This window comes from Solanum verrucosum, unplaced genomic scaffold (assembly GCF_900185275.1).
Source record: "Solanum verrucosum unplaced genomic scaffold, falcon-dt-bn FXZP01000196.1, whole genome shotgun sequence".
NCBI lineage: Eukaryota > Viridiplantae > Streptophyta > Magnoliopsida > Solanales > Solanaceae > Solanum > Solanum verrucosum.
Genome location: NW_026020420.1, coordinates 4,494,896 through 4,609,083, shown reverse-complemented (window position 1 = coordinate 4,609,083; position 114,188 = coordinate 4,494,896). Strand labels below are relative to the sequence as shown.

Below are 114,188 nucleotides of genomic sequence, written 5' to 3'. Positions count from 1 at the left end.
TTTTTGGAGCTGTGAGAATTTATATGTACATAAAAATAAAACTTCGGAAATTTAGGTATGTGGTCAGGGGCGGAGGCAACATATACTTAGGGCGTTCATCAGAACCCCATCGGCGGAAAATATTATTATTTATACATGGTTAAAATTATTTTTAGGTATGTATAATAGATGTCGAACCCCCTTCCACTAGCTCGTGTGTTTACTTCTCAGATTTTGAACCCCCTTATTAGAAATTCTAAATCCACTATTGTATATGGTACAGTGAATGAAACTGTTCTTTTCTTAATAGAGATTTTGATATGAAAATATGTTGCAGTGAATGAGCCTGTTTTTTTCTTGATAGAGATTTTGATATGAAAAATCGTTGATAAAAAGTCTTGGTCGAATCAAGTTTACGGAATTTAAATTCGAGTAATTTGTATACTAATACAAATATCGAATACAAATAGGAAGAGATATGGAAATTTGAGTTTATTATAGAGCTGTGACGTTAACTTTGTCTTTTCTGACGTATTTGAGTGACGTAAAATTATTCTTGGGGAGACGTATTACGTGGATTTGGTAAGAGATAGTGAAATGACAGTGACATCACTATGAAAGATGTTGAACTACTTTCTCCTTTCAATTTAGGTGGCACAGTTCGATTTGAAATAAAATACTTCTATCGTCCTAATTCACGTGGCATAGTTTAATTTGAAATAAAATATTTTTAATTATCTTAATTCATGTGGCATAGTCCAATTTGAAATAAAATACTTCTCATCATCCTAATTCACGTGGTATAGTTTGTTTTGAAATAAAATACTTCTTATCGTCCAAATTCATATGACACAATTCAATTTGAAGTAAAATACTTCTCATTAAGAGAAAAATGTTTTTACATTCTGTTACGTAATGTTTAATGATATTTTCTTTTTTAGAGTAACAAAAATAAGTGGCGTATGAAAATTGAATCAATCAATAAGTTAAATTGAAAGAATTAATGTTATTAAGTTATTGCTATTGAGTTATTGAGTAAATGAATTTTTAATGTTTTATAAACAAAATTATCAGGTTATTGGTTTGATATTAGTTTTTTTAATATTAAGTTATTAGATAAATTGATAATCCATTAAGACAATAGTAATTTACTACTTTATAGTTTACACCTACATGAAAATTAGTAGTAAATATTAATATTAATATCTTATTAGTTACTATATTTGTCCTTTAACCTTCAATTCACATTATTTACCTATTTCTTTTATTTGTGTTGCATTTGTAGAGTTATTTTCATGTTAGCTATTATTATTTCTATTTTATGAGCATTCCGTAAAGTTACATTATTATCTTATCGCGCTATTGGAGAAGTTATATTAGTTTTGTACGAACATTTTTTTACTGATTAAATCGAAAAGCGAATAATTAAGAATTTAGAAATCAATAAACATCGAATCAACTAATACGCAATAATAGAATCTATCGACGTGTTTGAGATTAAGGCATAATTACTATTGTTCCGGTGGAAAATAACATAGTAACATGAAGGTTGGCCAAGTTAGATTCGAAGTTAGCATATCCCTTTCAACAACACAACTATTAGGGCTATTGACATTATGTGATGCACATATCATTTATTAATTTCCGATAAAAAAATTATTATTTTTCTAAAAAAGGGTTTCTTCTCATTAAATTGTGAGCGAAGTTATTTATCGTATGTGCTGATAAAAAATAGAAAGTATTAGATAAATATTTTTAGGTGCTAAATGAATTTAGGATATCAAATTGTATATTTATCAAAATCAAAAGTGAATTCAATTATCAAATTGTAAAGAAACAATATTCTTAATAAATTAAAAAAGAAACAATATTTATTAGGAAAAGAAACAACAAGATCATTTTTGGAATAGAGTATTATCAACAATATATTTTTAGACCAAATCATTAACAGGGGTATTTTTGTTCAATTTCAAAAAACTTAAATTTTTTTTATTCTTTTCCAATATAATTATATAATTTCAAAAATTATCGAAAGAATTATTCCAACTATAAATGAACAAGTATTAGTATAGAAAAAGAATGATTAAAAGAATTATCTAGATGTATATTTGTGTAGCATTTATAGGAACTTCAAACATTTTAGGTAAATTAATTACTTTATTTTTTCTCTCTCTTTATATTTGATTGATTTTAATTTTTAGTTATCCAATTTATTAAATCAGCCGACGCTCCGGTCTATTTTAGTGTGGACCGATCCAAAGCTTACGCAAAAGCAAGTTTCGAATGAAGAAATCATCCAAACTACCAAACAAATACTTTCTCCGTCCTAATTTATCTAATTTTATTCGATTTAATAGGAAATTTTGAAAAAGAAATAAAAAATTAAAATTTTATGGTTTAAAACAAGTCATGGATAAAATGAATACTTTAAAGTTAAATTATTACTTATTAAATATAGAAATATATTATTTATTAAAAATTTGATTAAAAATAAATGTGTCACGTGAATAGGAAAAGAAGGAGTATGTCTTATAATTGGATATTATAATTGAAAGCAACATCACATCGATAAATAAACAAAATCAAAGTCATTTTGGTAAGGTATATCATGAATCAATTTACACTATATATCAATTCAAAATTTAAATAGATTTAATTAAGCGGATAATGTAAATTAATTTAATAAATAAATTATTATTAATACGTCCAAACTTAATTAGATTAGACGGGTCATGTTTTTATTGGCAATTGTATTTTGATTATATGTTTCTACAAGATGTGACATTGATAAATTATTAGAATCAAATAGTGATGGAGTATGATTATCAACTTGGGGTACTCATTTTATTCCTTTATTTTTTTTAGTCTATCTAAAAAAATTTATATTTAGTATGAATTTCTTACTTATAAAATCACCATTTACCCTTAATAATATGCTTTTATAATCATGAAAATATTATGGACATATTTAAAATTTTAAGAATTCTAAAATTATATTCAAAATGAGTCAAATGTCTTTCTCTTTTTTTTAAACGGTTGAAAATTAACATTATCTTTCTTGTAGTTACATTTTTACCCTTAATAAGTGAAAAGTGTCACTTACAAAAGATTAAAGCTAAATTATTTTCTTACGAATTTCTTTTAGTTTACATATAGCTAGATTTTCTTGCAACCAAGCGCACCGTTAGCGATAGTAAAAAGGAGTACTTTCAATAGATCGTGATGCATCTAAGGGTATGATTTAATGGTCGATAAAATAAGTTAAGAATCATGTCTGAACGAGATTTTTGTTCAAATTTCAACAGAAACAAAAAAAATTACAAGATAATTTATTCATCATTGTCCTCATCTTGAAAGACAAAATTATATGATACCTATTACACGTAAAAGGTAACAGATCATAGGTTCAAACGGACTCGATAGCCATAATTATATAAAAAATATATATCAATAGATGGTGGTACCAAAAAATTATTAAAGGAGTACCAACAACATGTTAAAAAATTTGAACATGATGTTATAAAGTATAACCAGAAACATCATTAAAGTCTCAGAAAGTTAAAAAATAATAATTCTTGCATAGTACTTTTGCTCCCCTTTAAAATATGCTTATCTTAGCATTTATTCTACGTACAGATCGACACTTCATTCAATATGTCTGGTTTTTTTTCAATCTAACGTGCGATCGGTATTCATTTCGGGTACTAATAATTCAAATTTGTGTCGAGTAAGGCTTATGAAATAAGGAAGAATTACCTATCAAGTTTTTTTTTTTTAATTTTATTTTCAGAATTTAAACTTGAAATCTTTGATGAAAGGTAGATAGATATGTTGGTGCAGCAAACAAAAGTCACATATAAATAGCTAAAAAGAAAAGGCTATGAATAAGGTGTATGAGAACTCTTAATGGTGTGAGGTCGACCTAATAGAAAAAATCATACGACTTGGTTCAAAACGGATAATACACTCTATGTTAAGAATATCTTTAAATTGTTTAATCCTAATAACTCATATAAGAGTCAATGGTTAAGTGAGACGAGTATGAAGAAAAGGATTTATTCCGCTTTCAAATAAAGAAGAGAAGGGCAAAAGGGTCTTTGTAACTACAAATAATTATATTTCCATTACATTGCGAATAGTGGCTGAACTTTAAAAAGTGGACCAAAAAGTTGTCAGCCCGTACCATTTTAGCATTGGCCCATGTATGAATATTGGCCCAAATATAATGTACACAATGCTAATGTACCAAAAAACATGTGATCCCCACTATCGATCGATAAATCTATTTGAAAACAGAGCTTTTTTATCACAAATTTAGATATGTTATTAACATTAGTTCATCTGTCAATTGCATTGAGTTTTCCACTCCGTTGAAAAATATAGAGCAAGTCTACAGTAGTTTAAAACTTGAATTGACATAATATCGCGAAGTGGCCCTTGTTCGATCAATTTGACTCAAACCTTGATGTTGTGACTCAGGCATTACTCAATAAGGCTGACAAAATTATGGAAACAAACAAAAAGAAACTAGTTAATCCAGTTGTAGGTAATGTTAGATGGGATTTCACATCAAATATAATTGTTAAATCCTACTCTAACTAATTTCTTTAAGAAAAAATTTATTAATAAATAAAAGGATATAAAATGCTGAATATTTTTATGCCATAATAGAAAAAATTACTTAAATACACAACACTTCTTTACCTATTCTCAATATTTCTCTACTCTTTAACTAAAATACAAAAATCCCTTATTTTCCCCCAATTCAACTTAACCGGATACTTTATTAGTTTAAGTATCCGCCCGTTATTAATTAAAGTATCCGCGCTGCTATATTATGCATCCGCCCGTTAATTAAGTATCTGTGCTGCTAACAACTTAATAATTTAAGTATCGCCCGTTATTAATTAAAGTATCCACGCTGCTATATTATGCATCTGCCCGTTAATTAAGTATACGTGCTGCTAACAACTTAATAATTTAAGTATCCGCCCGTTATTAATTAAAGTATCCGCGCTGCTATATTAAGTATCCACACTGCTATATTATGTATCCGAAAAACACTAAAAAAAGGGATTTTTGGTAATTAATGAAAGAGTAGGGAAAGGAAGTAATTTCTTTCTTATACTATGTCATTTGCCTAATTTTTACAAAATAATAATTGTTTGGGAAAATTAGCAATTAAGTCATAATACTTAACATAATTAGTCAAAATAACAACACTTTAAAATATTTATTTAAAATGACAGAATGACAATATTTTTATAAAATAATACGTATTCAGATTTTAGTATTTTAAATTAATTTTATTTCTGGAAAGAGTCCTATATTAGACCAAAATTATATATCAATAACCGGTTAAAGTGGAAAAAAAAAAAATTAAACCAATACCATTAACCTTTTTTCATCACCATTCAGTTTCTTCCCCAACTTTCACGTTTCTTCCCCACCTTTCACGTTTCAAGTTTATCTTTCTTCAAAGTGTTAAATTGTTGTTCATCAAGAAATTTTCTTTATTGTTAAAAAAAATCTCTTTATTAATTCAAACAGATTTCTCGGTTGACAAGGTAATTTCCATTATCAATTGTTTTTTATTTGACGTTTAAATCACCGATTCTATACATTACGGATTTTCAGTCGAATTTTTCAATTTTTATGTGATTTTGTTTAAATATTCATCATATATTTATTATTTTCAATTTTTTTCATTTTTTTGTATTTTCTTTTAATTTTTCAGATTTTGTAGATTCTAGAAATTCATATATATGTTTATTTTGTTTGATATTTAATACATTTTAAAATTTGATAATATCAAAATTTGCTTTTAGGGTTTTAGATTTTGGGGAAAGCATATGATTGTCTACAATGACTGATTCAATCAGAATTACTAGAGTTATACCAAATAATATTCAAAATTTTAGGGATATTCCCTCATTTGATTTGTGTATTATCCAAGGGTTGCATTGTATTTCAATCTCAATTAGTATACCAACATGTTTGTATTTCCTTCTTAATTTGTATTCATCCTAACTGTATGCTAACAATTTTGTATTTTATTGGGTATTCATTTTGTATTTCAATCTCAATTTATATCTGAACAAGTTTGTATTTCTCTTTTGTTTTGTATTCAACCTAATTGTACCAACAAGTTTTGTATTTTATGTGCCTACTTTACCTTTCAAAGTCACTTTGTATTTCAAATGAAGAGAGTATTTAATTTCTTTTGTATTAACAACTTTATATTCAATCTCACTTTGTATTTATAACTTTGTATTTTCATCTCACTTTTGTATTCATATATTGTTGTATTCAACATATAGTTCATGATCGATTAGTTACATTAACTTAATGGGATACAAATTATTGTATGCATTCAAACAGTAAAAACAGCTACTAAACTAAAAAAATAAAATAATTTCATTCGTTATACATCATAATTTGGATACAAAACATCCAAAAAAAGCTATAAATCCCAATGCATACAAAGATTTCACCGATTCAATCAGGAAAAAAAAACAACACTCTTGTACTCGACATATACGAATATCTCATCCAAACAAATAAAAAAATCGAAAAAAATACCTGATTGTTTTTCGATTGTTCACTGGATGCGACAAATTTATAGTTGTCAATTTTGAAAATTCTGTTTAAAAAATATGTCGTATTCAACTTGAAGAAATTTTGAAAGTTATCAGATGAATGATTCGGAAGACAAACTAAATTATTTTCATTTTTTTTTTAATGTTCTTAAGAAGAAAGCAAAAAAACACTCGACGGAAAGATGACTATTTATGCTCTTTTCAAAATGTAATTGATTTGTATTTAAAATCTTTTTTACCTTTTTTGAATTTTTTTGTTCCATGATTTTCTCTGTTCTGTTATTAACTATTTGTATTCTTTCAAATCAATCAAAATAAAATAAATACATAACTAATCCCTTAACAAACTAAAATAATGACATTTTTAATAAATAATGAAACTGTTGCTAAGGAGTCCCACTAAAAGCTAAAATATTGTTGTTTTGAAAATTTTCTAATTGTTTTGCCCTTTAGTTGTCAGGAATAAACATAGCTTAGCCCAGTTGATGAACTTGGGCCACTATCCATACCAATATTGGGCTTTACACATGGCCCACCTCAGCTCAAGAATGATCCAAGAAGAAATAAAGTCCATTGGGCCACATTTTTAGATCCTCTTAGAAAATGGCAACTATCGTGAATTTCATATTTTAAAGGTGAAACTCTAGGATATTATCGGAAATCGTCAGGACATTATAGTTACAATGTTTGAAAAGTGACTATTTATGAATGTTGCATAAGATATCGATTGTTAATGTTGCACAAGAAAAGGGTTCGGTGGAAGAGTCGAGGTTTTTTAACTTTTAACTGTAGATTTCGAGCATGGTTGGGTTTGGAATCTCATGTGACAAGCGAGTGGATACCATAATTTGAGGCACAATATCGAGTTCACTGATAAGAAAATGGACCTTGTGTATGATTCAATATCATAAGCTAACTAGTTGTGAGGAAAGGACTGTCCAGGCTATATACGCAAACCAAATAATACATTTACAAATCGATGTGAGACTCTAAAAACACTATGCTACTAAGTTTAAATAATGAATAAAAATTCCATTTTCGAAGCTAAAGTGAATACTAATACAATCAAGATTCATAAAAAAACTTGAAAAATAATTTCATCAAACGTTCTTCACATGGGGAAGTGTAGGGTATCTTACTCTAAATATAGTCCAACTACCTAATGTTCAATTTGCAAGAGCACGTTTTTTAGTCACATTAGCTAGGACCAACTTTATTGTTCATAACATTTAATACAATGGTCCTCCAATTTAACGAGATATTGGACTATTTTCTCATGTTACGTACATCGTCAACCTATCAGTTGAATTTGAACAAATTAAAATGAATCGAACTAATAAATGGACGGATTATTACCTTGTTTAAAAGTTACTTAATTTAAGATGAATTGAGTCAAGATGAGCTAAACAATGAATCATAGTCCGACATATAGTTAACCCAAGTTGAGAGTAATTGTCTACATTTAGATTTTTAAAATGAAAAAGTTACATATATATACCATTCGGCCAATTAATTTATCAATATATAGTTGAAATATCTGTACATACATTTTATACATATTTTGTGAACTAGTTAATCACACGTAATTATTCCTTTTAAAATCTCCTGGCATGATCTATATATAGTGCATGAGTCATACTGTATGTCCATTGTCTACTAGTCCCCTTTATTAGTCATCTAGTGCAGCTGCTTACAACACTAATATGTTCAAAATTGAGCCTTTCAAGAATTCTGTTTCTTTTGCAGTTTAAATTTAAACATTGAAGAAAATATATTAGCCTAGTAGCAACAAAAGTGGTCCTTATTTTATGAAGGGATATTACATTTTGATGTTATACACCACTAACTTTGTATTTTTTTTTTTTGTGGCAGGTGAAACTTTAGTGCTATGATTCAGCATTAAGAAAAAATCTTCTATTTTGCTAGTTTTTATTTATTAAATTAGGTTTTATGCCTAACTCACACCTCAAAAGTTAGATCAAAGGAAGGAGGATTGCTCAAGCCTTATAAGGAGTCCACCCATTTCATTAATCACCAAATGTGAGACTTTTGTCATTCTTTAACACTCCACCTCACGCCCAGTGCTTAGCATCTGGTGCGTGTACAATTTGATTTTTGGGGGGCCCAACTTCGGATGAGACGACCCTGCTCTGATACTATATTAAGTTAGGTCTTACGCATAACTCACACCCCAAAAGCTAGCTCAAAGGGAGAAGGATTGCTCAAACCTTATAAGGAGTCCACCCATCTCATTAACCACCAATGTGAGACTTTTGTCATTCTTTAACATTATCATGTAGAAACGCTCTTTAATAAAATTTTAGATTTGGTTCTACAGATTTTGCTTAGTAGGCTGAGAATATCTGATACTTTAATTTATTTTGTAAAAGCATAATATATAAATATGTCCTTTAACTAGATCACATTTTATAAATATGCCTCTAATTTTGGGTATGCACAAGTGACACTTAAACTTGTATAAAATTGAACAAGTAGACACATGAGTTCTACGTGGCATAATACACGTAAGATACCAAGTAAGACGCAAATTGTCATGTAGGATACCAAGTAGGACATGTACGACCATAATGACATTTTACCTATGCTATTTTACCTTTTTGAACATTTTTACCCTTTTAACTTTAATACATTTTAATTAAAAAATAGAAAAAAGATCAGTTTATTTTAAAATAAATAAAAGATATTATAATTTTTAAAAAATTTTGGCCAAATTCTAACCAAATTTTCTGGTCATTTAGCATTACCCATTCTAGTGGGTAGGTTGTTTGGAAAGACGGGGACAAAAGCGTTAATGAGGGTGGAAGCCTCGAAATAAGGTTTAAGGTTGGGACAAATCAAAACACAATGTCCATTGGTTTTGTTTTATCATGGAATTTGGCACATAATCCCATAATTAATTGAAGTTAATTTTAATCTTTTGTGTTTATCGGTGCATGTCTACATAAACGTATCAAATTTAGTTTTTAACTTTTTATGAAAATAATGAATATGTCTCTAGAGATGCATGATAGGGAAATTATGGACCAAATAAATTCACTTGGTTTCGGATCGAATATAATCCAAAGTCATCATTTTCTTTGGTAAATTGGGGAATCCAATTGTTGGAGATGAGTTAGTTACATGAGTCCTCTGGTAATTTATCGAATAAATTGAGTTGTCAACATTTTTAGTTCACCAAGCTAAATATGTGATTTCTTAATCATAACAATCTAAGACTTTATTGAAGAGCGTGTCAGCTTGATAGTACTATACCTCTTCGAAAAATATTAAAATTTATGAGATTGATCTTGACCTTCCATCCAAGTGCGAAATATTTCAGACTTTTATTGAAATTGCTCAAATTGGAAAGAAAAAATACCAATCTTCTAGTAATTGATTAGTCAAATAAATGGTTCATTTGACTAAGGTAGCTAGTTAGTTGGATATCAATCATGCTACCTTAATTTGAGTGGTGACAGAAATATGGACCACATTTTGTGGTTACATTTTTATATACTATAAGAAAGGAAAATCGTTGTCAATTTTTTTTAAAAATAAGTACGTTTAGAAGAAAAAAAAACTTGATCATAAGTTACACATAAAAGTCCTACAAGAGGCGTTCACGGGAGGCAACAAAAGAGGGGAATCAAATAATGTTTACTTTTTTAATTTTGAATTGCTTGCACATCTCAATATACTGTTTTGGTGACAATTAAATTATTAATTACTATTTAAAAATTATAGTAAGAATCACTTATACTTTAAAGAACTAAGATATTTTAGATATGACAACAAGACTTTGAATCACCGTTGCATCGCTAATTGTATTTTACTATGATTATAAAAGAATATGCTAACTATGAACGATTTTGAAACATATTATCGATGAATTTCATAGCTAAACTTTATATATAAATATAATCATGAGACCAATTGCAAAAAATTGGGGCCATAAATCCCAAGAAATGAGGGGAACCCTTTGGCGTATACAATCATTAACATATCATGGAAAATTCACGTTTCACTTGAAAACAAAGGGGAAAAAACAAACAAAAAATAATGATTAAAATTAAGACGTTATAAGAATAATTTCAAAATCAACTGTTGAGATATTTTTTGGATTAAAATCACAACTTTGTACGGATTTAAATGCAAAACAGATAATACCTTAACAATTAGACTGAGGTCGTTACAAGCACATTTCAAATAACTAAAGATTAATTTCACTTAGCCATATAGTATAAGGACTAAAATCAAAATTTAGCAACAATTGAGGAGCCAAAAATACTATTAACCATACTTTAAATAGTGTTATATATTCCATTTTGTTTAAAAATAAAGATCTCAAAATATATTTTTTTTCATGGTTTTGATTCTTCGATCCTACTAATTATACTAGTGGGTCGAGTTGGAATAATCCCATCTACAAGCATTTGATTTGCTTATGTTGAGTATATATTAGAGTTAAAAAAAATTGATTCTGATAATTAATGTTTATTAATTTGCACTCTATTGAATTTCATAATTTTATTATTTTGCCTCTTTAATGGAAAATCAAGAAGGAAATACAGCTCGATTGATTATATTACAGGAAAATGTTGGAATTAATATCCAACGTGACTACACTTAATGACGGATTAGTACTGTACTAAATTACTAAAAAAAATGTTGGTTACGAAATATTTGATAATAATTTATAGATAAAAAAAAATTGTACTTTAATTTGTAATATGTCGACTAGCTTTCTAAATGTACATATAGATATATAATTTAGAAATTTGACAATAAAAATCCATTACAAATTTTAGATTGAGACGTTATTTATTTTATTGTTTCAATATAATTTAATCAGTTGCAACATGTTATTAGCATTCTTTCTTAAATAACAAATCGATATTTAGTGTCGATACTAATCTTTGTCAAGTCACTAATCATTTCTGCCACAAAACTTAAATTAAATTGAGACTTACGTATAGAAAAGAGAATAGTACTAGTGACTTATGTTGTTCAATTTTTTAAAGAATATTTTGGATGTGTGTGAATCCTCACAAAGCTATGTATTTTCAAAGAATTAGACATCAATACGATGATATTTTTGAAGGTTCTGAATTGAACTATATATATAGAGCTCGAATTTTATACTAATAAAAATTAATAACATAGAGATTAGATGTTTTTGTCATTATTGTTATTATAAAGATTAATTAACATTTCTAATTAAATCACCGGTCAATTGACATTTGGCAGCAATATTTGACTGATTGGATTAATTTATATTATGGCACAAATTATCAAGTAGATCACATTATTTACTTTATTCTACTCTGCACTGTATACATGTTTTGTATTAATGCAAGATTGTGTTTAATCCGTTGTTAATCACCTTTTTAAAAAATATTTAAAAAATTCCTAGGGAAGCCAACCTTTTTTACCATGTCAGAGGAATAATTTTCAGAATAACTTGACGTAAAAACTGATTGAATCTCATTTCTAATTTTATATATTACGATAACAATAACATATTCAGAGTATTTTATAAATAAAATTTGAGGAAGATAATGTATACACATCTTTACTAATATGAATCTTTGATTCAGAATTACAATAACAATAACAGAGAGAAGTATTAAAAATATCTTTGAATTTAGTGTGAATTGTTTATTTTATCTCCGAGCTATTGATAGTTTTTAAAACACATCGCTACTTAACTAACTGAATTTAAATACACTCTCGATCTGCGATATCGTATAACAAGTGGTCTTAAACTCTTGTAAGAGCGTGAGACTTTTAATAAAAAAAATCGAGAGAAATGTTGAAAACACCTCTAAAGTTGACGAAAATTTAGGGGTGCATTTCATCTCTGTGGCAAAATTAGCGTGTATTTAAGTTCAGTCAATCAAATAAAAAATAGATAAATATTTTTAAGACTTATCATCTAAAGATGAAACTAATCATTCGCGTAAGTTGAATCAGTGAAGTTTTATAGTGGGGTCTAAAAAGGATATGCATCGTTACTCTTGTCTTCTATAGATAAGAAAATCACTATTTTTTATATATCATCAACTAAAGTAAAACATATCAAATCAAATATTTTTTTAAAAAAAATACAACAAAAAAATCATACTCAAATTAGTGGATCTATGATTCTATATTAAGATATTCATATTCCAACTCCCTATGTTTACACAAAGTAGTGCCCACTGCCCATTTCTTCACAGATTTCTTGCTTTATACAGCATGAAAGACTATTCATTTTCAGTATTGGTACTTGAAAAATATGTTTTCTCTCTTCTTTACCCCCTTTTTAGTGTAAAAAGAGTTATTTGGTGGTATCTTTTTCGTTTGTTTTATGCTTTTCGAAATTTACTAACTCAATTAATTTAGATTTACGTGATATATATTCACTAAATGCAAAAAGGTGAAGCATTTTTACAAGATTTTTTTTCAATCTTTTATCAATGATGGAAAGATAAATTTCTATAAATGATTAAAGAATACTATATTGTCGCATCTAAAATTTGAATATGCGATCTTAAATAATTTTTAAATCCCCTTTTATCATCAAAATAGTTTTGTTGTATGTCACGGAGATTGAATAGTTAGTATATAGTAACTAGTAAAATATTTTTAATATAAATTTCATTAAATTTTGTGAGTGAAAATGAATTTTTTCCTAAAAATTTGTTTGGACCAATTTTAGGAACTTGACAGATTATCACATTCTAATTCACTATTTATAATCAAACAGATATTTAAAGACAATTTTAAAAAAAAGAAAATATAATCTAAAATTTATAATCAAACGTTAACTAAATTACCTCACTTTCCTAAAATTTTATCCTTGTTCGGAAGATAAATCGATATCTCTGATTAAAAATAGAAAAAATATATTTGTCCCATCACACACTTTTATCGACAGATAACATGTAGCAAGAGAGACACAATGCTATTTCTGTTTTCAGCAATTAACGCCAGTGATGGAAGTGTAACCAAAGCAAAATTATAAAATAGATTTTCATGTAAGTGGGACCAAAGGAACATCACAAAGTCACATGGCCATAGAAGAAAAAATTGGGATATCATATTAATTTTTCTTCATTCTTATCACATGTATTCTATGAATCCCTTCTTTCCTTTTGACTACTACACTTTTTTCATAATACCGCAAAATTATTGCTATAACAGTCATTCTCTGTAATAATATTTTATTATAAAAAAATAAATTAATATTATGAAAAGGAAGTACTAGGTTTGGGTATTGAGAATTTGATTTATTGGGTGAAGCTAGAAAATTGAATTGGGAGAAAAATATATATTCATATAGGTGTTCCATAAGAGGACTGGGAACCTAAATAAGCCACAAAAACATAAAAGTGACCAAAATAAGCCACTACTTTAGAAAGTAACTAAAATAGGCTTAGTGGAAGAAAAAATTCCACTTTATCTAATATTCTAAACGTTTTTCGTTAGTCTCATAACGTGTATATTTTAATATATAACGGAATTATTTTCTACACTTTATAAAATGGAACTATTTCTTACACTTTATAAAGTGGAACTTTTTCTTACACTTTATAAAGTGGAACTTTTTATTACACTTTTTATAAAATGGATGGACATTGACCGATAAAGGAGAACGTTGTTGACTAGTCTTAGGCTCCTTCCTAACATAAATTTCAAGTATTGTTAACTTGATTTGATCTATGTAGTCATCTGGAACCCTCAAAAAGTCGGTCAACGATTCGTCATTATAGATAATCCACTCTCCAAAATTTACTTGTCCTTGTGATAAAAATGAAGTAGGGTATTTTACGACTATAATCAAATTATAAACAGTACTGTTTATACCCATTCTTTTATAAATTGATGAAAGAAATTTATGATATCGGACATTAATTGAATATTTAGCATTGTGTTTGGGAGGACAATTATAATAAACGGTATTTCCATCATGTATAATTTCGCCATCCCAATAAATCAAAACTCTAACTTTTGGTTTAGAAGACATTTTTTTTTTGAGATTGAAATGAACAAATATAGAAAGTATGTTGTAGGTGCTACCAGTTAATGTTTGAACGTCCTCCTTAAATAGAGATTGGAGGATTTTTCAGAATAAAAAAATAAAAATACATAGTGTAATAATTTTTTCCGTTTTTATGATATGTCAAATCAATATAATTGTATGACAAACACTGCAAAAGAGATAAAAACGTGAAAATATTCCTCTTTGTAAAGTGGAATTTTCTCTTCCACTTTGTAAAGTGTAAGATTTTCTTCCACTTTATAAAGTGTAAGAAAAAGTTCCACTTTATAAAGTGTAAGAAATAGTTCCATTTTATAAAGTGTAGAAAATAATTCCGTTATATATTAAAATATACACGTTATGAGACTAACGGAAAACGTTTAGAATATTAGATAAAGTGGAATTTTTTCTTCCACTAAGCCTATTTTAGTTACTTCCTAAAGTAATGGCTTATTTTGGTCACTTTTATGTTTTTGTGGCTTATTTAGGTTCCCAGCTCTCCATAAGAGATGATAAGGATAAAAAAGAGAATTTGATAGTTCAAATTGGATGATAAAAGTAATTTTATTGAAAAAGTATGATATGAATAAATATTTATTTTTTCTCAGAGTATAGAAATAAATATAATCATATTTCGTGTATTATATTATATACTCTCTATAACAATAATTTGTTAATTTGATTATACAGTTATCTTAGTCGCACGCGTTCATCTTATTTTATCCATTAAAATTTGAATAGAAATGAATCACCTAATACTTTTATCAATACTTCCGTTTGAAATTTAGATCTCATGATTCTTAACTCACTCACTTCAGTAGGTGGTGGTCGCGTGTTACCACCACCTACGTTTGTAAGACCACCTACTGTTATAAAAGCACAAAACCCCTAACTGTTACTCTTGCCAAGTGCCCATAGTGAGGCCTTACATTCTTCTTCATTCTTTTCTCCAAAGCTAACAAATAGCAAAAAACACCATGAAATTTTTCTTTTCTTCCTCAGTCTTACTAGTCTTTACAATATGCATAATAGGTTGTGTGAATTTGGTCTACACAGCTCCAACCAAGATTGGCAATGGCTATAGTTTGATAGCCATTGAAGAGTCACCAGATGGTGGCCTCATAGGTTACCTCAAAGTTAAGAAGAAAAACAACATTTATGGCCCTGATATTCCTAACTTGCAGCTCTATGTCAAGTAAGTACTCACAAAAAAACAAGAACCCCATGTCTTGAACTTGCATTTTCATGATAAAAATTGAATCTTTATGTGCTAATTCTTGACAAAAACAGATAAAGATTGAATCTTTATGTGCTAATTGTTGGTAAAAATGGAATCTTTTTGTGTGCCCTGATGTTGCTCACTTGCTGCTCTATGTTAAGTAAGTAGAAGAAAAAATGAACCCCATGTCTTGGACTTGCATTTTCTTGATAAAAATCAATCTTTATGTGCTAATTCTTGGTTTGAAAATGGTATCTTTATGTGCTCTGATATTGCTATCTTGCAGCTCTATGTCAAGAAAGTACAAAAAAAACATGTTTTGGACTTGCATTCTTCTTATTATATAGCTAATTCTTGATAAAAATTGATTTTTTATGTGCTAATTCTTGATAAAAATGGAACCTTTATGTGCCCTGATATTGCTCACTTGATGCTCTTTGTCAAATAAGTACACAAAAAAGCTAAAAAAGAAAAAAAGAACCCCATGTCTTGGACTTGCATTCTTCATATTATACAGCTAATTCTTGATTAAAAAAAATTGTATCTTTATGCTCTATTGCACAAAAAAATGGAAACCCATGTCTTGAACTTGCATTTTCTTGATAAAAAAAACAATCTTTATGTGCTAATTCTTGATAAAAATTGAATCTTTATGCTCTATTGCACCTAAAAAAGAAGAAAAAAAGAACCCCATGTCTTGGACTTGCATTTTCTTCATAAAAATTCAATCTTTATGTGCTAATTCTTGATAAAAATTGTATCTTTATGTTCCATTGCACAAAAAAGGAAGAAAAAAAAACCATGTCGTGGACTTGCATTTTCTTGATAAAAAATCAATCTTTATGTGCTAATACTTGATAAAAATTGAATCTTTATGCTAACTGTCATTTTTTTTCCAGGCATGAGACAGATAATCGTTTGAGGATTCACATAACAGATGCAGATAAGCAAAGATGGGAAGTTCCTTACAACTTATTACCAAGAGAATCACCTCCATCACTTAAACAAACAATTGGCAAATCAAGAAAAGGCCAATTTTCACTTTTGTCCAATCAAGAATACTCAGGAAATGAGTTAATGTTCAGTTACACAAGTGACCCTTTTAGTTTTTCTGTTAAAAGAAAATCAAATGGACAAACCCTTTTCAATTCAAGTAGTGAAGATTCTGATCCATATAGTAATTTGGTATTTAAAGATCAATATCTTGAAATATCAACAAAATTGCCTAAAGATGCTTCATTATATGGTCTTGGTGAAAATACACAACCTCATGGTATTAAAATTTATCCAAATGACCCTTACACTTTGTACACAACAGATCAATCATCAATCAATTTGAATATGGATTTATATGGATCACATCCAATGTATATGGATTTGAGAAATGTGAATGGTGAAGCTTATGCTCATGCAGTTTTGTTGATGAATAGTAATGGTATGGATGTGTTCTATAGAGGGGATTCATTGACATACAAAGTGATTGGGGGTGTTTTGGACTTTTACTTCTTCTCTGGGCCCACACCTCTTGCTGTTGTTGATCAATATACTCAATTTATAGGAAGGCCTGCTCCTATGCCCTATTGGTCCTTTGGTATGTTTCCTTTCTTTAAAACTATTTGTCTTATCTCTTTAATTCTTGAATTCAATTGCATTAATTGTGTTACTTTTTTGGTATTTAGTTTTTGGTTGGTGTGGTTTCAACTTATTTAGTTGTGTATTGGTAGGGGCTTCCATGTATACTTGCTGAAAGGTTGAAAAAAATGTGCATTTAAAGTTGAAGTAACTAAAAAGTTAGATCGTCAATATTTAAGTTGAGAAGGGTAGATAGACAGGTCCAATATTTTCGAGTTTTGAAAGTTGCCATTGATTTATAGTTGGAATATAAGTAACTAAAAGTTAGATGTTCACTATTTAAGTTGAGAAGTATAGAGGCATGGGTCCATTATTCTTGATATTTGAAAGTTGTGATTGGCCTTAGAGAATTTTTTGGTCATAGAAGGAAAAACGTTAATATCGAGTTTAGACATAAATTTTATTTGAGAAGATGAGCGAATAGAGTACAAAAACTTTTGTCCCTCAAGACTATGATAAAGAAGAAGAAACCGCTTAATATGCTTTGTTAGATCTGAACGTGAAACCTTATATTTTTTCTCATATACAATGTGGCATATATCATATATATTAAAATTTCATAAATGGTGACATATTGTAGATCAACTTAAGAAAAGTGTACATTGTTAATGAGATACTAATTCTTGATTAACTAAAAATTCAAACCTCTAATTTTTTTTGGGGGTTATAAAACAAATAGACTTGTGGGGATTCTACCTCTTTTGTTTTTTGCTTACATTTGAGCTAGTAACTTAGATTCCCGTGACTAGTCCTTCAATAAGTTTTTTGGCTGTTCCTTATATAATTTATTTGTTTTGGAGGTTTATACATTAGGAGATTTATATAAGGGACAAAATTAGGATAGCAATTGTTACCATGTGGACCATATTATCAATAAATGCTTAATCAACAAAGTAATTATTTTCTCAATTTATTACCTATGAATTTCTTCTTGAGTTATTGCATAAGAGCGGGATTTTACCCTGGGCGCACCCAAAGAGTAGCGGTTATGGTTTTCCTTTGTCATCAAAAAAAATTACTCGATGTGTGATGGTGGGATAATTAAGTTATATGTAAGTTGATCGACCATAATTATCATTAAAAAGAAGCACCTAATAAACGTATATATCATGTATTTATTTATGGCTTTTCCAATAGTATATCCCTCTCCCTTATCGTAGATGGCTCGAATCCTTTGAAGTTGTCCTCATTTATTATTTTGACACATTAACTCGACCTATATATAACCTAGGATGCCAATTAATAACAACTCATGGAATTTCATGGAAAAGAAAGCAAAATGATTATTTTATAATATATATATATATATATCCTAGGATGCCAATTAATAACAACTCATGGAATTTCATGGAAACGAAAGCAAAATGATTATTTTATAATCACACTTGAAAAGGATTGCAACTTTGAAATGATTGAGTAGATGAAAAAATCTTGTATGATGTGGACAATTTTAACATGCTATGACCTTTTTAATTTTGGCTAATCATCATTACACGTTTCATTAGATAGAATACTTTTCTTAATCTTTTACACGTAAGTACCTTAAATAGTTAAAAAAAATTGTTTGTCTAAGTTCATATTCTAATAGGTCAAGTGGTAGGTATATATATTCATGAAAATGTTCAATGAATTATTTTGTAAATAGTATGATTGATATTATTGCAATTATATGTTCTCTCTTTTTTATTCTTTTTATTTCTAGAAAAAAGTTGAAACTACTCTTTGAATTTTGACTATTAAAAAAAATCTTTGATTCTCTCATGCTCTATTTTTCTCATACAAAAAATATCTTCTAGCTAGGTCCACATAAAAAGTATGCATCAAAGCTAAACATTTATAATGTTTTTATTATTTAATGGGGGACCTTTCTTGAGGCCACTTTTAAATTTTTGCCTTTAATATATGTCCTAAAAAAGAAAAATAGTTGATTTACTTTTTTTTTTTAGCCGTGGCTAATCTTGACCTTTTGACTATTATCTAACATTTGAATAACATTGATCATGGTCTAATGTATCTCACAAAATTTTCAATTTACCTAAAAATGATCTTTAGACCCTACATCAGGATGTCACCAGTTATTTTATAAGTAATTTGATTATATAAATATTTTTATCTGTCCTACTCTTTTTTTAGTCCTCTTTCAAAAATAATCTCCTTTTTTTGTGTGATTCTTTAATTTCAATTTCTGATATGATATGTTTAATACTACAAGATTAAAGAACATTTTGATACATTATGCATATTTTTAGTTTAAGACCATAAAAACTTAGAAGGTCTTCTTTACTTTTTAAAACTTCGTGCTAAGTCAAAATAATATAAACAAATTAAATCGGAGAGAGAATATCCTTTTGTTTTTTTTACTCATAACCAACAATGCCCTTCATTAGCTGGTCCAGGCAGAGAAAAACAAGTGTCTTACAAGAAAAGAGCATCTTAAAGATCTTTGTTTGATGTTGTAGTCATAGTAGGTGTACCTTCCCTACATAGTTGTAAATTTGAGCCATCACATCAAATTTTAATTACAGTTTCTAAACTTTAGTAACACTTTTATATTAAGGTCCCAATTTGATGTAAACATTTTAGTAGCATTACTGTCTCCAGTTGTATAATTAGTTGTAATAGGACCTATTCAATTCAAATATTTAACTATAAGGGGTCTAGAAAATAACAAAGTACATGTTAGATTGCTAGTAGAAGGTAGTAGATATGATAAGAAATCGAATCGTATAGCTAACTCAAAACTTGGTTCACGAGGTAAGTATTGTCCATCCAAAACTATATAAAGAGACAAATCTTCCAACCTCCTTAAACATCTCTAGTGTGAACACTGAACAATATATGATATGGACCCAACATCCGGTAAAATATAACTGGTCTGGCTCTGATATCAATATAAGAAAATTTACCTTACACCTAACTCAAACTCAAAAGATAGCTCACAAGAGGTGAGGATTATTCAAGCCTAGTTTATCCGAGACTCGATCAATGTGAGACTCATAACATATAACCTATGTTGCATGACTAGGGATGCGTGTTAGATCCTTCAAAAGTATCTAACTCAGCTACGACAACATTTTTGGAGAGTCTGAACAACATAGCAAATAACTACTAAACTTAGAATGTAAACTACTATTGTATTCAAGATTCAATGTTCTAACTATGTATTTGTTTATATTGCTACAGGTTTTCATCAATGTAGATGGGGTTACCACAATTTATCTGTGATTGAAGATGTTATTGCCAATTACAAGAAAGCAAAAATCCCTCTTGATGTTATATGGAATGATGATGATCATATGGATGGGAAAAAAGACTTCACCCTCCATCCTGTTAACTACCCTGGCCCAAAGTTGAGAGCTTTCTTAGAGAAAATTCATGCTGAAGGAATGCATTACATTGTGATCAATGATCCTGGAATTGGAGTTAACAAAAGTTATGGTACTTACCAAAGAGGTTTAGCCAATGATGTTTTCATCAAATACGAAGGGAAACCGTTTCTAGCACAAGTCTGGCCTGGTGCTGTTCATTTCCCTGACTTCCTCAACCCGAAAACAGTTGAGTGGTGGGGTGATGAGATTCGACGTTTCCATGAACTTGCTCCTATTGATGGACTATGGATTGACATGAATGAAGTTTCCAACTTTTGTAATGGTTTGTGCACGATCCCCAAGGGTAGGATATGTCCTAATGGGACAGGTCCTGGTTGGATATGTTGCTTGGATTGCAAGAATGTAACGAAAACAAAGTGGGATGATCCACCTTACAAGATAAATGCTTCTGGTATTCAAGCTCCAATAGGTTACAAAACGATTGCTACGAGTGCAACACATTATAATGGTGTTAGGGAATATGATGCTCATAGTCTTTATGGTTTCTCTGAGACTATTGCAACTCACAAGGGTCTACAAGCTATAGAGGGAAAACGTCCGTTCATATTGACTCGTGCCACGTTTGTTGGTTCAGGACATTATGCTGCACATTGGACAGGGGATAACAAAGGTACTTGGGAGGATTTGAAGTATTCAATCTCTACTGTCTTGAACTTTGGTATATTTGGTGTTCCTATGGTTGGTTCAGACATATGTGGATTTTACCCCGCGGCTCCTCCTTTGGAGGAGCTATGCAACCGTTGGATTCAAGTAGGCGCGTTCTATCCCTTCTCAAGGGATCACGCGAACTATTACTCACCAAGACAAGAGCTTTACCAATGGAAAAGCGTGACTAAATCTTCGCGTAATGCTTTAGGAATGAGATACAAATTGTTGCCTTATCTCTACACATTGAGCTACGAGGCACACAAAACCGGAGCACCAATTGTAAGGCCACTCTTCTTCACTTTCCCAAACATTCCAGAGCTTTACGAGTTAAGCACTCAATTCTTGGTAGGAAGCAATGTCATGGTCTCTCCAGTGCTAGAAAAGGCTAAAACTAAGGTAAGCGCGCTCTTTCCTCCAGGTACTTGGTACAGTTTATTCGATATGACACAGGTCATTGTCACAAAAGAACCACATTACCGCTCACTTGATGCACCATTGCACGTAGTCAACGTGCATTTGTACCAAAACACCATACTACCAATGCAACGCGGAGGGATGTTAACAAAAGAAGCAAGAATGACACCTTTCACAATCGTTGTAGCCTTCCCACTCGGGGCATCAGAAGGGGTAGCTAAAGGAAATCTTTTCCTCGACGATGATGAGCTTCCTGAGATGAAACTAGGAAATGGGAAGTCAACATACATGGATTTCCACGCGACAACTAGTAATGGTACAGTGAAGATTTGGTCTGAAGTTCAAGAAAGTAAATACGCGTTGGATAAAGGTTGGTACATCGAAAAGGTTACTGTGTTAGGATTGAATGGAATTGGAGGTGCATTTGACATTCTTGTTGATGGAAGTAAAGTTGAAGATACTTCAAAGTTGGAATTTGAAACAGAAGAGCATAAGTTTATAGACAAATTGGAAGATGGAGGTCACAAGAAGAGTATGATGCTAGATATTAAAGGATTAGAATTACCAATTGGTAAAAACTTTGCTATGTCTTGGAAAATGGGGATTTAAGTTTAGTTTATATTTGGTGTGGATAAAATTGCCTATGTTTTTAGTTAAGTAGTTATAAGGTTCTTGATGGGGAAAAAAGGAGATTTTAGTTTAAAATAAGCTTTTGATATCCTTTTTTTTTTCTCATAAATTAGGCAAAAGAGATTCCAAGTGTATTATTGATTTATGTTTTCTGTATGAGTTTTACTTCATTCTGTTGTTGACAAATTGAAATCAAAGTGTTTTTATGTAAAAGTGTTTGGAATGTCATTGTTGCTTCTTGGACTTTGAAAGTATGTCTTGGATCTAATGTTTTAGGTCACTATAAATAACTCAATATATTATTCCCTTTGTGGCACCATTTGGCATTTGTTGTTATTTTCTTCATTATTGTCAACGTGACTTTTTTTTACAGTGAAGATATGGTCAGAAGGGGTTCAATTAAACCTACTTCGTCAAAAACTTATACTTATAAATAAGGTGAAAAGGAACCCCTTTTTTTTTTGTATAAATTTAAAGGGAAAATTGTATATAATAGCAAACTATTAATTCAAATTAAATGTTATAAATATAGTTTGATTTAATTGTACCTCATAGCAAACTATTGTTATTTCACCTCACTCTTGGTGAATCTCGCTTGCCACTCTCGTTCTCTCCCTCGCCTCTCTCATTTTTTATACAAACGCAAGTGTATAAAGTGCATTTGTATTTGTATAAAGCGAGAGAAAATTGTATATATACATATATTTTCGTTCCCCTCTCCCAGATCTCGCTCTCTCACTCGCCTCTCTCACTTTATACAAAAAACGCAAATTGTATAAAGTGTGTTTGTGTTTATATAAAGCGAGAGAAAATTGTATATATACATATATTTTCGTTCCCCTCTCCCAGATCTCGCTCGCCACTCTCCCAGATCTCGCTCTCTCACTCTCCTCTCTCATTTTATACAAAAATGCAAATGTATAAAATGCTTGAAAATTGTATATATACATATATTTTCGTTCCCCTCTCTCCCCTCTCCCAGATCTCGCCCGCCACTCTCCCAAATCTCGCTCGCTCACTCGCCTCTCTCACTTTATACAATTGATCTTTTTGTATATGTATACCAAAGCAAATTATACAACTACTTTCTTTTGTATATGTATAACGAAATATACATATTTATGTTTGCTATGAAGCGCAATTATGCAAATTTTGTTATAGCATACAAATATGAATTTTGTGTTTGCTAAATGTGAAAGTTGCTCAAATTTAAATTGTTTAATCCTATGACATAAAGAGAAGGTAGCAATGTATTGGCAAAATTAAGCTCACTATGTTGCAAAACTAGTAAATTAGAATGGATCAAGTCTTATTAATTAGAAATGAGCCTGGAGCTTTTTACTGGGCCTGGACTACTTATTGGGCCTTATCCATGTTAATAGCTATCAATGAAGGACTATAAAAAATATTATCTATTTATGGTTATTTGCATTTATTGAGTACTTTATTTACTAACATGAGTATTGAAAACACTTCGAGTTATGCTGAAAACTAAGTGAGAACATTATTGATAATGGAGAAGGACAAATGATGGTTGTGGGTGGTAGATAACGATAGCAAGTGAGAACATTATTTATTTACTAACATGAGTATTGAAAACACTTCGAGTTTGTCTTACTTTCCTTTTAGATGTTTTAGAAAGAATATATTTTTTCTTCTTTTGACAACTCTATAATTCTAACTTTCCACGCAATATGATAAAGATGAGAAGATTGAAAGACATTTTGGTATAATGTACATGATTCAAAAGTTCTATTAACTTTCTTATACTTCGTATCAAGTCAAAATCAGATAAACAAATCGAAACATATGGAGTAATTAACTAAATGGAACCAGTGCTAATCATTCATCAACTCTAGAATTGTTAGTTCATTTTGATGAAACAAAAAAGTAAAAAATACATTATGGGAATTATGGGCCCTATAAATGATATCCACGTTGTGGGCCCACATTTCACGCATGAATCAAGAATGAATCTTAGGCCCATTTCTTGCTGTTTTTTATCCTTATCCGGTGTTCAATATCCATATTGAAGCTCGACTAAATTTGAATTCGTGCTAGAAAATCCGGGATACAAACACTTCTTGAGAAATGCGAGTCTGTACTCAGGGAAGAGTAACTCAAACTCAAGACTTCTAATTAAGAATGAAGGAATATTTACCATTCTATCACAACCTTTGTCGGTCCATTTCCCACTGTTTCTCAAACTTAAAACTACATCATTTTATGTACCCTTCTAGGGAGCAGACTAGACTTTTATTTGTTCACTATGGCCCCAATAATTAATAATTTCACGCGTTTGAGCCCTTCCAACTTTATTTTGGTCTCTATCTAATAAGACCTAGATTTGTAATGCATTGCACATATCAAAGGGATGAGATGTCGGATAAGCGCGTTGGATTAATTTTTACAAGTAAAATAGGTTGAGTTAATAAATATACGTTTAAAGTTTCTATGGGTAAGATGGGTCCGTACAAATTATCATAACTTTATTTGCTCAATTCTTTATCTAGCTTTTGTTTCATTCTATATTTTTATTATTATTTTCATAGACAAACGTCCATTAAATAAAAGAATATTTTTATTTTAAAAGGTTAAATTCGTCAAGTTTAAATCGAGAAGTTGCATCTTGCTGCACCAACCTATGTGTAAGGAGCCAAGGAGGGACGCCCATTCCCAATAATGGTGCATATCTAAGTTAACCTGCAGATATTTGAGGAATCCCAATATCAAAATAAGATATTTTTTAGTAAAAATAAAAAATAAAAAAAGAAATTTGCGATTAAGCAGATAATTTACAAGTAATTTAAGTTGTTTTAAAAAAATAATACAATAGCTTATTTATGTTTACAATCAAGCAATCAAATTACAAATAGTTCAAACTAACAAATCGTAAATAGCTCAAATAGAAAACTTGCAAGTAATTTTAAAGAAGTCTTACAATAACGTAACTTTATCCAAAGCCTTGCATCAATTTCTTTTGTTTTATTATGTATAGAAAACTAAATCAATTCATTTATTCGTCTATATCAAGATTTACAAAGTATGTTTTATCCCAATATTTTTGCTACATGTTAAGTTTCACAGCGGTGAAATCGGGAAAAAATAGACTCTTTTACTTTAGTAATTCATTTTTTTATGATCTAACTTTTAGAATTATGTTATATTCCATATTTTTTTTCTTTATATGATATTAGAGCAAGATACATCTTACGCATCGAGTGGTCTTTACCTAATTTTACACTACATCTCTAGTTACTTTGTATTTTCATGAAAAAATCGTATTTCTTTATCATTTTATAAAATTTAAAGTTGTTGTGACACGTATCTTACTGCTTTAATCATAATAAAACAATAGGGATTGACACGTACATACAAAATCCAACTCATCACTTGGCCAAGTGCTGACCAGTAAATATGCTGCTTGCAAAATCCAATTAAATCACAACAAGAAAAAAAAAAATGCAGAATGTGAAGAAAATAAACTAAAATATAAAAAGCACAGTTCCCAAAAAGTGATACAGAACAACTGTTTTCCCTAGAAAAGAAAATTACACAGAAAATAATGTCAAATAATTGGGTTGACCACTCAAGGATGCGTTCCTTTAATTAGAGGTTTCAATTTTAAGCTCTCAGTATAAAATAAAAAATCCTAATCGATAAGGAGCATTTCCCCCAAATGAACTTAGCATAATATATACATATGACCCTTAATTTAACTTCAGCGTATAACTATTCCCTCAAACTTTGAGTGTGCACAAGTTGACACTTAAACTTATATAAAATTGATTAAGTAGACACACGTGTCTTACATGGCATAATACACATACGATGCCAAGTAGGACACAAAATTATCATGTACGGTGCCATGTAGGACGAATATGTCTATTTGTTCAATTTTATATAAGTTTAAGTGTTTACTTGTACAAACACAAAATTAAAGGTCATAGTTATCAGCTAATGCCAAATTAAAGGGTTATGTTAATCGAAATTTAATACGAATATCGGACGCCCAAACACATTTCTACATTGGGCTTTCAACCCATTTTGAAAGCTTTGATTTTAGTGGAAGTGGGCGATGTAGGAGCCTTCGGTCCACTAGAGCAGCCCACTTATGCTCCTACTCAAAACATATGGTCAACATGCACTTTCATTTTATTCAGAAATAACAAAAATAATTAACATAATAAAGCTCTATATTTATAGTTTTGATAATTACGCTTTATAATTATAGTTTTGTAAGCTATGTAGATTGCGGTTTGTATACTTCGCTTGTTGATTTGTATATTTTGCTTGTGAATATACAAACAACTAAGTATATACAAATTTTGTATTAGAGTCAATGAAAGTCCTATATTGATTGAAAAATAAACTAATAATCTGCTTATACGGATTTGAGCAATCCTCAACTTATTAGGTTTCAAGTAATCTAAACACTCTATTATAAAAATTTGAAACTTCATAACAACGACTGCTTGTGAATTTTACTCAATGAGAGTGACACAGCATAGTGAGCCAAAACAGTAAATTCAGGAGGAATTTAGGCCTATCAATATCCCTTTGAAACATTTAATTTACCTTATCATTTTATGTACTCTTTAGGGGAGCATAATATTATTATTATTATTTATTTTCTAAACTATAAATCTCCATCAATTCAGGTCCCCACAATTAATATTTTCACGCATTTGAACCCTAAAAACTTTATTGTATCGATCTGATTTTTATCTACTTGTTAGCTGACACATAGTGATATAATAATGTGACATTATTATTAGCAGACTATATAATATAACGGGAAGGTAATGAATGGAATGAATACAAGTGAGATAGCATATTAATAATGTAGCCACCTTATTTTAATATTTACAACAACCTATGTGCAAGAAGGCCTGCCCATACACAATAATTATGTATATAAGTTTATTTTCTCTCTGATTATTTAATGAAACACTTCAAAAAAATAATAATTTAAAAAGGTAAAAAAGAAAAAATAGTAGTATTATTAGATTATAAACGGATGATAATTGTCATAACTTTAATATATGATGTGGTATTGTCTGCTTTGATTCAATAGAACTCATGTTCGGTATGGTGCTCCTTCATTTAATTGGAGGAAAATTAGACATTTACAAGATAACATGCTTGGAAAAACAATTCAAGACAGCATTGTAATAATGTAGTCAATTCATCCCGAGGGTGTCAACTGTTTTCTTTCGTTTTAAAGTCAAATTTTGGAGTAGGATAAAATGAATTTGTTTCATTATATATAAACTGTTGAATTCTTTTAAACAAGTGATAATTCTATTGTAATGGCAAATGAGATTCAAAAATCAATGTATAATATATTCTATGTATCTTTAATTTAATTAAGACTATAAAACTAATGTTTTTTTACTTTCTTAATTTTCATGTTAAGTTAAAATCAGACGAATAAATTAATACAAAAAAATATATATATTTTAAGACGAGTCACTTTGGATATAAGTCAAGCGAAGCATGTTCTAGGTAGGTGCATTTCTTCCTTTTGTACTATTGTTTTGGAAGAATTTAGAAGGAAAAAAAAATACATTTCATGGATTACATCGTCAAAGAAAAATCTTAGTGGAAAGACAATTTTGATTTCTTGAGGTGACGTTTTCCTAATCGAAAGTAAACAATAATAATAATAAAAAAAATCGTCCCAAATCTAACGTATATATACACCATTAGGATTGTGTATCGGTCGATTCAGTTAGATTTTACAGTTTATCGATTTGACTTATTGGACATACTAAATTGTTATAGAACCATTAAGATATTAACTTATCGATTATTGATCATTTTCATTGAAAATCACTTAGATACAAGGTGACAAACCAAATGAACCATGCGCATAAGTTCACAAATTGCATCTTGCTCAAAAGCAAATACTTAAACATTATAGAATAAATAAGAGTTTGAGACGATCAGAAATAAAAATAGGAAACTAAACTCTAAATCAAAGATTTTATATACAAAATAGTATAAATATAATTATTTAATTTATCCGTTAAGAAAATAATTTAAAACCATTAAATCATAACTCATTATTAATAAATTAATAAAAATATTTTATTCAAATTTTATCAATTTTGATTTGATTTTGAACAATCGCACCCCATATTTGATCGGCTATTAGTGGTATCCAATATCCAGCGTATCAGTCGGGACATGCTGACTTGTCCAAATTCCTCAATATATAAATCAGCGTATCAGTCAGGACACACTCCACTAAATTCCTGTAACAAAAACACTTGACACCAATAATAATATACCGATTGAAATTTAACATAATCTCAAGAGTGAAAAGTATATAAAGAAAAGTATACAAAAACATTGAATTTCTAAATTAGATAGACTTTAAATTTATCACATGATATAGCAAGAGGTCTCAAGCTCTCATAGAAGCATGTGATTGTTAATAAAAAGTTGAGAAAAATGTGGAAAACATTGGTAAATTTGACGAGTGTATTTAGAGGTGTACTTCAATCATATTGCGAGATCGAATGTACATTTAAGTTTCTTTAATCAAGTTAACGTGTGTTTTTAAGATTGTCAATAATTTGGAGATGAAAGCAATAATTCAAGCCGAATTTAACCATGTTTTCATTACTTCTCTATTTTATTTTATATATTTTGTGGAGATAGAAAAATTGTTTCTGAAAGACTCTCAACTCTAGTATACCAAGTCAAAATAGGTATACAAAGAAAAAATAATAGCAAAAAAAATATAGTAATAACTAATAGGAAAGTAATATCAATAATAAAATAATACAATAGCTGAAACACCGTAAACAATAAAAGATGATCAAAATCAACTCTAAAACACTACAAAAATAAGACTAATAACAGAAACCATCAAACCAAAACTAATCAAAAGTTAAACAGAATACTCCACTATCTACTAATTTTCTATGTTAATCAGCAACCTAAACATTCTCATATCCAATTTCATATCTTCGATATATTAAAATTGTATCACATCCTATCTAATTATATCTCTCCTTTATATTCTTTCGATTTACCTTTACCAAAATATATACTATATAGAAACACACAGAAATTAGAGCACGTCAAAAAGTTGTGCTGGGCCTTTATTCCACGTGTCAAGTTTCACATTGGGCCTTCCGACCCGTTATATTGGGCGGGAAAAAAGATGGAGGGAAATTAGTGACACGTGGGCTCCACTTTGGCGGGAAACGGAAGCAACCATTCGGTCCACTTATCTACATTTACGTAGCCCAATTGTCCTCCTATTAGTCAACATTAAACTATTTTTTTTTCTTTTTTCCAAAACATAAATATTTTTAAAAAAAACAAAAAAAAGACTTCCTCCATCTTATATATTATTATTTGCCAATATTATTAAATATATTTGTCTCAAATTTTGTTTTTTTTTAAATTGTGTAAAATAAAATATGATAATTAATATAAAATGGTATTTTGTGTTGAAAGAGTAAAACTCGGTTACTATTTTCTTTTATTTCCCTCTTACATAATAATGCTTGGTTTAGAATGGTTCAAAGGAAGAAAATTTATTTTGTTATTCATTAAAAATACTATTTTAGTTATAATCAAAGGCGGATCTATTCTCAAAATAATAGGCCAACGACCCTCTCTTTTTTTTTTTTTTAACCGTGGTTTCCGGGCATCGCTTTGCGAACCCGACTAGCTGTACCCACCGGGTCCCGCTGTTTCAAGGCGGGTCCACCACGGTTAGTTCCACAGGGCCCTGGAGATGCGGCCGGTTTGTAATGCCTCCAGTGGCCCTGCTGGGGCTCGAACCGGCGACCTGAAGGACTTTGTCCCAGGCCTTTACCACCAACGACCCTTAATAGCCTTAGAAAAATGAATATTAATAGGTATTAATATGTATATCGTAAATAAAAAGTATTGTTATAATTTGATTAGCGCCACAACTTATAAAGATTAGATAGTAGCTTGCTAACTTGGGCTTAATACTCTATACCAAATAATTGGCATGTCTCACCAGTGGTGCACTGGTGGAAGTGTGTCAGCCTTAATTAGATGTTTCGGGTTCAAGTCCTAGGTATGGAGAAAATCTTGTTGGAAGCGCCACTCTTGAATGGGCCCTGCAAAGCGCGATCCGAATTTAGTCGGAGCTCCAATGTGGACTTTAGACACCGGATGAAAAACTAAAATAAAAATAAAAATTGGCATGTCTCTATGTTAATAATAATAATGTCTCTAAGTCAAAGGCGAACCAATAAGCTTTTCAATTAACCAAGTGATTTCCTTAATATTGGGAAACTGTTTTTCAAATTTATTATGAAAGCGATCTTTTATAACTAGTTTGAGGAGGGGAAAGTTTTTCGCCCTTGTTTCAAAAATTCAGTTAAGTAAAATAATTTATAATCATATAAATATTAAAAATATATTAAAAATAATTTAGAAAATATACTATAAATCAAATAACGTCACATTAATTAAAACGAAGAGAATATAGTATATGTGATTAAGCCGTTTGTAATTGATGATAACGAAAAGGAGGGAAATAAAAAAGCAACGGTTTTTATAAATGAGGATAATAAAAAGAGAATTAAATTCTAATGGCTAATAAAAAGCCATAAAACAATATGGTATAGTACGGAAGCACGTGCATGGATATTTGCGTTCACCATATGATTATGTATGCACATTAATATAACATACATACATAAACGATATAAATAGGCCAAACACATACACAGCCCCTCAAACTTGGCCCAATTTTTCATTTTGACACTCCAACTTAGCCTTGTTCCATTTTAACCCTTGAACTCCATTTTTTCTGTTCCATTTTAACACAAAATACTATTTTTATGATTCTTTATTTTATATATATTTTTTAAATGCAACTTCTTATTTTAAATCGACACGTGTCAATTAATTTTAGTTAAAAAAATTAAAAATTAACAAAAAATTTTAAAAATAGACGTGTGCCTGTTAATTTTCATAAAAAAATTAAACATTCGCAAACGAATATAAAAATTTTCAAATAATAATATTATTTTTTGAGATTTCTCTGTATTTTTGCATGAAAATAAATTGACGAAAGTTCTTTGATTTTCTTTCTCAAACATTCAATTAAATTAAATAACACTACTTATTTATTTTTTCTTATCATCTAGGCTATCTAAACTTAACGCAAATACTCACTTTTAATTTTTAATATAAATCAATACGAATAAAAAAACTCATCTTCAATACGAGTAAAAAAAGACTCTTGTTCATTGCTAATAACACTACTAAAAAATGTTACCAACACAATTTCGTCGGTTATTTTTCACACAAAAATACATAACACTCTTAAAAAGAAATTATTATTTTTTAAAAAGAATTATTTTTTGTTAATTTTTAATTTTTTTAACTAAAATTAACTGACACGTGTCGATTTAAAATAAGAAGTTGCATTTGAAGAATATATATAAAATAAAGAAATCATAAAAATAGTATTTCGTGTTAAAATGGAACAGAAAAAATGGAGTTCAAGGGTTAAAATGGAACAAGGCTAAGTTGGAGTGCCAAAATGAAAAATTGGGCCAAGTTTGAGGGGCTGTGTATGTGTTTGGCCATATAAATAATAGTAATAAAATAATAATAAATAATTTAAAATTGAAGAGCATAATTAATACATTTATTTATGGCCCTTTATTTATTCTGTCGTGGGAGTTGAAGGGTCACGTGATAGAGCAGTATCTTAGTGAAAAATATATCTACCGTAAAAAATAAGTGTATAAACATACCCTTTAACTTGATTTAATACGTAAGATGTGTATCTTATACGATTTATTATATAGAATATAATTTATAATAGTTTAAGTGTTTGTTTATACATATTCAAATTTAAAAGAGATAACTATCCGTTAGCGTCAAGTTAAAAAAAATGCATTTATATGTGTTAAATTGTAGGGGCTATAGAATGTATTTCACCAAACAACTAAAAGAATTAATTTTAAATTCGAAATACATATTATTTATTTATTATACACTCTCCGTCTCATTTTATGTGAGGTACTTTGACTCGGCAAAGAGTTTAAGAAGAAAATGAAGACTTTTAAAATTTGTGGTCCAAAATGAATGATAGAAATTTGTGTGGCTATAAATCATTTCAATAAGGGTAAAATAGACATTTTATAGTTAAATTGTTACTTAATATAGAAATGTGTTATTTATTTAATGTGTCGTGCGTGGTAAGGGGTCACGTGATAGACAAATATCTAAGAGGGAAAATATTTTTAAAATACTATAGACAAAGTGCCCAATGCAGAGCACTGTACTTTAAGCTTAAAAATTCTTAATTTTAATTTAATACAGAATCATCTTTGAGCTTAAAGGGGTAGTTAGGTAGTTCATTAGATTTATGTAAGTATTAAAAATGTAGATATTAATTATAAAAAAAAATATGTATTATTTTACACAAGAATTAGTTAAGAAGATTTTAATTATTTATGTATCACTTTTAATTTAAAAAAAAATATATTTATCTTAAATTTTAAATAATTCATTTATTTTGAATTATTAAAGAAGCCCAAAAAATATAGTTAATATAATTTAGAGAGAATATATTGTAATAGAAATAAAAAAGGAACAAAAACCTACTATAGCAATACTATAGGTTATATAGTCTATAACTACTAGTATGAGAGGATAAGTGAGACTATAGTCTACTATCTATTTATTATATCTTATAATTTGTATCCATTATAATCTCCTATCTAGTTAAGATCATATCCTTGATAAACTGAACTACATCATATTTTACCTAATCATGTTACTTCACATCTACCTATATTTGCATGAGTCATTTTTATTGTAAAATGTCTCTCGATAAGATTTTTTCTTTTGATCTGAGCTAATCTCGTCTTTTTGAAGAATTATGAACCTAAACCTAGTACGTAAAAGATATTTTATTCCTATTGAATTCATCAATTAGATAAGAATGCAAATAAAAGAAAGGTTTAGAGGAAGAATGGAGTATAACACTATCTCTAGAGTACAACGTTACTCCTACGGTCCCTCAATCCTATATCTAGTACTTTCAATTAAGAGAGAATCAACAAAAAAATATGATGTAGAGGATGAGATTGTTCCTACTTTAATAGAAATTTCATATTCAAATTTTGAACATGAAAAAATTCTTGATAGGAAGGGCTTTCTTCGAATGGGGCTCTATGTAGCCCGAATATAAAATAGTCGAACTCTTATGTGGATATTGGATACCGAATGCAGAAAAAAGAAGAAGGAAATTTTACACAAATCTCACAATGTTAAAAGCTAATTACACCATACCTCTATTCTTTTCCAAATTACAAAAAATCCTTAAATTTGGTGGAATCCGGATACATCCCAAAACGTCTTGATACATCGCATTCTAATTTTTGAATACATTGTTCAACATTCCGATACATCACATCTCGATTTCAAATACATCACTCAACGTCTTGACACATCGTGTATGCACCGTTAAATTGCGTAAAGTAATATATTCGATCGATATATTACGTACAGTGACGTATTTGAGAATAAAAAAGAGTATAGTTTTTTGTGATTTTTTCAAATTCTAGAAAAATTTTAAGAATATGATAATATAAATTGTGTATTTTTGTGATTTTTCATTAAAAAAATAGGTGGGGTGGGGGTGGGGGTGAGGGGTGGGGTGATTGTTAGGTAGTTGGTTGGTGATGGAGGACAAAGAATTGTAAAGGGACATGAAGGGTGCTGAGGTGTCAGCATTAAGACCGTTCATGCACTGCGGATTTGCTACTCTCTTTCCCAACATTCTCACGTGCTCTTTTCACTTTTTACAATTTCTTCTCCTATTTTCTCTAATTATTTTTAATATTCACTTTATTTATACTCCTTAAAAACTTTTACCAATATAATTTACGTAAACTATGATAGTAATTTTCTACATATTTTATTTATTTATTTATGTCAGAAAGGTGGATCTTCTACAAAAATAAATATATGGTAGACAAAAGTGGCAGGGCAGTAGCATGGACTTAAATCGTTTAATTTGTTAAATATTCGATTTGACTGGAGTGGGACACGATAAATACGTAGGAAGACAAATTCAATTATTAAAATCCGACTAAAATAATAATTCAAGTGCTCAATTTTCAAACTTTTTTTTTTCTTTTTAATTTTTTTTCATACTTTATTTGTTTAATATAGTGTTTTTGCATGTTGACCTTAATTTGTGTTCTTTCTTGATCAATTGTAAGAGCAGTTTTAATGTATCACCTTTGCTTAAAATTTGAAGGGGATTCTTGGCGTATCTGATAAAATCATGTTATATGATTGGGAGGTTATGAGTTTGAATTATAAGACTAATCATTTAAATTAATGCAGAGTACATTTGCAATGTCGATACAAATATAAGATAATTAAATTAATGCAGAGTACACCCGATTATTCTTTCCATGGACATAATTTTTTCATAGCTCAATTGGACAATAAAATTTAATTATCTTATATTTGTATCGACATTGCAAAATTCATTATAAAATAATATAAAATAGTTTGATCTTTTTTCATTGCAAAGCCATGGAAACATATCTCATTTATTATGGTGAACCAAATCTTATGTTTTTACTAATCATCCTGAAAATTCTAACATTCTTTACTCTTTATCTCAATCAAATCTTGCTCAAGACATTTTTTTCTGTATCGAAAATCAATCAAAAACAATTTCTTTTATCTCGTAAAAATAACAATAAAATATTCATATATTTCAAAATATAAGATTTTCATACATTTCAAATTTTACATGAGATCAGACTCTATATATATTGTTGAACTATTTTCAATTGGGTTAGAGTTAAATATTGAGATTCTATTACATAAATATCAAGTTTGAATACTTTTCAAAAAAAAGAAAAGTGAAAGGTTTTAGATGCTTCATAAAGTTGACTTTTTTATTTTACAAATCTTGATAGAGCTCAAAAATTAATTTTGGAATTTGTTAGGAATATATGGCATATATATAGCTACTCTCATGCACGAGGGAACAGTCCTTTAAAAATTTAACCTATTAAATTATAGGTTAAACCCCTCCATGCACAAGATTCGATTTTCTGCCTTTATCAAATATAATTAGTGAAATACTAAATAATAATGCATAAAACCTTTTTTGGGTAAGCATCCTATGACACATGATTCTTCTTATTTTTTCTTAATATAAAGGGAAAAAAGTATGAAAAATATTTTAACTTCGGTTGAAATTATTGTTACGATATTAAACTTTGAAAATGACACTTTACCCCATGTACTATTTAATAGTGTATTTTAAAGGTATATATATACCTACGTGAACATCATAAATATTTCATCATTTTAAATAGTAATGTGTCCATGGACACATATATACTTTTAAAATACGCTATTAAATAATGCAGGGGTAAAAGGTCCTCTATAATGTTCGGTATCATAACAACAATTTCGACCAAAGTTAAAATATTTTTCAGACTTTTTTCCCTAATATAAAACAAAGGTTCTTAAATTACAAAAGGAGTCATTTCATAGAGGAGTAGTATAGGATCGTCAATTTAGATTTAGATCAAATTTAAATTGGCATATTATAGAGCTATTTTTTAGAAGCAATATTTTCAATAGAATTTCTTTTTCTTACTTTTTAAAAATTTAAATTCGAAACAACTAGTTGAAAACACTCAACTTATATCTATTAACATAATTAATAGTTAGTAAAGGTTACAACAACCTAACTCGAATACAATTAATTAATATTAATCATCACCGCCCTATATTGATATTGCACATATTTGTGTTAGTTATAAGACTTTTCAAAATCGATAATTTAAATATATCATATCATAATATTTAAATAATTCTAATTTTTTAATCTAAGATTAAATGATAAATTTAAAAATTGGAGTATAATATTATTAATCTTTCCACTCTTTCTAATATACTCTATATTTAAATGTCTGATTCATCAATACCAAGATTAATAATTGAAGATTTTTTTGAAACTTTATAATATTTATTCTTTTAAAAATAATTAAATTAAGGATAAAATATGAAATTAATTTTTTGTTAGTTCTGTAAATTGGTAGTAATTTGGATATTTGGAGTAACGAGAATAAGTAATACTCCATGGTGGAAGAGTACTAAAATATATAAATATAATATACTTTTGTAACAATTTATATAAAATATACTTTCATTTTTGGTTGGTCAATAGAAATAACATGTTTTCTAATTATATAATGATATTACCAACATATTACCTATTTTGATCCCTACTTATTTTCATAATAAGTCCAGCAAGATATTATTTTTTATTTAAAAGTTTATTTTAAGAATAAAATTAGACTATTACAAAATCTTCTCATATTATTAAATTTATATTAGTAAAATCACATCACATGAATTAAAATTAAAGAAATAGTTTCTTAGATTTGATATATTAAAAACTGTAGACTTTTTCCCATCCCAAATCTCAGTAAACAAAATATATTATACTGACTATTTTTAATATGGAAAATGACTAAATGTTTGACCAAAAATTATTCAAAAGAATAGACATGTCTGAACTTTAAAGTGTAAATAAGAGAAAAATATGTACCAAATGAGGAATAAATCAAGTACACAAATAATAAAAAATCAAATCTAAAAAAGGAAAAACAATAATAATAAAGTAAATAAATTCCAGTCCTAAGTAAAGGAAAAAAGGAAAAAAAATAAATAAAAACCCATAGAAAATTATGACCAAACTATTTTAAAAAAAACTTTTTTTTATTTTTAAAACTCAAACAAATCTATTTTTTTCCGTAATTTTATCGTATATCATAGTTTTACATAATTTTCAAATATATAAATCTTCATCCCAATTATTTTTGAAGATTTCATACCTAATTTTACGGTCAACTTATACTATTTGACTCTCAAAATTCAAATCGTGTCGATCGAAAATAAATTTATTTCTGACCATAATTTTGTCATATATTTTTAACATAATTTCCAAATATATAAATCTTCATACCAATTATTTTTGAAGATTTCATACCTAATTTTATGATCAACTTAAATTATTTGACTCTCAAAATTCAAATCGTGTCTATCCGAAAAAAATTAAAAGGTTGTATTACTTTAAATTTAAGGCGATACCTTGGGAACCAAGTACTTGTCACTTGTCAGTGGCATCCTCGTAATTATCAAACCTTAATAGACCCAATTACGTCTAATTAAAATATAGCTGTAATCCTTTTAATTTAATGAAGAAACCGCCTTTCCGTATTCCCAGAATTACTTCCCTACCCCACTACATAAACTGTTTTTTCTAATTCACTCTCTATCCCTCTACGTGAACTACACGCGCTGTTAATTAACCAAATAATGACAAAATTAATTATTTGTTTGACCAGATTTTGAATAAATAAATCTTAACCCCTTAAACTTATCAATAAACTCTATTTCAACATATGAACACCTCAATTTTTACTAACATGTTTCATGATATATTTGATTAGTTTTTTTTTTTTTAAATGAGATACATAAAATATCGTTTTCTTTAATTATACATATTCATCTCAATGAGTCATAAAATTTCAAATATTTTCTACTAGAGATTGATGTATATTATTACACGAGATGACATAAAATGTGGTTAATTTAACATTCACATGAAACAGATTAAAAATAAAATGAGGTCGTATAAATCACGTTATAAAATCTCAATCATTTTTACTTGTGATAAATATATATAATTTAAGAAAATAACTTATTTTTTATAATTAACTTAACTATTTAATAAATGAATAAAAAATACATACATTTTTTCACTCCATAATTTGAATTGAAAGTAAAATTTAACTAGAACTCTTCTTAAGAAGTTTAAGTGTTCAATCAAAACAATACGTAGTTCCAGTATCTAAATAAAACATATCAACAAATTCAAAGGACTAATCATATATTACATTACGCGTATATTAAAAACTTGGTCAAACAAACAATAAATAACATCGTGAGAGTGCATAACACTCCACCTCCTCGCGCGTGAAGTATACAAGTCTGCTTACAATAAAACATGTCATGCATAAGATAATCATCATGTATGCATGACATGTATGACATACATGACAGCTCATAACACATTCATCACTTCCCATAAATCTCATATATAATACTCATTAATTACATGACCAAAATTAACTTTTTCACACATTTTTCACACACTAAAAACACACAGTCCTTTTTATTTTCACTCAATATATAATATTCATCTCCCTTTAATGCTTTTTTTGACCACTTGGGAAAAAGTGAAGTGAGAACAGCAGCAGTGTAACAGAGTAGAGAAAAAAACAGAGTGAAAAGGACCATAAAAAACAGGTACTATTTGTTTAATTTAATGCATAAAAAATGGTTTTTTTATAATGGGGTTTTGTTGAGATTTGTGAAAAATGTTTTTTTTTTTTGTGGACTTGGTAAATTTTGGTGTTTTTTGTTGTTGTCTATATACGTGAAATTTACACAGAGTGAGAGTACAGAGGGGGCTAAAGGGTTACGAAATTTACCTTTTGTCAGATTCTGGGGAGGAGAAATCTTGGCCATAGATTCCTAATCTGTGTATTTTTTTTGGGTTGTTGTGTTTTTTGGGGATAAATAGGAGTATCTGATCCGATTTTTTGTTTCTCTTTTGGTTGCTTTTTTGGTTGAGAAGAACAGAAGGAGGAAGGAGGAAGGAAGAAGAAAGGGGTTGTGATATATGTCGGCAAATTTCTGTTTGGCTGTGATTGGAGCTCCATTGAAGCTCTGGGTATCTGTTTCTTCAGTGATATTTGGTCTTTGCATGCAACAAATCCTCTGCTGTGATCATCAGCAGCAGGGTACTACTCTGTTTTTCACGACTGTTTCGATGCGTTTGAGGCCCAAAAGGTACTGTTTTCTACTTTCCCCTTAAACCCCTTTTTGAGGGTTTAGAAAAAAAACTTGTTTTTTTTCGGTTAGTTTTTGTGTGTTTTTGGGTGATTTTGATGCTGATCTGTAATGGGTTTTTGCTGATTTTTGATTTGCAGGACTTGTTCTGGTGTTGTTTGCTTTGGTGGATTTCATATAAACCGATTTTTACATCCTATTTTGCTCTTGAGACGGCCGATTACTTGATTTTTTTGCTGAGTTTTTCAAATTAAATTCAAATTTCTTTCTGTTTCCTTTTGATAAACCAATTTTCTGGGCACATTTTGAGGGGTTTTGAAGATTTGAAGAAATCATGAAAATGTTTGAGTCTCAGAGACAATTTCAGAAATCGAAGGTTAGGGAAGAATCAGCCCGACCCATGAGGAAAATCCGGATCGTTTGTGACGACCCGGAAGCTACTGATTCTTCTGATGATGAAGGGGTTGATGTTTCGAAACCCAAACGATTTGTTAGGGAGATTTATCTTCCTGCTGTTAACTCTTTTACCCTGAAAAAAGTACCTGAAACTGAAAGTTCTTGTCAAGATAGCAACAATGGTGACAAAAAGAGTAGAGGAGGGGTTATAGCTAAAACCCCTAAAACCCCGAGTTGCCCGAGGCCCTCGTCTTCGAAATACCGAGGTGTTCGTCAGCGTAAATGGGGAAAATGGGCTGCTGAAATTCGGGATCCTTTTAAATCTAGGAGGGTCTGGCTTGGTACTTATAGTACTGCTGAAGAAGCTTCTCATGCTTATGAAATGAAAAGGCTTGAATTCGAAGCGATGGCTAAGAGTAATTCGAATACTGATGTGTCTGAGAAGAGTTCGAATAACGAAAGTAACAACAAGAATCGTCGAAAGGTCATCAATGTTGGTTGTGTATCTGAAGATGACTCTGCTCAGAGTTTGGTGTCACATACTTCACACACATCTCCAGCATCAGTTTTTGAAATGGAGTCATTGACTTCTGGTTCTGCTGCAGTGTCTGAGGTTAACAACAATGACAAACTTGTTGAGCAACTACTGGATGATGATAAGCTGGGATTGATGGAGGATAGTTTATCGCTCGCTGACATTGGTGCACGAATGGATTTCGATACGGAGATGGACATGTTCTTTGCTGGGAATGATAATTTTTGCCAGAATCTTGATGACTTTGCTGTCAATGATTTTGAGGATCTTCCGATATGTGGACTTGATGGGCAGTTGCCTGATGATTTACCTGATTACGATTTCGACTTTGATTTCGATGGATACAATGATGCTTGTGCTTGGATGGATGATGCAGCAACTGCTCCACTGATGAATGGAACAACAACAACACCCCTCAATATTGCATTATGCCCATAAGTTTTGCAGCTATAGGAGTTTCAATATTTATTAGTACTCTATTAGTTTATTTATTAGTAATCCATAGAGAGTTTTAATGTCTCAAGAATCATTAAACTTAGCTTCTCGAGACCGCGGTCCTTCGCTTTTCAAGTTAGTTTTGAGTAGTCTTTACATTATGTTTTAAGAGAGTTTTGAGACTTTGAGTTTTGAGGAATGTGTTCTTGTCTTTGAAGAAGATTGAGTCAATAGTCCCTTTGGGTTTTTCCTGTGCTGCTAGAGCCGTCCAAAGGCCTATTGAATCTCGATTTTCGGTTTAGTCTCAGACTGTTTACTGTTTGTGATGAGCTATGTTATGAAACTTATATATGATATTTGGCTCTTCATTTTACCTATTGATTATGATTTTGTATTAGTTTGTGATATTGACATTGTTTGTTGATTGCTAAGTTGACATATACATATCTATAGTTTGGTATTGAAAGTTGCAACTCCTATTCTGTAATCACTTGCTCTTTAGTGTTCACCAATGTTTGGATTCGTGCCTCGGTCCAGACCCTTCAATGGTCAAGGGTGAAGGGATTTCAACCATCTTATCATATATCGACAGTGTGTTTTGATGGTATGTTTTGATGATAAGTCTCTCATTGGATGTGTTTGGGCCAATATTTTCTTGATTGGATGTATAGACTGTAGTGTAACCTTTTTGGTTGCTTTGCCAAGCAAATGATATCAAGAACTAAAGGTAGATGAGAGATGTTATCTATTTGGGCATGCTTTTGGACTTTGTTATAAGCTGAGAAATACCAGCTGTATTCCAATCTAAAAACTATATTATATAAACCAAAATGTCAATTGGTCTTGCAAATGCTACTGTTCTTCTTTAATTTTAGTTGGACACATTGGGTGTGATTTGGTTGGTAGGAAGTGTGGAAGTGAGATTATTGTGTTTGTTGACCTTTGGGTCATATAGATTGTTTCTCCGTAAGTGTACATTATCAAGATTGGTATAAATCAACTTGTTTGAACTTTTTTTTCCGATGATGGTAGTGTTTGAGTCAGCTTAGTACGTATTTTAACCGTGTAAGCATATACACGCTATCAATACAAGTATCACGCGACTCTGCACTCTCATGAAAAGACAAATAAGAAGAAATCACCTCTTTCGCACTCTCATGAAAAGACAAATAAGAAGAAATCACCACTTTCGATAGTATTTAATCATGAATTTTTTTTTATCAACTTTATTGACCACGAGATCGATGCTCGAGTTATTGAATGTTTTTGTTTGATTAGTGTAGGGAAGAAGAGTGAGGGCACTTCATCCTAGTAGGGCCACACATATCACGGGTCAAATTGAGAAATAATAGACCATGATTTGTTCATAACCATGAATAAAAAAAGGTTTAGAATGTGCTTTCATTTGTTAACAACTAATTTTTTTGTAGGCCGTGAACTAGCGATCAGTGAAGTGAGTAAAGGTCGTAGAAGACTTAAGTTCATATATCTCAATAAAGATAAAGTACTAGTTTGATCTTTCTCATTCACCAAAACTCTCTAAGTCCCTCGATATTTGTATTGTCTTAACATATTCAGTATATTATCATATGTTGTGTCTTATTGCATCACATGCAAGCATACAACGACATTCATGGTTCCACCTCATGATTTCAATATATCATATTCGAGATTAGAGTGAACTTGTAGAATATCGATTAATTAATTAAAACTAAAAATAAAATTACTATTAAATCTTATTTTAAGTATTTGATAAATATTTAGACATTGACACAATAAGATTATTTCCTACTTGGTGGTTTACTTAGTCATCTCAAAGATTATTTGATGAAAGAAAAGTATAATAGAACTTGGTGGAACATAATATATAGTTTATAACGTAACATCTGTTGACGACATTTTTCCATGTTGCTTATAATAAATTTTATTGATTGCTTAGATTTCTCGCAATTCCTAATTTATGAACAATTCATCCACACAATTAGTATGTCCATTATTTTATTTAAAAGGTCTTAGTGGGTCAACATTTTTAGTGGACTCACTAGTCACTATACCAAAGTTTATGAGTTCTATTTTTATACAAATTTATGTTCCGTATCTAAATTTATGGATTCAATTGAATACATAGCTATAATATTGCATACGCTTATGTTAAGAATTTGCATCGTCTTCAACAATCCCACATGCTCATGTTAGATATCTGAACCGTTGGTAATATAAGTTGGGAGTTTAATAAAGGGGAAATAATGAGTTCAAAGTAGGGGCAAAATAATAAATTTGCATATTATATATTGTATGTTTTATCATCGCTTTTTTTTTTATTACTATTTTGATTTATTATACTTGAGTTTGAGTAGATACTTCTTCGAAAGTTATTTCACTTTTACGAAATAAGAATAAGGACCACATACATTTTATTTTCTTAAAAATTTACTAAATATATTATTATTATTATATGTTGTAGATACTATACATTCCCTTTTTGTATGATGAATTATATAGTTACCAAAAATATATGCATTAAATTAAAAGTTTTATTTTTAGTAAATCTAGTAGTACAATCTCTATTATTTAAACTATACATTTTGTCTGCCAGTAAAACGATCTCAAATTGGTAGTACTAGGAGAACTGTCATAATTAGTCTTGCAAGTTGTAATTGTCTTTAAAAAATTATGCCAGGTGTGACATATTTGTATACATAAATATAAAAATTGCCACAAATAATGTTTGCGTGTAATATAAAAAATTATTAATAGTTGAATCTATAATCAGTAGTGGCACCTACCTAATTTTGGCTAGGTCTATTTTTCCTTTTCATTTTTCACTTTACTTTTGGAAATGATACCTATTCTGGTTTCCTACTCATTGTCTGGTATCTACTCGTTCAATTAATTCAAATTCATATTAAGGACAAAACACTTTTTATATAAAACTACTCTATGTTCAGGGCTCGAATGAAATGAAACATATGCCTACATATTAGTCTTTGTTTTATTTTTATGCAACTAGAAATTTAAGGTTATAACTTATAAGCAACAGATTTAGATAAACTCAATATTAGAACGGAAATTAATTATACAAGTTTAGTGCTAAGAATTTGAAAGAATAAATCAATGGATTCAAATTATAATTCCGATTCTGTCTGCTCTAATTAAGATTTGTGAGATTTATTTTAGTGGAAGATACATTATTCATCCCCTAATATGAGGGAGGGAGATGTAAAAAGAAATAACATTAGAATTTTCCATTTATTATGATGTAATATACTAAGATAGTCAAAATAATTAAATTAGTATCTATGCATGATGATCATGACAAAGATTCCATATATTATGTGTAGTTTTAGCAATAAATCATGTCATATATATTTTATGCCATTTCTGCAAATTTTAGAATTTTGCTTATTTCTTTTATTTCCTTTTTTTCCCCCTTTTTGATCGTCAAAGAAAGTTGAATAGTGTAGCCATACAATTGTCTCCAATCACCAAAGAATAGGGCAGAAAATTTTTGTCCACATAATTTTTATATTAAATTAATTAATACAAATATTTAATTTGTATGCACATATAATTAAGAAATATATATTCTTACCTTAAATTTTAATTTCTAAGATTAGCTTATATTGCTAGGACAAAATATGCCTAGTCCACTGGAACATATGTGAGCCTCCAATTCATTCACGGCATTTTAATATGATGTATAACATTATTGTATTTTTCTCATTTTTTTTAGAATATTGACCGAAGACACTTAAAGATTCCTCTTTTAGGAATCACTCGTGTATCGACCCACACTTCCACATCTGCATCATGTATTGCATCACTAAACTTGCACTTCAAGCACTATTTATAGTCTTGCTCAACCTGAAACCTTTAGACTCTACCTCCAATCCAAAAGCCAACCTAAATTAACCTGCCTTCGTATCTTGTCACTCAATACTATACTATCATTTGTAAATAACTTACACCATGATACATCCTTAGAATCACATGCGTATTCAGGATTTTGAGATGATGATGCACTATTATAAGAAGGTTGATCTATGATATATATTAGATCGGTTTGACGTTTAGATTTTTCCTACTAAAATTATTCAAATTTTAAAATTATAGGTCTAAAATGAATTCTAATATATATATATGTGTGTGTGTGTGTGTGTGTGTGTTGAATTAATTAAAATGTAACAAATGCTACCAATTACCACTTAGAGAAGTTTATCTAATTTTAGAAAGAAAAATAAAATAAGATAAAATAAAATTCAAATTTCTAACCTCCCGGAGAGAGGTGCACCCAGTCATAATCGCATTATGTGATACTCCGAGTGTGGGTTCACACATCTATATTTCAATATATTTTTAAAATATAACACTACTATATATGATCTCGGAAGGGGACCATGGGCTCACGTGAACCCGGTGACCCCCCCTTAGATACACCTCTGCTTAGAATATATCGTCAGTAGCAAAGTTAGATATTTTGCTAAGATTATTCAAAATGTTAGTTTATATCTCTCAAATATTGTTTTTGACCTATATGCAAAGTTTAATATTCTATATGTACAACGTTTTTCGATGAAAAATGTTCGAGTGACCACCTTTGAGTCTATGTAGCTACACCCCTAGTATCGTGTCAAGGGGACACATTTTTTTTAAAAGAAAATAATTGTTGGAATTCTTTTTCCTTCTTTATTTTCTCTTTTTCCCTTTGAAATATGGCCTGCTGGGAATTGAAAAGTGGCCTCATAGAGACAGATAGTAGTTTTTAGGACAATCAAATTGGGTCCATTCATTATGATTTTGACCCGTTCCATTTTTTGCCTTATAGCAAAAGAAGAAGGGAATAGCATTTTTAATCCTTTAATTATCGTTAAATTCTGATTTGGTCCATAAAATATATGACTTAAAATATTAAAACTTTTTATCAACAAAATATGTGTTTTTAGTTTCTTTACGTAGAAAACATGTTAATTTTAGATTATTTTTAAAATTATGTCATCCTCAAATATTACATATTTGTCATTAAATAGAATTATGATTGGTAATGCGATCAATTTGTGAAGAGTCACCAACATAAATATTAATTGTAAATAACTTTAATATAAAAGACTTAAAGTGCTTAATTAGATATTACAAGAAATAAAACTATAATTTATTAGAAAATGAGGGATCAAAATTGCTATTTGTACCCAAAGAAAAATACAAAAAGAACCTAGTTTTTAAAAAATGAAAGAAATAAGAATGTGGATTAGTTAGAGCCAAGTATTAATAAAACACATGGATTAATTAGATGTCCCATCTCAAAATATAAAAATGAAGAAAAATAATACTTTAAACATCAATGATTTTAGAAGATGTCCAAATCAAATCAATGTTTTTATTTTGAAAAAATTAGTAATTATGTGGTCTCGTCCTCAATTGAGATTTAAGTAATTCGCTTGTTTCAATTTGTTCATCTTAATTTTGTTTATTCATAGAAAGAATATTTATTTTATTTTTGATAACTATTTAATTTCTAACTTTCTCTATAATATATTTAAAATTACATAAATAACATTTTGATTTATTATATATTTTAATTTAGGATCACAAAATTTAAAAAGCACGAATTATTAGTATTAATTAAAAATAATATTTCAATGCAATCTTAGGCTGACTTTTTCTCTATTGGCTACACATCATTTTCAAGTCCGTTAACTTATGTGAAAATAATAAAAATAAATAAAATTTTCAAATACTTTTTCAAAGATGTCTGCAAAGTAAAAATTAAGTAGGGCCAACTTTTGGGCAGTTGATTGTCCTTTATTCCAACAACATTAATGTTGTCATGTTTCTTGGATACATTTTCTAAATTAAAGGAATCTATAGAGAATGGGAAAATTGAAAAAATAGTAAAAAATTCTAAATAAAGGGATGTATAAAATAGTTTTTTCGTATTAATTTATCTGTCTAATAATAACATAAAGAAAATCTTTGAATTTTATGATTATAAACTAAAATATATCAGGATGTCCTTTAATCTTATAGTATCTAACATAACATGTAAAAAATTAGAATTAAAAAGTTGCCTAAAAAAAAGAAGGAAAAATTGTATATAATAGCAAACTATTGATTCAAATTAAATGCTATAAATATAGTTTGATTTAATTGTACCTCATAGCAAACTGTTGCTATTTCACCTCTCTCCTCGTGAATCTCGCTCGCTACTATCGTTCTCTCCCTCGCCTCTCTCATTTTTTATACAAACGCAAGTGTATAAAGTGCGTTTGTGTTTGTATAAAGTGAGAGAAAATTGAATATATACATATATTTTCGTTCTCCTCTCCCATATCTCGCTCGCCACTCTCCCAGATCTCGCTCTCTCACTCACCTCTCTCACTTTATACAAAAAACGCAAATTGTATAAAAATGCGTTTGTGTTTGTATAAAGAGAGAGAAAATTGTATATATACATATATTTTCGTTCCCCTCTCTTCCCTCTCCCAAATCTCGCTCGCCACTCTCCCAGATCTCGCTCTCTCACTCGCCTCTCTCACTTTATACAAAAACACAAATGTATAAACTGTGTGAAAATTGTATATATACATATATTTTCGTTCCCTTCTCTCCCCTCTCCCAGATCTCGCTCGCCACTCTCCCAGATCTCGCTCGCTCACTCGTCTCTCTCACTTTATACAATTGATCTTTTTGTATATGTATACCAAAACAGATTATACAACTGCTTTCTTTTGTATATGTATAGCGAAATATACATATTTATGTTTGCTATGGAGCGCAATTATACAAACTTTGCTATAGCATACAAATATGAATTGTGTGTTTGCTATATGTGAAAGTTAAGACAGTCTTTATAAAACGAACTTCATAAAGCCTGTTCAATGTTTAATGTGTATATATAAATATTTTTGGCAAACTAATTTATAATAAAATGTTACCAACGAATCATTTTCACTCTAAATGTTAACTTATATACATTAATAGCATATACTTATTTCTATATAATCAGGTCACATTTTCATGTTATAGCGTTAGATTGTCTTATTTGCAAGATTACAAATTTATTTTTTATGAAGGATCACCATGGATATCTTCGGAATGACTTGAAAATATATTTTTCTCTATGCATATATTTAGTTGGTGGTTGAGTATTGGTGTACTAAACCTCTTTTGAATATTCATGTTGTTAGACTAATGAAAACAACTAGTAGTCCAAAATAAATTTTGCTTCTCTTTCATTTTATCGTAAGATTATAATCCATTTAATTCATATAAACAAAAAAGGAAATATCACACCATATACACATTTAAGGGTCAATATTACAAGTTTTAAACACATTCTTAAAATATTCTTACTTATAACAGTTTATTTACGGGTTATAACATATTACTTAAATTTAACTTTATTTAAAAATTAATTACAGGTTTATTTAAAAATAATTAATCTCTTTATATTTTTATATTATTAATTATTAATAGCTAGCTAATATAATTTCAGTTCCTTTTTTAAAATCAAAATTATCAGTTACACGAATTTAGGGATTTACATTGATTAGACTTCCATTTTTACCGTTACACTCCAATTAATTTTATTTAAAAATCAATTTCCATTTATTTAATAAATGATTAATCTATTTATGGTTTATTATTATTAATTAATAATATGTAATTAAATTGATTTCTGTTCCTTTTTTAAATCTGAAATTATCAGTTACATAGATATAGGGATTCACCTACAACAAGTTTCCTTCTTTACCGTTACCACCTCCCATACGTCAATCCCTCCCCCCTCCCCCCACGCTCATCCAGTTCTACATGCCATTAACACACTAGCCCAATTTTACCTTCATCTATCACATCTTTCTCACCACCAAACTACACTAACTTTACAATCCTCCAATCAATTTAGTTTTTTCAACAAAACCATGTCGAAGAAAACGGTTGTAACTCCTCGAAAGATCCCTCGATTAGTCGAAGGAACTTCTACGGATGAAGTTCATGCTCCATCTTTCAACATTTTGACTCAAACACCGCTGCCAAACATTGTTGAAACTCCGGCTAGGGGTAATTCATCTCTATTGAAAGATCAAAAACAGAAAAAAATGACTTAAATAAAAGGGTGAGTCCGATAAATCGAAAGGGGAAGAAGAGGAAGGGGGAAAATGTTGAAACCCCTTTTGATTCTGATTCTGATTATGATTTTGTTACTGAATCAAAAAAGAAAAAAAGAAAAAAAATAATGAATGTTGAAGTTGCTCAGTCGTCAAAACCATCTACAAGAAGATCCAAAAAAAAAAGAAGGAATCAGAAGTCCCAACACCTAAAAAAGACGAAAAAAATTGTTAGGGTAAATATTATATTCAATTTATTTTCACATTATTAAAACTACTGATTTTTTCCTAAAAATATCACATTATTCTTATATTATTTTCGAAATAGTTGTTTGAATGAAACGTGTATGAAATCTGATTAATATGTGTATGATTCTGATTAAACAGTTGATTGTTGGATATTGTATGATTTGTGATATAATAGTGGTATACAAATGGTATGAATTGTGTTTTAACAGTAGTGTGATTGTCTATTAACTGTATATACAAAGAGTGAGAATGGCACGATCAGTGAGAGTGAAGTTACTGGTACGATTGCTACCAAATTTGGTGGACCTCGCATAGCAAAAGAACATGTTCCGGATTCCACCAATTATCCTACACCAAGACCACGTACAAGAAGTTTGAAATAGTTGATTGCACCTTCTACTTTTTTAGAATTACATGTTTGTTTGTTTTTACTTTTGAACAACTTTTTTGTATTTAAGTATTTGATGATATATAATATCATATGTTTCCTTCCAATCAGATACCATCTACAGATGAATTGCTGTTTGGCTATTATAATTTCAGGATACTAGTAATATACAAATTTCATACCATTTGGATTCACTATTTTAAAATATCAGTGTGAATTCAAATTGTACAATTAATGGATGAAACGTGTGTGAAATTTGATTAATATGTGTATGACACTCAATTTAATGTTTGATGGTTGGATATTGTATTAATTGTGATATAATATTGTTATACAAATGATATACATTGTGTGATTATATGAAATTGATTTATTGTTAGTATAATATGTGTGATATAAACTGAAGTTCGTGTTGGAATGAAACTTGAATAAGATTGGTATAAAGTTTGTTATATATTACACTATATTTACACTATCTTATATATTAATCTGGAATAAATTTTATTTCCAAGTATATTAAATTTGTATAAATAATTAATGAATCGCGTATATGAAATCTGGAATCAAAAATCTGAAATTTGTACAAATATTTACACTATCTTATATATTAATCTGAAATAAATTTTATTTTCTAGTATATGAAATCTGTATGAATAATTAATGAATCATGTATATGAAATCTGAAATCTGAAATCGGAAACCTGTACAAATAGTTACACTATCTTATATATTAATTTGGAATAAATTTTATTTCCATGTATATGAAATCGTAAAGAAATCTACATTAGCTTTCTTTTGATCTAAAAAAACCCGCACACCAACATCATTGTGGATACTAACAGGGGGACATCTATCACTAATTATATATTTCATCTCTATATTGTGAATATTAACATCTATCATTAGTTGCGATGTTATCGCACTTACTAGACCACTATAAAGACTAGAATACTCATATATAATCCCCTCCATCTGAAAATCAACATATTTCCCTGTTTCATTAAAAAAAAAAAACAATTAGTCTTACATAATACAAAAAAAAAACAAAATTATACACACTTGTCATTATTTTTTCATACAAAAATCATTCAAACAGTAAACTACAAACATATTTCATTAAAAAATAAAATTTCAGTTTCATACCACTTAATACAAATTTCATACATACAATCATCATTTATACCAAATTTATACATTTCTCATACCAAATAGTTCATTCCTTTCACACAAATTTATACATAATTGACAAAACTTATATAAACAATAACATTTCACATTTCATACCAACTTAAAACATTTTTAATACACTTATTCAAACTTCAAAATAACTTTTTTTATTAACTAGTTAACACACTTTCATACCCACTTAAAACAACTGTCAATTCTTCAATACACTTTCGTACCAAATTAATTACAATTACATTAACAAATTCATTCAAAACTATACATTTTAATTCATTTTTTCACGAAAAAAACCAGTAATCAATAATATTACAGAAACTTACCAAGAAAAAATCAGTTATCAATAATATGGTGACACTAAACCACTACCAAAAAACAGAAACTTATCAAGAAAATCACTAATATTACAATTTCACAACAACTAATAAGTATTATGAACAAAACGTATTGTTTATACAAAAAAAAATATCACATTCAATATAGTGGCGATTTACAGTTTCATTTTTTTTTCTATTTCATTGAAATCCAAATAAAAATAGTAAACAATTAAAAATACTCACCTGAAGCAACCCATCTTCCGCCATGTTTAATTAATATTGATACGTAGTTGTCCATCACAAAAAAAAACACGTTTTTTCAACAAAAAAAAAATCAATTTGTCGCCAGTGACAATTTCTGGAAGAAAAACGAAGAGAGAGAAACGTGAAAGAAAAATGGATAAAATCTGATTTTTAAATTAATTTTAACAAATTGGAGTGAATTAAGGAAACTGAATATTCTTAATTAGTTTGAAATCCCTTAATTCATGCTAATTAATAATTATCTTAAATTAACTCAAATTTAAGATAATCCCTATTTCCCTTTTTTTCATTTTTTCCTTCAAAAACGTTTTATTTTAATTTTTTTTTATCTTTTTATTCTTTTTAAATCAAATGTTTTTAATTACTAAAATATTTTTTTTTTTAATAATATGTTACAACCTGAAATTTTTAATGTTATAACTTGAAAGTCTAAATCTACTGCTATAACTCGAAAATATTAGTATAATATATGTCATATTAGAAATTTTCACAACAAAAAAGAAGCCTTGGGAGTATATAACAAACATAAAATTGTGTTTCGTGGTCCATATAATGATTGGGTCATATAAATAAAGCCCATTTATCTTTGGGCTGAATTTGCCAGAGGTCTGGTAAAAAGAGTCCAGCCCATTTCAACAGTTAGTATAGTGAACTTAGACACTATATAAGCAATAATGTTGGATGTCATTACATCGTTTTCTGTCAGACTCTTTAAAAATATTGTCACGCTCGTGTTGGATTATCGAAAAATGCATTACTTTGAACTGACACTTATCCAACAATGTTTATGAAAAGTCTGAGCAAGATAAATCGGAACTATAGCTCGTGGTTTAGATAATAGTAGTGCTTACTAATAAAACACAATACACTACTTTGAAAATTCACTAGTATTTTCTCTATTGGGCTAGGTCCGTTGGGCCGGCCTGGCCTAATCCGTAATTTGATAGGGTTGGGCTACGATTTTTGGAGCCCATTTAAGAAAAGAGTTTTTTAGCCCGGCCTGAATAAGCCTGTCGATTTGTGGGGCTTGAGAAATATGGATAGGGCCGGCCCGTGGGCCAAATAAAAATTAATTAAAAATAAAAATACAAATTACAATAGAGTATTAAAAATAACAAGAGTCTAAACTCAAAATCTGTTTAAAATTTGAAATATGACAATTTAAATACAAATACGTTTATAAAATATGTACTACATAAAATAAAAATTCCCTAAAATTTCTAGGAATCACTACATAGTTAATATTTTGGAAAACAATTAAGTTAATATTTTTATTTAGCTATTTATGCTTTTACTTGAAATCAAACTTAATAAATATTATAAAGATAATTTTATTTGTGGATTTGATAAACAAGTAGTAACACTAACACCATGTAATATATCTTGTCGATATTTATGATAATATTTTTAAATTATAATTTAATTTAAAAATTTATAAAAAAATATATTTTTAAGAAAAGAGGGCTAGCCCGGCAAGCCCATAGCCCACATGCATACTTGTGGGATGGGCCAACCATTTTTTGGACCACACCAAAAATGGGCTAGCTCGGCTTGACCCGTCAAATTTCAAAGCCTGTATGAGTTATCCCGGATGGGGTGGACCAACCCATATTGACAGCTCTAGTTATACACATGCCAAAGGAATAGCTATTGAAATCCTCATTGTGTTACATGTGTGGTCTCTTATTCGATTCAAATGTACCTGGAAATATTGAAAGATATTAATTTCTGAACCGTACGTTAAGATGATGTATTGGAATAATGCCATGAATAACTAATTACCCGTCCACACCATATAAGGTTGGTACGTCGTTCTATTGTTCTTTAGTTATTTGATGATGTAGAAAAGCTTGGTTTTCCCTTCAAATAACGATAAACTATGTCACTACATATTTAATGGTTTCATTTAATATATCAAATAATCAGGTGTATGAAGAGATATCATTACAATATTTCGAACACAATTCACCTAATTAGACATGACGTTTCACTATTGTTTGTCCTTATTTTAAAGAAATAATAAGCTTTGTAACGCTTGTTTGGTTAATTTATAATTTAAAGAAAGCTAAAAGTTGACATTTAACCATAGAGTTTCCATTGTAATATTATTTCTTGCCTTGATTGTCTTAAATTATTTCTTAACCAATATTCCAAAACCAAATAAAGTATACAATAAAATAATATCTTATACGCATTCAACAATTCCCTTTTACAGAAAATTCTGTTAATTAATCGAATGATTATCATTATTCTATTTCAGTAATTAAGTACCAAATGGAGTATTACAACATTACTTTTATTTATTTTTAAATCTTCGGTGTCTATATCAAAAGCAACTAATTTTGGATTTGGCTTGTAAATAATAAACTTTCTATAAAGAGGTGAATTTAATTTGCAATTATAAATAACCAAACTCATATGCATAGGACTTAAAATCATTTTTTTTTATCTTGTTCATGAAAATACAGAGAAAATAGGAAAGGTATTACTACTGAAGTTTTCTAATATAATTGCCTTTGCAATTTTAAATTAGATACAAAAATTAGGAATTAACGATGGATAACTTCTATCGTTAAACAACAAAAAGTGGTGGTTAATGATTAGCAATGGATTGCTACAAATATATGTTATTGACGAGCTATTTAGTGACGGAATTTATAGTTAATTTTTTTTTAGTGAATTATGTGAATTTGATAAGCAATTAATTATTTTTGCAGAAAATGAAGGAGAAGGAGTGCAAAAATGAAGAAAATAAGAATAATTCAAAAGGAATTATTATCATATTGGGTGTTTATATTCATTGTCAGGGATGTAAACAACAAGTGCTTAAATCTCTTCGTGGCTTTGATGGTATGATTTTTTTCTATGTCATTTAGTTTTTGGATGTTCAATTTTGTACCCATCACGATTAATTTATCAGATATTTGTTACCTCTAATCAAGATAGATATCGAATAATTACAAATGGATTCAAAATTTGAAAATATTAGATTTCTATCACGATCACAAGTAAAATGAAAGTATATTATAATAATTACGTTTAGAGCTAAATATTTAAAAAAAATTACTGAATTTCTTACATATATAGGGAATTTGAGCAGCGCACATATTTTTTTTAATTAAAGTCGCAACGCACATATTGAGTTCCTATAAACTCATATATATTATACTTTAGACAAAAAGGTTTAAGGCAAATGGTGAGAAATTACCTATGTACCTTTCTTTTTCTCATACTGAAATATAAATTTGGATTTCTTATGATTTTCACTTATTTTATTGACCATGATATTCTCCTGCATCATTTTTCTTCATTTTTTTTCTTTTATTAATTATAATTTTTTTACTCACAAATTTAGGTGTGGAGGAAGTTGAGATTGACGAGAAAAATCATAAAGTGGTGGTGAAAGGGAAGAAATTAGATCCTCTAAATGTGGCTGAGAGACTAAGGAAAAAAAGTGGTAAACATGTGGAATTAATTTCTCCAATTCCATCTAAGAAGAAAGAAGAAGAGAACAAGGAGAAAAAACAAGAGGTATAATTAAATAAGGATAACTTTTCGTAGCTGGTAGAATTGTGGTTACAGATTTGAATTGTGAAAATAGTTTCTTGCAAAAATATATGATTGTACATCCTTGTGGATTGTGGTCAAGCCCTTCTACGAATTTTACATATAGCGGATCAAAAAGTTTAGTACACCGAGCTTTTTTAAAATTTATGTTTATTTACTAATCTATCTTTTTTGAGGGGATGCAGCCTAAGATTATTGAAGTGATTTTGAAACTATATTTACACTGTGAAGGATGTGCTAAAGATGTCAAGCAATGCATTCACAAAATGCCAGGTACATATATTATTTTAGTCTCTCATAATTAGCCATGTCCATAGATATTATTTTTAAATTATTGGTAATGATTTTGAAGCAAAAAAAAAAAAACAATTGATTAATGAATTTAAGTTGCATATACTAACGATGCATAATTATTATTTTTTACCTAAATAGTATTGTTTAACTAATTATAGTAGGCCAACTGGCCAACTATCATTTTTATTAGTACACCTATTCAGTACTATTTCGAAACTATGTCATATTATTTTGATTGCAAATTAAACAATCCATAAAAAATAATGTCAATATAACTAATTCCAGCATTACTACTATACCATATTCAATAGAGTTACCAATTAACACTCGCATCATATAGATTTTACTTGTGATGTAAATAATTTTACCTTGCTTTTCTTTCATATTCGATTTCTTTATTTCGGATATCTCCATTCCTTCCTATATGCCTTTCTAGAATCCATCTAAGTAAAAAACAAATATTTGTTATTTTTGTGAATGATGTATGAATAGGAGTTCAAACAGTGGATCCAGAAATGAAGAACAATATTGTGAAAGTGAAAGGATCAATGGATCCACAAAAACTAGTAGAATTCATCAACAAAAAAACAGGAAGACATGCTGAAATTATTAAGAAGATTGACAAAGAGAAAAATGAAAAAACATTATGTGATAAAAATTCATGTGATATTAAAAAATGTTGCAATAATTGCCAACATGATTATCTTCAATTTGTTTATGCTCCTCAAATTTTTAGCGATGAGAATCCTAATTCTTGCTCAATTATGTGAGATAGTGAAGTTTAACCATATCTTATATTAAGTATTAATTTTAAGATTATAATGCAAAAATTTCATGTACTTGAGATATCAAAATGCAAATTCTAAATTGTATTTTTGTGCAACACTATTTCTTTACCGTTTCGGTTATAATTCTTTGTTACAGTTCAACAACAATAACATACTCAGTATAATCAATCCTTTGTTACTGTTCTTTTTTTCAGAATGCTCTGTTATGTTTTCTATAGTAATTTATCATGATTTCTTATTCACTTTCGTTTTAACAATTATAGTGTTTTTTTAATTAGAATAAAGAATACTTACAAATACTACTACTATGCTTTAATTCTAGAGAAGTTAGAAGACTTTTAGATGAATCTTCACAATCTATATCTCTTTATTTAAACTCAATTCAATATTACAAATTAATATTAGACGTTCTCTACATTTTATCGCCTACTTTAATTTTCAGGATTATAACTAGAACCACCCACCCTTTTTCTGGATCCACCTCACATCAATAAACCCGATCCCTACTACATTAGATTGATCAAAATTGAGCAACATGACTCAGATCGTGCCAATTGAGGGGCACAACATAAGTGTGATACTAAAAATCATCGCGTAATTGACTTATATAGTCGATAAAAATATCTTAAAACATTAGATACTATGAAGATTTACTAAAATACAACGATGTTTTAGTTCAAATAACAATGTTGTACAATAAATGCTAGAAAATGATCTTGTTTACAATACGTTGTTCATTTGAATATACGGTTTAGTGTAGCAGCTAAACGGACTCCACCTTGAGCTAGACGCCATTGAACTATTGGATATCGCGATAGGAAATAATCATCTGTTCTCCATATGTACGCGTTTCAACAGAGTTAAAATTTGCGTGTTTGAATAAAATTTATTGAAGAAATTATTAGTAATTTACCTTCTAATGTAGAGTCTTCACTCACTCCTTTATATGCCCAGTCACAAGCAGCTTTGATACCTTCACTTGCATATCTATAGGAAGCAACAAATTCTTTATTAGTACTTTATGATCAAACGAGACAGAGGCGAAGCCAGGATTTAAAACTTGTAGGTTCTAAATATGTTTTTGAGAAATCTAGTGAATATGTACGTATTATAAACTTTTAGAACTCATAAACTTCAAATTTGTTGAATAAACATACATATCAGGGCAGGCTGTTTTGTTGCCACTGCAGCTCTCCCATGAGTTTACTTGATCAGCCCATCCTGTCTGTTTAAGACGAAACTCGTTACGAATATGACGATTGATAAATATCATCAAACTCTTCAAACATATCGAAAGGTGCTTGTCATATCCTTCAAAACTAGTGCATTTTTTGGAGGATCTGACAAGGGTGTTGCACTAGCCTTTTAGGAAAGTCCGAGCAAAATAAGATAAAATAAGGTGCTATGTTGCTAGGATCCTCCAAAAGCTCATAACTTTTAGAGGATCCGACATACACCTAGAGGCATTTTTGGAGGGTACGAGCAACATAGTTTAGAACTTAAGAGCTATTGTTTGTACCGTGATGTTCTTCTGAATTGCATCAACAAGTTCATCTACGTTAGAATCATCGTATCGTTCTTCTACAGTTTCGATTATGTTGGAATCCCAGACCTATTAACAAACAACATTAGTTTCAGCAAAACATAACGTGGATATGGAAATTGTTTGTTTTTGTCAATAGAAAAAAAAAAACTTACATGATGTAGAACTGTTTTTCTAGTGTACCAATGAACATCTATTGTATTGCCTCCTCTGTCTGAAGTAAATCCAACATGCAAAGGCTGCATATATGAACCAAAAAAAATTCATATCTCAACACTACTAAAAACAGGGTGAAAATTGAGGGCCAAAACCAACGTAACACATAAACAGACACTCATATTTGACCTCAACTGACAGTCAAGCACTCCAACTCTGAGTATGTATATCTAGACATCTCAACTCGTCTCCATTGTGTCAGTTGAACAACTACAACTTACAAAATGATCATCTAGACACCTCCAACGTTTTGTGCCATGCAGTGTCAGGTGTCCATGAGACACAACGGAGACGTGTTAGAGTGTTTCCTTGTCAGCTGAGTTGAGACCAAGTTTGATTGTTTGTTTATGTATTACGCCTTTTTAAAATTTAACATATTTACCTGATGAATGTCCCCAAAAAAGTGAGAAAGGAAGAGGAGTGCTTCAGTCAAATTATCTGATATTTACTCAAAAAATACACAAGTTAAATTTCTATTAGTATTATCAACTTGATTGGAATATTATTAGAAGAATAAAACAAGAAAGATTTAGAATAAACATTACATGTTGAAACATGACCATTGCCTTTGTTATAACTGAGGAGCTGATTAGTGTAATTGTAAATTGCTCCAGCTACACATCTATCTTCAACTCCATCTTCATCTTTACAGTCCCCTGTATATAACAATAGCAACGATTACGCATTAGTGCCAAACAAGTCTGCTACGTGAATCCTCACTAATCATATTTCAAGGACAGTCCGGTACCCTAAATTTCAGCAATTGTGAGGTGCCTTACCTTGCATTTCAATAACTAGTTGTTTCAGTGACTTGAACTCGTAACCTCCTCATCACTAAAGAGATAATGTTCAACGTTGTGCCAAGGCTCCCCTTGGCCAATTTTGTAAAATATAAAAACAAAGTACTAGAAGTTCTTTATATTTTCTACTGGCGTTATACATGTTACAAAATAATTAGTCAATCATCACTACCACTTTTGCTCTATTTGCACTGTGTAATTTTCTGGCAAAAAGAAATTCAATTGAACCCCCTTGACCTACCTTTAGCTCCACCCCTTCTCTGACTCAAACAAGTTAGGAATCGACTATAAAAATCTTTACTGTTCATATTAAACACATTTTGTACCAATATTATCAACGTAATATAAGTACTAGAAGTTTTCTATATTTTCTACTGACATATCGAAGTTAGTACTTACTTTTATATTGATAATTGCAAAGATTATCAGGGGTATCAATGTAATGAAGAGGTGATGACCAATGATAATGGAATTTAACACGATCTGCCCATATACACACACTTGCCAAATCACCATTTGCTGATGTTGGCAACAATTTTTCAACTGCATCTGCAGCAGCTTTACTCAATCTTGACTGTCACAAATATAATAAAAATTCAAAATTATGTCACAAATACAATGTAAGAAATCAAAAAACAAAATTTTGAAAGGCCATTAACCTATATTGCACAGACTCTTCAAAAATGTTGTAATTTTTTTTGGAGGATTTGAGATGAGTACAACAATATGTAGGAAAGTCTGAGTAACATAGTTTTTAACTCAGTTATAGAGTAACACACGATATGTAGAAAAACATAACAAGATCGATTCAAAAGACACAAACACATAAATCTTTCTATACAAATAACATCATTTATATATATATATTGGAGAAGACATAACTCATCTGTTCAAATCCGAGAAAGGGACTTTGTAAAAAATTAGGCATGGTGCAATAACATTTTACAAAAGATTGAGCAACACAAATTTTAATTAAGTGGTAAAGTAATCCGTACAATATAGAAAATCATAACATGAGTGATTCATATATATATATAACACATGGTGCAGAAGATCATAACATGAATGATTCAACAGATACAAACACATATAAGATCTATCTATACAAATAAAAATAAAATTAGAACCTGAGCAATCTTGCAAACAGTGTAATGACCATCAAGTCCCCATCCATGAACTACTGGAAAAAGAAACAAGACAGCCACCATAGCCAAAAATACATGAAATTTGTATAACTCCATTTTTGCTACTCTCAAACTAAAACCTACCAAATTCACAAAGTAATTTTTTGGTCTTTATAATAAAGTAGGACAAAAAAAGGGGCTAGTGTGAACTGTATGAATACATGGAAAAAATATTTATGAGGCAATCATAAATATTAATGATTTGATGAATCTTGGTTCACATTTAACTATTTTTATTAATACTTTCAAAATTTAAGAATGATGAGTTCCATTTTACCTTCTTTACTTAAATATTAATGTGGGCTTGAACCTCCAACCTCAACTTTAAATATGTTCACAAGCCTACTTCTTATTGTCAAATTTTAGTAGTTACAATTAAGTACTCCTTTCCTCCCAATTTATGTGGAAATGTTTGAATTTGAAAGTCAATTAAGTTTTTTTAATGTTAATTTTTCAAATGTGTTTTGTATATTTTGATATGTTATTTATAATGACTTATAATATTTTATTATATTTTTACGTAATTTCCAAATATAAATATTTTATGTTCAAATTTATGATCGAGTTTAATAAGTTTGATTCTCTGAATCTCAATTATGACACATAAATTGATACCTAAGGTTATCATTATCATTTATCTATAAAGAATATCTTTTAAAATCTTAAAGATGCTTTTTTTAAGACTTTAAAAAGACAGAAAATAATGAAAAAGTTGAAAGATTTTTGTAATCGTGCTTGTAAAGGAAAGCAATTTATTGAGAGAAGGCGTAACGGCTCAAATGGGGATGACCATTTTTTTTGTACTTTTTTCAGATTCTGTTGATTTAATTGATTTTATTCTCATAAAGGAAAAAAAAAGAATCTTTAAGGGTGTGTTTGGTATGAAGCAAAATGTTTTCCTAGAAAATGTTTTCTTGGAAAACAAGTAGATTTGACTTATTTTTCATGTTTCATTGGTGAGTAGTGAGTAGAAAATATTTTTAGGAAATTTTTTTGATGTTTGATTTATGAATGAAAAATGTTTTTGAGAAATATCTTTTATTTTTACTAGATTAGAAAATAATTTTTAAAATTGAAAATATTTTTTAAAAACAAACTTAATTTTTTTTGGGGTGGGGGGCTTGGGGGGTGATAGGGGGGCTGGCGAGGCGGGGAGGAGGGGTCGAGGTGAAAAAATAAAAATTTGAAGTTGAAAATATTTTTTAAAAACAAACTTAAAATTTTTTTTGGGGGTGGGGGGCTGGTAGGGGGGTGGAGGGAGGGTCGAGGGTAGGGGTGAAAAATGAATTTTTGAAGTTGAAAATATTTTTTAAAAACAAACTTAAATTTTGTGTTGGGGGCTGGTAGGGTGGGGGGAGGGTCAAGGGTAGGGAGTGGGGTGGGGTAAAATAATAAAAAATTAAAATTAGAAATATCTTTTAAAAATAACTTTTAATATTTTTTTTTGAGGGGGAGTGGTGGTGGTAGGGGGCTGTGCGTAGGGGTGAGGGTGGGGTTAAAAAATTGAAGTTAAAAGAATTTTTTAAAAACAAGCTTTAAATTATTATTTTTGAGGGGGGTTGGGGGGCTGGTTTGAGGATAGGGACAAAATAAATTGCTTTTTAAAAAAAAAATTGTAATTTGAAGTTGGGAGAGAGTTTTGGAAAATGTTTTCCTTAAGTTTTGAAGAGAAGTCATTTACCTTAAATTTGAGAAAAATGAGTTGATTTGGAAAATATTTTCCAAAACATTTAGCCTAACCAAACATGAGAAAATTGGAAAACATTTTCCGCTTCATCCCAAACACACCCACACACCCTAAGTGGGATAATAGTGACATCAAAAAAACGAATCACGCCTTCTTCGTTATAGTATTAAGTCTAATATGGAATTACAGAGCGTAAGTGGCAAGTTGTTGATCGTTGTAGTTTGCCTTAGGCTCAAATGTCAAAACCAAAAAAAATCAAAATCGAATGTAAAAATCCAATCTAATCCGAGTGTATTTGGATTGTTATTTCTTCAATCTAAAAATAAAAAAAATATATCAAAATTTTCATATCCAATTCAAATGGCCCAAATGCCCACCCTTAGTTACATAGTAAGCGACAACTAAATATTAACAAGCGATCCAAAAACTAGCTATCCGGGCCAACTTTTACGTTGATCAAAGTTCAACTTCGAATACAGATGGACTTTTATTGATTCTTCAGCTAGCCCAATATTACTAGCACAACGATACATCTGTAATCAGTAAAAAGTTTTGGCCCAATACTTATCTTTTTTATCAACTCTTTAATTTAAGAGTAAATTTTGGGTTTAACAAACATAAAAATCATATTTGTATGTTATAACTATAATTTGTATATTTCGGTATACATATACATAAAAAAATTGGGCAAATTATAGAAATCACATACTTTTAAGGCAAAATTACAATTTATCCCTTAAAAGTTTATAATTATAGAAATCCCTCAAACGGATACAATAATATAAGCGCTGATACATTAATCTGATACGCGAGATACATTAATCGTTAAGTAAAATACATTACATTTTATACATGATACACTAATCTAATGTACATTTTATACATGATACACCAATTTGATGCACAAGATACACTATTCTGATGCGCGAGATACATTAATTTGATGCGCAAAAATGAGAGATTTTGGAGATTTGTAAAACTTATTGGGGATAATGTTGATAAGTAAACTAAAAGGTGGATTTCTGTAATTTTTCCAAAAAAATATGTATTTGGGTCTATTTGTATATTTCGGTATACAAATGGGTCCTGCATTTGTATATTTCTGTATACAAATGGGTCCTGCATTTGTATATTTCGGTATACAAATGGGATGGCAAAAAACATGAAATGTTTGCTGCGAATTACAAATAAAAGAAACTATGACTATAACATTTAATTTGAATTAATAGTTTGCTATTTCATACAATTTTATTTTCCATTTGATTTGTGTAAGACAACAAGATTAAAGAGCGTTTTGATACATTTACATATCTTCAACTTAAGACCACAAGATTAAAAGATCTTCATTTCTTTCTTAAACTCCGTACAAGTCATAACCAGACAAACAAATTAAAGCAAAGGAAGTATATAATTAGTGACGACAAGTGGGGAGGTTCGAACTGAATTTGCACAGGTCAAAACGAGCAGACTTGTCCAAAAGTTATTTTGACTGAAATGAACTAAAAAGTGAATCGAACTCAACTCATCCTATTCTTATTAGTTTTAATTGTTTTTTTTCTAATTTTTAATACCTAATGAAATTATTATTATTTATTTATTATAAGTTTACAACTATATATAACATGTCAAATTTTAAGAATGTTTTTTTTAGAAAAAAATTAACAAAATTTCTCATGCATCTACTTTGATTAGATATCAACTTGAATTTTATTGAGATAAACAAATAAATGAACAGATCAATAATCAGTCCATGATCGAAAGTGTCTTCAATACCAAATCCACCAATTCTTTTCTCCTAAAGAATTTAAAATTATTGGTGGTTGCAGCGTCTTGTTAGTGTGGACGTTAAAGAAAACAAATAAACCAAAAGCATAGCTTATCTAATTCTCTTATCCTATATCTAATTATAATTAATTATTACTCCCTACCATTCAAAATGAGTGAATTTTTAGGGCGTGACACATCTACTTAAAAAGATTAATTAATTACATTAAATAAATAATCGTAATTAAAGTTATTGCTACGAATTGTGATAAAGTGATAAATACTTTTCATTTTTTATCAAATATTTCGAATTAAAGTTCTATTGGATACATAGTAGTCTTTATAAGGGAGCATTTTACTTCTAATGTAAAATTTTCATATAAAATGAATTTAATCGACTCCCAATCCAAGTGAAAAACTTAAAAATAAAACTTTAACTCAAGTGATCAATATTCAATAGCTAAGCTACATATATTAACAAAGCATGAGTCTTCATATTCCTTGAATGAGTTAGAATGAAAAAAAATGATTATAAAGATAAAAGAATTCTCTCTGATTAGACTAACTAACTAATTATATTATCTTTAAACATGGAGTCTAATATAGGAAGAAAACATCTCAATCTGATTAATTAGTAAGTAGTATCAAATTAAGGTCCAAATGATTGAAAATTTGACAGGTACAACAAACACATATATATCCGACTTGTATGAAGTTCTTCTTTAAAGATAAAAACGATTCTTATTAAAGATGATTTCATTCTCAAAATTCGAATCAGAATATCTGAATGTCAATAATTCAACCATTTTATTCAAATATTGATAGGATGTGAACGGTATTTTGAATATGATGATATATGAATAACTAATATATTTGAGTCTATGTACAAATTGGAAGCAAAAATATCATAAATATGACTTTTTTATTTATCTCCATCGGACATTTTGTAATAGATTGATGAGCTTGACCAACAAACGATATTACGTTCTACTTTCTGTTTTGATCCTGATCAAGAATGAGCTTCCCTATGATCTATTTCTTATCCGTCTTATTAATAAGTTTTAACTTTTAATGATTGACCTAAAAGTTACTCAAATGAAAATATTTTTATTTAAAACGTCTATGTAACTCGTTAATTATTCATATCATTTCTGCTAGACTAATATGAAGACCTTCATTTTTGCTAAATTTTGAATTTGGCCACTTACCCACCCCTACTTTTATATTTCTTTTTATGAGATACCGATCGCTCCACCCAAGTTAGGTTTCATGAGAAACCGATCACTCCATCCAAGTTAGGATGAATGGTATATATTAGAATGTATATTTATATGTATACACCTTTAGGGATTATATATTTATATTTTATATTATACTACATAGATCCATTTTCTTAGGGTGGCTGTAAATCTTATCAAAATTTGATTTCAATATTTGTTTCAGAGAATCTGTTTCCCTTTGTTCAATGTAGTAAGTATTTGTTAATTATTGTCATAATCACTCATGAGTCATTATCTATTTTGTATTCATCCACCCTTTGCTAATATTTTAATTAATGGATTACATTAAATTAACCTGTCATTTCTTAATTAGGATGTTTAGACGACTTTTTAATTTTGAATGACAAGGCATAATTAATTGCTTTTATTCTACTCTATCCTTAAGCAGCACCAACAAAATTCCCCAGTACCAAATTTGATTTTTAATTTATGCCACTGCAACACAATTGGAATACACCAAAAAAAAAAAGGTATTAATCTTTAATTAGTTGCGTGAATATCAGTATAACTTTGAATTTAATATCTCTTAAACTTTTAAATATTCATAAAGAGAAACGTTATTTTTTTCAAAGTCGAAGTGATCAAGAGGTGGTCTTCCTTAGAATCAACTTGAAATATCGTAGTGTTGCTCCAAGTTCTTGGCAATCAAATATGTACATGAGTTTTACATTATTCTAGGTTCGAGATTTCCTCTACTAACAGCCTTTTAGTCACAAACACTATTTAGAAAAGAAGAATCACAAGAATATACAAATTTATACTCACAATCTTAATAAATAAAATTACTTTTTTTTTGTTCTAATACTCTACATAGATCGAAAGAGGGAGAAAGACTAAATAAAAACCAAGTTTTTGGCAAAGGATTTTAACCAAATCACCTAAAAGTTTTGCTTTTGTAGTTTTGCATTAATTGAAACCTCAACTAATTTCATGAAACATTTGCTACCTTCTACCAACAAGTATCGAGTGACTCAATCCTTTAAAGCTTTACCAAATAAAAAGAAATCACTCAATATTTTTGCTTTTGTTAGAAATTGAACCACGACTACCAAAGCTTGAACCGATAAAAAGAAATTACATAACTTTTAGCCTCTATTGGAAATGAATATGAAACCTCATGGTTCTCAACCCACTTTATTGATCACTAGGTCACATCCTAAAATACTCAATTATATATTAACTTAAAAGTTGCTATAATAAAAATAACTTGTAAATTTTATATTTTGAATTCGTGTGACACGCGAAATAAAATTCTGTTTCATATGGACGGCGCCAACAAAGATAAATAAAACAAAATTATTTTTATTGACAAATCAATTACTATAATTAAACATTACTGTCAATCAAATACGAAACGATATAAATATTAGCAAATTAATTAAAATTGAAGTGACTATCAATTTGATAGGCACTTCACCATTCACTTTTTTATTGACTCTTTTTCCACACACAAATAAATAAAAAAATCATTTTCTCTTGTTTTTTTTATAAAAAAATTATATTGGTTTCATTATCATAGTGGACCACTCACCGTCCTTCACTTCATCTTTAGATGGACGGAGTTTTTTTTTTTTGAAAAAATTGCAACCAAGTATATTATATCATCTCACAAGATGTGTATTGTTTGTCATTTATCAAAATTTATATGAGATAAATTTTGCGACATTCATTCTAATTCAATGAGTTATCGTGACCTTCATATCCGTAAGGCGGAGAATTTATCAATGTCTTTGTTGTGCTATCGATAAATTCTGGAGATGAATACATAATTGTAAGGCATTATCTTTATATGTTATACCTGTGTGGAGGAGAGTTTTTACAAAATTTCACTTAATAAATTATTGTTGTTGTTGACGCATACATTTATATACATTAATGTTGTTATTAAATCATAATTACTTACTCCCTTTTTCCTTAATTACATAGTAAATTTATCATTTTACCCCTATTAATTATGAAGTGGATGAAAAGTTCTGCATTTTTCAAAGTAATTAGTCATTTAATTGAGGGTATAATAGGTATAAAAAAAATTGTCGTTTCTTGATTTGTCAAAATGGACAAGTAATTAGGGACAACTATAAAAGGAAAAATAGACAAGTAATTAGGAACATAGGAGTAATAAACAACTTGACTTTATGTATGATTTATTATATTATAAATATAAAGTGCGGAGAGTTTCTATGTTTTTGTAACAAAAAGAGAAAACCAATTTTCACATTGAAATAGATTTAATTTATTTATTTTTCCATTCCAATTCCGTTAAATTCTAGACTTCTCGATATTGTTGAAAATTGACTATATATTCAACAATTTAATCACTGATTAAAAATAAGCATAATTTTCACGTGGGGTCTACTTTTAATTTTCACATGTTACATGTTTAGTCACTTTACATACTTCACTGATTAATTTACTCTTTTTCTTCCAACTTCTTTTCACACTTAAAGCAAAAAGGTAGTGTTTTCTGTTATCCATTTTACCAAATTAGTGCCCAATTATTGAGTAAAATAATTTGAAATAAAAACATCAAAACTGAAAGTTCAAATATTTTAATTTTTAATCTTAATATACTAGGTATAAAAATCTAATATATTGACTTTTTATAAGCGAAAAACCACCAACAAAATAAAAGAAGAAAGTATATTGCTTTAACTTGTGTATATCTCGAAGAAAGTGTACCACTTTAACTTGTGTATGTCTCGATCTTTAGTAATTCACCAAACAAGTTATATTGGACATGCATAAATCTCAATTTACCTCATATATTTGTCTTTTGGCTACGTTATTATCGAGTTCGAAAGTCTGAGTACATGTGAACTTTATACATCAAGCCTTATTATATTAAAAATTTGTCATAGTAGTGTTTTCACATGAAAAATTAGAAAATTCCCCACTATTTTAGCAAGAATTTGTTGCTCACCACCATATTTTCAGTAATCTAATAATTCGAGGAAATAAATAGAAAAATTATATTTTATAACACAATTTTTTTATTAATTTACGATAAAAAAAACCTCTATTTTTTTTAGTAGTGTCCGAAAATGAGTCAAAAATCTATAAGAATAGATTAGAATGATGATTCATGGAGATGTGTCACTTACAAGAAAGTGGTATCTCAATGGATCAGAATACAATAAATAATAGTAATGTTACTATATCTATATATCACATAATATAGCAAAAATTTCATGCCCCCTCAATGAAATTGCTTTGCAAGTTGACCAGTTGCTCATATAATCCTTTTTGCTTGCTATAAAAATCTTATCACGCAAGTAGAGTTTTTAATTATAAATATTACGCTTGGAGATGAAAATTACATGTGAATGGGGCTATTACCTTTAATTATAATTTACAAGGAAATACATATACGTAGCACTTTCATTCGTTAAACTATTCCGTATTCAAAATATACTGATTCGATTAATTTAAATTTGTATTAAATAAACATATTAAAAATATAAACACTTAAAGCTTATATGGAGTAAAGACTTTTTGAGAATAATCGATATTTAGAAACTTATTAAAAAGTATCCACTTTTGATGCGTAACCTTAAGACAATATTATGAATTTCAAACTTAAACAAGTGAAAAGAAATACGGTCATGGATCAAAATTCATATAATTTTCATGAATTTCAAACTTATAAAAAATATATGAAATATCATGACAATTCCTAGCTTTCGTCCATGATGGAATTTCTAGTTTTCCTTTTTTAAGTTTGAAATTCATAATATTATCAATGATTCCAAATATTGAATAGTATGTAGCTATGTAGTATTTTTTAATTAGAAATATTAAGAGATACATTTTCAAAATTTAACGGTAAAACACTCATTTTTCAGAGGTAAAAAGTATTCGGGGCGTGAACACAATATCTTTAATTGAGAACAAAGAGATCACAATCAATATTATAATGACTAATGATCCAATTAGGTCCTAATAATAATTTGTAACCAAATCCACGTTCTCTACCAAACCAAATTAAGCATTAATGAAATCGTTTGGGCAAGCACCGTCTCCTTTAAATGGACGACAACAAAGATATGTAATTACGTAAAACAAAAACCATTCTTATTTAGTAATTAATTAATTAAGTAATCCACTTTATGCATTGTCAAGAAAACACAAAAATGATCTATCTCCTTTATTCCATTCGTCCATTTTTAGTTATTTATATTCGACTTGACACACATTTTAACAAACAAACAATAAAAGGAAAAAGATAATCTACTCTGTTATTCCAGTTGAGAAATGAATTAGCTATTGATTTTTTAAACTGGACAAGTATTTTTAATATGTTGAAAAAATAAAGATGAACTAACCAGTCGATTGGTGGGGAACAAGTTATCGTAGGAAAACTAATTTCGGGATAAGTTATTCTATCAAGTATATGGATAACCGATAACTTATCTCATCACTATGACAAAAATGGTGAGATAACTAATTCAATTACTATCTAATACCTCCAAACAAACACGGGCCTATATTTTACCTTAGAATTATACTTTATACGTCACACTGAACGGGAGCTAAGAGAATAACAAAACCAAAATTATTGGGAAATGAAATTAAGATTCAAATGATTGGCAATTTGACGGACAATGCAACCCCATATAAAAGCAAGAACAACTAAGCAATCAATTATTTAATTTGAACACTAGAGAGCCTACTCCAATTTATGGGTACAAAGAAAAAAAAAATCAAAAACACGTCTTCCATTGACTTTTTTGTTATATATATTTAGGAAAAATATTATTGCTAATATTATTTGATTTATGACCATAATGGTTAATACAAATCGGTTCATATATAGCATGATACTCAATAATCTCAACTTGGATCATATGATTGTAACAATTTAAAAGGGCATACATATATCAAAATTGTATCACCTTTTTTGGTTTAATTATTTGATATTCAGAATCTATTGACTCAATTAATTCAAATTCGCACGGGATAACTTATGAATAAGAAGGTAAAACACGTAAAATCTGTATAAACTAACCAATCACTTTTAAAAATAATATTGGTCAATTATTTGTTCAGTTATTAATTAACTTGCGCAAGAGATGTGTCACATTAAAAAAATATCATTTATTTTGGTTCGAGGAGAGTAATTAGTCTTCTAAAACTAGTCAAAGTTAACTCGATAAGTAATTAAGGAATGGTTGTGAACAAGGACCAAGGGATTATGAACAAAAAGACTAATCAACTTCAACTTAATTGATCAAAATTCAACTTTCGAAGAATCCAGGAAGGACGATAATAATTTTCAAAAAGAGAATTACGTATTGACTTTTAAATTAACTAATTAATCGGTTAATTAATCAACATATATAAACATCATTTTCACGTGTTGTTGTGTATATTCATTGAAGTTTAATCTTTAAATTACTACAACTATTTCACACCATACAATTTTGTTGCTTTACTTACTTTCCAAGTGCTAATTGAATTGACGGGTTTAACATATATAAGCAAATTGTTTTCTTTTATCTAAGTTTGAAAACAAACTTAGATAAAAAAAAACAATTAGTACTTGAATAACTTAAACTATTTCTTGAGTTTGAGCTCTGGGTATGGAGAAAATCCTATTGGGGGCGCCACCTCTGAATGTGCCCTCCAGTGTGCTATCCGAATTTAGTCGGGGTTTCAATGTGGGTTCCGCTGTGGAAAACCAAAAAAAAAATTTAAACTATTTCTCTAGTTAAGGACACTACATTTTAAAATTTGAACGCGTAAGTTATGAATTAAGAGTGTTTTAAAAAAAATATTGTAGGTACGTCAGACTCATGTTATAGTGCAACGTTCGAGAGCCTAAATAGCAAGTTATCTTTTTGGACTCTCTCTTAAAAAAGTAAGTTAATATTATGTGGATTGAAAATTCACATATATATCAAATATTAAACTTATACACTTGATCTTAACCAAAAGTTCGAGAAAGGTATATGTATTCATGTCGTTCTAATATATATTCAGATCGAAATATTAAGTTTCTATCAATTACGTAAACACGCAAATGATATTTGACAATGATTAAGAATTAGTGAGAGTTAGACATGAGCTGTAAAGATTAATTGTACTTAGAATTTATTCCAACTTTTTATTGAGTCTAACATAAACCAATCATTTTTTTATGAAGGCTTGTCAACTTTTTAAAATTTGATTCCAAGATATTAAAATACCTTTTTTTATAGCCACTATTTTTTAATTAATTTATAATAACCAAGAAAAATCTTGCACCTTGCTTTCTCTTTCTATCTTAGTCATAAGATTGCGATACAACAAAAGTGCATTATATTATTGGACTATATGTTAACATCAAGGGATAAGTACTAAAAATAATTACTTTAATCTAGTCAAAAAATAACACACAAAAATAATTAAAAGCCAACTTGTAAAGTCAAGTCTAATGAGTTGCCTTTTGAGAAAAGTACCTAGCTAGTATCAAATCAATTCTATAAAAAGTGACGTGCCCTACAAAAATATTTTACTATCAAAATCAATTTTCAGAATATTTTTACAAATGAAAAGAAATTTTTTTAGGACTTCTAGAGTTACAAATGATTAATTAGTTCTTAAAAAAAAGAACATTAATGAAAAACAGCCTATTTTACTTCATTATAAGAGTTCACGAGTTTACGCTACAAATGAAATAAGGATTAAAGGAATAACTATTTGTAATTTGAGTTCGCGATTATATGTTATATAGTTACAGGCGAATTTACTATTATTATTCAAGAGGAGCTAATATACACATTTTTATTGAAAAACTATGATCTTCATGTATTTAATTTTTTTTCTTAGTAAAAATTTTGACACGTGATATTTCTTTTAAACAATGTAGCTTAGCTTTTCCCAATATTTTGTCCCTATTGTCATGATAATGGATTAATGATCAGTACTGTATAACTAAGTCCTTCCTTAATATTTGTATAGTTCTAATCAACTATGAAGTGACCCCTAAGTACTAAATTATTCTAGAATTAATATCCAAATTGTTATCAATTTGACATATATATATAAGCAAGAACAACTAAGCAAGCATTGTTTAAGCACTCTAGAAGAGCCTACTCTAATGTATTACTAATAAATAATCTATTCTAGAAAAAACATGTAATGTTTATATGTTAAATTTCCTCATTTTTTCATGTATTTACTATTTTCATTAATAATTTTTTTTGGCTTTGCCCATAAACACGATATTTAAAAATTTTTAACATTGAGTTATTAATAAGTCACAAATATGATACATCTAGCATCTTTATATTGCACAAGAAAGAAAATTACGACTATATATAGTCTATAGGCCATTAGGCAATCTAACAAGAAAAAAAATCTTCTAATCTACTCACTTTCATTTAGGGTGCACTCAACACGTAGAGGAATATTTTTAATTTTTTTAATTATTTGATGGATTAAAATTTTAGAAAAACCTTTTTTTTCTTTCTAAAAATGATTTATCTCTTAATGAAAAAAAAATCGACAAATGTCATTTATGTTGATTGTGTACATACTTCAATTTTTTCATATTTAGTTCAGAAAAATTTAATTTGAAGAATATTTTCTCTAAAAAAACAATTTGAGATCCTTCAACACACCTTGTCTTTGCTCCACCCTGAATATATATATAAATTACTTATGGATCGAATATAAGGAATCAAAATAAATTTAAAAATCACTTATATTCGCGGAATATATTTTCATTCATACCTAACATACCCTTAATTTCATTTACTTTTCTTGTATTTGTTTAAAAAATACTTGTCCTCTAACTTGTTTCTCATGTTTATCCAAACCTAGAAGATAAGAAAACTTACTTATCTTGTTCAAGATTTTTCTTTGAACTTATTGCTAACACTAACAATATTGTAGCACCACAAAAATTATTTTGGTGCAAACAATAACCACAAAAATAGAACTCTAAAGTATATATTAGAATTTTGTCCAACAAGTGTTGATATTCCTATGGTTATTATTGTGAATGGACCCACAAGGCACCACAAAATTTTACTTTGTTCTTATTTGATGACTCATTAATAACCAAACACTATAATTTCTCATTATTTAATTTCTGGAATCTCCTGACTATGCACCCACCCTTCTCCTATTTATTTATACATTTTAAAAAAAATATATTTTATATTTGAAATTTATTTATAAATTAAATTTAAATTCATGTCAAATAAATATATTAAAGTAATCAAATAATTTATCAGCTGAGGTGATAATTCTAGAATAAATATGTAGTATATATAAGTAATTCTATCAAATATGAAAAAAGAGACTAAAATGATTCAGATATGTGCAATACATATGTATCTATGTATGAGAAATTGGTTATAGTAGACTTAAGGATTGGAAGAAGTATGAGTGTGAAGATCGATTATTAGGATAAAAGGTCAGTAAGTTATCAAACGTATAACTCTTCCATATCGAAAGTATTGATAATTATCCTTTTTACTTGTTATTATTATCTCTTCTTTTTCTTTCTTTAAATCGAAAATCTATCGAAAACAATTTCATCGCTTTAATCCCAAATTTTTAAAGTAAATTTTAGGTTTAGCAAGCATAAAAATCATATTAGTGCTCTATAACTACAATTTTGTTATTTACACTTCATAAAAATCGCAGGCAGCTTTGATTTGTATTAAATCGCTGACAACTGATTTGTACAAATCGCAACAATTTATATAAATCGAGCGTCTGTGTCTATGAAAATTGTGTTCGTATATGTATATGTTCTTTGTGCTTGTATATCTGCATAAAATTTGAATTCGTATACAATTGAATCGAGTTAAAATAGTTATATTTGTATATCAACTATCTCTCTCGCTTTATACAAACACAAATTATACATTGTTTTTTGTATAATTTGTGTTTGTATAAAGCGAGAAAAGAGAAAGACAAAAGAGAACTAGACATGTGAAGATTTGTATTGTATAATTATAAGTGTATAAGACGAAAATGTATGTATTTGTATTTGTATATACAGTTTTCTCTCGCTTTATACTAATACAAACACAATTTATACATTTGTGTTTGTATAAAGTGAAAGAGGCGAGGGAGAGTGACGAGCAAGATTTCTGAAGAGAGAAGTGAATGACAAGGTGTTTGCTATAAATTAGAATTAAATGAAACTATGATTATAACATTTAATTTGAATTAACAGTTTGTTATTTTATATAATTTCCCACATTTTTTTCTTTCTAAAGTTTATGTACTTTGTGACGTGTCACAACATTTTCTATTCCTTATCCAATACATTTCCTCCACGTCATTCTCAACAACCCCAAATAAAATTATTTTATTACCCCTTTAGCCTTTCTCTCCACCATTATATACCCCTTGTTCTACCCTTTTACAAACCCCTCAATTTCTTGTTTTCTTCACAATTTTATTTTTTTTCCTAACCAAGCAGTTACTTAATTATCTTCATTTCTTCTTCTTCTTCTTCCTCTCATTGGGTCAAAAACCCTAAAAATGGAGTTCCCTGAGATCAACATGATCAGCGGTTTTGAAGCAGGGGTGAAATGTCTACAAAACCCATCTCTGGTTTCTCGATTCTTTTCACTTTCTCCCATTGAAAAAGTACCCCAAGTTTACAGTTTCTGGAAATGGGGTGCTTTGATTCTCGCCATTTTAGCTACTTTCAGCAGCTTAATAAGAAAAATCAAGCTATTATTCATTTACGTTCGTAGAATTAAACCTTCTGCTGAACCCCTTCTTCAATATCTAGGCGAAGACTTCGATATTTCCGATGACGACGATGAAGATGATAAATGTTCGTCGGCGGCGGCACCGTCTTCGGATGATGAGGATCTATTAGATCAACAAATTGATGAGGATTTTACTGTTGCGGGGTCGTGTTTTTATTTCAGGGAAAAAGGGCAAAATAGGAATTTGAGATTCCGGCGGCGGAGAAATAGCTTCGAGAGGTTTCCATGGACGGAATTTTCCGCCGGGAAGAATGTTGTGAAGCTATGGGATAGTTTAGCTTTAGGTTTAGATTATGAATACGAAGATTTATCGAAAAGTGTAGTTTCGTTATGGGATTTGAACCAGGAAGAGAAAATAGGAAATTTATTTACTGGGTCTTCTGAGGTACCGTCGGTGGCAATGGCGTCGCCGTCTGTGGTTTTGTCATCGGAAGTGAAAAAACGACCGGAACGGTGTTGTTTTAGCTGCGTATGATACGAGGATGAAAAGTAATTCTCCGGCGATATGTGCTGACTGGGGTAAAGGATCAGGGAAGGTCGTCGGAGTTAATGGTTCCGGCGTCGGAAAAGTTTACGTCAGAAATGAAGCAGCCGGGAAGTTGACGGTCGGTGATTTGAGAAACGTGAAGACGCCGTTACAGTAAATTGACGGTGACACGTGGTGGGACGCAGACGCCGTTATTGTCGAGGAGAAATTTGACGGTTCAAAAAATTAAGAAAACGCGGCGAGGACTTGTGTTTTTCTAGAAAGGGTAAAATCGTCAATGAACACATGTCTGTTGTATCTCTCTGTATATAATTAATTATTTTCGACAATTATTGAAAATGATGATAAATTAATGTTTGGTCAAGCTTTATTATTATTTTTCTACATTTAAATTGTTTCCGTCTCTTTATCAAAATATTTTAAATCTGATTCTCTTCGTAAATTATTGTTGATTTGTTTGTTGAGTTATTTTTTTTTTAGTTTCTTAGCTGGTGATTCTACGAAATTCATTTGATTTATATATAAGTGGTCCTTTTGTCATAATTAAATATTTGTTAGACAGCTCAGCTAGTTTAAGTGAGGTACCAAATTTAATCCCAATTATATGGCATGGGTTAAAGTTTAAACAAATCACATGGTTACTAAGAAATGTTAAGTAAAATTATGTTTGTCTTGACTTTCGATTTTGAGCTAACTGATTTTTTTTTTGAGAAAATGTTAGATTAAAGTAGTTATTGTAGTCATTAAATGACAATTTAATATTTTGTATGTAAGGTTGAATAATATATAAACAAATAAATAGACATAGATCTAATATTGTTTGAAAGGATAATGATAATTACTATGAACAAAATCTAAACATTGAAGAAATGAGTTTGACATAATTTAGTAACTTTCATTAATCAGAATACACAATTGATGAAGAGAAATAAGAATGATTACATTAGCAATGACCATTCTTTTTGTGCTTATATTAGGATTCGTCTAAATTTAAAATTATCTATTGCATATCTATTTTGGAGCATCAATTTCAATTAAAAAAATGTATCTGATTTAGAAAGAAGAAAATTCGAATCATCCTACTACAATTCACGCGGATAGTAATAGCCACTTGAATAGAGTATTATCAATCTTTTTCAGAATTGCTTGTACAAATCAAACTGTGCGATAACAACAATTCCAAGTTACCACTAAAGATTGTGATGGAGTGGTGAATATTCATTCATCTCTAACCAGAGGTCTTGAGTTCGTGTTTCCTTAGATACCAAGTAACTTTTATTAAGTAAAATTTTTTGATATGAATTCAGATATCATGCGAACAAAAAAAACAATTCCAAGTAATCACAAAAATCATGTTAAGTAGGTGCATTGTTCTTCATAAATGAATCAAACACTTTTAGCTGTCATCCATAATAATACAACAATAACATCAACCACACAATTCATTTGTCTTAACTCATCACAATAAATACGATGATGACAACAAAAAATGAGGCATCAAGTAGACAATTTCATCATTGGGCCTTATTTTGGTTGAAAAAAAGTACACTTTTGTTAAAGTAGTTTGCATGTTGGATTTGTTAGGATTTTGCCCTGATTTTCTTACCTTATTTAAAGTTTATTTTTTTCCTTAAAGAAAAGTCAAAGTATTACTATAAATGCTTGAACTTTTTCTGAAAGGAAAATATAATTTATTCCATATTTGGTTTATTCTTTCCTTAGAGGAAATGTTTGGAAATCTATAAATTGAGGATCCCTATTCTCATAGCATAACACAATAATATCCACAATGTAGACATTTAAAGAGTTTAGTTTATGGGGAGATTTATTCTCTCAACAGTTATAATATTTTTCTTTTAAATTAGTTTTCATATTAATAATACGGAAAAGGGTCTAAAATACCCTCGAAGTATTGAAAATGGTACACAACTATCCCTCATCCACCTATTGGCTCCCAAATACCCTCCCCATCCACCTATTGGCTCACAAAGACCCTCCCCATCCACCTTTGGGTCCAATTTTAGCCACTTCATTAACAGAGCACCATTTAAAATAATTAAATAATCATTTTAATTGTGTGGCGCTCAACCATTGGTTGCAATTTAATTATTCTATATAATTTTAAACCCACCCATTAACCACCCATTTTTTAACTAAACCCGCCCCAATACAAAAAGAACCCTAAACCTTCGTTCCCAAATTTACACTCCATCTTCCAAACTGAATCACTCTCAGATGACACATCTTCTTATTCCATCATAGACATAAATGAACGACCCAATTGAATCTTATCACTAGCCATTCCCCAAAAATTTCAATTAGCATTATCAGAAAAAGATACCAAATTATAGTTGCAATGTTAACTTAATTTTCCCTTATGTATCAATGAAAGTATTAAATTATTTTTTATAATAAAAAAGTCCTTCAACTTTGTTCAAGTAGTATCGTATAAATATTTTATTTTAATTATTTTTTCTGGTAACTTTATGTGATATTTAAACAAATTTGAGTGATCTTATGTATCAATGTGGATTACTGTGCAATAATTTACACATCAAACAATTCTACGCAGCACCAATTTGTTTTGAAGTCTTAATAATAATTAGTCGTTGCTAAGTTTAACTATCTTCAAGACCACGGCAATAATTTGCATCAAAATTCCATTTAATCGACGACCACGTAATTCAAAAGCTAAATTTGAATATAATATATGGTGATCATTTATGGAGAAAAAATTGACAGTGAGATTATTGGTTAATTACCTACTTTAGTGTTTAATTCAACTTATAATGATATTAGTCAATCTGATCAATAAGTAACGTAAGTGAAATGGAGTGTAAATTCGGGAACGAAGATTTTAGGGTTCTTTTTTATTAGTTGGGTTCTTTTTGTATTGGGACGGGCGGGTTTAATAAGTATTGGGGCGGGTTTGTTAAAAATGGGTGGGTTTAAAATTATATTTTATAATTAAATTGCAACCAATAGTTGAGCGCCACGTAATTAAAAGGATTATTTAATTATTTTAAATGGTGCTCCGTTAATGAAGTGACTAAAATTGGACCCAAAGATGGATAGGGAGGGTATTTGTGAGCCAATAGGTGGATGAGGAGGGTATTTGGGAGCCAATAAGTGGATGAGGGGTAGTTATGTACCATTTTCAATACTTCGAGGGTATTTTAGGCCCTTTTCCGTTAATAGTATTATGTTTTAGTATCGCTTTATTTGTCATCTAATTTATCACCGTCTTGATTGCAATTGTAAACTTCCGTATGACGCATAATCACCTTCATAACCCAACAAGATTATTGTTGATTTTCTTATAAATTTGATATGAATGCGTAATTTAATAATATAAGTAGTACGAACAAAATATTATTTCATTTAACAGACAAGCTTAACTTGAACACATTTAATAGTATTCTCATATTCTACTATAGCTCCGCCCCTATGTGCATAGAACACTTTATCTACTTAATAGCCTATTTTTATGTGCATCTAAACTTAATCGAATTTCAAATACCGAATAACTAAAAAGAAAGAAGAAATAGAAGAAAGATGGAGGAAATGATAAGGATTAAAATTCCAAGAAAAGTTTAAATAAATCTATGTTCATGAAATTCTATTTTATCAAAGAAAAATCAAAAGATATAAGGGATTATTTGCACCAAATGACCTTTTCCTAAATCTTGTTTTAAAATTCAGTTTCCATTCATATAATGGCCTAAAATTCTGCCTTGGAATTTAGTTGGATGAATTTTTATTCTCATAGAAAATTTAACCCAATGAACTAAAAAATAATTGAACAAAATTAGTGGCCTCAAAAGGGTCATTTGTGCAATTGTGCTACATAATAAAAGAAAGAATTGATGAAGTAAATGTCTAAAGTGCAAATGCTGAATTAGAGGAGTAATGGGCCTGGCCCATTATCTGTTAACTTACTTTCTGAAGAAGACCATATTAATATTGGGCTGATAGGTGTCCAGTCCCAGCTTGGGCTGGGCACCGATCAGCCAACTGTTCTTTTTTAGGAATGGAAAGAAAGAACGAATGATCGTAGATCACTGATTCAAATTCACGAAAAAGATTATATGTAAATGCATCGTTAGATTATGGGTTCTCTGAGTAGACGGAATGGAGAATGAATGGCATAGAATAGTCTGGAAGAATCGTACGATAAGGAAAGTAGACTTAGCCCAATGATGTTAACAATTGTAATATGTTAACAATTATCTAGCCCAAAACTTAAGCCCATGAACAAAAATAAACTGTTAAGTTGAAAGAAATGGCCACTTCTTGTTGGTGCTAATTAAAATGTAACGAACCATTAAAAAAAGTAAATCTCTACATTTTATATGTAGCGTCCTAATCTTTTTAACTACTAATACAAAATTTTAATTTGTTCACACACACAAAAACTAAATTACACGTGGCCCCATCACGACAATCCATAGATCTTTCGGTCAAATTAAGTTTCACAAGGTCCATTACCACGATGAACAATCAATTTTGGAGAGTGTGCGCAAGCATGCATGAACCAAGTGTCATGCAATTATTTTGTTATGTCCGTGTTACTCAGATCGTAAAAAGTGCAACCGCCTTCATCTTGAACCCGTCAAAATTGCATTATTTTTGAAGAATTTGACATAAATCCAGTATGTTTTTAGAGAATCTGAGTTATTGTAGATCATAATTATGACCACCAGCCCTGTATTTACTGCCTTACTGGTCATGTACTAAATTATTTCTGTAATATAAATATAGTTGCTTGAATTATAAGGAATGACAACTACTACATATAACGTGTTGATTAATTAAATTTATGCTTTCTAGCTAGTAAATAAGAATTGAGTCACATAATAGGGACACATTAAAGGTAAAAATATTTTTATCTTATTAATATATCTGGGGAAAGGAACATTACCCTGTTGCACAAACATTAAAAAATGTTGAGCATGCATAAAACCCAACAAAAATATATACTTTCTGATCATTGTGATTTGTGCCTATAAACTGTCATATATGACAGTCAAAATTAAGAACATTTTTATTGTAGTATGGTGTGTAAAATATTCAGAGATGGATCAGAATTTAACAGGTTTATCGTTCCTTTAAGATAACTTTATTTTTCTCTGAGTAGTGGATAGAAACTTATTTTCTTGAATTGCTCAATGAGCTTTTCAAAATAAACATGGTATATAAAAAAAAAAATTATATTTGATTTTGCTCAACCTAAAGTTATATGTTTGATAATCTCCGATAATTTTTGCGCAAAAGCATATAAAAATTATTGATTTCTGATGAATCGTGGATACATATTTGTAGTACTGGCATGGGGTTGTGTAGGATCATGCGCAAATGGAAGCATAAACGCACGCCAACTGACCAAAACCCACTTCTTTATGCACTCCCTTCTTAATTCATTGGATCGGGAAATACTCCTTTGTCCCTAATTACTTGTTCATATATTTTTTTTAGTTGTTACTAATTACTTGTTCATTTTGACAAATCAATAAAGGATAAATTTTTTTACCTATTATACCCTCAATTAATTATCCATTTTGACAAATCAATAGTAATATATAAGTTTTTATTTTATTTGATATATGTATGATACTTATGTTGAAGTCCGATCAATTCTTTCAGTATTAAGGGGCTGTTTGGCCATGCGATATGGTATCATGATATGGTATTATGATATGGAATCATGAGATGAATTTGAAGGTTTGTTTGGACATGCGATATGAAATTTTTGTGTTGTATATTTTCTCATAAACATAAAAATCACATAAGTTGTAAAACTATTAAAATAGCCCCAATTGTTTATTCAATCTTATCAAATAAACAAAAAATTATAAAATCGCATAATAAATTATTACAAAGTTAATTGTTCTCTACTTAAGTAATTGTTTCATCTAACTTTAATTTAATAAAAAAAAAATGAACATAAATTATAGTGTACTAGTCTTTAATATAATCCTCCCACATAGTACGGACAATTTCCTCACGTTGAACTTGCATTTCTCGATCATGTGACCAAGAAGACGAACCAACATTGTTACTTTGAGCCATTTGTTGGTCAATATCCTCCGCAACTATATCTTCATATTCATAGATCATATATATTTCATCACTACTTTGGTATTCTCGCAAATAATTATGTAACACTGCACAAGTTATGACAATTTTCACTTGTGTATCAATACATAATGGTTCATGCCTTGTTTCAGTATTCTAAATCTATTTTTCCAAGCTCCAAAAGTCCGTTCAATCACATTGCGCAGAGATGAATGCCTATAATTAAATAGTTCTTTGGCATTTTGAGGCTCTCTTTCACTTCCTCGGTAATCTTGCAAATGATAGTGTAGTCCCTTGTATGGAGCTAAAAATCCTTTTGTGTTTCGGAAACCAGCATCAACAACATAAAAATAGTGCTTCGAAGACAATGCAAAGTCATAAGATAAATATTATCTCTTTAAACAAAGTTGATAGGAAATATGTAACTAAATACTAATAACTTACACATAAAATATAAATGTTCACTTATTAAGGCCATAAAATAAATTTATTAATGTGATTGAAGTTTTACCTTAAACCAAGGCCAAAATCGAGTATTATGTCGAATTTTGGAATGTACACCAGTCATATTTTTTGGTTGTATAAATGTTGGTGCCATCTTTCTAATTGCCTCGGCAACTATTTTAACATGCCGGTTAATTATTTCAAGTGAATGTTGAAAAGTTTCACAATCGTGAGGTGTGAGTTAAAGTGACTATATGTTGGTGAGAATAATAAATTTTATGTCGGTGAGAATAATAAATTTTAAAAAGTAATGATGTGATTATAAATTTTATTTATAAAAATGTGGGGTTGTTTTTAACAAAATATAAACTCATGGATCAATTATTGTATTAAAATATCTCAAATCATGATATGTAATCACCATTTAATTACATATCAAAGTTTTTGGAGAATATGGTATCACCTATCATGATATGGAATCAGCGTAAAATCGCATGTCCAAACGCTGATTGCATCTCACGATACCATATCGTGATATGCAGGGGTGGAGCTATGACATGGTGAGGGTGGTCAGATGAACAACCTTCGTCGGAAATTTTTTACGAGTATATATACTAAATATCGAGTGTTTTGGATATATACTAACTGTTGAACAACCTTGACACAATAAAGGTTTGACAGCCCAGCGGTTAAGGCTATGCAAAGATGCCTCAGCGTTTCGGGTTCGAGCCCAAGTGTTGGCGTTTTCTTTAATTTTTTTCATTATTCCGTTTGTTCTCTTAGAAAAGGCAAAATTCAGCCTGGGTTCGATCCCAGGCATGAACATTTTGTTTATTTAATATGTCAAGCCAATCTTATAATTTGACTAGCAAGATTTATTTTTTTACTTGTCCTAAAATATGAATATCCTTGATGAAAATCTTGGCTCCGCCACTGGTGATATGGTATCGCATGGCCAAACGCCTACTAATAAGAGTCAATAAAATCCACATATAGCACATTGTTAAACCTAATACATCTATGTATTGCAGAAGTTCCATAGTGCTCGTTATCAAGTATTTTTGGATGAAAGGAGTAAAATATTATTTTTTGTTATAATAAAACATCTTATTTTAAATTAAACCAACATGTCTAAGTTCAGCCGCTGCAAATAATTGAAGCTGCAGTTTGGAAGGCATGCGATGCTATTTTAGTCTAAATTTAATTTATAGTTAGAGTATTTTTTTAAACTATATATTAGGACATATTAAGGGGTTTAATATTATTAATCATTAATTAGCTATATAAGGGTTACATTGCATACCACCATTGTTTGCCTTAGCATGTAATTTGATGATCTCAAACAAATTAATTAACACTAGCTAGCTCAACTAATTATGCATTGTGACATCATAATCATTTGATATGTTGTAAATAATTATGAGAGTATGTCGACTAGTGGGGTTTACAGAAAAATACTCATACATTTTAGGCGATAATAAGTTCTTACGAAAACACACATCAATTTTAGATGAATCACACATCAGAAGACAAAAAAATAAAAGATTTTATATCAGACATATTCAATATGATTGTCCAAAAAAGCTTGCTCCTTTAATTAATTCCTTTAAAACTTCTTATATAGTCATTTAGGTAACATGTGATAAAAGAAAAATAAGGTTCAAACTAAAGCCACTTTTGTGTAAATAAAGACCATAAGTTATAAGCTAGATATGTTCACCAAAACCATAATTTATATAAATAGTTTTTGATATTATTTTCAAAGAGTTGAACCAACAAAAATACATTTTAATTAATTTCAATTAAAACCTTGTTAGGAGGGTTGTTACTTTGTTATATTGTCGTTTTCTATCGTGAAAAAATACATTTTGATTGTTAGTTAAATTTTAGTGAATTATATAGTTGAAATCTATTGTGAAATAACGACGAAAAGTTTTATTTCAATGAGATTTAGGTGATCAGAATCTTGCCTTAATATTTTTAGGTGATTGCAATGTTGTCTTACTATTTTCTTCTCATTTTATTTGATGATAACTTTAAATCATCCAAATTTTAAAAATACTACATTACATGACAACGAAAAAAGATACAATTATCACAAACATTTTATTCATTAAGACAATACAGCACAGCACAGTACAATCTTCATGTTCGGTAATACAACTTGTCTTTCCCAAATATCGGTTGCCGGAATCTTGCTGTTTCCCGGCGACATCGTCGGCGGTAAGCTTCCATAGCCTCTACTCGTTGGATCTTACACATCTGTTTCCCCGTTAGATACCTCGATAGCAAGGCTTTGATTAAGGGATTTGACCCGTCGATGATAAATGGTAGTTTCCGGCGATTATTGATATCGGAGATATCTATAAACCGGAAATCGGAACTAGAAAACTCTGGATCGGGAAGTTCGCCGAGTAAATGGTGATAACCGCCACGCCGTTCACCTTCAGAGCGTGTAAACACTTGAATCTTATCGGAATCGTTAAAACACTTGGCGCTGTCGATTGTTAGTTTCGATTTGCCAGTAGCAGTAGGCCCCATTATAATAACAAGACCCGTTTTCTGTTTGTGAGAGTGGCGATGTAGAGAGAGAAATAAATACAGGTGAATTCCCAAAATTAGAGGAATATTGGGCCTGGGCTTGGGCTTGAACCAACCTATTAATGAAGATGTAACATAAGAGCCCAATAATGATGTGAGGCCAAGAAATGTTGGACAATATGTGCATGCGTTTAAGATTAACTTACACAAATTTCACTAGTTATCATTTTGGTGTTTTCAGATACATGTATCTTGAAATACATTGCACATGTATCAAGGATACACAACAAATCTCGTCCGCAACTCTATTATGTATCTAACATGTGAATTGTACTAGAAATATACAAATACATAACGAATCTCGCTTGCCTCCCTCCTCATATCGTTCACCTCTCTTGCTGTTTTAGTGTAGAAGGTAGCAAAAATATATGTATCTAAGGGGTCGTTTGGTTGAGTGTATAAGAATAATGCTAAATAGAGTGTATTAGTAATGGTTGCATTAGCAATGCATGTATTAGTTATGCTTGCATTAATTATACATAGATTATTTTAATGCATTGTTTGATTTGATGCATTAAAAATACAAAGATACCCTTGACCTTTATGGTGGAAAAGATGTAAAAAAGGTGTAATTTGGGTCTTTTATCATATTAATGCATGCATTAAAACCATTGCATTGTTACTAGAAATAGAGTGTATAATTAATACAAATATTAATTATACATAGATTAAAAAAAAAGGTACTAATAATACACAAGACTAATACATGCATTATTTCATAATACATATACATCTTGGTTAACTAATTTTGTCAGCTCATGGTATCTAGTCTAAGTAAGAAAATGAGTCATATAGAAGGGAAAAGGTTCCTTTTTTTATAATTTTAATACTATCAATATTATGTGGCATGGGAAAGACACAAATATATAAATACTGAGCATGAATAGAACACAACAAACATACCTTTTTTTGTGCATACTAAAACAGTCATATATGGAAGTCATATATATGATTTCGTATTGCGATATGAAATTACATATTTAAATGCCTTTTAGTTTGTAACTTTTGTGGGTGAATAGTGTGTAAGTATATATGATCAGTGTTAAATTAGTTCAAAAAATTTTAGGATTCAATATATTAAAAAATAAACACATGAAAAGTCAGTGAAATTCGATGTTTATACTTAAAGGAATTGTTAGCAGTGGACAGCTTTCGTCAGTAAACAACAAAATCCGTTGTTATTGAAAAATTTATGTTAATTTCAAGCTATTTAGCGATAGTTTAGCAACAAAAGAAAACTCATTCGCAATTTTTAATTTAATTTTCTGTCGAAAGAGGTTTTAATTTCCCTACTTTCAGCGTCATAAAGAATTAGGTAATATACTATTTCAATATTACTCTTATCATTAAGTAACTATATAAAATACAAATCGTTTTAGATTAGATTTTCAAAATATATCAAATAAATTAGTAATATAAATTCCTAATAAATAATTTTTGTAGAATGTCAACTATCAAGTCAATAGGGCCAAATTTTAAAAAAATAAATAAATAAAGGGAATAATTATTAATTTGTAGCATGATTGAAGAGCACTTATTTGTTAGTATATTACAAGTTAAATTATACTAACCATGTAACAAAATATTTGTTTTATGAATATATATAAGTTTAAATTGGAATATGAAATAGTGTTTGAGGGTGGCCGCATGGGTTCTATAGGGATCATACGCTAAAAAAAAACCGCACGCGTACCGACCAAAACCTAAGGCATTGGCAATAGAATACTACTTTTGGGGCCGTGTTCGGATTTCGAGAGTATATATTTATTAGGTATGAGGATAATTCTGAGAGAAGTATCGAAAATAATTTTGAACTTTAATAGGTTTTCGATCTTGTTAAAAGAGTGAAATACACTGCTAATTTTTTTTCGAGTTTAGGAGTGTTTTCAACACATTTTAATTTTTTATTAAGAGTCTTGTGCTCCTACAAGAGTCTGAGATCACTTGTTATATTATGTGGTAGATCCGGATTGCATCTAAGTTTTGTTAGTCAAGTAAAATAATATTTTCAAGACTGTCAATAGTTCGTTAGTAAAATTAATGATTTGCAATGTTTTCAATATTTCTCTCTATAATTATGGTAGTTTAAAAGTAATTTTTGCTAGAGGTTATAATTAATGATTTGTCTTTCACACTTTCTGTTCTTCTTGGATCTCCCACTAATTGTGGTTTCAGTCATCCCTTGAATATAATTGTACATGTCATGAATAAAAATAAATTAGAAATTAAGTAAAAATTATTTATTGATTTTATAAGATAGGCAAGTATTTTTGGACATCCAAAATAATATAGTTATCAACTATTATTGAATGGAGGGAGTATAAGATAAATTCACTAGTATGATGGTTCAAAAAGCTAACTAACTCTAGCTCCTTTAATTCATTGCGATTATCATCATAATTATCCCATGTATTTTGGTATGAAAGTATTAATTTCTTTTCACCTTAGAATGATTTGTGTTATGTGTACACTAAAATTAGAGACCTTTATGTGTTTGGTTAAATCATTACTTGCTCATTATATTATTAATTTCTTTTCACCTTAGAATGATTTGTGTTACGTGTACACTAAAATTAGAGACCTTTATGTGTTTGGTTAAATCATTACTTGTTCATTATATTGTAATGACATGAAATTTACAGATAGCACAATGTTTATGAGTTCTTTCTATATTGCTAATTAACAAAACTCATATTAAATTTGTGGTTACTAAAGTATTTAAATATATATATATATATATATATGACTGCTAAAAGTGTGATTTATGAGGAAATATATACAAGAAGTCAATAACTATATTATTTTTTTAATTTTAAAATAAATTGATTTTTTTTTATAGTTAAAATGTATTAAACTTAAAAAGGATAAAATGTTTAAACAGGTGAAATTACATTAAAAAAAAATATCTGTCAAATTTTCTGACAATTTTTTTTTTGAAAGAAATAGATAAATAAAAAGTCTATGTTTTAATGGAATTGGTGTGATCTCATTGTTACATTTTATTTTTTCATAATCATCCAACGAAGAACGATACAAGTATCACAAACATTTTATTCATTAATATAAAATACAACACAACACGATACATTAGTCAAAACCCTGCAAACAGTGTTAAAGTAGTAAGAGCTGTAAATAAAAATGTTTCACAATCTTCAAGTTCGGTAATACAACTTGTCTTTCCCAAATTTCGATTGCCGGAATCTTGCTGTTTCGCGGCGACATCGTCGGCGGTATGCTTCCATAGCCTCTACTCGTTGGATCTTACACATCTGTTTCTCCGTTAGATACCTCGTGTTTTCCTTGATCTCTTTCACTTCTTCCGGTACACTCAATTCATAATCCTTTGTAAATAATTATGACTGAAGGATTGCATGTATTAACCGTAGATGAATCACACATCAGAATAAGAGTGAAAAATAAAATATTTTATAAGGTATAATATAAACTCAATTGTTTGGATTGACATATGTAATATGCATGATTGTTCAAAAAAACTTGATTAACGCCAGCATTCATTGCGATTATCATCATAATCCCAAGTATTTTGGTATGAAAGTATTATTCCCCTAGAATGATTTGTGTAACGTGTGCACCAAAATTAGAGACCTTTATGTTTTTGGTTAATTCATTACATGAAATTTACAGATAGCATTATGTTTATGAGTTCTTTCTATATTAATAATCAACAAAAGTCATATTAAACCATAGTTGAATCTTAGAAGTGTGGTTTACTTAAAAGTTCATATCTATCTCACTCTCTATATACTTTAATATAGTATAATTTATAGGAAAATATATACACAAATCAATAACACGTACAGTGATTTCTGATTTTATTACGATGTAATCTAAGAAAACTTTGAAAAAATATATAAATAAATTTATTTTTAGCAAACCATCCATTTGACCATATTGGATCCGTATTCGCACAACACATAGTTCTTATATTCATAATTACTTGTCCACTTTTTCTTTTTTAGTTGTCTCTAATTACTTATTTATTTTGACAAATCAAAAAAAAAAAATGTCTTTTTACCTATTATATCCTCAATTAATTACTTAAAAAAATGTAAAACTTTTTGAAAATCTTAAGTTTTTAATGCATCTACTTCATAACTAAGTATACAGAGAGTGAGATACTTTTTGTCCACCCGGTGTTCTGATCGGAAAACTCATTTTTGAGTTCGTCATACATCGTCTCATCGAATAGTTTTCCCTGGTACCGATCCAGATCTGGGTTGAAAAAGAAGTGATGACGAAGCTCCTTTGATTCACACTGAACCGGGTTCCACTTTTCAAAAACGTCGAGATCCGGGTTGTACCAGTTCGATGAAGGAATTAGACCCGCCGACTATTGATGGGAGTTTTGGTCTGCCGGAGACTCTGTCATCATCTGTATACAGAAAATCGCGGAATAAATGGTGAAAAAAGCCACGTCGTTCAGCCACTGAGCTTTTGTTGGTCTCAACGCCAAAACTAATCCTATTTGCGAGGTCGATTGTTAGTTTTGATTTGGCAGGAACAACAGCAGTACGATCCATTTTAACAACAGCATCCTCCATTTTTCGTTTGTGAGGGTGACGATGTAGAGAGAGAAATAAATACAGGTGAGGAATATTGGGCTTGGGCTTGGGCCTATTATCTCTACTTTGTAATGAAGATGTAACAGAAGAGCCCAATAATCATGTGAGGCCGAGAAATGTTGGATCAAAGCGGACAATATGTGCCACGCGTTTAACTATAAGTATAAATTTGGGAAAATTAGTTAACTAGTCACAATCTCTAACTTAATTAGTAAAAACATCTACACTTTAAAATAATTATTTAAAATGTCAATATTTTAGAAAATAATTTGTATCCAAATACTATTATTTGTCTTTCCTTTCATTTCTCAAAACAATCCAACATGAAATACATCAACTACTCATTTAGACTTCTTCTAGGCTTTAATACAATTAAATTTATTTTCCATCTTTCACGTTTTCAATTTTTTTTCTCTTTCATTAAATTTTCACCAATATTCTCTCCCTCATTGTTAAAGAAGAACTAATTATTCAAGTACATATCAATTTGTTCAGAACTATCAATTAATTCAAGAAATCTTGTCATCATTTATTTTGCGAGATTTCATGAGATTTTATTTTCAAAATCACAAATTATGTTGAATTTTGGATTGTATTACGGATTTTCCGTCATTTTTTTTTATTTTTATGTGAGTTTGTTAACATACTCATCAAATATGTATGCATCTCGGATTTTTAGTATTTTAAACACTATTTTTCGATTTTTTGTGATTTTGTTTTCATATTTGAGATTTAGTAGATTGTACTTTGTAGTAATCTACATTAGCATTCATATATAATATATTGTTTGATTTTTTTTATATATTCATATTTAATAATTTCAAATTTTGCTTATAGGGTTACTAATGCACAAGTGAACACATATTCAGATTTGGTTTTGGTGAAAAAAATCGAAAAAAAAGAACATAGCAGACGAAGAAGAAAGAGAGAGTCAAAGAAGAAGGTTGCAAAATTGTATTCATACTAGAATAGTATTCATATTAATTTTTGTTTGTCAATTGTTTTTCTTTTACTCATCATTTGTATTTTTATTGAGAACATTGTATTTCTTTTTTAGTTTGTAATCATTCAAATAGGTATTTCAAATGGATTTGTACTTCTTAACCATAGATGTATCCTATTTTTTAACAGTCAATTTGTATTATTTTTTTTTAGAATATTGTATTCTTAATTAACAGATTATATTATTTTCACTATGTATGCTATTTGTTTTCTAGATTCCTATTTCTTTCATAGTCAATTTGTATTTATTTTTTAAGAATATTATATCAATCCTCAACAGATTGTATTATTTTCACCGTGTATGCTATTTTTTTTCCAGAATCTTGTATTCTTTCATAAATCATATTTATATATAATGATTATATTATATTGAGATACAATCGGTAATATTTTTGTATTACAAATAAAAGAAATATATATTTGGCAATCATTTAATACAATTTTGATCACTGAAATACAATTTGTAGTTTTTAGTATGAAAGTAAAAAAAAATCAATTTTAATTTGAATGGTAAAGTGAGCATACAAATTATTGGTATTCAATTAAATGAAAACATAATAAAAAGGAAAGTTGATCCAATCGAATGAAAAAGGAATTTTTTTTGAAATTGTAACTTATGAGAATTCTAAGTGATATGTTCCTTTTTTAAATATTTTTATCTCCCTTGTTTTTCTCCTTTCTAAATAATTGTAATCTTGAAAATCAAACAAATAAAAAATACATAAATCAAATACATAACAAAATAAAATATTGACATTTTAGATAAATATCGAAAGTGGCTTAGGAAACCTATTAAATGCCAAAATATTGACATTTTGAAAATTTCCCCTCGAATTACTTAGATACACTCTAGTTGATGATAGGGCAAATCTCAACAAGGATGTTGATGACCTCCTAAGGCGGAGGGGGTTGTTTGTGATTTTCATGATATAGGCCGATCGACAAGTCATAGAAAAAGGATTGACAAACTTCTAAATTAATAAGTTTATAAAGAAAGGATGCACATAACATCTAAGGGGTGAAACGTAAATGTATATTTGAGCTAAAATATATTGGCATGAGTCCAGAAATCATGATCAATTGGTAGCGTAGACATATGATAAATAAACAGTTGCTATAAAAATATTGCACAATCAAAGATGACTTAGTTTACGGTTGGATAAGTGAATTGTCTGGAACTTGTTGGAGAGTTGTATAGACTGCTATACCTATAGAGTATAAATGCGGTAAAATTAGATCACAAAAATATATATAATTCGCTTAAGTTTAAATAAGTTATCGATTCATTCATTATTAGTTCAATTCAAGCTTAATTCAATTTAGCTTATTTAAATTTAACTTAATCCGTCCATTTGACAACTACGTAGCGACAACAAATTAAAATTAAAAAACATTATGATCATGTTTTCACAACACATGATCATCACTATTGGTTTCAAAAGTGGTTTGTTGACAGTTTCCACAGTTCAATTCTTGTGTCATTATTTATGTCGTCTTGAGACATACACCAGCTAGTTTTTTTCTTGTAGGTGTACTAAATTATTTCTTTAATATAGTTACGTGAGACATAAGGTAGAAGGACTATATAATATACGGAAAATATAATTGGCAAGACAGATTTTTGGCACGAAATGACATGAGCAACAAAAATTAGGTATTTTCATAATTTTGGTGAAAAGTTAAGGGCATTTGGATAAATTCATTTATTTCGTGTACCTAAATTATCCTCAAAAGTAAAACCACTTTTAATACTTTTAAGAAAAAATTTATTATGTGTGAGGCACACTTATTACGTGCTAGACAATACTTGTATTAGATCCTTTCATATTTTGCCAGGTGGAAATTGGGTCCCACTAAAAAAAAAGCTAACGCTCCATTTCTTTATTATTTTTCTCCAACTCCATATCTTCTTCTTCTTTTCCGTTTCTTTTTGTAATTTTATTATTTTTCGTATTAATTAGTTTATTTATCAAATGCTGAAATTTAATTATTTTTAGTAGAATTAGCCGTGATTTAGTTTGGATAAATTTTTTATTAAATAAATTAATTTGATTTTCGAAATGTTGAAATTAAGTCAAATTAATTAAGTCGATTTTTTTATCACTTTAATTTTTTTATTTTTTTTTCTATTTGGTTTTGGTCGATAATTTGATTTTTCAAATGTTGAAATTAAGTCAAATTAATTAAGTCAATTTTTTTATCACTTTAATTTTTTTATTTTTTTTCTATTTGGTTTTGGTCAATTAGAATATATATGATAATGTAAGAAATTGATCTAATTATATATAGGATCCTTCAAAAAATGTATGCATTATCTAAGAATTTAATTATTTCTAAGAAATATGATAAATTCGTTCCAACGATTTTATTTTTTTACAAAAAGTTAAAAAATTAGTTGTGATATATTATGTCTTGGTTAATTAATTTTGTCAGCTCATGGTATCTAGTCTAGTAAAAAAAATGAGTCAATATAATAGGGACAAGGTTCATTTTTTTTTAATTTTAATATTAATTTTATGTTGCCTGGGAAAGACACAAATATTTAAATACTGAGCATGCAAAGAACACAACAAACATACCTTTTATGCTTACTAAAACAGTCATATATGGCAGTAAAAAGAACAACACTTTGTTATGGGGCAAAACACTTCATCAGTCTTGTTCATAATACAGTAATTCATTTCATAATTTCATATCGCGATATAAAATTACATGTTCAAACACTTACTAAGTGTGTAACTTTTGTGGGCTAATAGTGTGTAAGTATCTATATAATTAGTGCTAAATTAGTTCAAAGAAATTCATAATTCAATATATATAAAAAGATAAATACATAAAAAAAAAAAGTCAATAGGATTCGTCATTCGATCTTTATACTAAAAGTGATTTGGTAGCAATAGTGGACACCTTTCATCACTAAACAACAAAATCCATTGTTATTGAAAAATTTATGTTAATTTCAAGTTATTTAGCTATAGTTTAACAATAGAAAACAAAATTTATAGATAATTTCTATTGTAATTTTCAGTCGAAAGAGGTTAAAATTTCCCTAGCTCCACCATCATAAATATTAGATAATTTACTATTTTAATATTACTCTTATCATTAAATAACTATATAAAGTACGACTCATTTGAGATTAGATTTTTAAAATATAAAATAAATTAGTGAAATAAATTTCTAATAAATAATTTTTGTTGAATGTCAACTATCAAGTCAATAAGGGCCAATTTTTTTTAAAAAAAAACTAGAGGGAATAGTTATTAATTTGTAGCATGATTGAAGAGTACTTATTTTTTAGTATATTATAGTTAAATTATACCAACCATGTAACAAAATATTTGTTTTATGAATATATATAAGTTTAAATTGGAATTGGAAATAGTGTTTTGAGGGTGGCCGCATGGGTTCTATAGGGATCATGCGCCAAAGAAACCGCACGCGTACTGACCAAAACCTAAGGCATTGGCAATAGAATACTACTTCTCGGTCGTGTTCAGATTTCGAGAGTTAAATAATATCTCTCTGTTCAATAATACTTATCCACTATTGATTTTACATGTGTATTGAATAAACTATAAATAGAAGGATAAATTACTATATCATCCTGATATAGTAATTAATGATAAGGCTAATAAATAAATAACTATAATTAATGATAAGAGTAAATTAGGAACTAAGTGTAAAATTATCAATTGATTTCATAAAGTTGACAAGTATTGTTGAACATTCAAAATAGTATAGTGGACAACTATTGTTGAACGGAAGGAGTATTAAGAGCTTTTTATTAAGAGTCTCATAAATTAAGACGGGGAGTAATTTGTATTTATTTGAGAGAGAGACTTCCCAAGGACTCTTCATTCGATATTTTTGCCTTTCACTCCTATTCTTCTTGGATCTCTCCCATTTTAGCTTCCATCATCATCCCCTTGCATGTCTTTCTTTGCAACATGATCATGTCATATTAAAATGTTGACATTATATGTATAAATATATAAATAAAGTATAGAGCTTACAAGTTTCTTGCATATCATATATATATATATATATATATCAAGTACTATAAAGTGGTAATTTGAAAATTAAAATTAACCTGTTCTAACAATAATTAAATAATGCTAATCGATAATATATTACCTTATCTACCTAAAAATTGAAATACTATTTAAACAAAAAAAATCGTATTTCTTCATCAGAAAGTAATTTGTTACGTTATTGCTTTCCAAAAGATAAATTAAGTGATATTTCAATAAAAATATAAATATTTTCTCTAAATGAAAGATGAAACTTATACTCCCTCGTTTCTTTTTATATATATCTTAATTTAACTAGTTGCTAATACGTATATTAAGAAAGTAAGGAAGATGTTTCAATCTTGTGGTAAGTAAAACAAATAAATTGAAAATATTTTTGGCAATTCAGGTTCACTAATAATGTCTAAATCTAAATAAAAAAATCAAGTTAATTTTACTACTAGGATATATTTAGGAGCTTAATATTATGATTCACTTAGTTATAGGGGTTACATGCATACCACTATTGTTTGCCTTGCCGTGTTTAATGATCCCAAACTATTTAATTAAAACTAGGTAGCTCCACTAATTTTGCATTGTGATATCATAATCCTAATATATAAAAAAGATTTCAACTTGCTTCTTAATTAATTAATAATGAATGATTTTCTAAATTTAATAAAAATATACATGTTCGTCTGCATGCCAACGAGGGTAATCGAGAGCTATGACAAGGTTGTCTGTTAGATAGTTTTATATATATACTTCAAGATGATAATTAATATTCAACAACAAGAATTAAGGAACATAAATGGAAAATAATTAAGACATGAAATTTGTGATGCTCATGATTGAGGGTGTGCCTATGAGAGCAGTATATACACGAAAGAACGACAAGTTTCTAGGTGAAAAGGTTTTGAAGAAGTGATTCACGTGATATCTTAGACGAATCTTACGTCATAATGAAACATAAAAGTAAAAGAGAATATACATTTTTATCCAAAATATAAGTGTAACGTTTACTTCTCGAAAATCAAACCATATGAATTTTGTCTCATATGTGAGTTTAAATATATAATTTTATTGAACTAATCTTATCTAATCTAATTAAAGTTTAAAGATTGGTCAAATTAACTCCTTTCATCTTTGACAATTTTAAAGATCTCTTATAGATATTTTGGTATGGAATTATTTTGTTTTCAACTTGCTTCTTGAATGAAATATTTATTATTTTTTATATAGCTAATTAACAATTATCAACTTGGCAAAGAGTGTAACATGTTCGACTTGCCAATAAGGGCAATCTAAAGGTATCAACACAAATAGTTAATTTATCTCTTTCGTATAAATCAAAGTTTAGTGTTCTTAATTATATATATACACGAATCAAATCAAATTAAATTAGATTGGATTTAGGCAATCTAAATAAGATATATTGTTATAATACTATATTTAGGCGATCCTTTGCAAGATTAAACTATTTTAATTAATGGAAATCTTAATACACACCCTACATTGTCAACACAACAATTTTTGATAACACTATAATCCACCATGAAAGATTTATTTGGACAATTTTCAGTACCTAAAAGAAAACTTATATATAATCGTTCAAAAAATGTATGATAAATATATTTAAAAAAAAAAATAGATTACTTGTTATAAATACTTCTTTATTTCTTAATTAGAGTCTCGAATTAAAGTATTAAATATGAGATCACCTTTATAAAAAAACGTTTTATTCAAAGTGAGACTTTTCACCACGAATATAAATTAATCAGACTCTAATATGAATATCAAACACCGAAAAAACAAAAAAAAATATCCTCCTTAGATGTCTCTCGTGTGATATTGTGATGTTTTCATGTCTATTAATACATTATGTTATATATTAACTTTAGTGGAGGCGATCTAGAATTTGAATATTATGATCTATGTTGGAAATTTTTACCACAATATATTTAAATTATTTACACTCTATTTTATATTAGTTGATCATTATATTAAAAATAGTTGTTCCATATCAGTTGTTTATCTTACTAAATAAAAAAAATATTAATTAAATTATTTTTTTAAGTTAAGGGTATTTAAAGGGTGTTTTAGGGTAATTGGTTACTACGTCAGCCTCATTACATACGTTTATTTTTTAAAAAAACAAAAAATTATAGTGATAACCTCCAACTTCAGGGCGTGTAAACACTTGAATCTTATCGGAATCGTTAAAACTATTGGCGCTGTCGATTGTTAGTTTCGATTTGTGAGAGTGGCGATGTAGAGAGAGAAATAAATACAGGTGAATTCCCAAAATTAGAGGAATATTGGTCTTGGGCTTGAACCTATTATCTCTACTTTGTATGGTCCAACAGAAAAGCCCAATGATGATATGAGGCCAGGGTATGTTGGATCAAAGCGGACAATATGTGTCATGCGTTGAAGATTAACTTATATAAATTTCACTAGTTTAAGAGTTAATTACTTGGATATATTCTATTTGGCAGTATTACGTATCTTACCAAATTTTAGTGTTTTCATATACATTCAGATACGTGTATTTCGTGATACATAGAATCAAAATTAGGTATAATTTGTTTTAGATACATTGTATCCAAGTCAATTCACATGTATATGAGATACATAAAAAATCTCGATCCCAACTCTCCTATATATCTGGTATCCCAAAACATGTGAATCACACAAGATATATACATACTTGTGTGTATCCAATGTGATTCACATGTATTTGGGATACATAACAAATCTCATTCGCCTCCCTTCCCATATCACTCACTTATCTTGCTATTTTAATGTATATGATAGCAAAAATACATGTATCTAAGTTTATCTTACTCAATATATGGTAAGAAACTCTATATTAGTGGTAAAATACGTAATATTTTGAAAGTATATAGAGGTAATAGTAGCATATATGGTTGTGAAGTATGCACATAATTATGTAGTCTCTCCAATTAAATATGGCGTCAAAGCAGGATCCTATACGATGATGATGAGGCAAATCTCAACAAGAATGTTGATGAGCCCCTAAGGCGGAGGGGATTGTATGTGATTTTCATGATGGAGGCCAACAAGTTCAATTCATTTTAAACTTAATTCAATTTGACCTATTCAAATTTAACTTAATCCGTCCACATGACATCTCTACGTACCTGCGACAAATTAAAAACATAATGATCATGCTTTAACAACCATGATCATCATTATTTGTTATGTGGTGTGTTGATAGTTTCCACAGTTAAATTCTTGTACCGTACCAGTAGTAATGTCGTCTTGAGACATACACCACCTAATTTTTTTTCTCTCGTAGGTGTACTACATTATTTCTGTAATATAGTTACGTGAGATATAAGGTAGAAGGACTATATATATAATAATATAAATGCATCTAGTCTAGTGAAAAAATGAGTCATATAATAGGGACAAGGTTCATTTTTTTAATTTTAATTAATGTGGCCTTGGAAAGAAACAAATATTTAAATATTGAGCATGCATAGAACACAACAAACATACCTTTTTGTGCATACTAAAACAGTCATATATGGCAGTCAAAAGAACAACACTTAGTTATGGGGCAAAACACTTCATCAGTCTTGTGCATAATATAGTAGTAATTCATTTCATAATTTATATCGCGATATAAAATTGTATGTCCAAACGCTTAACAAGTGTATAACTTTTGTGGGCTAATAGTTTGTAAGTATCTGTATAATTAGTCCAAAGAAATTCAAATATATAAACAGATAAATACATAAAAAAAAAAGTTAATGGGATTCATCATTCGATCTTTATACTAAAAGGAATTTGGTAGCAATGAACAACTTTCGTCACTAAACAACAAAATCCATCTTTATTGAAAAATTTATGTTAATTTCAAGTTATTTAGCTATAGTTTAACAATAGAAAACAAAATTTATAGATAATTTCTATTGTAATTTTCAATCGAGAGAGGTTCAAATTCCCCTAACTCCACCGTCATCAATATTCCTCTTATCATTAAATAACTATATAAAGTAAGACTCATTTGAGATTTGATTTTCAAAATATAAAATAAATTAGTAAAACAACTTTCTAATAAATAATTTTTGTAGAATGCCTATCAAGTCAATAAGGGCCAATTTTTTTTTATTTTTTTTAAAATAGAGGGTATAGTTATTAATTTGTAGCATGATTGAAGAGTACTTATTTGTTAGTATATTACAAGTTAAATTATACTAACCATGTAAAAAATATTTGTTTATATATATATATATATATATATATATATATATATAAAAAAGTTTAATTAAATTGGAATAGGAAATAGTGTTGGGTGGCCGCATGGGTTCTATAGGGATCATGCGCTAAAGAAACCGCACGCGTACTGACCAACACCTAATTGCATATTTATTAGCTTTGGCAATAGAATACTACTTCTACGGCTGTGTTCAGATTTAGAGAGTTAAATAATACTCTATTTTTTTTTGTCCAATAATACGTGTTCATTATTGACTTTACATAGTGCGTAAGAAACTATAAATAGAAGGGTAATTGACTATCACCCTTCGAATAGAAATAAATAGGAAAAAAGACAAATATATCCCCGAATTATTGTAAATGGTATGCAGATATCCTCCGTCATACTTTTGGGACATTGATGTCCCTGCCGTCCAAATACTAAAGCATATATGCCCTTTTTACTAACGGATATACATGTGTCATAATATTATCCATCGATTCCACATTTATTAAATATCGGATCGACAGATAAGATTGTGCCATGTGTCTCTATTTAGTCTTCCGTTAGAGTGAAGGGCATATATGCTCTACTTTTTGGACGGCAGGGGCACCAATGTCGAAAAGTATGACGGAAGATATTTGCATATCATTTAAGATAATTCGGGGGTATATTTGTCTTTTTTTCCTAATAAATATAATGTCTTGAAAAATGTAATAGAGAAATGACTATAATTAATGATATGGGTAAATTAGGAACTAAATGTAAAATTATCCATTGATTTAATAAAGTGGACAAATATTGTTAGACATCCCAAAATAGTAGTGAACAATTATTATTGGGCGGAGGGAGTATTAAGAGTTTTTTTATTAAGAGTTTCATGTTCCTACAAGAGTTTGAGACCACCTGATATGTTAAGTGACAGATTAGGGGTGCATCTAAGTTTAGTTAGTCAAGTAAATGAAGTGTTTTTAAGGCTGTCAAAAGTTCGAGAACGAAACTAATAATTTTCGTCAATTCATAAATATTTTCAATACCTGTCTCTATAATTTATGATAGATTAAAGATAATATTTGAATATATGGGTAATGCTAAATGGCCAGAAAATTTGGCCAGAAATTTTAAAAACTATAATATTTTTTTAAAAAAAAAATAAACTGGTCTTTTTTCCATTTTTTAGTTAAAAGATATTAAAGTTAAAAGGGTAAAAATATTTAAAAAGTTAAATTAACATAGATAAAATATCATTCAGGCCAAAAGGATTTTTCCTTAATATATAATTGGCAGAATGGTCTGGTGGACCCTTGTACTTGTATCTGTTTGTATTGTGAACCCTTCTACTTACCCTTTTGTCATCTGAACCCCTGAACCCATCCAAACCCAACATTTTAAACACTTTTTTTGATGTGGTATGGAGCGTGTTGCACAAACACGTACACGTTGGCCAAAAAGAAAAAATAATAATCCATGTATGATATTATATTCCATGTGGTAAATGACTCACCTTAAACTAAGAATAGTCCTAACTCCGGCGAAATTTTTCAAACCTTCGCGACTTTTACACTTCTCCTCTCCGCGACGTTCGTCTGTGATTTTTCAAACCTTCGCTCAGTTGAAGCTCAGTTCCACTCCGATTTTCGTTGTAAGTTCTTGCCTTTTGCGTTAGATCTGATCTTTTTCATTTTCTCGCGCGTATCTGTTTGATTTTAGGGTCGATTGTCCATCGATTTTCTGAAATTTTTTGGGAATTTTACTTTGGTTTGGATGTAATATTATTGTAATATGCTTTCTTAGTTGATGTATGACTTTGAGTGACTTCAATGGTATATTTCGTGAATTGGAGTAGATTCTAGGGTTTATTCGTAAAATCCCAATTTCGACTAAAATTAATATTTTATTTCTGGTCAATTGTCTTGGGTATTGATAGTGTTAGTGGAGCATTATTACAACAATTACAGTCATGGTAAGTTAATGGCTTTAACTGTTACAACAATTCATTATTTCCTTAAAAAAATTAGGAATTTTTGTGTTACAGTCATGATAAGTTTATGGTTTAACTGTAGTTATTTTTTTTTGACTTTACAAACATCGTAAGGTAATGGCTTTAACTATAGTGATACTTCAATTTCACTATGGGGGATGTTTTGTATCTAATCCTACTTTAAGGTATGTCAATGGAATCAATAGTGTTGAAAAGATTAATATAGATGTAGATGAGTTGCATATTATGTTGTTTCATAAAATAGCAATGGAATTGAGTGTTGAAAATGTTGAGACATTTGGATGTAGAGTCAACAAGAAGGGTACTTTTTACATGTTAAATACTGATTCTGATGTTTTAAACTTTCTGAATGGTTTGAAGGGTGCTGATTTTGTTGATGTATATGTTGTACATCCCATTAGTATACCTTTAGTTGTAGAGGAGATACTTGTATTGCCTAGCACTAATGCTGATGTGTCCTCATCTCCACAACAAAATAATGCTGATGTGTCCTCCTCCCCACACAAAAATAGGGCTGATATGTCATCCTCCCACAAATAGATAGGGCTGATGTGTCTTCATCTCAACCATTTGATGAAAATGAAAATAGGGATTTAAACCAAAATCAGCCCCCTTTAGTTGAAGAACAAGCCCCTGCCCCTAGAGTTGAAGAACATTCTGATTCTGATTCACTCTATGATATTGATGAAAATATTGATGATTTGAGTGATTTGGATGAGGAGTTGCTTCAAGCTAGGCAGTCTAATATTCAAGAACAAGTTAAAGAAAAGACTGCTACAGTAAATCTAGATGAGATACCATTTGGTCTTATATGTATAGATGTTGGTTTTGAAGACATTTATAACGAGAAGAGGGGGAGATTTGAAGGCAATTTGGGTGGTGATGACCCTTATTTTGATAGCTCAGATCCTGATAGTGGCATTAGTGAAGATGAAGGGGATCCTGTTGAGAATGATGAAGTGGTAGATCCAGCTCCTAGGAAGGAAAGTACAAAGATCTACTTTGATCCAACTGCTAAAAAGATTTTATTTCAACTGTATATGGTATTTTTGAATCACATAGAGTTCAGGGAGGCACTGCAAACTTACTATATTCAGAAGGGTTTTAATATTAAGTTGAAACCTAATGAGAAAGAAAAGATAAGGGCAAAGTGTAATAAAAAAAGTTGTCCTTGGCATATTCTTGGAAGTATTGATGGTAACACTGGAAATTTCAGTGTTAAAACATATTTTTTCCTGTCCATAAGTGTTTTAAAAGAACAAGAAACAAACTGTGTACCCCCATTTGGATTAGTAAACATTACAAGGAGAAGATTATGAGTGAGCCTACCATCAAACTACATCAGATTCAGTCTTTGATATAAAAGCAATATGGTTTGTATGTTAGTAAGACAAGTTGTAGAAAGGCAAAACTGAGAGTTATGAATGAGCATATGAAAGATTTCAGAGAGGAGTTTGCTAGGTTGTATGATTATGCTGAGCAATTAAAGACCACAAATCCTGGAACTACTGTATCTATTAGGACATCCAAGAACACAATTCCAGGAAAAGAGGTGTTTATGAGCATTTATATTTGTCTTGGTTCCTTAAAAATTGGATGGAAAGAAGGGTGTAGAAGGATTATTGGTTTTAGATGGTGCATTTCTTAAAAGTGTATGTAAAGGTGAATTGTTATCTTGCATTTCCAAAGATGGAAATAATCAGATGTACCCTATAGCATGAGCAATAGTTGATAAAGAAACCAAGGACACATGGTCTTGGTTTCTCAAGTGCATCAAACATGATTTGGAGCTTACAGAAGGTGAAGGACTAACAATGATGACTTTCAACAGTTGGATTTTAGGTGCTAGGTTCAAATCAATAATCACTATGCTAGAGGAAAGAAGAGTCAAAGTTATGGAAAGAATGAATCACATGAGAGAATTTTCAGAAAAATGAATTACTGATGTAGCACCAATGGCTATGGATATTCTTAGAAAAAATGTTAAAATTGCAGATAATTGTGAGGTAAACTTTAACGGTGATCTTGGCTTTGAGATTCATAATCCACCATATAAACATGTTGTTGACCTAAGAAAGAAGGTGTGTAGTTGTAGGTCATGGCAATTGAAGGGAATTCCTTGTGGCCATGCACTTACAACAATTCATTATAAGGATTGGGTTGTTGATACATTTGTTGATCACTGGTATAAGAAGGAAACATACCTGAAAACATATAATAGGTTTATTTTAACCTATGACAAACATGAAGATGTGGCCAAAAAGTGATAAACCAGTCATTGAACCACCTGAAATTACAGCTATGCCAGGAAGACCAGGAAAAAATAGGAGAAAAGATAGTGATGAGCCACTTAAGAAGAAGTTTGGAAAGGCTACAAGGAAGGGAAGAAAAATGAAATGTTCTGTGTGTAAGACTTTTGGACATAACAAGAAAGGATGTCCAACTCTGGTAAGTTGTGCTTTGATGTCTCTTTGTTACTGAATTTTACTCTTGTTATACTTTTGACTTTAAAATATGTTTGTAGAAAAATGTTGCTGCTGGAACAAGTGTTGCAAGTGCTGCAACTGCTGGAAGCCAGTCAAGTGTAAATGCAGGTCCAAATGCAGGTTGCACTCCAAGTGCAGGTTCAAGTGCATGTCCAAGTGCAGGTTGCACTCCAAGTGCAGGTCTAATTAGTGCTCAACAATCAACTTCTAGTGCATGTGGCCAAAAAAGAAAGACTAGCACAACTTTGAGAGGTGGTGCAACTCTTGCATATAAGAAACCAAGACCAAAAAAAGCAAAGACAGCTGGTTATGGTCTCTTATTTGGATCAGGTGGCACTGTAACTGCGAGGGTATGTATTTTATCATTTAAACACATTAAATTGCTTTAATTGATATTAGTTCATCTTTAAGTTAAGATTTTTGTTATTCTCTCAGTCTGAAAATACTGATAGGGTATTACATAGTGCTACATTGTCAAGTTCAACTCCTACCAATATTGATCTTGATTACAAACCCAATGGACTAAAGTGGAAGGGAAGAGCTGCAATTACTCAAAGGCAGCTATGGGAGGAGAGTTACAGAAGCACTCAAGGCACACTTTAGATTTCACTTGGTTTAGCTTAATGACTTGATCCCAACTAACTTTATTTTGATTAATGACTTGATCCCAATTGTTTTGGTTATGCTATTAGGAAGACTTTGTTTTTGTATATGAATGACGCCTACATGAATTTGTGTTATGTTGCTATTAGGAAGACTTTGTTTTTCTGTATGAATTTGTGTTTGAATGAAGTTGCTATTTAGATTTCTGAAGCAAATGCAGTCCATTTCATTATCAAATAACACCTATTACAAATTAATATATCTTAAAAATAACGGCTACAAACCAAATAACAACAATCACAATAACAGTGATATCAATACTAGTGTTTGATCCTTGTCTTCCTTGCCTTCCTTGTCTTCCTTGTCTTCCTTGCCCTGAACTCGTTGATGGATTCTTAATGTTGTATTGTTCTTGGCATGTTGAATCATTTGCATCAGCCTATCGGAAGAATCCACACCCATTACTGGATGAATATTTTTGGCAACCCCAAAACATTCTTCCAGGATTAGTTGGTGTTCTTGATGTCTTTAGTTCAGCATATATTCCACAGTAGCAACATTGAACCGTCATTGTGAAGACCAACAAAATCAAACCAACAAAAATACAATAGAACCACACACAAAAAAAAAGATGAAACAAAAATACAACAGAATCACACACAAAAAAAAGATGAGTAGATCGAAGGAAAAAATAAAGGCACCAACAATAAAAGAGAAAAAAATTTGAAGAGACAAAATCGAGAAAAAGAGGAGAAAAAAGCTCAAATTTGTCCAACAATGGTGTTTGAGTGAAAATAAAGAAGAAAGATAAGGTCAAAATCTGACCGTTAGTTTATTTTTAAGGCGTCTCACGCTCTTACCTTGTGTGTATCACACGCTCCATGTGGAGTCTTTCCACATAGGATGCCACATCAAAAAAAGTGTTTAAAATGTTGGGTTTGGATGGGTTCAGGGGTCCAGATGACAAAAGGGTAAGTAGAAGGGTTCACAATACAAACAGATACAAGAACAAGGGTCCACCAGACCATTCTGCCTATATAATTTTGAGAGAGAGACTTTCCAAGGACTCATCCATGAGTCTTCATTCGATATTTCTGTCTTTCACTCTTTCTATTCTTCTTGGATCTCTCCCATTTTAGCTTCCATCAGCATCCCCTTGTCTTTCTTTACAACATGATCATGCCATATTAAAATGTTAACATTATATGTATATAATTGTAATAAATATATATAGTAGAATTTATAAGTTTCTTGCATACTTGAAAATTAAAATAATATTAACATGTTATAACAATAATTAAATAATGCGAATACATAATATATTACATTATCCGCGGACAAATTAAGATACTTTTTTTTAAAAAAAAAAACAATCTTCATCAGAAAGTTTGATACGTTATTTCTTTTCGAAAGACAAATTAAGTAATATTTTAATAAAAAAATAAATATTTTTTAAAAATATTTAAACGTGAGAAAGATGAAACTATACTCCCTCGTTTCTTTTTATATATGTATCTTAGCTTTAACTAATTGCTAATACATACATTAAGAAAGTAAGGAAGATGTTTCAATCTTATGGTAAGTAAAATAAATAAATTGACAATATTTTTTTTGAATTCAGATTCACAAATAATGTCTTAATTTAAATTAAAAAAGTTAAGTTAATTCTTTACTACTAGGATATACTCCATTTAGGAGCTTAATATTATGATTCACTTAGTTATAGGGGTTACATGCATACCACTATTGTTTGTCTTGGCATGTTTAATGATCCCAAACTATTTAATTAAAACTAGGTAGCTCCACTAATTTTGCATTTTGAGATCATAATCCTAATATATTTTTTTTTCAACTTGCTTCTTAATTAATTAATAATGAATGATTCTCTAAATTTAATAAAATTATACATGTTCGTCTGCATGCCAACGAGGGTAATCGAGAGCTATGACAAGGTTGTCTCTTAGATCGTTATATATATATATATATATATACACTTCAAGATGATAATTAATATTCAACAACAAGAATTAAGTAGCATAAATGGTAAATAATTAAGACATGAAATTTGTGACGCTCATGATTGAGAGTGTGCCTATGAGAGAAGTATATACACGAAAGGAAGACAAGATTCTAGTGGAAAGCTTTTGAAGAAGTGATTCACGTAATACCTTAGACGAATCTTCCGTCATAATGAAACAGAAAAGTAAAAGATAATATATATTCTTATCCAAAATACAAGTGTAACGTTTACTTCTCGAAAATCAAACCATATGAATTTCGTCCCACATGTGAGGTTAAATATATAATTTTATTGAACTAATCTTATCTAATCTAACTAAAGTTTAAAGATTGGTCAAATTAACTCCTTCATCTTTGACAATTTTAAAGATCTCTTATAGATATTTTTGGTATGGAATTATTTTGTTTTCAACTTGCTTTTTGAATGAAATATTTATTATTTTTTATATAGCTAATTAACAATTATCAGCTTGGCAAAGAGTGTAACATGTTCGACTTGCCAGTAAGGGCAATCTAAAGTTATCAACACAAATAGTTAATATATATATATATATATATATATATATATATATATATATATACACGAATCAAATCAAATTAAATTAGATTGGATTTAGGCAATCTAAATAAGAGATATTGTTATAACACAATATTTAGGCGATCCTTTGCAAGATTAAACTATTTTAATTAATGGAAATCTTAATACACACCCTACATGTCAACACAACAATTTTTGATAACACTATAATCCACCATGAAAGATTTATTTGGACGATTTTCAGTATCTAAAAGAAAACTATATATAATCGTTCAAAAAATGTATGATAAATAATTTATTTTTTTTAAGAGTAGATTACTTGTTATAATAATAATATTTAGTACTTAACTTTTGATACTAATTCAAATTGCGTTATTGGATTAGAAGAATGATAGCTATACTGATTCAATATACTCTAAAGACGTACCTTCTTATAGACTTGTAGAAATAAGCGTGCTATTACATCTAATGTATTATATTACATAAAGTTTATAATTACAGTCACTTGCTAGCAAAATGTGATTACTAAAATAAGAGTTTTTTGTGGATAAACACATTATCTAATTGACTTTTTAATTTAATTGATTGTTCAAGAAAAGGATAGCATAATTAAGATTAATTTTCAAATACACTGGTCACTCTCAATAGAGTTTTCATAAAGCTTTTAATTAATTACTTGAGCTCTTTATTAGCTTTGTCAATGTTAGCTTATGATCCAATTATGAATTAGAATTATAAGATAGTACAATAATAAATTAAATGAAAAATGATCAATTTGACTATTTGAGTTAAAAGTAATAACTAATAAGGAATGAATTTGTCAAAAACATAAATCCTCCTTAAATATCATCAAATGTTGCGTTGAAATAATGGTAAATACTTCTTTATTTCTTAATTAGAGTCTCGGATTAAAGTATTAAATATGAGATCACCTTTATAAAAAAACGTTTTATTCAAAGTGAGACTTTTCACTGCGAATATAAATTAATCAGACTCTAATATGAATATCAAACACCGAAAAAAAAAATCCTCCTTAGATGTCTCTCGTGTGATATTGTGATATATGTTGTCATGTCTATTAATACATTATGTTATATAATAACTTTAGTGGAGGCAATCTAGAATTTGAATATTATGATCATGTTGGAAATTTTTACCACAATATATTTAAATTATTTGCCCTCTATTTTATATTAGTTGATCATTATATTAAAAATAATTGTTTCATATCAGTTGTTTATCTTACTAAATCAAAAAAATATTAATTAAATTATTTTTTTAAGTTAAGAGTATTTAAAGGGTGTTTTAGGGGTTTTTTTAAAAGGGTTTTTATGGGTTAGGGGTTTTAAAGGTTTTATAGGATTTGGGTTTCTTAGTGTTAAGAGTTTGGTGTTTGGGTTTCTCAGGGTTAGTCAGAGTTTAGGCCTTAAGGTCTATATTATCTTTACAATTAATTCTTTTTAAAAGTATTCACATTTATTTATAAAATTCCAAAAAATAAAATAAAGGATGAATAAATACCATTATATTATGATTTATAATTTCTTAAGTATCGTACAAAATAAAAAGTGCTCTAAGTACTCATTTGAGATGGATAGAGTATATATTTTCGTTTTGATGTATACTCTCAACACAAAATACTCCATTTATCGAAGTACTTCAATTTTTAACTCATTCCAAGAAACAAATCCAATAAAAAAAACAAAATAAATAGAGAAAGAAGAAATTATAGAAGACTCTTTTTCTTTGATTTTTCTTCCATTTTTTTTATGTATATTTTTGTAAATAAGTTAGTAAATTACAAAAAAAAAAAAACCATAATTGGTTACTACGTCAGCCTCATTACATACGTTTTTTTTTTTTTTTTTAAACAAAAAATTATAGTATATATATTTATTTATTTTAAAAGAGAGAAAAATATTGAAAATGGAGAATTTTTGAAGAGGTGTAATTAGCTGGAAAACCTACTCCAACAAAAATTGTTTCACAATCTTCATGCTTGGTAATACAACTTGTCTTTCCCAAATTTCCGTCGCCGGAATCTTGCTGTTTTCCGGCGACATTTTCGCCCGGAGTGCCTCCGTGGCATCTACTTTTTGTAGGTCCCACCCACTTTCTCTCAACCGTTGAATTTTCCACATCTGTTTCTCTGCAAGCTCTTTCGTATTCTCCTTTATCTCTCTCACTGCTTCATCGTATAGCCTGCATTTTTCCTGTACGGTGGTACAATTTTTCAAATTCCTAAAATACCCCTCCATCTCCGGTACCCCAATCGCTTTTCTTATCCCGGTGTTCCGGTCGGAAAACCCGTTTTTCTCGAAGAACTCTTCGAGCTCTTCGTACATCCCGGAGTCCATCATCTCGTCGACTCGTTGAAACAAGTAACGATTCAGAACCGGAGTGAAAACATCGACCCAGATGAAGCAACAATGGTAACGAAGCTCCTTTGATATACACTGAACCGGGTTTAACTCATCGAAAACATCGACACCCGGATTGAACTGGTTTGATAACAGAGCGTAGATGAAGGAATTCGACCCACCGACGATTAATGGAAGTTTCCGGCGATTAATGATATCAGTGATTCTGTTATCAGCTGTATACCGGAAATCAGAAGGGGAAAACAACTCAGGACCGGAAAACTCACCGAGTAAATGATGAACAACGCCGCCCTGTTCATTGATTGAAATTTTGTTCGTTGTTATATCAATCCCTTTGGAAACTTGAATTTTGTCTGAATTTATAATCTCCGATGGGAAAAAACGAGTGGCGAGGTCGATTGAGAGTTTTGATTTTCCAGAACCAGTAGCACCCATTATAACAACGATTTTTTTCGTTGTTGGTGGTGCTACTGTTGTTGTCGTAGCCATGTTACGACATACCCATTTGTGATTTTGAAGGAATTTGAAATTTTTAAAATGAATATGATAAAATGATCCGAATAATCTTCTCATAAGTAAAGAAGAAGAAATATGAAAATGGTGATGCATATGAAGCATAGATAACCAAAAAAGAGTTGGATTCTACTACTACTACTACTATTACTGTAGCTATTTATTATGTACACTATCATACAAAAATCATGAATTTGAGAAAATGGGGGTTGGGGGTGAGGGGGTGGGTGTTAGTTGTTGGTTTTTAGTACTCTTGGCAGCACCTGAAAATGGAGGGGGTGGGGTGGGATAGTATTGTATTTTTCTGTTATGACGAAGATGAAGATGAAGATGAAGATGAAGCTTGATAGATGAATGTATATATATTTATATATGTAGTGCTACTGTTTATTGATGGCTTCATTTTTGCTCTGTTTTTTTTAGTGTATAATATATGGTATAAAATATTTAATTTTTTATCGGTTACGATAATGGAAATTGTTATTTTTCGTAATTTACCTTAATGCTGGTAATGTATTTTCTGCCATTGAAAGAGATGAAGAAGAATGGAAGGAAGTGAAGATGTTGGGTCGCATTTTTATAACATGTTTGCATATTTATAATGAATTCAAAAGGAATAGTAAGTAGTGTACTACTACTTTTTGAATTAATAAAAAATTGACTTTAACTTATGGATAGCACAATGGGTCATATGGTAGATATCGTAATTTAAATTTTTTGATATTAAGATAATTATAGGATGTTATATAGTTTGTATGTGTATGTTCCATTCCCATTCGCTAAACTTGCTCCTTCTGAGAATGGTTTACCTCGCTTCTCGGCTTGAGCCGAGTGACTTTCCACTCCTCAATCTTATTCTGTTTCCGATCTTGCTTCAATTATCTTTCAGTTGTGGAAACAAACCCCTATTCCTATCGGTTGAGTAGCCCAAGCTCCTTAAAGCGTACTGTCCCCTCACCTGTGAAAGAAAGAGGTTGATGCACCAACACACTTCTGTATCGACTGAATCACTCTTTTGATCTAGTCGGTGGAACCGGTGAACCACGCGCCCCCTCCTGTTCCAATGGTGTGGGGGCGTCAAAGGCAGTTACCCTGTGGCCAACTCGAAGGGGCTGAAGTTCGATGCAGAGCTTTTTGGTTGTTAAGTTGTAGCAGGACTGAGCAACATCCAACAACTTCAGTCCTTCTGGTTTGCACTAAAGTAGCTTAAATAGCCCCCACTTTAGTGGGACTAGTCTAAAAAACTTTCACTTGAGCTGCCAAGACTCGGTTTTTTTACGGGAAGGTCCTTCTAAAATTACGTCTAATGTCCTTTTATTACTTTTCCGTATTGTTTAATTCTATATATAAAATTTAAATATCCACTTGTGAATATTTCAAAGTAGGAGGACATAAGTAAAAAACCTGTTTTATGTAGTAAAATATTGAAATATTGAATATCTATCAAAGAATATAATTAAATAAATAATTCATAAATATTAGATAATACAAACAAGTGTACAACTTAATATTAGTGCAAAACTAAATGTGTAAATGTTAGAACGTAAACTACTCAATTTTGATTGAAGTTTCTTTTATTTTATTATAAATGATTAACAAAGGGAATTAGTTATATTTTTTTAAAACATATTTCTATGTATATGAAGTGTTAATATGATCTAATTGAAACGTTTTTTGAAAAGTTGATGTCATAATTCTCTACTATATTGTATAACATAGAAATAACATTCATTAGTTATCTTTTGATCCTATCTTTAAAAAATAATCAATATTATGAAATAACAATGGTCATTTTTTAATTTCTCAAGAGATAAAAAGTGGATATGTGTTCAAATGGGTGGGTGGGTGTGAATTAAATTGGGTGGGTCATTACAAGTAATAAGACCAATTATATATTTCTCCAACAATTTCTTATTACATGAGTTAAATATTTTTCTCACTATCTAATTTTATTTTTTATTTTTATTTCTCCCTCCATTTCATAAATCATAATATAGTTTGACTAGACGTTGGACTTGAAAAATAAGGGAAGTATTTATAATATTTTAAGATTATCATTAAAATAAATGATCTTTTAAATAGGAGAGTACATATTTATAGACCTTTTACCAAATTAAATATATGAGACTCAACATGGTAAAATATTAATAATATTATGAAATATTATGGTTTTTTTTGTTTCGTCACTAAAAGTATGTGTCTCATATATTTAAGCACGAAAAGTAAATTTTGTCACTAAAAGCGAACAATTAGTGACGAATTTGATGTCGTAGCTAATAATTTCGTAGCTATATATCATATTTGTTGTAGTGGTTTGTCCATAATATTGTTGGTAGTTTCATATTTGGAGTTACGTAAATTATTGTTTCTTTGTTTTTATGAGTCTAACTATAAGAATTTTCAAAACTTTTGTCACAAATTATAGGTGGCAATTTGGATATGTAAATACGCATCTTGCAAAATTTAACAAGTCATATAAATAGTTTAAAATGTGTGCCACGCAACAACATGAATACATTATTCACAAACCTAAAATAAATAAAAAACAAAAGTTAGGTTTTAAATATTTTATTTAAATACCAAAACTTTTAGTTTAAATGTATATATCAATAATAATCAAACCAAGACTTATTCTTTTTAGCATTTTTTTCGAATATGAATTTAGATTAGCTGAGTCAGATAATTTAAAATATGAGACCTCAAGTTTTAAGCGTAAATAGTTTTTTTCTTCTTCTTTCTCCCCCCTCCCCCTTTTTTTTAAACTTTGCGCGACACTTTTTTTTATTTCAAATATTATTCTTTTTAATTTAAATACCTTAGTGAGAGCCCTTTTTAATAATAACAATAATAATAATATTTAATATTTTTTGGAGAATGACTTCAATCATGTCAAATATACCCTTGGTATTCAATTCCAATCTCAATTAGCTACTACAACACTAGATTGTTTGGTGGATTCAACATGGATTTTTTCACTTATTCAAACATTTGAAAATAAATATGACCATATTCTTCAAAAACATTAATCTTGTGTTTGATTTTTTGGCTGATGACTTTGGTATCTTTTAATCTGAGGGTAATTAAAGTTCTTAAGTGAATATTTACATTTGTTTCTAGTTTCTGAACACCATTCGTGGTATTCTTTCCTTGGTTGCAATTAAAAAGGGGCCTTATATTTCAATTTGACATGAAGAATAAAATGTTACAATGACTTGAGAAAGCCTTGGCATAATACCTTTAATTTCTTGCGCGAATAATCTATAAAAAGAACGTCCTCGTTACAAATATGAGATTCTCTATTTATTTTTGTATTCATAATTTTCGAATCATTACAAGTAATTTTTACTGACACGAGTTTAGATGGGTCAATGGGAAATTAAGAAGGCCCATGGCCTAGCTAGGTTGATAATTACCTCCATATATAGGAGCACCTTCCTAAGGCCGGCTCAAATAATCAAGCCTACATCATAATTTGTGACATTTCTATAAATAAAACACAACAAATAAAAGAATGTTCATCATCCCATACTACTAGCTCAATACAAAACAAATTTGTAGTTAAACATCAAAATCGAAAAAAACCTTGTAAACACTAATGTCAAAATATGTTGTTGCATCGTGAAGTATAAGCTAGTTTGAGCCTATTTACACCTACTAGTTACCTAAATGTACCCTTTAAAGAAAAACTTGCAAATGTTGAAATTTGAAAATGAACTACTTCATCAAAGTCCATTTTACTTATTATTATGATTGACAATAATAAAGTATTCACTTCGGTCCATTTTACTTGGTATAATTGAAAATGATGTATTCCCTCTAGAATTTTGTTTAATTCTAATTTGCTCCGGATAAAGTACAGTAAAGAAGAAACACGCTAGTTCATTCCTAACTTTATTTCTGTTTTCAGAATTTAAATCAAAACCTTTTGATTAAGTATAATGAAAGTTATTTATTTACCATGCTCGAAGACGAGTAATTGGAGAGTTGAGAATGTTAAAAAAATGGATGCACACACACAAAATAATAATAATATAATTTTTTTTTTTAAAAATAAATTAAAAAAATGAAGTCGTTGGCATAAGAAGTCATTACACATTGACACCATTTTCAATTTGTTTATTCCAATTTTTTTTTTTGGGTATGGTACAATGCGATAATGACATTTATTGACAATAATATATGCAATGTAATTTTATAAGTGTGGTCTGAGCAATACACAAATTGTATTCTTTAAAAAATGAGTTGCATATGGTCACTCAATTAATAATTAATACTTCAGAAAGACATTTTTTTTATTCAACAAAGAAATCATCTTTATGAGATAATAAATTTTAGTTGAGTAACCATTTGAGAAATCAACTCAAAATGAGTTCAACTTAGATAGTTACACAATTCAACAGTTTTGACGGGGATGAGCCTAATTGAACGAAGTGCAATAACCCATAGATCGCTAGCAAAAATTATTGAACTCAAACAAGAATTTCACATGAAGTTTGTCTTAGGCAAATTTAATATTGGTTAGCGGCTATATAAATTGGAATCAAGAATGCAATTATATTGTTGACGCACCTCTTGAATTAACGCTCCAGGGAACTAAACCATGAGGCCTCACAAAATTGGTCAAAGTAAACAATATCTTAATAGTTAGTTCCATATCATTAAAAGTGATATTAGAGCAAATACTTCTCGTAATATGATGATTAGTAAGCATGTGAAGATGTTCAATCTCTTATAAGGAATCCAAATATATGATCTGTCTTTTAATTTAAAACTCAAGTTAATAAAAACATAAGGCTCTAGTTAAAAACTATCAAATCGAAAAATAAATAATATCTTAACAGTTGAATCAGAACTAATCAGCTATAACCCTGGTGTAACATGATCAATATGTAAGGAATAAAGAGAGAAAGCGATTGAATTAATTGGTAATGCACCTAATTAATGCACACCCACACGTGTTATTGAATTGTTACTGTTAAAATGTAAACATCTAAAGACTTGACCTTTTGCATGTCTCATTCTCTATTTCAAGATTTTCTATCAATCAACTTTATCACCTTTGACGAGATACATTTTGACTATTTTATTAAACACTTAATAAATTTGATCGTTAAAAATGTACTAATTTATGAGCATGGCAAATGAAAAATGACTTCGTAAAGCACTAAAAAGCAGAGGCAAAGCTAGAGGCTAATTTCCGAAGAAGACATCACTAAGGAAAGCCATCGAAAATTGACTCGTCAAAAATTTATATTTTTTTTCTTGATGAAAATCCTAACCAATTATACAAATTAAACTACAAATATATAATTTTCTCATAATAATGTGCAATAACTCCAGGGTGTGGTCAACAAAAATTAAGGATGATAAAATAGAGATCAAAATGTATATTTTAGTCAATTAGACTGGCCTTGTTGGTTTACATTTTACACTGCTTTAAATTGGAATTCTCTTTAAAAGATTTTTATAAATAAAAGTTGAAGATCAAACATGGAATGAGTAATTAAGAAAAATGAAAAAAAAGTAAAAGTTGGATTTTCAAAAGTTGTCAAAGTACATGATCCTCTCAAGATAATCCGAATGATCATCATGAACTTTATCCCTAATATAATAATTTTCGAACATAATAAAATATTGAATGTGGACTTTGGAATTGAAGTTCATTGTGTTGGGTTATGAAGGGGATTAGGGCATCATGCGGAAGCTTACAATTGCAAATCATATGATTGATAAATTAGACTACACATAAAACTATACTAAAAGACATAATATTATTATATGATAGGACCAATTGACCTAAATAATTACAAACTAATAAAAACATAAAAACTGTAGAGAGAAAATCTCCCCATAAATAAAACTCTCTAAATGTCTACATTGTGGATACTATTGTGTTATGCTATGAGAATAGGGATCTTCAATTTATGGATCTTCAATTTATAGATCTCCAAATTTTTCCTCTAAGGAAAGAATAAACCAAATATGGAAGAATATTATATTTTCCTTTCCGGAAAAGTAAAAACATTTATGGTAATGTTTTGTCTTTT

The 114,188-nt window shown here is 29.3% G+C and overlaps 5 protein-coding genes and 2 pseudogenes across 6 annotated transcripts; 4 read left to right on the top strand and 3 right to left on the bottom strand.

Moving 5' to 3' along the window:
• The first annotated feature begins 15,419 nt into the window (after window positions 1-15,419).
• On the top strand, window positions 15,420-22,562 carry LOC125807049 (alpha-xylosidase 1-like). The gene is made up of 3 exons (XM_049486805.1): window positions 15,420-15,796; window positions 16,720-17,411; window positions 20,636-22,562. Exons 1-3 carry the CDS (start codon window positions 15,579-15,581, stop codon window positions 22,510-22,512), a joined length of 2,787 nt encoding a protein of 928 aa, XP_049342762.1. The 5' UTR covers window positions 15,420-15,578; the 3' UTR covers window positions 22,513-22,562.
• Window positions 22,563-38,993: 16,431 nt separating this feature from the next.
• On the top strand, window positions 38,994-41,154 carry LOC125806989 (ethylene-responsive transcription factor ERF118-like). The gene is made up of 2 exons (XM_049486741.1): window positions 38,994-39,453; window positions 39,594-41,154. The coding sequence occupies exon 2, from the start codon at window positions 39,788-39,790 to the stop codon at window positions 40,820-40,822; it is 1,035 nt and encodes a 344-aa protein (XP_049342698.1). The 5' UTR covers window positions 38,994-39,453; window positions 39,594-39,787; the 3' UTR covers window positions 40,823-41,154.
• A 12,623-nt stretch (window positions 41,155-53,777) lies between these two features.
• Window positions 53,778-55,955, top strand: LOC125806861 (heavy metal-associated isoprenylated plant protein 8-like). Its single transcript, XM_049486615.1, has 5 exons — window positions 53,778-53,806; window positions 54,042-54,174; window positions 54,680-54,855; window positions 55,077-55,164; window positions 55,678-55,955. Exons 2-5 carry the CDS (start codon window positions 54,045-54,047, stop codon window positions 55,953-55,955), a joined length of 672 nt encoding a protein of 223 aa, XP_049342572.1. The 5' UTR covers window positions 53,778-53,806; window positions 54,042-54,044.
• A 605-nt stretch (window positions 55,956-56,560) lies between these two features.
• LOC125841109 (endonuclease 2) lies at window positions 56,561-59,816 on the bottom strand. Of its 2 annotated transcripts, XM_049520122.1 has the most exons (9): window positions 59,660-59,816; window positions 58,932-59,106; window positions 58,278-58,388; window positions 58,115-58,170; window positions 57,672-57,755; window positions 57,493-57,585; window positions 57,131-57,198; window positions 56,887-56,960; window positions 56,561-56,802 (listed from the first exon to the last, which is right to left on the bottom strand). In XM_049520122.1, exons 1-9 carry the CDS (start codon window positions 59,771-59,773, stop codon window positions 56,708-56,710), a joined length of 870 nt encoding a protein of 289 aa, XP_049376079.1. In that variant the 5' UTR covers window positions 59,774-59,816; the 3' UTR covers window positions 56,561-56,707. The 2 variants fall into 2 exon arrangements, with proteins under 2 accessions (XP_049376079.1, XP_049376080.1); XM_049520123.1 differs by lacking the exon at window positions 57,672-57,755 and having other exon boundaries at window positions 56,690-56,802.
• Window positions 59,817-70,221: 10,405 nt separating this feature from the next.
• On the bottom strand, window positions 70,222-70,395 carry LOC125807141 (U2 spliceosomal RNA; annotated as a pseudogene).
• Window positions 70,396-73,861: 3,466 nt separating this feature from the next.
• LOC125806814 (uncharacterized) lies at window positions 73,862-75,034 on the top strand (annotated as a pseudogene).
• A 32,163-nt stretch (window positions 75,035-107,197) lies between these two features.
• Window positions 107,198-108,201, bottom strand: LOC125806980 (adenylate isopentenyltransferase-like). The gene has a single exon (XM_049486731.1). It carries the CDS (start codon window positions 108,199-108,201, stop codon window positions 107,212-107,214), a length of 990 nt encoding a protein of 329 aa, XP_049342688.1. The 3' UTR covers window positions 107,198-107,211.
• Window positions 108,202-114,188: the final 5,987 nt, after the last annotated feature.

Bases quoted from the DNA above. Each gene is read 5' to 3' on its own strand.
- LOC125807049 (XM_049486805.1), top strand. From the start codon at position 15,579: ATGAAATTTTTCTTTTCTTCCTCAGTCTTACTAGTCTTTACAATATGC. The intron at 15,797-16,719 runs GTAAGTACTCAC...TTTTTTTTCCAG, and splicing joins AACTTGCAGCTCTATGTCAA to GCATGAGACAGATAATCGTT. The intron at 17,412-20,635 runs GTATGTTTCCTT...ATATTGCTACAG, and splicing joins TATGCCCTATTGGTCCTTTG to GTTTTCATCAATGTAGATGG.
- LOC125806989 (XM_049486741.1), top strand. From the start codon at position 39,788: ATGAAAATGTTTGAGTCTCAGAGACAATTTCAGAAATCGAAGGTTAGG.
- LOC125806861 (XM_049486615.1), top strand. From the start codon at position 54,045: ATGAAGGAGAAGGAGTGCAAAAATGAAGAAAATAAGAATAATTCAAAA. The intron at 54,856-55,076 runs GTATAATTAAAT...GAGGGGATGCAG, and splicing joins ACAAGGAGAAAAAACAAGAG to CCTAAGATTATTGAAGTGAT. The intron at 55,165-55,677 runs GTACATATATTA...ATGTATGAATAG, and splicing joins ATGCATTCACAAAATGCCAG to GAGTTCAAACAGTGGATCCA.
- LOC125806980 (XM_049486731.1), bottom strand. From the start codon at position 108,201: ATGAGAAGATTATTCGGATCATTTTATCATATTCATTTTAAAAATTTC.
- LOC125841109 (XM_049520122.1), bottom strand. From the start codon at position 59,773: ATGGAGTTATACAAATTTCATGTATTTTTGGCTATGGTGGCTGTCTTG. The intron at 57,586-57,671 runs GTAAGTTTTTTT...GTTTGTTAATAG, and splicing joins GAAAAACAGTTCTACATCAT to GTCTGGGATTCCAACATAAT. The intron at 56,803-56,886 runs GTAAATTACTAA...TATGGAGAACAG, and splicing joins TGAAGACTCTACATTAGAAG to ATGATTATTTCCTATCGCGA.